This window comes from Mus caroli, unplaced genomic scaffold (assembly GCF_978045245.1).
Source record: "Mus caroli unplaced genomic scaffold, Mus_caroli_1 scaffold_4, whole genome shotgun sequence".
Lineage (NCBI taxonomy): Eukaryota > Metazoa > Chordata > Mammalia > Rodentia > Muridae > Mus > Mus caroli.
Genome location: NW_028227259.1, coordinates 127422434 through 127537736, shown reverse-complemented (window position 1 = coordinate 127537736; position 115303 = coordinate 127422434). Strand labels below are relative to the sequence as shown.

Here is a 115303-nt window from a genome sequence, read left to right as displayed (position 1 = left end):
TTCCTGGGTTGCTAAATTCAACTCTTGAGTCCATGCCTGGTGTTAGGCATACCTCCAGGATGGAGGCTGGTTCACCACTGCGTGGTGGAGGAGGCTTCCATCTCTGGAACAGAGATGTGTAATTGGGAGGGAACTGCAGGCCTAGCTTCGGGGCTCTCTGCAGCCTAGCAACTCACCACAGCGGCGTGGTGGCTTTCGTAGACTGAGGTGCTCTGTGGTTTGGGGAACAGGGCATTAGCCAGGCCCAACAAAGTGTGTGTGTGTTGGGGGCAGGGTAGGAGTAAGAGGGTCGAGGAGAAAGCTGCAACCATATAATGCCGTATCATCCCTTGTTCTGAAGTGGGAGCATAAAGGATATACTGCTAATGAAACCGACCGGGTTGAGGACATCTCCCTCCTTTTACAAAAAGCAAACACTAAGCTGGCCCTGCTGATGGACGCCTGTAGGACTAGCACTCAGTCGGGGTGGAGTTGTAAGGATCAGAAGTTCAAGTTTATCCTTGATTGTATAGTGAGCTAGAGGCTAGCCTGGGGTACATCACATTCTGTCAAAGAAGTGGAGGTAGCAGAGAGAAAGGAAGATTAATGTGTTCAAAGTGAAATAATATCCAAATTCTTCTCCAGCTCAGACAGTCTGGTCATGACCTAGTGACCTGGAGTAAAGTTTACATAGTCACGGTTGCCCAGGCGTGGTAGGGCACATCTTGAATCCCTGTACTCAAGAGGCAGAAGCCAGTGGATCTCTGAGTCTGAGACCAGCCAGGTCTAGGTGGAGAGACCCTGTCTCAAAACAAAAGAGTTTTCAGTGTTTTGTGTCACAAGGTTAAGGATTGGACCCAAGGCCTTTCCCGCTCAGCTATGCTGGGATCAGTCAGTTCTAATGTCAGAAGTCTAGAAAGCTACCAGATTCCTTCTAGAGTCTCTCGTGTGTGGCTTTACCGCATCTAAGCATCCTCCCTAGTTTGGGTAAACCCTTGGTTTTGGGAAAGGACCCACTAGTCCTTATGTGACTAGTCCTTATGTGACTCCATGCTGGAATTAAAGGAGCAAGCTACTACATATAGCTTGTGTACCATGGACATGGTGGTATAGGCCTTTGATCCTGGCACTCAGGAGGTAGAGGCAGGCAGATCTCTTTGAGTTCCAGGCCAGCCTGGGCTACAGAGTGAGACCCTGTCTCAATAAAGAAAGAAAGTAAGTAAGTTTCCCACTACTCTGACAAAATATTTTTAAAAGATACATTATTACTATTATTATTGTTTGGTTTTGTTTTTTCAAGACAAGGTTTCTCTGTATAGCTGTAGTTCTTCTAGAACTCTCTCTATAGACCAGGCTGGCCTCGAACTCATAGAGATCTACCTGCCTCTGCCCCTCAAATGCTGGAATTAAAGGTGGGTGTAGGTGGGTGTCTTTATTTATTTATTTATTTTATATTTCTTTATTTATTCTTATTTTTATTTTTCACATTAGGGCCATGTGTTTAAAATGGTACAAAGATATGCCTGGAAAAATCCCCCAGATTCACACTCTCATTTTCCCATTAGTTCCCTGTCCCAACTCCCCCAACACCACCCCAAACTTCACAGTAACATCCTGTCTCAAAAAACAAACCTCCCAGACTGTCCATTCAGCCTGGATGGGGATAACTAGTGGGATATCCAGCATGTGCTCAGGGCCCATCCATGCTGTGGTGTGTACTAAGATTTCTTTTTATAGCTGGAATGAAAAAGATTAAACAGAATTTGATTATGTGGCGATGTCAGAGTTTGTCCTCTTCTTTGCTGCACATTGGCTTGCTCCAGTCTTTTGTTTATCATGAATGATGCTGCTATTGACTATTAGTGTATGGGCTCTGTGTGGATAATTCCCTTTTGTTTGGCGGTGTGCCTGAGAAAGGAATGGCTTGATCAGACGGAAAGTTTATGTTAAACATTTTCAGGAACTTCCAAACCACTTTCCAAAGCAGACCTTTTTTTCTATGCCATCAGCAAGGAGGATTGATAGCTCCTTATCAAAACTTGTGATTGCCAGTCTTTTTTATTTAGCCAACTTGGTTGCTGAAGGTGGTATTACACTGTGGTTTTGATTCGTCTCTATTCATTTCTTCATTTTTGACACAGGGTCTTGCTATGTGGACCTTGCTGACCTCAAATGAGGCAATTCTGCTGCCTCTGTCATCTGAGTGCTTGGACTATAGGCATGCACCATTGTACAAAGCTTTTTGGGTTTTGTTGTTGTTGTTGTTGTTGTTTTTAAACATTCACTGTGTGTGTGTCTGTGTATGTGTGTCTATGTGTGTGTGTCTATATGTGTGTGTGTGTCTATGTGTCTATGTGTGTGTGCGCCTGTGTGTGTCTGTGTGTCTTTATGTGTGTGTGTGTGTGTCTGTGTCTGTGCCCTTGTGTGTGTGTCTGTCTGTGCCCTTGTGTGTGTGTCTGTGTGTATGTATCTGTGTGTGTGTGTACCTGTGTGTTGTGTCTGTGTGTGCCTGTGTGAGTGTTGTATCTGTGTGTGTGTGTCTGTGCCCTTGTGTATGTGTCTGTGTGTATGTATCTGTGTGTGTATGTGTACCTGTGTGTTGTGTCTGTGTGTGCCTGTGTGAATGTTGTATCTGTGTGTGTGGGTAGGCCAGAGGACAATGTTCAAGGAGCAGTGTGCATACTTGACCATGTGGGTCATGGGCTCAGGCTCGGGTTGTCATTCAGCATCGTTATCTGCTGAGCCATCTTGCTAGCTCACACACGGCTTTTGATTTTTCACTTTAGAAACTAGAGATAGAAGTAGAAGAGAAATGCCTTGTGTGTGACACAGGCTTTGGAGAGCCTGTGGGGACTGAAAGGTTATATGCATAGTGGTGGTCCTGCCCATGTTCAGAGCTGGCCTCTCCATGGATTCTCTCAATTACCTGATAGCCTTCCAATAAAGTCCCTTTCCACTTAAGCTAACCAGAGGCACCTTCTATTACCACAAATCAGAGGTCATGATCAATACACACTCAGCTGCCCCTTCATCTTGTTAAGCCTGGTTTACTCTTTCTGAGCACCACTTCTGACACAATCCTTTGTCTTTCGAAACTATGTAACGGGCTCCCTCCGCACTGTTCCCTCTCCCTGACCAGCTCCCATGTAGCCCTCTGCCTCCCAGATGCAAATCTGACCCTTCTTTCCCCCTCCATTTTAATCCAGCCGAGCCTTTATTTCATTTCACTTTTTTCCAAGATAGATCCTGCACCCTTGTCTGACCTGGAGCTCACTTGGTGGACTCAAACTCAGAGATCTGCAGGCTCTGCCTTCCAAGTGCTGGGATCAAAAGTGCCGCTGCCACCACCATCTAGCTTAGCCTTCTCAGTTTAGTACTCCAGATCTGTAATGCAACCTGCTACCTCCTCTGGACTGATGTTCTGCCCCTAGCCCCTCCTCCCCTACACTTACAATCCTTCTGTTATCTGCTATTCCCATTCAACTGTCTGCCTGGGATATCTTCCTTCATTTATGTAATTTCTCCTTCTCTGACCCCTTCCTCCTCTGCACTGACCCTTGTCCTGATCACGGGTCTCTCACAGGCCTGCTTCTCTGGAATGTAACTTTCTTCCTTTTTTTTCTTTTCTTCTTTTCTTTTTTTTTTTTTGTTTTTTGTTTTTTGTTTTTTGTTTTTGGTTTTTCAAGATATTTCAAGATAGGGTTTATCTGTGTTCCCCTGGCTGTCCTGGTCCTGGAACTCACTCTGTAGACCAGGCTGGCCTTGAACTCAGAAATCCCCCTGCCTCTGCCTCCCAAGTGCTTGGATTAAAGGCATGCACCACCACTTATGGCAAGGACCAGGCCTTTCTGACACATTGTAGCACAGAGTGGCACACATGGCTGACACTGGGCCATTGTTAACTTGGGCATCTATAGGTTGCAAATTCTGCCCTGGCTTCTAGTCCCAGCACGGTAAACAAAACAGAACAAACAAAAAATAATAAAAAGTTTTCAGCTAGGCCTCAGTGGTACGGCATGCATTTAGCATGTTCAAGGTCCTATGTTCCATCCCCAGCATCACCTTCAAGGTTGGTATCCCTGGTAACCTTGGAAGGATGAATAGGTATCCTTCAAGGACTCAAGACCTATGGGCGTGGGGTTGAAATCCTCTTGAGTTTTGACCTCCATTTAGTCATCAGCCTCAGAGTTTGCACTACTTGCAACATTTTTTTTTTCTAGATCCCCAGAGTAACCGCTTGTCCCTCCTCAAGGCCCTTTGCTTAGGAAGAAAGCAAAGAATAGAACCTGCAAGATGGCGTGTTCACTTCCAATCCTGGCAGCCTGAGCTTGATCCCCAAGACCCACACGGTAGAGGGATAGAACTGACTCCTGCATGTTGGCCTCTGACGTCCATACATATCCCTTAGCATGTGCGTATCTCTCTTCTCTCAAAAAATAAGCAAATGCAATAAAACTGAGAGAGAGAGAGAGAGAGAGAGAGAGAGAGAGAGAGAGAGAGAGAGAGATCGAGATCTACTTATGAATTGGGTAGTCTCTGTTCTTCCTGCCCCTTCCATGTATGACAACATTGTTGTTCAGACATAGGAGGAAGAACCATCACCCAGAGGATAAGCACCGGGGAAGGAACTCAGAGAGCACCATGCTCACAATGGCCCAGAGGCTGCACATGAGCATACACATACACATGGCCACACGCTGATCCATGTTTATAGCTTCTCTCTCTCTCTCTCTTTCTCTCTGTCTCTCTGTCTCTCTCTGTCTCTCTCTGTCTCTCTGTCTCTCTGTCTCTGTCTCTGTCTCTCTCTGTCTCTGTCTCTGTCTCCCTCTCCCTCTCCCTCTCCCTCTCCCTCTCTCTCTCTCTCTCTCTCTCTCTCTCTCTCTCTCTCGCACACACACACACAGCCCTCCCAAGCCTCCCAAGCCTTTGGGACACACAGCCCCTTTGACTGACTGTGCTATTTCTGCGTGGCTCACCCTGATCACTTTCTCCATAATATAATCCTCTCTGATGTCCGTCTCCTGGGACCCAGACCTTCCCTCGAGTCTCCCAGCCCGAGTGGGACTATATGTTTAGCACTTGCTCCTAGGAGACCGGAGCCACACCTGCTTTATTCATAGAGGACAGGCACCGGCACTCCCCAGGGGACAGCTACCTCTGGCATAGTCTCGTGTGTGCGTGTGTGTGTGTGTGTGTGTGTGTGTGTGTGTGTGTAGTAAACAAGTGGAACTCAAGATTGGATAAACAGGTGAAGTTCTTTGTTCTTGGCTTATGAAGACAAGAGAGGAGGTCGGGTGCGGTTCTGTTGTAAAGAGTCTGTCTAGAATATGTAAAGCCCTAGGTCTGGGCTAGAGAGATGGCTCAGTGGTTAAGTATAACTTTAATTTTTTCAGACCTGATTTTAAATGATTTTTTTTAGTTTTTAAGAGATTTACTTATTGTTATATGTAAATACACTGTAGCTGTCTTCAGCCACCATGTGGTTGCTAGAATTCAAACTCAGGACCTTCAGGAAGAGCAGCCAGTGCTCTTAACCGCTGAGCAGTCTCTCCAGCCCCTAAATGATGGTTCTTAAACGTTTTAACTTCCCTTGTAGCCCACCACCCACCAGAGGTAGTAGAAAAGAAAGGATACAGGGGAAGTGGACCTGTTTAGAAAGGTTCTTAGGAGCAATCCCCATCTGTGTTGTCTGGAAATCAGCAGTTCAGTTCACAGGTCAGCAGGCAGCGGCAGCTCCATCCACTCGCAAACATCTCACAGATAAACCAGCAGTCCAGCTGGGGAGCAACCGTGGTGACATGACCTAGTAGAAACAGCCAGGCCTCAGTCTTAGCTGGAGTCAGCAGGAGGGACCAAGAGGAACACCAGGAGAAGTTCTCTGCTGTGCCTCTCTCAGGGAAGCAAAGATCAGTGAAGACTTGAGACCCACAAGCCTTGCACAGCTAGCTCTACAAGCAAGCCAAGCTCTGTCTCTGTCATTCCGTGGAATCCTAGTTATGCCCTCCAAACATCACATGTCCTCCACATGTCTTGCCTCAGCATGTGCACCCAATCACCCAGAGTCCTCAGAAGCAGCAAGAAACTGTGCCACCAGAGGTCTTTTGGTGCGTTTCTCTCTATGGAGTCCCGACAAATGCAGCTCAATTACGCAATGTAAGGCGGACCAATACATGTGTGTTGTTAGCAAAGAATCTTTATTATGTGTCCTTTCACGTGCTTGCTTTAGCAGAACATCCTCTCTCCTGTGTCTGCCTTGGCCTTTCACACCTGTGTCCACTTTAATGAAATGTTTTCCTTCACGTGTTCACCCCAGTAAAACACCATCCAACCAGCTTTCCAAAGAACCCTTACGTTTCCACTGCAGTTAAGAGCACTGGCTGCTCTTCCAGAGGGCCTGGGTTTTCTTCCCAGCAACCACATGGTGGCTCACAACCATCTGTAACTCCAGTTCCAGGCAAAATCTGATACCATCTTTTCACCATGAAGATTGCTGCTTGCATGTGGCGGGCACACCGGCAGTCTGTTTGGCTCTGCCTACTGACTGCTGGGATTATAGGTGTGTGCCCAAATGCCAGCTCCCCAGCCTCTTCTTCCTTCCCTGAATTCTTGCAGGCAGAGATAACAGAAGATGGTTAGACACCATGTACTTAGGGAGACAACTTGTCACTAGTTCCCAAGGCCCTCTGTTTACCTCAGTAGGTTGTGTAACAACCACCTTCAGGGACGTGCTGGTCAAATCCTTAGAGAGCATGTTCACACTCAAAGTCTCTGTAACTGGAACTCCAGCGTCAGGATACAAACATTTCAAAGAAAATGGTTTGGTTTCCAACACCTTAAGCCTGCTGGGGACTGAGGACTGGTTAGGATGATCAGAGAGCCACAGCATCTGGGGTGGGCGCTGGGTGGTCTCAGGAACATTCATCAGAAAAAGACACAGAGCCAGGCGTGGTGGTGCACACCTTTAATCCCAGCACTCGAGAGGCAGAGGCAGGCAGATTTCTGAGTTCGAGGCCAGCCTGGTCTACAAGTGAGTTCCAGGACAGCCAGGGCTACACAGAGAAACCCTGTCTTGAAAAACAAACAAACAAACAAACAAAACCCAAAACAAACAAAAAAAGAAAAAGACACAGAACGCAGCAGCAAAGGCAGATGGTACTGTGAGCATGCTCTGTAAGGATTTGACCAGCAGGTCCCTGATGGCGGTTGTAGATATCACCTTCTAAAAGGCACCAGAAGTGTGGCCCGGTGGCAAAGCATTTGCTTAGCATGGACAAGACCCTGAGTTTGGTTTCTAGTACAGCAAAAATAAATTGGGGCCCCCCTGCACCTTTGAAAATCACTTTAGATATAGAGGCAATGGAAGACAGTACAGAGGATCCCCACAGACCCTTCACCAGCTTCCCCAACATGAGTATCTCTCAGGGAGCACCGTGTAGGTTCCTAAAAGGCCTTGAATGACTGCTGGTATAGCACTATGTTTTTCTTTAAAGATTTATTTTATGTATGTGAGTACACTGTAGCCACACAGATGGTTGTGAGCCATGTGGTTGTTGGGAATTGAATTTTTAGGACCTCTGCTCGCTGCTCCAGTCAACTCCGCTTGTTCAGTCCCTGCTCTCTCCAGCCCAAGGATTTATTTATTATACATAAGTACACTGTAGTTGACTTCAGATGCACCAGAAGAGGGCATCAGATCTCATTAGGGGGTGGTTGGGAGCCATCATGTGGTTGCTGGGATTTGAACTCAGGACCTTTGGAGGAGCAGTCAGTGCTCTCACCCACTGAGCCATCTCTCCAGCCCTGGAGTAGCACTATTAACGAAATGGTGAGTTACTTTCATTCACCGGGGTTTACCAGGCTACGTGAGCAGATGATCCAGATAGCCATGCCACACCCGGCCTCTTCTCGCCTGTCACAACCTTCACATCTTTTGAAGGAAATGGGCAAGCATTGCTTTTATCTATTTATTGTTTCTTTAAAGACTTAGTCTTGTGTGGCCCAGGCTGGCCTCAAACTCACTATGTAGCCAAGGATGAACTTGGACTTCTAATTCTCCTGCCTCCTGAGTGCTACGATTATAGGCCTGCGCCACCACCCCAGGCTGTCAGGTATTTTGTATAGATTCTGTAGAGTTGTGATCATCTGTTAGAGTGAATGACTTGGCCTCTAAGACAGGACAGCAAGGGAAAAACCAGCAAACCAAGGCTACTCTCTGCTTTTATAAAGTCTGCAAGCTAAGACATAGGTTTGTTTGTTTTGTTTTTTTAATTTTTAAAATGATTGAAAGCATTAAGAAGTAGATGATGTCATATGTGGGAGTCATAGAGTCCAAATTCTGGTGACTGTGACTAAGACTGGGTTGGTTCGCTGGCATGGCCCTTTTTTCTGCACATCCATAGTTATGTTTGCCCTGAAACCTAAGGTCTAGGGAACTGAGAGGGTGAGAGACCACTGGGCTTGAAGAGATCAGTATTTACTCTGGACCCTACTGAAAAATTCACCACTCCTGAGGTAAAGGGTTGGGAGGACCCGGCATTCACTTGAAGCTGTGGGTGGTGGCACCAGACTGTAATCCTAGCACTGGGAGGTACAATGCTGTTAGCAATTCAACACAAAGCCTTCCATCATGGAGGGAAGTTAACGAAGATGCAGGATGTTTCCAGATAGAGGTGAGACTTGCCATGTGTCCTGCAAGGAAGCAAAGCTGCTCAGGCTCAGGAAGAGAACAACTCAGAGGCTTTAGGAAGTCCCTGAAACTGATCAGATTCACTAGGCCCCTCCCTCTCCATGCTTACATGAACTGTAAGGCATACTGAGAAAAACTCAGACAAAAGAGGATGTAAGAGCTTTGACATATTTAGCTCCCTTGAAGAGCCACTATCCAGCCTGTGGAGCTGCCTGCAGTGTGCAGTGTGCTCCGGTTCCCAGCTTTTGTGAGCTGTCACCTATGCTGGGGCGAGCCTTGCTGATGCAGCTGTCTTTGAGGCATTTCTGTACCCATAAGTAATCCCTCAGCCACACTCCCGCAAGTCGCCCCAATAAAACTCACTGGTTCATCAAGTTGGACTTTGGTGATTTCCTGATTTTGGTCTCCGTCTGGGCCGAGATGTTTATTCGCATCTCCCCAGAGGCAGTGTCACACAGCATACAGACAGGATCAGGGGTTCAAGGCCATCCTCAGCTATATTACAAGCAAGAAGCCATCCTCAGCTACATCAGAGTCTACCTGAAAGCCAATCAATCAATCAATAAAATAATAAAGGCTTGGTGATACACGCTTTCAATCCCAGCACTTGGGAGGCAGAGACGGTTGGATCTCTATGAGTTCGAGGCCAGCCTGGTCTACAGAGTGAGTTTCAGGACAGTCAGGCTGCACAGAAAAATCCTGTATCCAAAATAAAGTAAAAAATAAAATAAAGACACTGAAGTTTTAAGTGTACTCAGTTGCTCTACAGATACTGAGGAGCCAGACTCCAACTGAGCAGAGACCCACTTCTGAGTATGTTACGGTGCTCAGATTCTAGTTTTGGGAGACGTTAATTCTTGTCAAGCCACTTCTCAGTTCTCCGGTACAGCCTCTGCCTGCGATAATAATAGCTGCTGTCATGTTGCGAGTGATGCCCTGAGCCAGGAGTGCTTCACTTGTTCTGTGATTCCAAGAGGAAACTGAGGTTTGAGGGCGTAGCCACACCCACGGGCACACAGGTATCTACTAACTATCAGAAGTGGACCAGGGACCTAGTCCCTGGGTTCCCAGGCCAATTCTGGGCAGCCTAGACACGCCCAGCCCTCGGTACTGGCTGTGGATAGGGGGTGGGCACTGGGGAGAAGGAGTGATTCTGGAAAACCACTTTAGTACTGATCTGTGAGTTCACGATCTCATCTCATAGTGACGGACTCCTAGCCTGCTAGCCCGAAGCCTCACTTATGGAAGGAACATTCCCGTAAGGTTTTGGGTGTTCGGGATTTTGTCCTTTGATCTCAATGCTCCAGCTCGGTGACACGATCTTCTGTCACTTTACCATGGCTTTTAGTGGTCACAGCTTTGGTCACAGCTTTAACATCCCTGTGCAGAAGAGTCCGAGCCATTCAACACTGTCCCCATCCCTAGGACGGGTGGGCCCCGGGTGCTGATGCTGGTCTGTCCTCTCCTTTATTCAAGTGCTCTGTGACTGACTCTGACTTGGTCAAATGTGGAGAGACAACAAAAGCTAAGTGGAAGTGTCCTGCTGGAAGTGTCCCCAGGTTGAAAGACCCCTTGGCCAGACTGGGGCAGGAAGAGAGGGGGCACCACAATTGATTCTGATGTCCCTGGCATTTTGGCCTTCCTACTCTCTGGCTAATCAAGCATGAGAGATCACCCCAACTTGCCTCTGATGGCGACACCAGCCCTGGTGGATGCAAGTGACACTGACAATTTTTCTTACCACCATTGCAGTATATGTAGTCAGAGACTGCAAAACTAAAAGATGCCAGATTTGATAAAGGAAACCTCTGGTTGGTATCCAGGTTATGCCCAATGCAGGTTTTGTTTTTTAAGAGAACAAGTTATCCGCGAGGTTCCTAGTCCCTAAAATGTCCCTATGAACTTTGGAAATCATCACCCAGGTCCTTAGAAGCTACAGAATTCATTCAAAAAGCTTGTGTTTCTAGCTGGGCGGGATGGTGCACACCTTTAATCACAGCACTCAGGAAGCAGAGACAGGCAGATCTCTGTGAGTTCGAGGCCAGCCTGGTCAACAAATCGAGTCCAGGACAGCCAGGGCTACACAGAGGAATCCTGTCTGGGGGGGGAGGGGGGAGGGAGAGAAGAAGCTCCTGGTTTGTTTTGGTTTAAAGAACAAACTGTAAAACAGGTAGTGAAGCCCTAGTAACATGCTTGGACAAGCAGGTGCCTGCAGAACTTTGGCTCCTGTCGCTTGCCAAAAGGTCACGATGACACAGCCTCGTTTGGGGTAGACAGTTCCGTGCTCTTCATTCTAGACAGTGCAAGAGACTCTCCCTGTGCCAAACTTACAAGTGCACACCCCTAAGGAGGGCTCGGTACATGTGCACACAAGAAGTGCTATTTCCCCCATGCTCCACAGGAGAGAAACTCTTTAAGAGGTTTTCTTGGGGGGCTCGTCTTTGTTTTTCAGGACTGGCTTAGTGGGTAAGAGCACTGGCTGCCTTTCTAGATGACCCAGGTTCAATTCCCAGCACCCTCATGGTGGTTCACCACTGTCTGTAACTCCAGTTCCAGGGGATCTGACACCTTTACACAGACATTTATGTAGGTAAAACACCAATGTACATAAAATAAGAAAGAAAGAAAGAAAAGAAGAGAAAGTTTAAGCCCCTCCCCTAAAGAAATGTTTCCTTAATGCAGTTGTCTGAGAAGGCCCTGGTGGGGGTGGGCAGGCACACTAGACAGAGTGTGATAGAGACGTATCACTGGGGACACTGGCAGGAAAGAGTCCTCAGAACTGAGAGAAAACCTATAAAAGTAGACCGTAGCTTTCACTTGTTATGCCACGGTGCAGGAATAAGACATCACTGCAAACTTAGATGTGTCCCCTAGTGTCCACTGGTCTTGACCACTGTGTGCATTGCAGCCCAGCAGAAAGTGAGGGGGTGAAGCAGCATCTGCCATTTGCATCCTTCAGGAGCAGGACCCTGTGGCTTCTGGGCCACCTGCAGTTTGCAGGACCCAGGTTGCTTCTGCATTCTCTTTGGCAGTTGTCACCGGGGTTAGGCATGACCGGTGATGCTTGCTGTCATGGCCACACACAACTGCTTGGGTGTTTTTCTGGGAAGGAAAATAGTCTGGCACTCCCAGGAGCCCAGAACACCTCCCCCACCCCACCCCAGTTTCAGGGTATGAGCGGCTGGCTATGACGTCCATGCTGGCTGAGGCTCCTTCAGGCCTGGAGATCCAGCTGTCAGGCCTGTTCTTGCTTCCACCCACTCTTCTCTTTTACAGACAGTGCAATGTCCAACTCTGTGAATTCCACTGCTTAAGAGAAATTTGCTTTTAATGTCTAAAATGCTCCAAAGATTAGGCTGGGGTTGGTGGGGGTGGGCATGGACAGAAAAGGGAACACCTCTTGGAACATGCACACACATGTGCAAGCACACACGGAGCCCTTTGTGCTGCCAGTATCGCCAATGACATCACTGAGTGAGCTGTTCCGAGCTGTCGGAAAGGGTTAAGCCAAGAATTTCCGTCGTGAATATTTCTGCAGTGATTTCCTCGGGAAGCTCTTTCTGGAGGCAGATTTTTGGACCTAGACAGGCAAAGAAAAGAAAGCCAAATGCCTTTCCAGTGATGAGGCGCCTAATGAGAACAAGCCCTCAAAAACCCAAGGGAACGAGGACACTCAACAAAAGTGGGAGGCAGGCTAGGGAGACAACGGCTCAGCAGCTAAGAGCACTTGCTGTTCTTTCCGAGGACTGGGGATGGATTCCCGACACCCCTACAGTGGTACACAACTATCTGTAACTCTAGTTCCAGGGGATCTAATGCCCTCCTCTGACCTCCCTAGGCATCAGGCATGCACATGGCACACAGACAGACTCACAAGCAAAACATCCATCCACATAAAACAAACCCTTGAAAGGAAGGAAAGAAAAGAGGGGGCGGAGAGACTTTGTGTTGAGGGTCAGAATCCATCAGGGAATGGAGTCTTATTAACTAAGGTCCTGGCAAACCTGGCTAGACAATAAAAGGAAGAAGAAGTGGCAGGGAGATGGGCCAGGCAGCTTTGCTCCCATCTTCTCAGGTCCTGACCACCAACTATCCTGGGCTTGATGGTAGAGATTTTCCAGCCCAAGCAAGCCTAGAAGAGCTGCTTCAATGGACTCCTGAGTGTAAGCTCAGGACAGTAACATCTGTGAATGACAACTGGCTAGGAAGAGATGGGGAATTCTTGGGGTACAGAGAGGAGAAGAAGAGGACTTTTCATTTGTTTGCTGCTGGGGATAGATTCAAGGTCATCAGGCGTGTGAGGAAAGGCATCTGCCATTGAGTACAGCCCAAGGCTAGGAGGACCTTGGATGGGGAGGTGCCCTAGAGGATAACATGCTTGCCACACAAGGGAGGACAGGGCTCAGATTCCCAGAGCCCACGTAGAAGCCTAGCAACGGAGAGGCTTCTTCTGTTCAGAGCCAAGCAGGCAGATGGGGGAGCTTGGGGCTAACTGAGTGGACTCGCCATAACCAAAGAGCTCCAGCTTTGGTTAAGGCCCCATCTTCAGGAGTATGGTAGAGAAGGCTCAAGGAAGACACACCATATTCGCTTCCGTGCTCTGCACTCGCACACAGGCACACAGGCATGCAACCTATCCACGAACACACATACGTGCATCATACACATGTGCACATGCGTGAGAAAAGAAAGGACTAGAAAGGTGGGCAATGTGGCTCAGGGGGTGAAATCACTTCTCATCAAGCTTGAAGGCCTGGGTTCTAACTTCAGGACCTACATGGTGGAAGGAGAGAACTGACCACACACACACACACACACACACACACACAGACACGAGAGAGAGAGAGAGAGAGAGAGAGAGAGAGAGAGAGAGAGAGAGAGAATAAAAAGACATAAAAGAAAACTTTTAAGAAAAAGAACTTGAAGCCAGAAGATAGGGTAGCACACACCTGTTATCCCAGCACTTGGGAGGTGAAGGCAGGAGGATCAGGAGTCCAAGGCTAGCCTAGACTATATTAAAGAGACCAATCTCAGAAGGAGTAGGGGGAGGGGGAGGGGGAGGAGGAGGCGCAGCAGCAGCAGCAGCAGCAGCAGCAGCAGCAGCAGCAGCAGCAGCCAGGCATGCAGGCATGGCTGCATATGCCTTCAAGCCCAGCAGTTTGGAGGCAGCAGGAAAATCTCTGTGAGTCTGAAACCAGTTTTGGTTACATAGTGAGTTCCAGGCCAACCAAAGCTACATAGTGAAACTTTGTCTCAGAGAAAAAAGAGAAAAGAAAAGAAAGAGAAAGAAAGCCAAACACTAGAAGGAGAGAGACAAGATGGAGCCGAGAAGGAACTCCTCTTCAGCTTGGAGCTGAATTTGTACACCTACCCAGGGGTCTCCTCTTGCCACAGCCGACACACAGCCACAGCTTCCAGAGCGGCTGGTGTTCATCCACGCAAACCAGAAAGATTAAAAAAAAAATGGCCCAGAGGAGCAAAGAAAGGGAAAGGGTCAGAAGGCAGAACAGGACAGGCAAAGTGGGAATGAATGCTCTCATCCGGCAGGCACAGCCACACACGGCTCACTAATTCCCTTATTCATGGGATTCCCAGCTCGACTGACACTGCTGTGTGTGTGGTTGGAAGAGAGTGGCTTATATCTGTCCGGAGGAACAGATGCACTTAAGTCTACAACAAATCGTGAGTGGTGGCCATGCGCCCAGACAAAGGCAGGCTAAGTACCGTTGATGCAGGTGGCTGCAGGCTCCGATTTCCACCCCTCCGGAGTCAGGCCAAACAGAGTTGAGAAACAGTCAACCATCTCTTCTTCTGTCATGTGCTCACCTGGGCATTGGAGTGTAAACGGAGTCTGGTTAAGTCTTGGGCTCTGTCTAACTGGGGGTGGGAATTAGTAGGAGGTCTTTGTTTGTTTGTTTTGAGGCTGGGTCTCGTGGCTCACAGCCTGGCCTCCAACTTACTATGAAGCTGAACATGACCTTTGAATTCCTTTTTTTGTTGTTGTTGGTTTTTTTGTTTTTGTTTTTGTTTTGTTTTTTTTTTTTTTTTTGGTTTAGCCCTGGCTGTCCTGGAACTCATTTTGTAGACCAGGCTGGCCTCGAAGTCAGAAATCTGCCTGCCTCTGCCTCCCGAGTGCTGGGATTAAAGGCGTGAGCCACCACACCTGGCTCGTGCCACACCTCCTCGTGCCTCCACCTCCCAAGTACTGGGGTTGCAGATTCGGGTCACCAGGTCTGGTTTATGTGGCACTGGGGATTCAGCTCAGGGCTTTGAGTGTGGTGCTAGGTAAGCACTGTACAACCGAGCTACTCCTGGAGCCCCACTGGGAACTTGTGATCTTCCTGCCTCTACTTCCCAAGTGCTGGAATTACAGTTGTGTCACCACATCTGGCTAGAGATCTTCTTCTTTTTTTTAAATTTATTCATTTATTTTATGTATGAGTACACTGTCGCTGTCTTCAGACACACTACAATCGGGCATCAGTTTCCATTACAGATGGTTGTGAGCCACCATGTGGTTGCTGGGATTTGAACTCAGGACCTCTGGAAGAGCAGCCAGTGCTCTTTAACCACTGAGCCGTCTCTCCAGCCCTGGAGATCTTCTTAAATTTCGTATGTATGTATCTATCTATCTATCTATGGTGTGTGTGTGTGTGTGTGTGTGTGTGAGAGAGAGAGAGAGAGAGAGAGAGAGAGAGAGAGAGTGCCAGCCTTACTTGTGTGGAGGTCAGAGGACAAGTTCTGGGAGACCCCTCCAACTCCTGTGTGCTTTAGACTGAGCTCAGCCTTAACAGCGAGCACATTACTGGGTGAGCCATCTCACTGGCCCCTAGCCAGAGAGCTTAAATACAAGTATTCTACTATTTCTTTAGACAGAAAGACGATCTTTCTTATATGGTTTTACAAAGCTAGGGAGAAGAGGCTGGCCCTTGTAGAAGGACAGCAAGGTGACTCAGGTATGGAAGGTTGAGCTCCACTTTATTTCAAACTTCCTCTTCTCAGAGCTCTCCTGGTTTGCAATAAAAAAGCTCCACTAGCGAGTGAGCGCCTGTCAGATACGCAAGACAGCACAAGGCAACCTCTATATCTGTAGAGTAGATAGAAATAAAAGTTCAGTGCAGCGTGGCTTGATATCATGATGAATTCATCCATAATCCTTATGATTGCCCCAGGGCACTGATAAACTGGCAAACTCCTCCCTGTTTTCCAAGCCAAGCTGGGTATGGTGGCATAGGCCTTCAATCCCAGTGACAGGGAGGCTGAGGCAGGAGAATGGAGAGAGTTTGCAGACCAGAGTCTAACTTCTCCCACCAAGTGAGTCTGGAGGTTGACCTCAGGCCATCGGGCTCTAGGACCAACACCTTCACCCCGCTGCATCATCTTGCTGGCCGTGAGTCACGTTTCTCACATCTAGGTCAGGGACCTTCTTATTAACCCACCCTTGTCAGATATGAAGACAGTCCAAGATGCCCCTCGAGGTTGAAGCCCTGTCACGTGAGTGTCCCTTGTGACAGATGGAGAGCCCGAGGTGTCTGCCTGCCCCTACCTAGACCCTGTGTGCTGGGAAGTGGCTGGAGGAAATAGCTCCCAGTTGTCCTTGCCTCGTCTTACCTTTGGTAAGGAGTAAGTTCAGGAAATCCTCTCTCTGAATGGCCTTTTTCCCTTCCGAATTGGTGTAACCCAGCACGTTGAAGCTGTTCTGGATGCCATCCATGGTGTTGCCGAAAGGTGGCCTATGGTTAAGGTAAACTTTGAGGAAATCTGGGAGGTTGATCTTGTCAATGAGCTTCCCGGTCTCCACGTATTCGCTGAACTTGATCTCATTAAACATGTCCTCAATCTAGAGGAGAGAGATCAGAAAGGAATATAGAAGACTATGGTCAACACAGACAAATACTTGGTTTTTTGTTTGTTTTAATTACTTGGTTAGGCCACTCATGAAAACTGGAAAGGAACACGTGTTTGTGGATTGCGTTATGTCCTCCCCACCCCAGGACGGATTGCTGAAGTTCTCATCTTGGGGAGCTTATTAGAAATGGGGTCGCTGCAGAGGTAATTATAAAAGGTCATTGGTCACACTGGAGTAGGGTGGCTTTCAATCCAGGATGTCCGTCGTTGTTATACCATTGCAGCCTGGAGTTGAACACAGTGTGATATGATGCACACCTGTTCCCTCAAGGTCAGGGAACAGAATGCAAGCATCAGAGGGTAGGAGGAGTCCAAAAGGAGTCACCGGATGGACAACCGTCACAGGGAGCAGGGAGCATATGGCCCTGCTGACACTGATTTTGCATTCTGTCAGAGGACACAAAACTCTGTTGTTTAAGCACGTGCCAAGCACTGGATCTTTTAAAGACTTCCTATTCGAATTATCTCTAGGTATGTGTGTCTCTATGTATATGTAAACGAACATGAGTGCAGATGCCTGTGTGTGCCAGAAGAGGGCGTTGAATCCCTTGGAGCTGGAGTCACCTGATGTGTGGGTGCAGGAACCAAACCCTGGTCCTCTGCAGGAAGGAATGGCGAGTGCCTTCAACCTAAGCCATCTCTCCAGCCTCTTAATTTCTTGTGTTTTAAGCCACTCAGTCTGTGTTGTTTTTTTGTCCTGCCCTGATGGTGTCACACTGTTCATACCATGTGGGCTGTCATGAATGCTATTCGACTGTGTCACCTTTCACCCTGAGGATCTTGCAATGTATCTATCAACCACTTCCTCACGCTGACACATACACGTTCATTTGTTTGTTTTGAAGGAAGAGCCTTGCCAGGCATAGTGGTTCACACCTGCTTACTGTGGTCAGGAAACAGAGGCTGCAATATGCCTTAGGTTCAAAGCCAACCTGTGCCTGCATAGCAAGTTCTAAGGTAGCCATAGAGAGACAGAGAGATTCCGTTTCAATAAACCAACAAAAGAAGTACGTCCCAAGAATTTTCAAGTGAGTTTGGCTGAATAAGTATAGATTTCAATGAGAAACTCAAATATGTGACTCACATCCTAGTAATTTTTTTTTATTTAAAGTGAATTTTTAAAGTCAGTATACAACCAGCTATTGTGATGCATGCCTTTAATATCAGCAATCAGAAGGCAGAGGCAGGTGGATCTCTGTGAATTGGAGGCCAGCCTGGACTACAGAATGAGTTTCAGGCCAGCCAGGGCTACATAGTGACACTCTGTCTCAAAAAAGAAAGAAGAAGAAGAAGAAGAAGAAGAAGAAGAAGAAGAAGAAGAAGAAGAAGAAGAAGAAGAAGAAGAAGAAGAAGAAGAAGAGGAGGAGGAGGAGGAGGAGGAGGAGGAGGAGGAGGAGGAGGAGGAGGAGGAGAAAAGAAAAAGGAAAAGAAAAAGAAAAAGAGAGAAAAAGAAAAAAAGAAAGAAAGAAAGAAAGAAAGAAAGAAAGAAAGAAAGAAAGAAAGAAAGAAAGAAAGAAAAAGAAAAAAAAGAAAAGAATCCTGAGAAAGGCACTAAAACCTATCGCAACCTACTAGAACTGGTAAAAGGGTTCAGGATACGATATCAATCTGTGAAACTCAGGAGTGGAGAGATGGCTCAGCAGTTAATATCTGTAACCAATCTTTCAAAGGATGGTAACAGGCGTGGTTAGCATCACCCCCATGAAGGCTCATAACTATCCATTATCTTCAGTTCTGACGCCCTCTTCTGACTTCAGCAGGTACTGCATGCACATGAGCCACATACATACATACATACATACATACATACATACATACATGCAGGTAAAACACATACACCTAAAATAAAAAAGTTCAATATATACAAATCAATTGTATTTCATACACTAAACACTACAAAGAATTAAGAAAATAATTCCATTTCATTGTTTGTTTGTTTGTTTACATATTTTATGAATATGAGTGCTCTATTTGCATGTATGCCTGTGTGACAGAAGAGGGCATCAAACAGAAACGGGCATCAGATCCCATTACAGATGGTTGTGAGCCACCATGTGGTTGCTGGGATTTGAACTCAGGACCTCTGGAAGAGCAGTTAGTGCTCTTAACCACTGAGCCATCTCTTCAGCCCCATTTCATTTTTTAAAATGAGTATGTGTGTGCATGTGTGTGTGTGTGTGTGTGCATGTGTGCACATGCCAGTGTGTAGTGTATGTACAGGTACATGTATGCCCCAGGGAATATGAGAAGAACAGTGGAGATACCACGTGGATTCCACATTTACCTGCGGAGCCATCTCACCAACCCAATCACTTTTATTTTTAGTAGCATCAACTTCAAGAAATTCTTCAGAATAGTTTTTAACAAAAAAGCTTAAGCTCTAAAAACTATAAAATAGTGTGGAAGTTAGGAAAAACCTAAATTAACGGAAAGATTTTTTTTTTTGCAGTTTTGTTTTTTGAAGATTTATTTATCATAATATCTAAGTACACTGTAGCTGTCTTCAGATGCACCAGAAGAGGGCATCAGATATCATTACAGATGGTTGTGAGCCACCATGTGGTTGCTGGGATTTGAACTCAGGACCTCTGGAAGAGCAGTCAGTGCTCTTAACCACTGAGCCATCTCTCCAGCCCTCAGGAAAGATTTTTCTAATTTGGAGCTTGGGAGACATAACAGTGTTAAGGTGACTGCTCTCCAAACTGACTGACTGGTCCCCTGCCTAGCATGTCCCAGGCCCTGAGTTCCATGCCCAGTGCCACCAGGAAACAACCAAATGAGATCCCTAATCCCAGCCGGCCTTTCTGTTATTGTAGAAACCAACAAGTTGATTCTGAAATTAATAATGCAAAATAGTAGAAAAAGTGGAACTGTAGGGAAAAACAGATCAGAGCTTGAGGACCCTCCCCCCGCCGCGCCCCGTCTCAGTTCAGACCCCACTATCATCCCAGGGTCATCAACAGTGCAGCTCTGACATAATGGCAGACACATAGAGCACAGATTGAGAGCATGGAAAGAGGACTGGAGAGATGGCTCAGTGGTTAGGAGCACTGGCTGCTCTTGCAGAGGACCAGGGTTCTCTATTCCAGCATCCACATTAGGCAGCTCACAACCATCTGCCATTCCAGATTCAGGGGACCCAATGCCCTCTTCTGGCCTCTGTGAACACACACACACACAAATAAAAAATTAGAATAAATTTTAAATATTTTTAATTACACTCATTTGTGTGTCTTATACACACACACACACACACACACACACACACACACACACCCCTTTGTGCATACTTGGAGGCCATGGGGATAACTTACTGATGTTAAATATGGATCCTGGATATTGAATTTTGCTTATCAGATTTGCCAGCAAGCACCCTCGCCCACTGATCTATCTTGCCAGCCCCAGATATTTTGTTGTTCATAATTTTCACTTTTATTTATTTATTTTATTATTTTTTTTTTGAGACGGGGGTCTCACTGAGTATCCCTGGCTGGCCCAGAATTCACTCTGTAGTCCAGGCTGACCTGAAACTCACAGAGATCCACCTGCCTCTGCCTCCAGAGTACTAAGATTAATAAAGACGTGGGTTGTCACGTCTGACTTAGTTTTGATTTTTGCTGACCTAACCTGCAATCCAACTGCCTCAAGCAAGCCACTCATTTCCTTCTGAAGTTGCCAATTCAAAGGAGAAAATCAGCTGTTTCCCTATTTCCTCCTGGGCCCCTCTCCTCAGACCCCGGGGACCTCACACTGAGTGGAAACAGTATCTGAATTTTCTCCCTACCTCACTGGCCGATACAGTTTTGTTACTCGAGCCTGTGTCTCTAAGCCAGCGGTTATTTACTTTCACTTTAAAGATACTTAACCGCTAGATTGTTGAAAACCTGTTGCTTTCAAGCTGTTCCCAGCTGCAGTTAACAGCCTTAGGGGAGGGGAGCCATCATTTCCATTCTTTTGCACGCAGAATTCTGCAGCTTAGATACACTCAGTCAGGTTGGAGAAGAAAGGGAGGTGTGACCGTTTCCCCTATGTGTGAAGGAAACCTGCTGGCTGGATGCTGGCAGCCCCAGCTCTTGGGAAACAGCATTATTGGTTCCGAGGAAGTGTGACTGAAACTGTGGACACACTATATGTGAGGATACTGTTTTATAGTTAACATGTACACTTGACACAACTGCATGATGGTGCATTAGATTATACATGAATTTTATACATATTAAAAACCATTATCATATTAACATGCTATGCTATATAATTTTAATACTACAATGCATGTCATGTATGTGCACTCTGTATGTTCTTGGTGCCAGAGGGAACCAGAAAGGGGTGTTAGATCCCCTAGAACTGTAGTTACTAATGGTTGTGAATCGCCCTGTGGGTGCTGGGAACTGAACCTGGGTCTTCTTTTACTGTAAGCTCCTAACCTCTGAGCTGTGTCCCCAGACCGGTTTGAATAACTGTAGTCATATTGGGGCTGGCGAGATAATCATTGGCTAAGAGCACTGGCTGCTCTTGCAGAGGACCCAGGTTTGATTCCAACCACCCACATGGCGGTTCACAACTCCAGTTATTGGGGATCTGATTCCCTTTTCCCACTCTCTGTGGACACCAGAAACACAGGAAGTATACAAATACACATGCCAGGCAGTGGTGGCACACATCATTGATCTCAGCACTCGGGAGGCAGAGGCAGGTAGATTTCTGAGTTTGAGGCCAGCCTGGTCTACAGAGTGAGTTCCAGGACAGCCAGGACTACACAGAGAAACCCTGTCTCAAAAAACCAAACCAAAACAAAACACACATGCGTGTAAGACACCCATACACACACTTTTTAAAAATGATAAAATGTTAAAATCTCGATGTTTAACAGTTAAGATATATACACACCACTACTTACTTTAAGTAGAGAGTAAAGTGATAATTTCAGGTAACAGATCTTCACATTCTTTTTGTTTTCTTTGTGTAGTCCTGGCTGTACTAGAACTCTCTCTGCTGGCCTCAAACTCAGAGATCCCCCTGCCTCTGCCTTCTGTACTGGGGTTAGAGGTGTGTGCAAGCATCTGGCCTGTCTTCAAATTCTAACACTGCCATTGTCTTTGTATGGGATCTGTGGTGCATCACGTAATATTCCTTATGGTCAATGTTCTTGGGGGGGGGGCATAGTATGTATATGTACTGGGGCAGTTTTTACTTTTTTATTTTTTAATATTTTTGGTTTTTTGAGACAGGGTTTCTCTGTGTAGCCCTGGCTGTTCTGGAACTCACTCTGTAGACCAGGCTGGCCTCGAACTCAGAAATCCGCCTGCCTCTGCCTCATGTGCTGGGACTAAAGGTGTGCACCATCACTGCCCAGCAGTTTTTGCTTTGTTTAGTCTGGCTTTTATTTTCGTGAACTGTTGTTTGAGGCAGATCTCACATAGCCTGTACTGACCACAAACTTGCTATGCAGTTGAGGATGTCCACGAACCTCTGATCTCATGGACATATGTTGGCGTGCTTGGTTTATGTGGGGCTGGGGATCGAACCCAGGCCTTCCTGCAGGCTGGGTAAGCACTCTGCCATCTCAGCTACATCCCTAGCCTGCACTAGGTTCTTTTAAAGCACACAAGTGCCTGCCCAGAGTAGGGACTCAACCGACAGTAATTATACTGCGATTGTTTTTTCTCTATGTGCTTTCTAATTAGAATTTGTGTAATTACAATATAAATTATAATTCTATGCTAATGACATATGATCAACTTTATAAGTAATAAGTATATAAATTACAATACATATACATTACCGACATAATGTATGATTTAACTCAATTCCTCAGTAGGGGCCTATGATGACAAAGGGAATTGACATGTCTGCATTATTCATACCCAGAGAGTCCCAAGATCTCAGTGAGTGTTCTCAGCACAAACCAAGGATCCCTGCTTGAGCTGGAGAGATGGCTCAGTGGGTAAAGGGGCTTGTGGCACACGCCTGGCTCCTTCAGTTCAATCCCCGATGAGAGGCTGCCTCCTGAGAGCTTTCCTCTGACCTCCACACATACACATCATATGACACACACAAGATAATAATGCTGAGAAGTCAGCAGCTTGGTATCCCTGACAACTCCTGGCTGAGCCTATTTGTAGGCATGACAGAGACAGATTCTGCAGCATGTCTAACTGTGGGGATGGATGTGGTCCTCCCGGTGCCTTCTGAATGCCCCGGTGTGAAGGGTGTGAAGGTGACTCTGGAGATTTGGGAGGCCAGGATGCTCAGCCTGGAATGTTCTGCTTGTCTGCAGCCGGGCTAAGTACAGTATCCACTGAGGCTATGGTCCATTTTATCCACCTGGAGAGTTTTCATAGTTCCGAGGGCAGCTTCTTGCATCCAGAGATCCCACTTTTATTAGTTGGGGGGGGGTGCATGCTATTTAAAAGTTCCCCAGGTGATTTGATGTGTAGCTGGGGTTGAGAAGCCTGGCTTTTAAGGCCACAGTTCTCAAACTGCTCAGGTCAAAAAAAAAAAAAAAAAAAAAAAAAAAAAAAAAAACCCGGCCCGGAGGGCTTGTTAACGGGAGGGATTCCAACTCAGTGAGTCTGGGGTTGGGAGGGGAGACTATTCGGGGAGACTATGCGTAGTTTACAATTCCCCAGGAGTCTCTACACTTAGAACCAGTGTTTCTTGACTGGGGGTTGAGGGTGGAGGGGGGCAGAGAGGTGGGGGGGAGTAGGCTCACAGAGGTGACATTCATGCAGAAAAGAGTTAGCTCCTAGCCTGTGGCTTTCTGCAGAGCAAGGGCAGGTGGCAGCTGCAGGCCAGCGGATGAGCCAGTTGTTTGGGTTTGCATCTGTTCCCCTGGGAAGAGGCAGCGGAGCGGCTCTCAGCTCTGCTGCCTCCCCTCAGCCTCCGCAGCCTGGTGTAGACAGGGCCTGACCTCAGAGTTCCTCAGAGAGACATGAATGAGGCATGAGTGAAAGGAGGAAGGCAGACAGCGATGGGCGAAGAATTCATCTTAAAATTCACAAAAGCAAGACTGAAGAGGTTGCTCAGTTAGCAGTGTGTGCTGCTCTTGTAGGGGACCCAAGGTCAGTTTCTAGGACCATGTGGGGCATCTCACAACTGTCAGTCACCTCAGCTATTCAAAGGACTTAACACCCCCTTTTGGCTTCTGAGGGGGCGCAGGCGCGCACGCACACACACACACACACACACACACACACACACACACACTTAAAAATCAGTTGGACTTGGTGGCACAGGCCTTTAATCTCAGCACCTAGGAGGCAGAGGCAGGAGGATCTCTGTGAGTTTCTGGCCAGCCTGATCTACAGAGTGAGTTTGAGTTTCAGGATAGCTAGAGATAATTAGTAAGATACCATGTCCAAAAGAAGAGAGAGAGAGAGAGAAAGGAAGAGAGAGAGAGAGAGAGAGAGAGAGACAGAAAGAAAGAAAGAAAGAAAGAAAGAAAGAAAGAAAGAAAGAAAGAAAGAAAGAAAGAAAGAAAGAAAGAAAGAAAGAAAAGAGTCACAAAAGCCTTATTTGGAGGAGCAACCACTCCTTGCCCTAGTTCACATGGATCAGCTCCTAGTACTGACCCAGCTCTGCTTTGTTTGACGTAGAATATTTATTCAATGATTTCTCACCTGGCCAATCATTTTAAACATCTGGACAGACAGACAACATGCTGTCCCTTGCTGGTGTTGCTACCCCAGGCCCTGAAACACAAGGGTGACCTGTTCTTGGTTGCCTGCGTCCCTCCTGCAGAACCATTTTCCTTCAGCCCCATCACTGAACCCCGAAGGCCTTTTGGTTTGCCGTCCCTGTTGGCAGCCACAGGAAACCCCTGGGGGATTTTGAGTCGTGTTTTATAATTTTTATAAGCTCCGTAGTAAGTGGAGAGGACCCTGATCCACTTGAACTGGGGCCATGCCCGGGTTTTGTTTTGTTTTGTTTCTCCCCCCGCCCCCCACTCCCAAAGGCGGCTCTGGGTGGCCCGCATGTTTCCTTCTGTGAGAGTGTCACAGCCTCACCAGGCTGGAGGACTCTTCATACCTCTCAGTGCTCCCTCCACCCTCATCCTGTTGCATAAAACTCCCTGGAACATCCTCGACCTACGGAAGTCGGTCCTCCCCCACGCCACCCAGGCCCTGTGCCCTCTCCCAGTTGTCCACTCCATTGCTTTCTCACTGATGCGGGCAGGAATGGAGTGGGCTGGAGAGGGTGATCCACAGACAGGCAGATTCTCCACGCAGCTGTGTTTGGAGACTCTCTGAGCCTTGCTGCTGCTTGTGCCTGCTCTTAAAACCACAAAGCAGTCTCCCCTCCTCCTGGGGACACGCCCCCCTAAGACCTCAACAGATGCTGGGATAGACATCACAGCGAGAGTCCTAACCTTTAATAACCGTTTCTCTTTTACAGAAAGGACCTCATAAGTAGCCCAGGCTAGCCTCAAAACTCTATAGGTAACTGGAGATAACCTTGAACTTCTGACCCTTCTGCCCCCCGCACCCCCTTCCCCCCCCCTGCATGTCCTGTCCTGGGGAGGACCAGTGCCAGGAGCCTAGTCGAGCCCAGTTCCCAGGGCTGCACTTTCTTCTTCTTTTTTAAATAATAGGAGGTGCTTTCCCTGCAGAAAGACGGAAGCTTATTCACCAGGACATATAATAGCACAAGTACAAGCGTCCTCGTCACAGTCCGCGGGGAGGAGATTTGTCCTTACCACAGGTTTCGGAACACTACTTTTGGCTCGTTGTTACTGTCACTGTTTTGGGGGAGGGGGGTGTCCCCTACGGGATCGCTCATGCTCAGTGGGCGCTCTGCCCCACCCTTTTTTCTTCCCTTATAAAGCAGAGAATGTTTACCTTTCCAGAATAAAAGAAGCCCTTAACGGCTTCTGTGGCACGGCCACCTCTCGGCAGCACTGTGTCCCCACTGTAGAGCCTTTCAGTAACTTGAGGGTGACAGATTACACTATGGTTATTGCGACATGTATCAGGCAACAGACAGACAGATACTAGGTGACTAATGGGGGAGTGTGTATAGCCCACGTACTTGTAAAGGCTTTAAAGAGACTGTCCTGACTGAGTGCCAAGGCCTGTAACTGTTCCCAGAGCCGTGGGAGTAGGTGAGGGGGCACTCTCAGAAATTCTGATCAGTCCCCGGGCACCCTGAAGTACCCAGATGGATGCTGGTTCCAGGTAAGAAATAACAGGGATAGACATTCACCCCACAGACAGATTTAAGACTCGCACCTAACAAGGCATTTCTGCTCCTTAGTACATACGCAGGAGAAATGGAAAGCTACGTACACAAGAACTGTGTAGGGATGTCCGGGACAGCATTGCTCGTGGGAGCGCCATGCTAGAGACAACCCAAAAGGTCACCAACCCCTGAATAGACAAATAAGATGCAACAAATTCACTGAATAGAATATTCTTCAGCAATATTCCTGGGGATCAAAAAGATGGCTCAGCTGTTAGGAGCACTGACTCCTCTTGCAGAGGACCTGGACTCCAGTACCTCTATGGTGGCTGACAACCATCTAGAACTCTGCTTTCAGTAGGGTCTAATCTCCTGAGCCCCATGGGCAACAAACATGCCCATGCTTCACAAACATACCTGCAGGCAAAATATTCATTTGGGTAAATAAAACAAATACATCAAAAAAAATTTTTTTGAAAAGAAGAACCGTTACCATCGCCATCATTATCAACATCATCATTATCACCATCATCATCACCATCAACAGCCTCATCCTTATCATCAGTGCTGAAGAGAAGGTTCAGCAGTTAAAAGCAGTTGCTACTCTTTCAGAGAATGTGTGGCACTTGTCTTCTGACCTCTGTAAGCAACTGCACCCACGTGCAGACACACACAGACACATAAGTAATTTTAAAAATACCAACAAGAGGCAGGAGGATTGTCGGAGCACTTAAGAACATTTCCTGTTCCTGCAGAGGTCCCTGGTCAGGTCCCAGCACCCGCATGGTGGCTCACAACCACCCATCTCTCCAGTTCCAGGGAATCTGATGCCCTCTGCTGATCTCTGAGGGCATGTGGGTAAAATACTCACACACATAAAAATAAGTCAAACATAAAAAAGTTTTTAAAAAGATATTATCCAGGTTTGGTGGTGCACACCTTTAATCCCAGCACACTGGAGGCAGAGGCAGGCGGACCTCTGAGCTCTCAGAGGCCAGCCTGGTCTACGGCGTGGTTCCAGGACAGCTGGGGCTATGCGGAAAGACCTTGTCTCAAACAAACAACAACCAACAAAGAAGTTAAAGCTTGGAAAAATAAGAATGAAGGCCTGGTGCATGCTACACTCTGAATGAATCTTGAACACGCCATGCCGAGTGAACTAAGCCAGACATATCACGTACTGTATGCTCTATTTTTATGCAATCCGGAATAGACGAGGCTGCACAGACGGAAGACAGATTGGCAGTTGCCGGGGCTGGGGGAGGAGGGGCTCAGAGTGGCCGATAACAGGTATGGGATATCTTTGGGGGATGATAATATCCTGGGGTTGCACAGGGCTGCACAGCTCTGTAGACAACCCAAAAGCCGATGATGCACTGCACACTCGAGAAAAGTGCACTGTATGGTGTGTGTTATGTTACAGTAAAGCTGTTGTTTTTAAAGTAGGCGGAGCAAAAGCAAAAGCAAGCAGCACAATTGTCCAATTCTAGAAATGTTGGTATTTTAGGAAATGTATTTCCTTACCATCACTGTGCCCCACGCAGCCTTTAGAATCACGAAGTTGGCAGCAATCAATGTGTGTTTGTTGTGAAAGCTTCAAAAACAGGGACGTACGAAAAAGTGCACGCCCTGGGCAGGGTGCGGCTCAGTGCTCAAGTGCTTGCCTAGCGCAGAAACAAACAAACAAACAAACAAACAATTCAGACCCCCCCCCCCAGGTCTGGATCAACATCTCCACTTTGGGGATTATCTTTCTTCTTTGCACCAAGGCACACACACAAACACACAACACCAGGTCTGGGCTCACTCAGTAGTGAGGGCTCTGCCCTCAGTAGCTGAGTCGCAGTGCAAGCTTCCTCTATGCTCCAAGCCTCCCTTTTACCATCTGTAAAATAGGCAGGTAAATAAAGCAGGGGCCTGCATGTTTCCTGAGGCCACTGAGCAGCCCACCGCCCACAGTGCATCCTTCAAGGTGCTAGGGTGCACCCTGAGTGTGCAAGAGAGAAGCCCGACCACCCCATCCACTTTGCACTAGGTGATATGCTGTCATTACTGGCTTGCTTTATCCAGTAGCTCACAGGTATTCTGGGATTTATTGACTTAAATGCTCACATTTGCCTTGCGGTCTTTCTGCAGGAGGCTAGCGGGGTGATGGTCCTGCTCCAGCCTCCCCTAGAACCCTGGCTCGTATCTCTTACCTTTAGGATGGAAATGACCATTCCGATGTTACTTTGCAGAGCAGAACCCCACATACTAAGGGCCCTGGGCGCTTTCTCGGAAAGGGAGGAACTGTGCCCAGGATTTCCTTCTCAAGTTTCCCCCCCTCCATATGGGTGAGCTTGCACCAATTGGCTTCCCTCTCTACTCCAGCTGGGCCCACCAGTCTAACAGATTAGCACTTGGGGCTTTGAGAGGATCTTGTGTGTTTATCTTCTGGTCTTTTTGGTTCTGAGTACAAAGGCGATACAAACGATACACTGTTAGTTCTATATACGCTGTTAGTTTAAGGGAACTGAATAGCACGATGACATCCTTACCAGTCCCTGCTCTCTTCGCACCCACACTGCCTGCTGAGGGGACAGGGAAGATGGTAAGCAAGCTGGCTTTCATTTATAGACCCTTGATGAGCTGACAGTGCATGCACAGGAGAAAGAGGCTGAGAAGAGCCAGGGCCTCCAAGGCAGGCGGTGGGGGGGCGGGGGGGGAGAGTGGGGGAGGTGGAAGGGGAGAGCCCAGTGGGATGGAGACCAGCCAAGGAGCGTCGCGGTGGGTGGTCACATGCCGCTTGAGGTAAATCGCTGTGAAATGAGGTTATACATGACCCTTTCTGGCTGTCTCCAGAAAGTTCTTGAGGGAGTAGGTTTCAGTGTCTGTGTGTAAAGTGGGGAAGAGATGAGCATCAGGCCTGGGGTGAGAGCGAGAAGGCCCGAGCCTGCTGAATGAGACCATGGTGAGGTTTTCGGTGGGTCCCAGAGTCCCTAGCTGACCTCAGGCTGCACCTAGGAAGTAGGAAGAGCGCATTCTCCTGACTTGCAGCTCCCAGAAATGGGTGTCACTACAGGCTTGGAACCTGTTCCTTCAGGTTAAACACACACACACAAGTAATAAGAATAACTATGACTATATGGTGGGAAGGGGGCAGGGAGGATTTGAACCCAGGGCCCTCACACATGCTAGGTAAATGCACTAGTACTGATACCAGTAGGTTCATTTTGAGACAGGGTCTCACTAAGTTGCCCAGATAGGCCATTCTCCTGAGTAGTTGAGATGACAAGCCTGCACCACTGGGTCTGGCCATTCAAATCATTTCCCAAATAACTAGAGCTCGCTACCCTTGAACTCACTGTCCCCAAAGACAAGAGTCTCAAGGTGTATCCCAGACTGACCCCAGTCTGTGTAACTGAGGCTAACCCCAAACCCCTTCCTTCTCCTCCTGGCTCTACCTCCCGAGCGCTGGAGGTACAGGCACGCACCTGATTTTATGTGGTGTTAAGGCACCCAGAACTCAGAGTTTTGTTGAGAGTCACTGAGCCCAGGCCAGTCAATCTATCTCACCTTCAGTAGCTCATGACTGGAGGCCTGCCTCATTATCACATCCTCGGGCATAGAATTGTTTCAATTTTTTTAAAGAATTGATTTAGATGTATGGGTATTTTGGATACATGGCCGACTGTGTGCCACATGTGTGTCTAATGTCCTCGGAGGTCAGAAGAGGGTGTCAAGGTCCCCTGGGACTGAAGTTATAGACAGCTGGGAATTGAATCTGGGTCCTCTAGAAAAGCAGCCAGTGCTCTTAACTGCTGAGCCATCTCTCCAGCCCAGGTTCTTGCTGCAGCAAACTGTCCTGGCATAACTGTCCTTTTCCTGTGGGTATCATCTTACATGTGTAAGATTTTCTCTGGAAGAGACATCCTTTCTATTTTAATTTTTAAAAGTTTTTTTTTGTTTTTTTTTTTGTTGTTGTTGTTGTTGTTTGTTTTTTAAATGTGTACGAGCATTTTTCCAGCATTTATCTTTGTGTACCACATTCATGCCCGGTGCCTGCAGAAGAGGGCAGCAGATCCCCTGGAACTAGAATTACCAGATGGTTTGCCAGCTACCCTGTGGGTGCCAGGGATTGAACCTTGGTCTTCTGGAAGTGAAATCAGGCGCCTCGCCATCTTTCTAGCCTCCGCAGTAAATTCTTCAGATGAGAAGGGTTGGGGCTGACAAGATGCTTAGTGGCTGAAGGGGCTTGCCACCAAGACTGACAACCTGGGTTCAATGCCTGGGACCCATGGGAGGGGAGAGAACAAACTTCGGTAAGCTGCCCTTTGACCTCCACACATACACTGTGTCCCTACACCCACAAACACACATACATACAAGTATACACCATGCCCCGCCACACACACACACACACACATACACACACATCATGCCCCACCACACACACACACTCTCACACACACACACCATGCCCCACCATACACACACACCATGCCCCACCACACATACACACACTCACACACACACACACACATCATGCCCCACCACACACACACACTCTCACACACTCACTCACACACACACACCATGCCCCACCATACACACACACACATACACACCATGCCCCACCACACACACATACACACACACACACACCATGCCCCACCATACACACACACACACACACACACACACACACACACACACACACACACTGGAAAGTCAAGCTATTCCTGTCTAGACACTCCTATACAATGCCCCCGCCCCTGAATCTGCCCGATGCGTTAGGGGACTTTGTAATGACTCTGAGATCACACAGTGATGCCAGGACTCCACTTTTCTCCTCGTCCTTGCGGCTGGATGAGGCCACTGGGCGCCATTTGCTCGTTTACTCGCTCGTTCAATTAACATTTGCTGAGCGCCTGCTATCGGGGCGCTTGCTGGGGGCGCATATGTTCCTACCAGGATTAGCCTTAAATTTATGGAGCTGAGAGGCTGCACGGATGTTAACTCACGACAGAACGTAGATTACACAGTGCTGTGTAAGCAGAACAGAGAGACCGCTGCAGGGAGCAGGGAGCGAGCGTGGCACATGGGCTAGCTCCCGGTCAGAAGGACATCACAGGCAACCTTCTCGACATCCATGATAGAAACTGGACACTTCCTTAATGCTGGCTTTTTCTATGGTGTTACACACACTGCCCACTGTTCATCTAAAATAGGACTCGGCATACATACCTATCATCTATACTACTCCAAAGCGTGGGGCTGGGGAATTGCAGCCTGGGATTCAGAACCAACAACAGGAACACTTGGGAGACCCCCCTCTTCAATTAGCCACTCTAGGCTCCAGTGCCTTTCTGTAGAAGAAAGTGGGGGCTAGGACCTTTGCAGGAGTCTTGTATTCTTGTGAAATCCGACTTCGATTACTGCATTACCTCCGAACCCTGCAGTGGCTATAGTCTTGTGTGAGCCCAAGCTGGCTAGGCCAACTTGTCCATAGGACTCCTTAGGGAAGCAGAGGGGAGGGGTGAGGGCACAGCAGGGAGGGGGATGGCGGCACAGTTATGTGCAGAGACTGGAGAGGGGGGTAGAAATGTAAAAGCCCTGAGGGGGGAAATTTGTTTTTTCAAATCACTATAAACCTGACATGAGAAAAACAGATCAGAAACATCTTGTGCTTCCAACACAAACAAGTGTGCGAGCTAGCAAAGACCGCACACTGGTGTGGGGCACATCTGATCACAGGAGCTTCAGATAATGTCCCCAGAAGGTAAATGCATTTGCTTGCATGGTACTGTGTGTGTGTGGGGGGGGGGTGCCTACAGCCCAGGGGTTCTCAACCTTCCTAACGCTTCCACCCTTACTACAGTTCCTAAGGTTATGGTGACCTCCCCAACCTTAAAATTATTTGTGTTGCTACTTCATAACTGTGATTTTGCTACTGTTAGGAATTGTAATATAAATAATTTTGAAGATTGAGGTTTTCCAAGGGGTTGAGAACTGCTATTCTAGCCCAAGTAGATTTTTTTTTTTTTTTGTCATTTGGGTGTTTTGTTTTGTTTTGTTTTGTTTTGTTTTGTTTTGTTTTGTTTTGTTTTGTTTTGTTTTTTGAGGCAGAGTCTTATGTAGCCCAGGCTAGCCTACAACTTGCTATATAATGAGGATAACCTTCAACTTCTGAGGACTGGAGAGACTGCTTAGTGTAGCTGGACTTTGGCTACTTTGTGGGTTTCTTTTTCTTCCACCCTTTTCCACTCTTTTTTCCACCCCTAACACTAGATAATAGAGGGGAAAGGAAAGAGATCCCAGAAAAACATCAGGGGCTGGAAAGGGGCGAGGTCCGTTATGGTTAGACTACTTCCTGGTGATTAGAGGGTTCAAGTTCCTTGGGGCAAGTTTGACCTTTGCTGTAAAGATATCTAATTTCTTCCTCCTGTTGTTTCTTCTTTGTGAACAACTGCTTAACAAACCACTACGGACAATCAACCCACAACCAACCAACAATCCTGACCGACCAACAACAAGCCACCCCACCTGTTTGGACCCTGGCATTTATATATCCTCTGAAAAGGCCCCAGAATTCTAAACACCACACCATCGCAAAAACTCTCTCCATCTGGCAACCTTACCAGCCCCTGCTAGAGCATAGTCATAGTCATAGTCATAGTCATAGTCATAGTCATAGTCATAGTCATAGTCAGCAGCTGTGGGCAGCCTGAAGCAGCCCCATATCACACACTTGGGGTTAAAACAAAAAACATATTCTCGTAATATTTCTGAGTTTTTCAAAGAAATCTGTCTTAAGGTTTTGCTGCTGTGTACAGACACCATGACCAAGGCAACTCTGACAAGGACAGTGTTTAATTGGGGCTGGCTTACAGGTTCAGAGGTCCAGTCCATTATCATCAAGGCAGAAGCATGGCAGTGTCCAGGCAGGCATGGTGCAGGTGGAGCTGTGAGTTCTACATCTTGCTCTAAAGGCTGCTAGGAGAAGACTGGCTTCCACACAGCTAGGATAAGGGTCTTAAAGCTCTCGCTCACAGTGACACACTTCCTCCAACAAGGCCACACCTCTAGATAGTGCCACTCCCTGGGCCAAGCATAGCCAAACCACCACAGAATCAAAACTCCAAAACTGTCACTATAGCTTAGTATTAGGGTGCTTACTTAGATATGTCAAGCCCTAGGTTCTGTCTGCAGCACAGAAAAAGGTGGGGAACCTTATATTCTGGAGCCTGTGATTGTTTAGCCAGAGGCAGGACTAAGAAAGGGCCAGCTACACTGCTTTTCAGACCCTCACATGCCCCAGGGCTAGTTACCCACACAGTTGGCACTGAAACCCCAGAGGTGGGTGCCACCATTGTCCCATACAGAGCTAGGGGATGGAACCCATGTGCTAGAGTGCTCCACCCCTGGGCTACATCCAGGGTCCAAGCAGAACCTCAATTGGGAACCGTTCCACTCTGCCCAAGTCCTCTCTGTGAGGGTGGACCAAGCCTGTCTCAGACTCCAGGAAGGGTTAGTGGTTAGGCCTGGAAGCCTGGGCCGTGTGTGCTTCTAGACCGTGATAAGGTTGGTGCCACTACCAGCGGGTAGCTGGTCCTGGAAAGGAAGCTCACTGCTGTATCTGGGTCGGTGGCCTCCTCGGCACAGGCAGGTGTGAGGACGGACTGCAGTCCAAGGAAACTCGAAGGCAAGCGAGGCCCAGAGAGAAGGATGCATGTGAGCCTCTGGGTTCAGCTGAGCTGCACACTGTCTCTACTTCAGACTTGGATTCTTTGAACCAAGACCTGGCACAACTTAGGTACCTGTGACTTACAGTCAAAGAGGACTCCTGACCAATAATCTTGCAGTGTGTGTGTCAAGGTCCTCGTCCTTTGTGATGAGTGGCCCTGGAGCTCAGAGCCAGTGTAGGAGGCAGGGGCTTTCCGCACAGCTGTATATCTAAAAGACCCTGGGTAGGTGAGACCCTAGACAGCCAGGTCCCTGTCCCAGCTATCTGTGGTCCTCAACCCCCGGAGGAGTAGGGGCGTTAGAAATCCCATCGCACGCACCTGACAAGTGTTTAAAGTACTTCCGATACGACGTTCAATTTGGAAAGCAATAGCTAAGGATATTGCTTTGTAAAATACAGCTGGGGGGTGGGGGACATAGAGTCATACCCACCTCTGATCTCGCAGTCGGGATGCAGAGGCAGGTGGGTGAATTTGAAAGACTGGTCTACGCAACAAGTCCCGGGCCAGAGTTGCATGAGGAGACCCTATATCAAAAGACCAAAGCCAAAACAAAACAAAACTACATTGGAAAACAAAACAAAACAAAACAAAACAACAACAAGAAAAACCAAGATAAAGTAGCCTTGAATTCCTGGGTTCAGCCTCCAGAATAACTGGACAGTACAGCACCAGCTCATGGAACCCTTGTGTGGGCTGTAAGTGCTTTCATGGCCATTCGTCACAGGTGGGTGCTACCACATCTGGCTGGCAAGAGGGCTCACGTTCTCTGACACAGTCCAAGTTCTACTTGGACTCAGAACCATGAAAAACAGAGATGTTCCCCGAAGCTGTGTCTCGACAGCCAAATGCTCCAGACAAGCCCAGCATCCAACAGCTGAGCGGGTCAGTGGGGCCCACTGCTCAAAAAAAGGCACAGCACTAAGAAATTCTTACCACCAAGCTCACAAAACACTAGAAACGTAGACCATTAAGGCTCTACACCGTTACTAAATCCATATGTGTAAGCATTGTTTCACACTGACTATTGTATGTGTACTTGTGCCATATAATGCCAATTCTTTGTTAAAAAATACTGATAAGACTATATCATATATAGACAATAGAAGAGCATTTATCAAGATATTAAGTGATTCCTTCTAATAACTTCTATTTTTGTTGCTTTGGTTTTGGAGACACGACAGGCCAGTCTCAAATTTACGATGTAGCTGAGGACAACTTTGAACTTCTGAAGCTCCTGCCTCCAAACCCCAAGAGCTGGGATTACAGGGGACGCGGTATTCTTCGTATTAACAATTACAGAACCAAACCTCAGCTGCCTCTGAAAAAAACCACTTAAAGTACACTGCATCCTGCATCATCAAACACTTAGCTAAGATTGTACTCTTAACATAGAAAGAAATAAACACACCCATCTCACTGGTGTGCAAATTCGTTTTTGTCTTTAACAAACAGTACCACTGTATGGAAAACAATTTTTTTTTTGTTTTTTTGAGACAGGGTTTCTTTGTGTAGCCCTGGCTGTCCTGGAACTCACTCTGTAGACCAGGCTGGCCTTGAACTCAGAGATCCGCCTGCCTCTGCCTCTCAAGTGCTGGGATTCTTTTAAAATAGGTTTCTTCATAGTTTTTTATCAGCAAAGGTTGGATTTGTGTACCTATTTTACCTGGATTGTGTAAAAATTACTTGGGCAAAAATGGGACTGCAGGTCGGGCATGATGCACACACCTTTAGTCCCAGCACTCCAGAAGCAGAGGCAGGTGGATCTCTGTGAGTTCAAGGCCAGCCTGATCTACAGTTCGAGTTGAAATACGGCCAGGGCTACATGGAGATCCTGGTTCCTTCTCAGTATCTGCTCATGAACTCACACTGGCCAGAGATGCCAAGTCAGCAAAGGGTTAGGAGGCCCTGGTGCATCTAACATCACACATGCTCAAGGAATCGGTCTTCGGGAACAGGACACATCTTGACCTCCAGTCAGTTACTCAGGAGCTCATTGTGTGAGTTCTCAGCGTCTTCTTCCTGATCTATTTACTTGAGAAAAGTGGCATATCTCCAGGCTGGCTCCAGAGACTCTTCCCAGAGGCACTTGTTATAAATAGCCCACCCCAGCACTGATCCGGTTTCTACCCACCTTCTCCTCCGACGGGTAAAAGCCGATCGCTCTCATGACAAAAGGTAGCTCCGACAGGCAAATGTGTTCCGACACCTGCCTGGTCTCCATTGTATCGATACCTTGACTGCGGATCTGAGAGTAGTAAAAATAGTCCTCCAACTCCTGTGTCAGACGAAACAGAAGACAGCACACAGTCCCTCTGAAGTCACACACATCCATAAACAGGATGGGTTTGTTTTTTTTGTTTTTTTTTTTTCTAGAAAGTTCATTCTGAGCTCAGTGTGGGGGCGGAGCTTTGTAGAAAAGCAGAGAGGGTTTATCCTCAAGGTTTGCTCTACAGCCTTGACTAGATGCCCCCAGGTAGTGTTCCCTCGGACGACAATTACCCTGTAGAATTTTCCTTCCCTGCCACCAGACACCAGACCATAGAACGGGGTCAAGTCTTCACCCCCAAGGGAAACGGCCGCCTCCAGGGCCCTGGAACAATGGAAAACATCACCATTAGAGAGTACTCAAGCGTGAAGTCACTGGAGCCGCACAGATGGTGGCCTAGGAAGGTCACCCGCCACATCTGTACAACCAGGGTCTCTGCAACTGGCCCAGGAAGGTCCCGAGGCGGTGGCGACAAAGCCTATGACAGAAAATTCAATTTCAAGTGTGGAGTGCAGCCGTGCAGGGCACCCACCTTAATTATGGTGATATTCTCGTTCCTATGACACGGCAGGCCCCTGGCAATTTGTCTATAACCTTTGGGGACCACAGCTCTCCTGGGGGCTGGGGGAGGCTCCAGCCTGAGACCTCAACCCTCTTAGGCTGAGCACGGCCGACCAGTGCCAAAGGGCTGGCAGGTGCATTGCCAGTGCTAATTGCTTCCAGAAAAACCCGGGAGATCACGGGGACCCATGCCAAGCAGATAAAAATAACCCTCTGCTCTCTAACACAGGGTCAGATTTTCCAAAAATAGGCCCTTTGAATGGGAAGAAAACCTACTTTTGCATGAAACCGACCAACTTTTCCTCACACAAAAGGCAAATCATCTAAAGTCACTGTTTAAAAAAAAAACAAAAACAAAAACCCTACTCACTGGATTTCTGCTAATTCAGTGAACTAGATCCCACTTCAGCGAAGACCCACGGTGGGGAACTGAAGTCTCCAGGAATCACAGGGGCCTGCACGTGAGGCCTCACTCTTCCTGCTTGCAAGCTGTGTGACCACGAGAAATACCCACCTCTGCTCAGTTTCTGCATCTGCAGAATGGGTAGGGTCATACGGGTCCATCATAAGAATTAAATACAAGGATTTGCCATGGGGCTTTTGGTTTTCCTCAGAAACCACTTCCTTACTTGAGCCATCAAGAGACCTCCTTGGAAGTTTAGGGACCTGTACGTGGGGATAAGAATTGCACTGTCTCCCAGGATGGCAGTGAGGATGGAGTCAAGATGGCTGCGTACAATGGCCAGGGCGGAGCCCAGAAGTGCATCTCTATCCACACCAAGGGCTGACAAGTTCTGACATGTCCCTACCCCTCTCAGCAGAACCACAAAATGTCCTCTGCCCGGTTAGTGGTTCTAGCGGACGGCCTGATGCATTTCTTTTCCACAGGAGCCCGAGGTCCATCTCCCGCGGGGCCAGGTCTTCACTTTCCTTCTTATCTCTGACAGGAGGCTATCAGGTGATCAGCTGGTCCTTCCTTTCCTGTGGCCTCCAGGCCAGAACTGCCCTGGTCCTGACTCAAGGGATAACAGAGCCACTTTCAGACTGTCCTAGAGCAGGGTATATCAGGACCAGAAGTGACATGGGAATCTGTCACCACCAAGAATCCTTAAGGGAAGGCTATAAGATGTACTTAGCTCCCCAGGACAGCCCAACTTTCTGCCGTCTCTCTTCTCAGATGACTTTTGTGAAGATGATATAAAGCTAGCCGGCACTCCAGTCTATTTGGTATTAGGGGCAGAATCCCGAGCTTTGGCGCATGCTAGGCCAGCGCTCTACCAGGCTGAGATACAGCCTGGGCCCTGGTGCAGGGCTGTAGTGTTTTCTTATTTGGTGTTCTTACATTTCTTTCCATTAGTGAAACGCTCAACATATTAAGTCACCAGAAGCAGCAATAAAGCGCTAATTAGTTCATAATGATCCTTTGTCCCCACAACAGATTTAAATTGAAATTCTCAGAAGCCTGGCTTCTGGCCAAGCACAGGGAAGCTACTGGGTATCCCTACCAGATCCCATGTTATTGAGGACAAGAGGAGGCTGGGGGTGGGGGGGGTCTTCACCTCCCTCACCGAGTGCCACAGGCCCCAAGGATTACAGGTGGCAAGTGGGTGACACCTGGAGGAGCTCATGTGGGGGCCTGTTGGGGAGATGCTTCGGGGTGGAGAGCTAGCTCACCTCCAGTTTCCGAGGGCCCCCACACCAGTTCCGTCTATCAAGTCACTCAGGGCGGCAGAGGCAAAAGGCAGAGTTGCAATTCCAATCTGAAGCCACCACGGCACCAAAACAGATTTTTGCCTGCTATTTTCACTCAAGTTCGGGGTAAGAAGGAAAGCGTTAACGTCTGCCATAAAGAGAAAGATGCCTGCTTGGCAGATGGCGGGGACGGACGTTCCTGGGACGGGGAATCAGGCTGCTTTCTTGAGGGAGGGGCCTCCGAGGAGTTTCTGTCTGCCCAGCTCCCCTCCACCCAAAAGCTCAAGTGGGCAGCGGCATGAGAAACGCAAGCATGCTGCCCACTCCTTTGCTTTTCCGTGGTTCCTGTCACTGCGTTTGGATAGATGAGAGGGTCAGCTTGGGTGCCTTTTCCGGGAAGAAAGGGAAGGAAGACAGTCCTGGTTTACAGAGCTTTTAACTCTAGATTGGTCACTGTGTTTGCATGTGAAAACCTGTCGGACCCGTACAGGACCCTATAAAAGCTGTTACCCCCACTTCACAGACAGAATCTAAGGATCAGAAATATTAAGAAAACTGCCCAGAGTCTAGAGCAGAGACTCCAAGCTATACTGAAACCCTTATCTCTTTGACATTAAGGTCCCTAATATTCTTGAATCTTTTTGTTTGTTTGTTTTGTTTTTTGAGACAGGGCTGTCTTGGAACTCACTCTGTAGACCAGGCTGGCCTCGAACTTAGAAATTCGTCTGCCTCTGCCTCTCAAGTGCTGGGATTAAAGGCGTGAACCACCACTGCCCAGCCTCTTTATTCTAATATTAATGTTCTGGCTGGAGTTATCACAGAGAAAGGAGCTTCAGGTGAGGAAATGCCTCCATGATATCCAGCTGTAAGGGATTTTCTCAATTAGAGATCAAGGGGGGAGGGCCCCTTGTGGGTGTTGCCATCTCTGGGCTGGTAGTCTTGAGTTCTGTAAGAGAGCAGGCTGAGCAAGCCATTAAGAAACATCCCTCTCGGGGCTGGTGAGATGGCTCAGTGGGTAAGAGCACCCGACTGCTCTTCCGAAGGTCAGGAGTTCAAATCCCAGCAACCACATGGTGGCTCACAACCATCTGTAATGAGGTCTGGCGCCCTCTTCTGGAGTGTCTGAAGACAGCTACAGTGTACTTACATATAATAAATAAATCTTTAAAAAAAAAAAAAAGAAAAAAGAAACATCCCTCTCCATGGCCTCTGCATCAGCTCCTGCTTCCTGACCTGCTTGAGTTCCAGTCCTGACTTTCTTTAGTGATGAGTAGCAATGTAGAAGAGTAAGCCAAATAAACCCTTTCCTCCCCAACTTGCTTCTTGGTCGTGATGTTTTGTACAGGAATAGAAACCCTGACTAAGACAATATACAAGTCTAGAATGTTCCAGCCTTATGTTAGGCAGAGCGGATCTCCTCTCAGGGCAGGGACGGGCAGAGGAGCCAAAGGCAACAGAGTCTTAACTCATCCTGACTGTTCCTGTAATGCCCATGCTGGGGTGGCCTTGGTCTCTCTGGTCAGGGTGACTATGTGCAGATACTGAGAACCACTTCCTGGAGACAGGTGGAGACAAGTAGAGCCAGGGACATTCTCACCCAAGCTGGAAATTTAGAGTGTGGCCCAGGAAACTGCACGGCAGCCTTTGATCTGCACATTGTCACCAGGAAGCATCCTGAGAGCCAGGTACTGTTTAGTCCTAGCACAACATGGGGCATGTAGCAGGTACTCTGAAACCAGTCTGTTGTAATCAAATGAAAAGACAGGGTCTAAGGGGCAGAGCAATGGCAGTTTAAAAGTGTTTCCTGTGGGTGGCTCACCATGACATTAACTCCAGCTCCAGGGGATCCAACGCCCTCTTCTGGCTGCCTCAGGAACTGGCATGCATATGTATATATTACACACAAACACACATACACACACAAGTCTACATTTCCTTATGGGGGCCAGGGTATGTCCCTTCACGTACCCTAAGTTAATTTTCCACTGCACCACTGAGCGATCTTGGCCTCCGGCTGTGAAGGCAAAGTGGCCATCGTAGGAAAGGGCCATTCCAGCCACCCCGTTTGGGTGGCAAACGATAGCACACGTTTTGTGGGGGTTGCCGTCAACTGGTAAGATCTGGAGTCCAACCTGGAAAGGCAAGTGGAGATAGATAATAAGCTTTACCTCCAGACACTGGTCCTGTACATTCACACATCTGGGGTCATCTGTCAGAGATGGCTTTAACATGGATATATATATGTGTGTGTGTGTGTGTATATGTATATATAACACATATCTGATATATATGATATATGTATATGTATATATATATATATGCAACTGGTTTGTATAACTTCCATGCAAATTAGATTTTTCCCAGCCAATAAAAAGAAAGAAGAGCATCCTTTGGAGGGCCATGAATTGTCACTGGTAATCTTTGAAAACTCAGCTCAGAAATATCTCCTAAGGGCCCGTGAGATGGCTCAGTGGGTAGGAGAGAACCGACTCCTAAAAGTTGTCCTTTGACCTCCACGTGCGTATTGTGGCACATGCGCACTCACTCACACACACACACAGTACACACACACACACACAAAATTAAAACAAAAAGAAATGCCTTCCAGAGCCTTTCTCGCTAATCTATGGTTATTTTCAGAATGGTCAACGACCCCCTATGGAGGTAATTCTGTGCAGCAGAACAACTACGGCCCATGGGTCTTACTGTCTGTTCTATTATTAAATGTATTTATTAGGGAAGGGACATTAGTGCCACAGGGGTGCACGTTTGGAAATCAAAGAAACAACTTTCCCAAATCAGGTTCTGACTCAGGTCGCCGAAATAGGCGGTAAGCTCCCTTACTGGTCCAGCGATCTCACCGACCCCGGGGTGTCCTGCTCTTTAGACCCAGTGCATAGCCATCCTGCAGGGGCAGAAGAGGGAGGGCTGCTACCTTGTCCTTGTTAATGAACACCAAGTATCGCTTCTGCAGCTCTAGCGTGGACTTTACGGGGAGCACCTGTGCATGCTCAATAGGCGACCCATACGCAGGTCCAAGGAGCGTCTTTCTGTATGGGGGGGAAAGAGAGTATAAATTCCTTAAGCTTCAGTGTATGGTTTAAGGCTGGACTTGACACTGCCATACTTTTTGCTGTTGTTTGGAGGTTTGCTGTGAGGTCCAGGCTGGCCTAGAACTCGAAATCCTCCTTGCCTCAGCCCCCTGAGTGCTGGGGTGACAGGCATGCACCGGTCACGCCAGACTCCTTATGTATCTGCGATTCTGAATTTCCTGTCTTGTCACTCAGCTAATCCCTACCTAAGAGCCTGTCATTCAAGTGCTGCCAGCGGCCGTTGTAAACAAGGGGCCTGGGATCCCAACAGCAAATGCTCCAGGGGGCTGGGGGGAACTACTGACTGTGAAGAGCATAGCAGTGTGCTAACTTCCTCTCTCTCCATTGCTCCCTAAGGAATTGCCTATGAACAACAGACAAGAAAAAAGCCTGCAAATGCCTTGGGCGGGATGTGCGAGTTTCCTCGATGTCAGGCCCACAGACTGGAATGAGACGCCACCCTCTGTTGCTGACATCCCTAAATACAGGTCTGTGTGACATGCACGTCGCCAAAACCATAGGAGCATCAAGTTGTAATGACGCTGATTGGGCCTCTTTGACTTCACAATTTCTTATTACGTCTTTGTATTCGTGTGTCGGGGTGTGCACAGGTGGAGGTCGGGTGACAACTTGCAGGAGGTGGTCCTCTCCTTCCATCATTTAGGATGTCTTTTTTTTTTCCCCCCAAGGATCTTGGTATTTTACCTAAGCTGGCCTCAAACTCTTAGGCTCAAGAGCGCCTCCTGCCTCAGCCCCCTACCTAGTTGGAACTGCAGGTGCAGGCCAGTTTAGCTTACTCCAATTCGGGTGGCTTGACTGAAGTTTTAAGGTGAGGTCCCTTTGCGGGATGTCAGTGCTGAATCCTGCCACGCCGTGGGCCGGGTGAGAGCACCTCCCCATGCCAGGCATGAGGTAGGTGTCAGGATGCAGACATGTGCACGCTGTGGGCCCTGCTACTGGGGACACAGACTGGCAGCGACTGCAGACGAACAGCTGATGTGAGGTGACACGGAGTCCCAGGGTCTGGAGCAAAGTTTTCCTAAAGGGGCGGGCAGCTGTGTTCAGAGTGATGGGTCAGAGGCAGAAAGAACAGCATTGGATAGCAGGAGAACTGGGCGTCAGGAGGAGATGGGTGAAGGCTTGGGTCCTGGGTCTAAGGAGCATAAACAACGGTACTGAGAGAGACGCAGAGGTAGAGCAAGGTGAGCTTTCTCTTCTGGGCTGTTGGAGACTCAGCACTTTGGGACACTACAGCGCCTGCCAGGTACCCCGTGTATCAGCTAAGGCCTTTCCTGAGGCCGTCCACATGCCGGCAAGTGGGCAGAGGCAGGAGAACAGAACTCTAAGAGCCCTGAGACATGGCTTGGAAAGACTGGGATCTTTGTCCCCAGCTGGGGAAGTTGTGGTGGGCAGGGACTATGGAGTCTTACAGTCACTACCACAACCCAGAAATGTCAATGGGAGGGCCATTTAGGAAATTATACGTATGCACATCTTCATCAAATCCTACACCCCAATGCTCACACCCCTACAAAATGGACACAATGCAAATGTCTATCACCAGCAGATGGACAGATGGACAGGATAGGGCCAACACTCAGCCGTGACAGGGCACTGGTTGATGTCACAAAGTGGATGAGTCTGAGGAACACATTAAGTGAGAGAAGCCAGGCACGAAAGGTCACATGCTGTATGAATCAATCTCAAGGAGAATGAAGTTGTGTTCCCAAGTGCAGAATAGATGTGCTGTGGACAGGAGCAGGCCAGTGACTTCCCAGGACACAGAGAGGCACGACCGGGGAACATCTACTGATGGGAGCCAGAGTTTGTCTTTTGTTTCTTGCTTTTTGGCTTGAACTCACTATATAGCTGAGGATAGCCTTGAAAGATGGGTCCTCCCTGCCCTTACCTCCCAAGTGCAGGCAATAGACGCACGCATGTCTGAGTAATTAGGTAGGAGGGATTGAACCCAGGACTTTGTACATGGGAGGGAGGCAAGCTTTCTCCTAACTGAGCCAAATCCCCAGCCCTTTTGGGTATGATGGATGCTTCTTGAACAGGCACAGCTTAGTGAATACAATTAAAAAAAAAAAAAAACTGCTCCAAACAGTTCATGGCACATCATATGTAGCTGTCAGCCAGTGATAGTCAACCTGTCTACTGATTTTACAAAGTTCCTATCTCTTCATTCTGACAGAAAGGCATTTTACATTCATTGTTTAAACAAAAGGTTCAAACCTTTAGATATATGTAAAATATAAGATCCACATTCTATAATGCTGTGCCCTGTCCCAAGGAAGGCACGGGTGACTGTTTGGTATGTACGACTCACCAAAAGGTAACATACACAGGAGTTCATAAGAAAAAAGGAATTAAACTACTCATACTTGTGCAGCAGTTTGCTTCATCTCTTCCTGTATTGTGGGGATGCTGCCACACTACCGCACAGACAGCTTTCTCGTTGCTGGTTTTCCCCCTTCGCTAAAAGCGCCACTGTATTCTGGTGCACTGACAAGACATCACTTAACCAATGCCCTATTAACACACATTTTGGATTGCTTCCATTTCAAAACATAGTTCCCAACAAGAGATCCTTTTACTTATGCCTTGGCATAAGCGCAGGGCACTTCCGCAGGCTCCATTCCTAGAAGTCAGAGGATATAAAATTTAACAGAGGGTGACAAATTGCTTTCCCCAAAGGTTATGCCAATTTACACCCCCCCCCCAACAGTGGTTGGGCGAGCCCGCTTCCCACACCCTTGCCAGCGCACGGCACCATCAATCACTTTTGTCTTTACTAATCCCATTTGTAGAAAATGATGTCTTGCTTTATCTGCATCATGCAGAGAGGCTGCTGAGCACCTGCTCCTGTGGTCGCTGGTCTTCTGTGGCCATGGAAAGCTGCCTTTCTAGATCCTCTCAAACATTCTAAAATGCACGTTGGCTTCATCACAAGAGGGCAACTCCTCCCCAGTAGAACTGTAGTAACCAGACTCATTATTTCTCCAACCTAAGAGATGCTGTAAGTGAGGGGCTCTTGTTTTGGAAGGAGAGGAGCGTTCTAGAGCTGCAAGAAGAGGTGGTGTCTACACAGCGCTATCTATGCCCTTCATTTAAATGCTTTATGAACTTAACTGCTAACCTTCCTAAGTTATTTTCTGTACTCAAGTTTAGCCAAGACGCTGGGAACTGATTGAAATGGAAACACAACAGTTCTTTGGAAAAATCTGTCGGGTGGCGTTTTGCTGGGGCAAACACGTGAAGGAACATTTCGTTAAAGTGGACACAGGTGTGAAAGGCTCAGGCCGACTCGTGAAGGAACGTTTCCCTGAAGCAGACACAGGAGAGAGGAGATTCTGCTAAAGCAAGCACGTGAAAGGACACATGATGAAGGACTCTTTGCTAACAACACTCAGGTATTGGTCCACCTTACACTGCATAGTTGAGCGGAATTTGTCAGGACTCCATAGAGAGAATCGCACCAAAAAACGTCTGGTGATGTACTGCAGTTTGATGCTGCTTCTGTGCACTCTGGATGATTGGATGCATGGATTGAGGCAAGACCCGTGGAGGACACGTGGTGTTAGGAGAGGGCAATGCTTGCAGGTCTCTCGTCTTTGCTGATCTTCGCTTCCCTGAGAGAGGCACAGCCAAGAACTTCTCCTGGTGTTCCTGTCGGTCCCTCCTGCTGACTCGAGCCTAGACTGAGGCCTGGCTATCTCTGCTAGATCGTGTCACCACGGCTGCTACCAAACTGGGCTGTTGGTGTATCTGTGAGATGTTTCCGAGTGGATTGAGCTGCCGCTGCCTGCTGACCTGTGAACTGAACTGTGGATTTCCAGACAATGCAGATGGGAGTTGATCCAAAGAACTTTTCTAAACAGATCCACTTCCCCCATATCCTTTCTTTTTCATCACCTCTGGTGGGTGGTGGGCTACAAGGGAGGTTAAAGCATTTAAGAACCATCATTAAAAATAGGATTTGAAAAAAAATTAAAGTTACAAGTGATAGTCTCTATCTTTAATTTTGTTTTTGTTACTGTGTGTGATGGGGCGGGTGGCACAGTGGATGGCACGTACCTGCTGTGGCGTGTGTGGAGGTCAAAGAGCAACCTTCAGGGGCCAGTTCTCCACGGTCAGGCTCCTGCAGCAAGTACTTTTTACCTGAGGAGCCATTTCCTCTTGCTGTGTATCCTTTCTTTCTTTCTTTCTTTTTTTAAAAGTATTTCTTTACTTATTATATGTAAGTACACTGTAGCTGTCTTCAGACACCTCTGACAAGGGCATCAGATCTCATTATGGATGGTTGTGAGCCACCTTGTGGTTGCTGGGATTTGAACTCAGGACCTCTGGAAGAGCAGCCAGTGCTCTTAACCGCTGAGCCATCTCTCCAGCCCACTTTCTTTCTTTTTAATAGTTTTATTTCTATTTAAGTGATTTATATATTTTTATTTTATGTGCATTGGTGTTTAGCCTATATATCTGTCTGTGTCAGAGCCCCTAGAACTGGAGTTACAGTTATGAGCTGCCCTGTGGGTGCTGGGATTTGAACTCAGGTCTTCTGGAAGAGCAACTAGTGCTCTTCACCATTGAGCCATCTCTTCAGCCCCACTATTTTCTTAAAAGATGTTTTGAGCTAACCTCAGATGGATGATCAATAGACAGAAACACATGCATACACTACATACACAAACAAACACACACACACACACACGTGCACAGGACTCAATGCAGACTCTGTCTGTCTTTGCTGGTGAATAACTGTTGGCAGGTGCTTGAAGCCTGAGACCTGCCGTGCCTGCATCTCCCACCCTGTGAATCCTGTTCCTAGGGGCTAACTGGGGCTTTCCGTGGATGGCCTTGGCTCAGGAGAATGTGTCCCCTGAAGAGGGAGGAAGGAGAGCCTCCTGAAGCTCCATGTGTTCTCAGGGATTTTAAACACTGTGCCAGATTCCACTTCCTGCCTGGATGTAAGGATGCGGTCCGTCGTTTTCCTCCTTCTCCTTGGGAAAGAGCGGTTGCTGGTCTGCGGGGAGTGGGCAGGCGGGAGATGGTTCATGCTTGGAATCCCAACCCTTGAGAGGTTGAGGCAGGAGGCTTGCTGTAAGTTTAGAGCCAGCCTGAGCAACAAAATGAGACAACTCCAAAAGAAAAACAAAACAAAAACAAAACCCCACAAAATCAAAGCAAACAGAAAAGAGCTTGGGGGTGGGGGGTGGGGGTGAGGGGGTGGAGTTTTGGAACTCTCTGCCACTGAAGGCATGATCGTGGCCAGCTATGATGGTACAAGCCTATATCCCTAGCACTCCGGAGACTCAGCTACATAATAAGTCCCCTGTCTCAGAAGCAAGCTAAAACCAACCAACCAGTTAAAACTCTGAGCTCCCTCAGAGCCTCTGAGCCTGGGCATTCTGCTGCTAAGGCTACTATCTTTCTTCCCCCCACATTCCCTCTTCTCCACTCTTTTCCAGCCATATCCACTGGCAGCCAATCACTGGAAGAGAGGCTCCCTCCCCACAGGGTTGACAGGGTCTGACCATGGTACAATCCCTAGTAGAGGGCAGAGTCAGAGCAAGTACCAAAGGCTGAGTCTTGGCTTGCCTGTCTAACTGGTTCTCCAGAGCTTAGGGAAGCCTCCTGAGACCTCAGAGAGACAATTCTTTGCAGCTGAAGACAAAGTGGTCCTGTCCCAGGGACAGCACACATTATCAGTGTCCCAGGTGAAGGAAACCTGGGGGTTGCGGGACTGAAAACCCTATCCACCCCCAACAGCAGGACACCTCTGTGGAAAAGACGGATGCCTGGATGCCAAGGGTGTGGTCTGCACCCTCCATCTCCTCTTTCCCTCCAGTCTCCTGCCTCAGGGCTTTAACCTCCTCTGCCTTTGCCTCCACCTCGGCCTCCACAAGATGAAGAGTGTAACTCAGGTTCTCTGTGTGCAGTACAATCTGCCATCTGCCTTGTCCGACCTTGGATTTGACAGATCTCCAATCTCTCCTTCCCCGACACCCCTCGCCTCGTCCCCTCACTCAAGGTCCATCCCGTTTTCCTGGCTCCTCGAGCCTCAGTCTCCACTCTCTCTCCCACTTTTACAATTCTGCTGGCCTCATTTCCAAACAGGAGTCTGACCCCTAAGCTCCACCCCCAACCTGCTGGGCACTCTCTGAAGGCAGCAGTCCCTCTGCCCACAGGAACTCCCTCTCCACATGCTGTCTTTCCAGTCCTTATGCACAGCACCTGTCACACCCACCCACCCCCTGCCTACTTACTAGAATGTTGTCCCCATCACTTAAGTGTCTGTCCCATGAGAGAGAGCTTTGTCTGGACTGACTTTCACCACCTGGAACATTGCCTGGCCCAAGTAAGGGATGAATGAATAAATGAATGTGTTCAGCTGGACTTAAAACTCCTTTGAGAAATAGCATAAAAAAGAATCAGACATGGGCTGGAGAGAGGGCTCAGCAGTTAAGAGCACTGACTGCTCTTCCAGAGGTCCTGAGTTCAATTCCCAGCATCCACATGGTGGCTCACAACCATCTGTAACGAGATCTGACGCCCTCTTCTGGTGCTGTCTGAAGACAGCTACAGTATACTTATATATAATAAGTCTTTTTTTTTTTTTAATCAGACATGTTTGCTGGGTGTGGGGACACACACCTGTAATCCCAGGTCATGGGTCACAGAGGTCAGGACTACAGAGTGAGACCCTCTCTCAAAATAAAATCAAAACAACAACAAAAATCAAATACTTGGGGTGTTTTGTTAAAAATAGTTGGCTTGGGTTTCTTTCCTGTATGAGAAAGGTTTGGAACACCAATGGCACCCAGTGCTCTGGATTCTGCAGAGATACATGGGCACCAAGCTCCCTGTCCCTCACCTCCCTGGTCCCTGCCTTAGAGCAAGAATACCAGGTCGGCACCCTTCTGCAGGCATGGCCTGGCTGTGTGCTCTTGGGTGAATACGCCTTATGTTATCTGCGACTCAGTCTCTCCCTCAGAGAAGGATGTGGGATGGTGCTTGATGCTATCCCCAAGCTCTTAGCAGCTGGGGACTGAGAAACGGGCGGAGCCAGCACAGCGCTGGGCTGCCCTGGCGCTCACCTGCACATCTTCGTGGTGGCATTGAAGAGCTTCACTTTGTAGCCGCTGTTGCAGATGAGCAGGAAGAGTTCCTTGGTGAGCGGAGGGTACCAGATCATGCAGGTCGGGTAGTTGCCCTGGTCTGTCCGGTGAACGTCCAGGACATCCAGGTGGTCTTTGCAGCTCTTGACAAGATTGTACTCGATCTGAGGAGGAGCACGGGGACACATGAGGAACCAGCTGGAGGACAAGCTTGGCTGAAAAGCTTCAAGCCCTGGGTGTCAGCCTCTAATGCCTCTAAGGGAAGTCCTCTGACTCTCGATCTGTGTGTTACCTTCACGAAACACTCATGGTAAGCAGCATGGTGGGCTTAGCACCCTAAACCATCATGCCTATGGATCCCAATTCTTGGCAGTGCTGTCTCTCACGGGCACGCAGGCCCATCCATGAACAGGTGTCACAGACGTTAAGGGTAGCCTGCCTAGGGACACACGGACAAGATGTGGTGGAGGAAAAACTTAAGTCTAAGCCCAACCAACCCCAAACCTGAGCTCTGACAATTAACTTCTGCCTGTCATCTTCAGAACTAATTCAACCCAAATCTCAGCACTTGATGGTTCCGGATTAGCAGCCTGCTCAAACCAGCCTGTTAGTACAGACAAGGCGCAGGCAGGCACAGAGAAAAGAACAAGAAGAAGACTGGGTGGAGGAAAGCAGGGAGGGGGAGGGGAGACAAGGGGGGAGGTTGCTGGTCAGTGGGGGGACAGGATGAGTGCTTCTGATCTCCTTAGTTTGATAACATCATCTATTGCCCTACTGCTCTGCTTAGCCTTTGTCAACTTCATACAAAATAGCAGAGAGAGAACCTCCCGGAGGAATTGTCTCCATCAGATTGGCCTGAGGCAATCCCGGGACAAGGAGGCCTGGGCTGTATGAGAAAGTATCTGAGTAAGCCACAATGGAAAGCAAGCCAGCAGATAGCACTTTTCCATGTGCTCTGCTTCAGTTCCTGTCTCCGGGTTCCTGCCCTGAGTTCCTGCTTCAGCTTCCTGGAGAGATGGAGTGGCAAAAACCACCGCTTCCAGACTTGGGCCACGTGAGGTATCATCTCAGAGATACCAATGTGGAAAAAAAATCTGTGAGATGTCACCCTGTAATCATTTTTTCCCATGTGTTATAGGTGGGGTCTACACAAGATGGCAGGGATGGAACGAGTTGGGGGAGGGGGAGGAGGACGGTGCTGGTGATCAATCAGGCAAGCCAAGCAGAAGAGCTCACCAAGAATCTGTCTTTCCCGAGGCTCAGCAGCCTGGGCTCATTGCTGTCCAGGTGGACGCCAAACAGGAGGCTTTGGATGCTGTTTTGGTGAGAGCGAAGTCTTGCCAAATACTCCCAGACCCTTTGTCCATTTTTGACCACCACCATATAGACGGCCACGGTGAAGTTGACGTCCTAAGGGAGCAAGAGCAGAAGTGGTTCCCTTAACTTTAGGACCTAGGACTGACTCGTCTTCGTGGTCTTCACACTCATTTGCCTTCGGGATACGTTCTCCAGACAAATCTTAGCATAGCGGAATACGTAGTGATGCCTGCCCATTCTGCAGGCTGGGAGACTAAGGCTACTGGGTCATAGATCAAGGCAGAAGGGGAGGAGGTATGACATCAGACTCACTCTCCATGTTCTTACGCAGTTCCCCATGGAAAGCAGAAAGCCCTAGTCTTTCTGCTTTTGTCCTCCCTACATTGTCTAGCTACACTCAAACAGGGCAGAGTGTCAGAGAGCAGCCTGCAGGGGGCGCTGGTGTCCATGCCGGGTGCCAGGACAGCTCTGGTCCTTACCAGTACTGCGAGTACAAGCCAGAGGCCAGGCTGTATGTGAGTGGAATGCTGGGGGAGGTGGGCTAATGAGGGCCTTCCTCATCATACCGCCACGCCCCACTGCCACATCTGACAGAAAGGCAGACCAGGGGACAGTCAGAACCACTTGTCTGAGATCACATGCCCTAGTCACAGAGGGAAGGAACAGAATCCAAAACCCTGAGGAAGGACATTGAGATCAATCAATGATGAGACTTCCTTGTCAAAATGATCAGAGTGATGAAGGATGGGCTATGAAGAAGGGGTCCCGGAAACACAACAGCCGGCCAGCCCCTGGGGCTGCAGAATCCAAGTCTGAACATTGTAAGGCCCTGCTCTTGCTGCCCGCAAAAGTTCTTCTACCTCGCCAACCTTTCCCCCTCCCCTTTGGGTCACAGCTTGATTGGGACGTAACCCCACTGTCCCCAGACTCCCTGAACCTTCGAGCACCGAGCAGAGGGAGCTACTCACGGCCGTCGCCATGTAATTGGAGTCGTGTGAGAAGCAGCAGTGGGACACGCTGCTTTTGGAATATTTGAAGGGCTCCGGGCTTTCATTTTCTAAAGACATCGCATCAAGAATATACACTGTCCCCTCGGTGAATCCAGCTCCAAGCAGGGCTCCTGAAAGGACAAGTCCGAGAACGGTGACGGGAAAGGGATTCCCTTCTTTCTGAAGGTAAGTCTGGAGCAATGAGCAGAAGGGAGACCCTCCACAGGGAAACTGGAAGGCGAGGCAGCTTGGGAAGGACACCAAGGCTCAGCTATGTGTGTGAGGCGGGGACAGTCCCTCTGGGTATCATGGAACCTGCTGAGAGTCCAAGTACCTTCGGGGTTGTAGGTCAGACACTGGACTCCAAGCCCCTTCTCGAAGGTCCTGCTGAACAGATAGACCTTCTTCTCGAAGTCCCACACCTTGATCATCCCGCAGACACTCCCGACTGCGATGAGGGGTTGGTACGGGTGGCAGGAGATGGCATGGACAGCGTCCCTGGGTTCCACGAAGAGCTTCTCAAGTTTGGTGCCATCCACGGTCATGTGGTACACGGTGGCGTCAAACGTCCCAATGATAAAATTCCTGTTTGCCAAGGAGAGACCCAAGAGGATCGGCGTGTGCAGGGAATGGCCACGCCAGGCGCTCTGCTTCCGGCTGTCCGTGAACCGCCTTTGTCGTCTATAATTTGGTGACATTATTAACCCAACATCTCCAAAAATATGCCACCAACATCCAACGGCCTCCATTTGCAAGTGAAAAAAAAGCCCGATCTCCCACATGTAAATTGAGTCATTAAGTATGCAGATGGACAATTAGCTAATCTACGCATGCAAATATTCATTTGTGTATGCAAATATGGAGTTGGGTGCCCGTGTACGGCCGTGCCTGTAAAGACAGCGAGGGTAATTAAGCAGACTCACAGATAATTCAGTCTTGAAATGTTATGGCTATTAATTACCACAACGCCTTTAACCTCAGCGGCTAGGACAAGCTTAGCTCTGAGAAATGAGGCTAACCCACAGCAAGGACTCCTCCAGGCGCAGTAAGAGATGAGAACCCAGGCATAAAAGCCACCCAGCTTCCAGTTACTCCGGCTTCTAGATAGTAAAATCCTCAACAATTAATTTTTTAAAAAAATCCAATACTAAATGCAGCCAACCACGGAGCTGTTTCTAAGACTAACTAGGAAGGTGTGTTCCCTCAATTCTATCTCCTAGGAACAAGAGACACATTGGTTGGTTGCACCGCACGCAAACTGAAGGGGGCACCAGTTATTTCTCAGCTGTCCAGATGACTAGATTCACTAAGGGCTCACCTGACAACGAAAAGGTCGCCTCTGAGAGTGCAGTCTGTGGGGAGGTTGGACTTCTCGGTCGGCGGGCTTGGAACGGTTTTTGAAAAGGACAGAGTCCTTATGGCGCCCAGTTTGAAGTTGCTGTACCAGTTGACCACGGAGAGGGTGTGGTCGTAGAACTTAATGTTGCCCTTAATGTCGCCGGTGACAATGTAGCTGAAATAGAGAAAAACGCCAGGCTGTTCCGTAGCGCTCATGGTGAGATCCATCCACGGAACGTCGTCTAACTGTGGCAGACCCTGGAGCCCATGTGTTGTGACGTCCCATGCAATGCTGCCCAATGAGGCTGCCTTTACTGAAACACCATTTTACATCTCCAAGGCTAAAGAGAAGTTAAGAGATCTGCTCAAAACCCAGCACTGGTGGTGCACGCCTTTAATCCTAGCACTCGGAAGGCAGAGGCAGGCGGATCTCTGAGTTTGAGGCCAGCCTGGTCTACAGTACAGAGTGAATTCCAGGACAGCCAGGGATAAACAAAGAAACCTAGTCCTGGGGGGAAAAAATCTTTTATTGTAAGTATATAGCAAATACCACTTATACCTATCTGGGCTCCATGTCTACAGTACATGGGAGCCCAGTCAGCGTTGCCTAACGTAAATGGCATGTTCTTACCATGGAAAGGTGACTGACTCACAGTCACTGCCATATAACGACAGGTGACCATGGAGAGCGATCCAACAGCTCTCCCACATCACCGAGGCTGGGCAGTGGGACATGGTCTGCTTTCTAGGAGGACTCTGCAGTTAGAATCATCAAAAAGCCACACCCTGTCATTCACAGGCAAAGACAACGCCTGGCTGGCTGACAATGTGGCTTTTATTTCTAGCCCTTCAATCCATCCTGGGAGAGCTTTTTTTTTTTTAATCTTTTTAAAAGAATTCTAATGACAGAGGGAGAAAGAATAAATTTTCTCGGATGTCAGGCAAGCTGATTAAGTGAGATTTCTGATTAATAAGCAAGGCTGGTGGGCAGAGTAATTGGCTAGGGCTGTCTTTACTGCCCTCTGCTGGGCAGAATCAGCATTGCTCACCCAGTGTTTGTGAAGCCCTCTATTCTAGTATGGGAGAGTGGGAAGTTAGGCCTGGACTTCAAAGCCTCTACCCTGAAGCCAACTGAAGGTCGAGTGTAGCATCCATCTATGCTCTAAAATGTCTTCTCATGCCTCCGAGATGACGACTGTACACCTCTTTGTAAAGGCACGCGCAGATGCCATGACTGTCCAGCGCCCCTGCAGCACTGCGGGAAGTGAACGGGCTCAGCAGAGGCAGATTGTACAGTGGCTCTCGCCATAGGGCAGCTCCCAGGAATGTTTCTAACACACTAATGATGGCTGGTTTGTCTTTTTCTTTAACCTAGGGCTCCACATGTTCTGAGCAGTGTACATGAAACCCTTATAAAGTTATTGGGGGTGTGGGCAGGAGTGCACAGTGTGTGCACGGCAGGTCAAAGGATAACTCCGGGAAGTCAGTTCTCAGCTTCCTCCTTTACGTGGGTCCCAGGGACTGCGCTAGAACCATCAGGTTTTCATGACCAATGCTTAATTCAGACCCAAGAATTGCACATTTACAATATAAATGTTGGGGTGGTAGAACACGAGCTAAGGGAACTCTTAGGGATTCTTGAGAGCATGAGGCAGGAAGACAAGCTTAGGATCAGAACCAGCCACGTCATGAGACCTTGTCTCAAGAAGCCATGCAGAAAAACAAAACAAAACACCAAAAACTCCAATATAGGATATGTAATTGTTACTGTGCAAGCAAAATAACAAAACTATCTGAGTTCTATTGTTTTTTAATTATTTTAGATTTTGAACAATGGTTATGCACATGAGAGTTTCTGCCTACATATAGGAATGTGTGCCAATGTATGCCTGGTGCCTTCAGAGGTTAGAAGACGGTGTTGGATCCACTGGAAATGAAGTCATAGATGATCGTAAACTACCCCGTGGACGTGAAGGAATGAACTCTGGTCTCTGCAAGAGTAGCCTCTTGCCATGTTTTCTTCAATTTAATGTATGAGATTGGGGGGTGTGAAACAGGTTTTAGTAGCACATGAGAGAAAGAGATAGCTTTTGTTCCACTGACACGGAATTTTTTAAACATGATGTGTGTCCATGAGTTTTTCAAAAGTCTCGTGGAGGGGCTGGGCACGGTGATGCACACCTTTAACTCCAGCTCTGAGAAGGCAGAGGCAGATCTCTGTTGCGTTCCAGGATAGCCTGGTCTACACAGTGAATTCCAAGCTTGACAGGGCTGTTCTATTAGACCCTGTCCAAACAAACAAACAAACAAACAAACAAACAAAATCCTCAAAATGCTCAGTTCTTCTCCTGAGAGGCAGTTAATGCCCGTGGTCAATTACAACTCTCCCCAGAAATACTCTATGCATCTAGGAATCTATAAGCAAAAGGGGTTTAACAAAGAACCATGGGCACTGGGGATGCTGAGAAGAGTGGTCCTGCCCAGGAAGAACCCCTGACTGGCTATCCAGTACCGACTGCCCAGCCCAGAAATTGTGTGCATACAAGCAGCAACGTACAGACTGTGTGGGCTGTATCTTTACATTTAGAAATATACATTGCATAAAATGTAACAGCAGCTACAAAAAAAAAAATAGGCCATGAAATTCACAAAGGGTAAAGAGGGGTAGATGGGAGGGATTTAGAGGGAGAAAACTATGTAAGTATCTATATCTATATATATGTAAATATATATGTAAATACACACACACACACACATATATATATGTGGATATATATATATATATATATATATATATATATATATATATATACCAGAGGTCTACAATACATGTGTGATCTCACCAGGATCCTCTCTAATCAGACTCATTACCTGTCGATTGTCATGAGCACCGTGATGGCCTCCTTCTGTAAATGGACCAGTTTACGAGGCTTGATGAAAGGGAAGGCCGAGATGGCGGAGGAGGGGGTGGAAGATGGGTAGTGTATGTCCCAGACGACCAGCTTCCCTTCCTTGGTTGCTGACAGTACTTGTGGTAACTTCAAGTGAAAGACAGACTGGCTAAATTTCCCCACAAGTTTGTTGAACGTCTGTGTTTCGAAGACAGGTTATAAGTTACAGCCAGTAATCATAATGATGATAATAGAACCAAAACGTGTATCTGTGTGGCATTTTATAGCATTATAATATAAACACAACAGGACAGAAAACAGAAATGGCTGAAAACCCACAGGTGGACCGCTCCTGAGTTGAGTGAGGGCCATGTGCTGTGCTCAGTTACACTGCTTAGATTATTTATTGATTTTGTTTTTCGACACAGGGTTTCTCTGTATAGTTCTGCCTGTCCTGGAACTCACTCTGTAGACCAGGCTGGCCTCGAACTCATTTTGTGTGCATTGGTGTTTTGCCTGCATGTAAGTCTGTGTGGGGCTGTGAGTTACAGACAGTTTTGAGCTTCTATGTAGGTGCTGGGAATCGAACCCAGATCCTCTGGAAAGGCAGCCAGTGCTCTTAACCAACAACTCACCACCAAAAGAGTGTCTAATTACTGCTTATACCTGTCCAGCTTCTCTCCTAGAGTCTTTTACACCCATAGTCTGACATAAGCAGAAGTGTGCTCTAGGTGAAAAGCATAAAATAATTACCCTGATGTCCTTTGACAGTAAGGTATTGTCCCATCAGAAGAAATTGTTTCAGTCCTTAATGTAAGAATGCTATGGTAAACTGGGAAGTGGTGGCGCTCGCATGCCTTTAATCCAAGCACTTGGGAGGCAGAGGCAGGTGGATTTCTGAGTTTGAGGCCAGCCTGGTCTACAGAATGAGTTCCAGGACAGCCAGGGCTACACAGAGAAACCTTGTCTCGAAAAAACAAGAAAGAAGAAGAAGAAGAAGGAGGAGGAGGAGGAGGAGGAGGAGGAGGAGGAGGAGGAGGAGGAAGAGGAAGAAGAAGAAGAAGAAGAAGAAGAAGAAGAAGAAGAAGAAGAAGAAGAAGAAAAGAAGGAAGGAAGGAAGGAAGGAAGGAAGGAAGGAAGGAAGGAAGGAAGGAAGGAAGGAAGGAAGAAAAGACAAGACCCTAGGTTTGTGTCTTGGGGTTTCTATATAAGACACCATTTCCAAAAGCAACTTGAGGAGGAAAAGGTTTATTCCGCTTATAATTCCACATCACAGTCTGTCACTGAAGGAAGGCAGGGTAGGAACCTGGAGGCAGGGCTGAAGCAGAATCCATGGGCTTGCCGCTCAATGGCTTGCTTGTCCCGGATTGCTCAGCCTGCTTTCTTTTTCCTTCTTTTCTCTTTCTTTTCTTTCCTTTTCTTCCCTTTTCTTTTCTTTCTTTTCCTTTCCTTTCCTTTCTTTTCTTTTCCTTTTTCTCTTCTCTTCTTTTCTTGTTTTGTCATTTGAAACAGGGTTTTTCTGTGTAGCTTGGGCTGTCCCGTAACTCACTCTGTAGAACAGATTAGCCTCAAACTCACAAGAGTTCTGCCTGTCTCTGCCTCCCCAGTGCTGGGATTAAAGGATTGCCAATACCTGGCACCCGGGATGGCATCTCCTGAAATTAGGCTGGGTCCTCCAGCACCAATCACTAATGAAAAAGTGATGGCTGCATCTCACGGAGGCATTTTCTTAATTGAGGTTCCCTCCTCTATGGCAAATTGACATTTAAAAAAAAAAAAAAAAAAGCCAGCAGTTTGTCTCTGAACTTGAACGCAGAAGGTTCCAGGGGCTTTTGTCAAACAGGATCGTCATGTTCACCTCAGGGCAGGCATGTGTCCATGCAAGGCTTTTTTTTTTTGGTCGTTTCAAACTGTAATCAGCGTCTGTTCTTGGCAGACTGTGCTTCTGTGAGTTCTCCTACCTGCCTTCTGTAACCTGAGAATCAAGCCAGCTCTGCCCCAGTCACCTGTGGACACCATGGGTGTGCAGACTGGCGTGAAAACTCCACAGGAACCCCTCTGCCCTGAGATTGGACAAGATGATACCTTGCTGCTTTATTTCAGCTCACACTGTGAGCAAATGTCCTTTCCTGGCCTTGTCAGTGTGTTTTGCTGCTGATGTTGGTACTCTAACTTTCCACTTCCCTGGAAGGCAGTGCTGTCTGGTTTTACAGCACCTGCCTTGCGAAGGAAACATTGTATCTTATGGTCTGTGCAGGATACAGTTTGCTGTGAGTAACTCGCTAATGAAATTAAATGTGCAACTCAAAGCGCTTGCCTAAGTCATTCCGGACCCCAGGGTTCCCATCAGAGAAAGGAAGTAAACCAAAGGCTCCCTCCCCCCACCTCCCCAACCTTCCCCCCCCCCAGCCCCGCCCAGATTTCCTATATACCAGCTGTGAATTTGAACAGCCTGAAACTCATGATCATTTGTTCTGGGAATCACCATCATATCTACTTTATGAGTTGCTGGGGATTGAACCCAGGGCTTTTTGTGTATGGTCAGCAAGCATTATACTGACTGAGGTACGACCTCAGACTTCAGGATATTTTTCATTTAGTTTTGTTTGAGCCACTGTGCAGTCCTGGATGGCCTGGAATTTACTCTGTTCTGGCTGGCCTTGAACACAAAGATCCAGCTGCCTCTGTCTCCCAAGTGCTGGGATTAAAGGTGTGTGCCATCATACCAGGCCCTCAGTGTTAACATCTAAAACATAGCTTTGAAGCAGGAGCCCACATCAAATATGGCGGAACTGTACAGGAGCCAACCTCTGTATTCCCTTCGGGAGTGGTGGTTCACCGTTTCCTAAGTCATTATTGGCAGAGACACTGTAAGGTGTGACCGCCAGGAGTCATATCTACTGACTGCATTTCGTACATTCTCATTTGGAAAAAAACGAAGTTCAGACAGACACAGTAAGCTTTCCTAAGAAGTGTTTGTTTATTTGGCTGGTTGGTCCTGGAGATGGAGCCCAGGAGAAACCATCTTTCCTTGTGTCTTTCCATTTCCTCTTTTTTCATTTCCTCTTTTTTTTTCATGTGGGCAAGCTCTCTGTTGAACTTAATTCTTAATTCTTTGTCAATACACACACACATTACACAATCTGTATCTCCTCATACTAATCATATCTTTTTTGGATTTGTTTATTTAGTTGTTTTTTGTTGTTGTTGTTATTGTTTTGTTTTGTTTTCCAAGACAGAATCTCTCTGTGTAGCCCTGGCTGTCCTGGAACTCACTCTGTAGACCAGGTTGGCCTTGATCTCAGAAATTCGCCTGCCTCTGCCTCCCAAGTGCTGGGATTAAAAGCCTGTACCACCAGCTCAGACTGTGAATCTTTTCCATAATGTTTTATTTTATTTTTACAATGCTTCTGTTATTTTTAACAGACAATTCATTATGGTTAAAAGATCTAAGCAAAAATGTTCAAATTCTTTCCCAACGGCTTCACATTAAGATATAGCCCACGCCCACTCAGTCTACACATCCATATTCTCCCTTCCCGGTATCTGACATGTGCAAACACAACAGGAAATACTCACTTTCTCTGTTAAAACCGGGGCACTGTGAGCAAGTATACCCTTGTCTTCAAACTGAAAAGCACAGAAAGAGACGTTACTATTTAAAGACCAAGCTGCTGAAAGAAGCACTATGCGCTAGCTAAACCGGAGCGAATGCGCCCAAATGGGGTCGGAGGGTTCCAGTTCCTATAAGAAGAAAGCCGGTCGCCGCCCTCCCCCCCCCCCCCGGGGGAATCGCTAAAAGTGTCTGAAAAAAACCACAAATCTGTTCAAAAGCCAGGCTTGCCTGTGCCTCGGTGTGGTGGGTGGCTACTGCCAATCTGAGTGCCACACTAATGAGACTTTAAAAGGCAAAAATAAACCCTCAAAGCATAAATACCACCGATGGGCACCTTTCAACAAGTCTTTTTTTTTTCTTTAAAGGTATTGCAATGAACATAAAACCAGCCATTAACACATGATGGGTGTCCACATGGGTGTGGTGTTCACAGAGCTGCATAGTGGCTATCCCCACCCCCGCCTCAGTGCCAGGGGGACCTGTAGCCACTCCCGTCCCCTCCTCTGCTCAGCCTCTGACAGTCAGTGTTCCAACAGGCTGCATTGACTGGACTTAGTGGGTTAGCAACATAAATAGATAAACAAACAAACAAACAAAAAAGGGGGCTGGAGAGATGGCTCAGTGGTTAAGAGCACCGACTGCTCTTCCAAAGGTCCTGAGTTCAAATCCCAGCAACCACATGGTGGCTCACAACCATCTGTAACAAGATCTGATACCCTCTCTTCTGGAGTGTCTGAAGACAGCTACAGTGTACTTAAATATAATAAATAAATAAAATCTTTTAAAATAAATAAATAAATAAATAAATAAATAAATAAATAAATAAAAGGAAAGATGAGTGGGGATGGCACACACCTTTAGCCCCAGCACTCTGGAGGCAGGGGCAGGCAGATCTCTAGACCAGGACAGCCTGGTCTACACAGGGAGTTCCAGGACAGTCAGGGCTACAGACTTTCAAAAAAACAAAAAAACAAAAAAACCCCACAAAACTAAAAATAGATGGATAGATGGATGGGCAGACAGACAGAAGAACTAAAGGACATGAGATGGGATGGAGGGAAGTTGTAGGGGGAGTAGACAGAGAGGTTGTTGGTTGATGACAGAAGTGGGAGGGGAGAGGAGGGGGAGCCAGGGGGGGGCGCCTGTGGTCAAGATGCATCGTTTGCATGTATGAAAATGTCAAATAATAGACTATTTTCTACTTTAAAAAAATTCCTTTCTGAAATTTGAAATAGAGTTCAAGGTGTAAAAAAATAAAGAAAGAAATAAAGAAAAACAAACCCCACCTTTATATCAAATATAGACAAATAAATATCTGCCTCATTACCTCAAAAAATTAAGTGAGGTTTAATTATCTGCCTCTAATTTAATATGCTAATTTCCAACATGACTAAGATAAATAGCATAATTAAGTCAAAATGTTTAGATATATGCTCATTGTGTCCTAAAGAGGTACACTATGGCTGTACCACAGAGCGTCTGTATTCCGCACCTCAGCGGGTGTCTCCATCCACACTAAAGTAGACGGCCTGAGTCTTTCTGCCTCGACTTACCCAGCAGTAGTAGACGGCCTGAGTCTTGCTGTTGCTCACCAACTCTTTGTTGTTGGCTGGGTTGAAGACGAGGTTATCCTGAGGCGGCAGAAGACAGGAACGTGTATTTTTTAAACATACAACAAACAAACAAACAAAAAAAACAAAAAACAAACCTGTTTCTCAGGGCTTCAGCTGAGTGTCACAATTAAATAATAATTTTAGTTTAGAAAAAAAAAAAAAAAAAAACAAGGGCTAAGAGAGATGGCTCAGTGGTTAAGGGCACTGACTGCTCTTCCAGAGGTCCTGAGTTCAAATCCCAGCAACCACATGGTGGCTCACAACCATCTGTAATGGGATCCGATGCCCTCTTCTGGGGTCTGATGTCAGCAACAGTGTACTTACATATATTAAATAAATAAATAGATCTTTAAAAAAATTACACAGAGTGGGGATACATATAAAACACAAAAGACTTGGAACCTGGCCAACATGAGAATAGCATTTAAATATTGGCTGTAAAGTAAACGGTGCAAGATGCGTCCATGTTATAAGTTTTATTTTATTTATTTATTACAACTCACCATCTATAACAAGCAAAAGTAAACTATATTTGCTATTTTTAGTCCGTTGATCATTTTTATTCTCTTGGGCAATGAACCCAGATTGCCACACAAGCTGAGCATGTGCTCTGCCCTTGAGCACTAATAATCTTTAGTCTGTGGTCTTTTAGACAAAAGCCAGTGAAGGCACATTTCTGAAGCTAGCTGACAGGGACACGGGAGATCTTGGAACGAACGTGAGGCTTTGGAAGGGAAGTCTGACTCCTGCCAAGACAGTGAATGGCGTGAGTGAACGGTTGGCGCCCTTCCCAAAAAAAAAAAAAAAAAATCAACTGTGCAGAAGCTGACGTGTGAGGGGAACGTTAAATGTAGAAACTAAACAACAACTGAGACAGAAACTCCTGGGGGGATGGGAAGAGGCCTTGCACAAGATGAGGCAGAGGCAAACTCTTTCTTCTCCCTGACTCCCAGTGCCCACTAACAGTGGATAATAAATAAGCAGTTAATCTAACCCAAGTACCACCAGCCAAAAAGGAGAAACTTTAAAAAATAAAAATAAAAATAAAAATCTGTGACCAGTGCCACAGTAAGCTGAGTGAAAGAAGCTGGGCGGGCAAGATGGTGGAGCAGGTGAAGATGCCCGGTGCTTGCCATGCATGAGAGAATTGACTCTGAAGAGCTGTGTTCTGCCTCCCACACATATGACACCCCCCCCCAGCACACAGGCACACAATAACAATTAGTATGAAAATTAAATATTAAAAAAAAAGTAGCCAAAACTTTCCTGGGGTGAGGAGCTATCAGAGAGAGAGAGAGAGAGAGAGAGAGAGAGAGAGAGAGAGAGAGAGAGAGAGAAACATGGTAGGGCTGGAGGCAGATCAGAGGCATGGGAGTGGGAACAGGCTAGTGTTTGCCCCAGATAGCCCACCTCTGTTCTCTCAATGACCTATGCATGAGCAATGTTGTCAGCCATCAGCCAGATTAACCACTATGGGGAACGAACGGAAGGGCTGTGTGTAGAAATGTCTCGCCTGAGATCTCCCTTGTAGAACGTATCAACCGCTGTTGCTCACGGGCCACATGTGACTGGAGGGAGGGGGACTTAGAACTGCGGGCTGGTTAAGCTGGAGAACCAAACTTGTCATTTTATTTCATTGTGATCAATTTAAATTTAAATAGTCGTGCAATCGGCAAAGTTGCAGGACACAAAACTGCGAGACTGGATCCAGCTGTGTTTCTATACAGCGGCCAGTGCACAAGCTGAAAAGGAGAATTAGGGAAACATCCCACTCTCAAAAGCATCAGAAAGAAGAAGAAGAAGAAAAAAAAAAGATGCAGGAATAAATTTAACTCTGGAAGCGAAAAGATGTGTGCACTGGAAATAATAAAATACTGCTCAAAAAGAGAACTGAAGATGGTATAAAAACAAAACAAAACAAAACAAAACAGCAAGACACCCGGTGCTCTGAGGTTGTAAAACAATATAATTAAAGAAGACAATAGTTCAGAAGGGGTCTGCAGAGGGGGGGGGGGGGGCGGGAAGGGAGAGTCCTAAAGGCATTTTGCACAGCAAAGTTAAAAAGACACACACACACACACACAAACCCTGGCACCAACTGTGGTGGCCGCACACGCCAAGGGCCCCTGTACTTGGGAGGCCAAGACAATGCTGCATTCAGGGTCACCTGGCTATGTATCCAGGGCCCATCTGAGAAATGCCGAGCCTGGGACTGATGTCCTAATTTGCTTTCCACTGCTATAATCAAATACTGACCAAGAGCAATCGGGAGAGGAAAGGGTTTTGTTTGGCTTACAGGGAACAGTCCATCATTGCAGAAAGCCAGGGCAGGGACACAAGGCAAGAAAGAACCAGAGACTAGCGGGGACTGCTGCTCAGTGGCTTGTTCTTCATGGCTTGCTTAGCTCGCTCTCTTATACGGCCCAAGGACACCTGTCCAGGGATGGCACGGCCCACAGTGGGAGAAGGACTTCCCTATTAACTAGCAAAACAACAAAACAAAACAAAACAAAACAAAAACACCTTGCGTACCTACAGGCTGAAGTGACGGAGCAATTCCTCCTTTGAGAGTCCCTGTTCCCAGGTATGTCTAAGTTAACAAAAGCTAGCCAACATACCTTGGGAGGTGGCTCTGTGGTTAAAGGCCCTCATAGTACAAGGCTGAGGACAAGAGCGGGGTATCTCCAGAACCTCTGTATACACTGGGATGGGCACTGTGGTCTTCCTATAATTCCAGTCTCTGGAGGCAGAGATTGGGAGATGTCCAGGTAAGCTGGCTAAGAAGACTGATTAAATCAGTTGGCTCTGGTTTTGATTGAGAGACCTTGCCCCAGTTAGTGAGGTAGAAAGAAAAGCAATGGAAGATAATTCCAGACATAAACCCTTGAGGCTTCCTCACATACATGCCCACATATGCATGTGCACACGCGCGCACGCGCACTTGCACACATAGCCTAAATAGTCACATATGCCTGACTGTTGGATCAGTGCAAACTTTATAAGCAGAGGCATTTATTTTTCTGGTTGATTGGCAGGATCTCGGAGGTGGGCATCTGAGAGCATCAGGACCTGTGTCTTGCTGAGTCTAATTACCCAACCCTCTGATTCTCGGGCCCCCGTGACTCAGGTACCATAGTGCCAGGCACAGACCAGTCCTCTCTATACTTACTGTTAAAAGAGTCTGAAAACACAAGACAGAGAGCAGTAACACGGGGCGCAGAGAGCCTGATGCTAGCTAGCATTCATGGTGTCTTAGGCAAGCCTCCTCATGCAAGCTCACTGCGAGGTTAGAAGCAGCTGAGAGCATGCTTCTGGAATAAGAAACGCTACGCCTGGCAGGGTGACTTTGGATAGATTATTTAATAATTAATAGCAGTAGTCCACGGATATTAACAACTCTGCACCTGCATGTCTGTGTGGATTATGGGAGCTAATATAAGTGGAGAATCAAGCGGAATCGAGGACACAGCGAGGGTGTCAAACACATTAGCTGTTATTAGGAAGGATAAAATGAGGTCTGGGCTAGGGAGTGTTGTTCAAAGGCTCTTCTGCACAATGGCAAACCCTGCACGAGACCAGTGAACCCCCATGAGGCAGCCTCGGTGTAAGCATGGCTAGTGTTCACAGGCTCGAACGCGGCTTACCTGGTGAATGCGGCTTACCTGGAAACCATACTCTTTGGGAAGCTCAAGTGTGCATGCGGGCGTCTCCACTGCCAAAGTCCACTTCCAGATGCAAACTTTCTGAGAGAGAGAGAGAGAGAGAGAGAGAGAGAGAGAGAGAGAGAGAGAGAGAGAGAGAACACAACAGGGGCCCTTGGGGAGAAGCCCAAGGAAACCTTGAGGCCTCAGGTAACAAAACAAAGGCCTAGAGTCAAGCCCTAAGCATGGGACCCAAGCCAACACTGTGATGTCTGCTCATCCAAGAAAACACACACACACACACACACACACACATGCCAGGTAGCCTGTACAGAAGTGGCTGCTAAGACATCTGGTGCATTGGCCAGCTCAAAGAGACCTACCCAAAGGGCCCTTTACCTGGGTTGCAGAATCTGAGATGGTGGCCAGAAACTTGGAGTCACGGGTGATGGCTATTGACCTCATGCCATTACCTTCTGGACAGCTGTCAAATATGGTGTGCACCGGGATTCTGAAAAAAAGAACCCAGAGAGGGGCGGTCCTTGCAGAGGGATACCTGGCTTCCCAGGGAGTCTGAACCCAGCCAAACCTACCAAAAAACATTACAAAGAATGATCTGTCTGTGCAACGGAATATTTATGTCCCATTAACATCTGTATCCAAATGACTTATTCTTTTTAGAATATTTTGTTTTAAAGGTGTGTGTGTGTGTGTGCACAGGTAGATGCACATGCAAGTGGGTGGCCTGTGGAGGCCAGAAGAGGGCACTGGATCCCGATCCCATGAAGCTAGGGTTACAAGCAGGTGAACGGCCAGACATGGACACTAAGAACTGAATTCAGCAAGAATATATAGCAAGCAAGCCTCTTATTTGCTAAGTTATCTCTCCAGCTGCTACACACATGCACACACACACACACACATGCACACACACACACTCACTCTTTTGTTAAACAAGGTCTTGCTCTGTAGCCTAGGCTGGACTCAACATTGGGATCCTCCTGAGTGCTGGGGTTAGAGCGATGAGCGAGTAAGCATGGAGGAATTAATTCATTCTTACACATTAATAATACATGAACAAACCGTCATTATTATTCATTCTTCCGCAAAGAGGGGAGATGCTGTGACACATGCCACAGCACAGACACACCCCGAGAATGTGGCAGACACGAGAGCTCACATATGTGGGCCCACAGATAGGAAATGCACAGACTCCGGGAGCAGAGAACAGACTGGTGACTGCCAGGGGGAGGGGAAAGGGGGAGGGGGAGGGGAAAAGGGGGAGGGGTCGTCACTGCTCCCTGGGGATCATTAAACTGTTTTGCAACAAGGTAAAGGTGACGGTCATGTAACACTGTACTAAATGCCAACCCTCACCGTGTACCTTTGCATGCCCAGTTTTACATCATTATGTGAATTTTATCTCAATAACAGCGGGCAGGCCTACCTCGGAACAGGAGGATAGGTGTGCTGTGTGCTGTCTTCATGGGCACTCTGGTAGCTCATTCATTTGTTCCTGGGGCTGACTCTGGGGCGGGACACTTTGCCGGACGTGATGGATACTGTAAGGTTCAAACCTTCAACATCCACTAAGGCTTGGCTACGATCGATTTGGGGGAAGCGATTGAATTTAGAAGGCTTTAAGCTTATCGATGGATTGAGCCCTGGATCCATTCATAATAGGACAGCATTACTGGGTGGAGGTATGAACTAGAACATGGGGTTGGGGAGACGGCTCAGGGGTTAAAGCACTTGCCTTGCAAGCAGGAGGGCCAGAGTCTGGACCCCCAGGAGGTGCACATAGATGCTGGGTGGGTATAGTGGCCCCCTGTTAATCCAGTGCTTGGAAAGAGGCAGGGATCCTTAGAGCAAACTGAGCAGCTAGGCTAGCCATGTTAGCAAACTCTGGGTTCAAATGGCAGACCCTGTTTCAGTGAGTCAGGTAGAGATGGCTTCCTGAAGTCAACCTCTGGCCACACACACGTGCACACACCTGCACACATACCACACACACACACACTCATATATGGGGGTGGGGGAACACTAGGAAGCGTAGCCTCACTGGGGTCACGGTCCTGGAGAGATGGCTTGCCTCAGCCCCTTCCTGTGAGCTTCCTGGCTTGTGGGAGATTTGCTGCTTTGATCCCGTGAGCCTACTATGACTTCCAGCCATGATGCTATGCCTCCTAACAGGCTCAGGGGAAAGGGTGCTGGCTGCCAAATCTGACCAGCCAAGCTTGATCCCAGGAACTTCTATGGCAGAAGGAGAAACCTGACTCCCACAATTGTCCTCTGGCCTACACACTTGACTCATGACACACATGTGCCTCCCTAATAAATGGATGTTATACAAATAAATGTTTTTAAAAGTAGTTTTGGGGCTGGTGAGATGGCTCAGCAGTTAAGAGCACTGACTGCTCTTCCAGAGGTCATGAGTTCAAATCCCAGCAACTACATGGTGGCTCACAACCACCCATAATGAGACACAAATTAAAAAAAAAACCTTTGGGCTAGAGCGAGCTAGAGAAGGAAAAAAAAAAGCAATTGTTGGTAGAGAGGGGATTGAAACATTTATCTTTAATTATTTTGTTTTATTTTTACATGTATGGCTGTTTTGCCTCTATGTACATCTGCACACCACATGTGAATGTGACACTCTTAGAGGCCAAAAGAGGGCACTGGATCCCCTAGAACTATAGTTATTGACAGTTCAGACAGTTTGAATCGCCACAAGGGTGTTGGGGATTGAACCTGGGTCCTCTGGAAGAGCAGGGCTCGTACCCACTGAGCCATCCCTCCAGCCACCAATTAAAACATTTTCTAAAGAATGGGGTTTGATATGAGTAAGTGACCAAACCAGGTGAAAAAAAAAAAATCTAAAGCAAACAGGCAAACACTGGCTCCTCCCACCTGTGGGTACATGCGATCATTCAGACACTTAAAGCTCGGAACAGACTCCCGACTATACACAATGATTCTGTTTTGGAGACTCGGGTCCCTGTTTTTACGTACATTAGCCTATTCTGTGGCACTGCTGAGACTCCCCAACAGTGCAGTTCATTCAAAGCCTTGACACAGGCAGAATTCAACCAGACGCCGCTGTAAACACCACTGGGAGCCCGTGAACGCAGGCGGCCGTAGGAGTTAGGCACGTGGGGTTGGGAGGTCACCGAGTCAGACTGGGAGCCAGGGTCAAGTGGCAGCAACACTGTGGGCTGTGTGGCGCCCCCGTTTCAGAGACTGTGAAAGGTCCTCTGTGTGTGGCAGCAATGGAACGATTCTGTTCCAGCTGAAGGACACTGGGTCTCTGTCATTTGAGAAGCTTCAGCTAGCTAAACCGCAGCCCCAAACCTTCTCTGGCAGGGCAGGGCAGCCATTCATCGTTGGGATGGCAGCATGGAGTTCACGGAGGGAGAGTGGATCTCGGCCCTGAAGAGGACGTCCCTAAGGGAAACTGATTCGTGAAGAGGATTATGAGAAAAGTCTATCACGAGAAGGGGGTTCGTCAGCTCTGCCCACTCTGTGGACAGTTGCCTTCATGGCCAGACCCAAAATGAACGGAGTGGTGCTCTCTCTTTGACATGGGCTCCCAGACAGAGTGTCACTATGTCACCCAGCTTGGTGCTTGGTGTGTGTTCTAGGATAGCCCTCCTTAGCGCTTATAGTCCATAAAATATTATTCAGAGGCTGTTCTGCTCTTAGTAACAAAAGAAACAAACAGAAAAAAAATTTTTTTTTCCCCTTAAGGTTTTATTCAGTTTAAAAATCTTACTCAGGTTTAGGGATGTAGTTCAGAGATGGAACACCTACTAAGCATGAGCAAGATGCTCACACTGGCTCGCAACTGCTGTAGCCACAAGGAGATCGAAAGATTAGCTGGGTACGGGGGCAAACATCTGTATCTCCAGCAGCTGGAGGCTGAGACCGGAGGATTGTGTTAGGCTAGTCTGGGTTACACAGTGGATTCCAGGTCACCCTAGGCTGTCTAGGAGGCCACTGTGTCAAATTAATCCTACTCTTTTTACAAATTTAGTATATTTCTGCAGTCAGATTTGATGAGGTTTGGATTGGTGTATGTCTGCTCAAATCTGGCTTTAACCTCTAAAAAAAAAAAAAATTAACCTGGATGTAGAAATGTGATATATTCAGTTTTATGTTGAACTTTTTTGTGGTCTAATTAAGAAACACATTTCTCACCAATACTTAAGTAAATCCTATAAATTCAATAAATTAATCCATAAATATGGTAAACCCTAAGCTTTCTTAAGTATTTTTAACACTCTTTATAAAGCTAAAGTGATTTCTATTGAAAATTGGAAGTCTAAATCAGCCACACATTTTAAATTAGAATCACAAATCTAATCTGCTTGAGGCCCTGATATGTCAAATTCTTTATAAACTTGGGCTGGAGAGATGGCTCAGTGGTTAAGAGCACTGACCTCTCTTCCAGAGGTCCTGAGTTCAATTCCCAGCAACCACATGGTGGCTCACAACCATCTGATGCCCTCTTCTGGCGTGTCTGAAGACAGTGATACTCACATACATAAAAAAATAATTCTTTTTTAAAAATTCTTTTAGCCAGGCGTGGTGGTGTACACCTTTAATCCCAGCACTTGGGAGGCAGAGACAGAGGCAGGCGAATTTCTGAGTTTGAGGCCAGCCTGTTCTACAGAGTGAGTTCCAGGACAGCCAGGGCTATACAGAGAAACTCTGTCTCGGAAAAAAAAAAATTATTTTAAACTTTATCTAGTCCTACAACTGCACACAAGTTTTCTGGGATCATACACATGCCAATCCTACAGATCTGATGGATTTGTCTCATGTACCTTCAACTCAAAGCCTCTCCAGGGCTGAGATCCACTCTCCCTCTGTGAACTCCATGCTGCCATCCCAATGACGAACACTGCTGGCTGCCCTGCCAGTGAAGGTTTGGGGCTGCGGTTTAGCTAGCTGAAACTTCTCAAATGACAGAGACCCAGTGTCCTTCAGCTGGAACAGAATCGTTCCATTGCCTCGACACACAGAGGACCTTTCACAGTCTCTGCAACGGGGGCTCCATGGCCAGAAAATATGGGACGCTACACAGCCCACAGGGACCTCAGGCCTGAAGGTGCGGACAGTTCCCTCTCTGAGAAAAAAGCCTTTCTGGCTCTGATGCACAGCGTCTGTGTTCCCTGTAACCCAGGCTGTTGTGTCAACAGCAGCCTCCAGAGGAGAGCTACAAAATCGGATTTATGCTTGGCAAATGATTGGACCAAATAGCGTGCGGGGGGGGGGGGGGGGACCACTCCCTGAAGGCCCCCTGCATGTGTTCAAATCAGTAGCAGATGTTTTAGAAGGAAGCGCACCAGACTGATTATCACTGGAAAAAGCAGCCACTGGAACCAGAGGTGGTGGTGGCCAGCACACGCTTCAATTTTCAGCTTAAATAATTCATTTAGTTTTTTTCATTAAAATTGTGACAAATGTCTTCAGCTGCTAGTCATATTTCATTACTGTTGGGCTGATGGTCAATGGAATTTGAAAGAAAGCCCGGGGCTGGTGAAATGGCTCAGTTGTTGAAAGCACATCTTGCCCTTGGAGAGGACCTGGGTTTGGTTCCCAGCACCCACATGGCAGCTCACAAACATTTGTAACTCCAGGGGATCTGACGCCCTCTTCTGGCCTTCCCAGGCACTGCATGCATGTGGTACACAGGCTTACATTCAGACCAGTCACTTGTCCACACAAAATAAATAAATAAAAATAAAACGCTAAAAAAGAGAGAAAACCCAACATTCACACTCACTACCTCAGAGGAGTAGCAAGTACTGGATTCTTCTGGAATGTAAACGTGGTTCTGGATTTTTCTTTTTCTTTTTTTTTTTTAAAGATTTATTTATTTTACATATGTGAGTACACTGTTGCTGTCTTCAGACACAGCAGAAGAGGGCATCGGATCCCATGAAAGATGGTTGAGACCATGTGGTTGTTGGGAATTGAACTCAGGATCTTTGGAAGAGCAGTCATAGCTCTTAACCGCTGAACCATCTCTCCAGCCCCTGGATTTTTCAATACACAGTATGTTGAATTTATAAACCAGCACAGAAACACACACACAAAAGTTAAAAAAAAAAGAGAAAAAAAAAGAAGGTTTTTTGTTTGTTTGGTTTGGTTTGGTTTGGTTTTTGGAGACAGGGTTTCTCTGTGTAGCCCTGGCTGTCCTGGAACTCACTCTGTAGACCAGGCTGGCCTTGAACTCGGAAATCTGCCTGCCTCTGCCTCCCAAGTGCTGGGATTAAAGGTGTGAGCCACCACTGCCAGACCCAAAAAGTGAAGTCTTGGGATGAGAGAAAAATTAGATTCGGGTGTCCTTCTACCTACACTACACTCTGTCTATCAGCAGAAATTACATTCTTTTGGTCTTCTACTTTACCTAAATTTTACATACATAAAGAATACATTACAGGGGCTGGAGAATGGCTCAGCAGTTAAGAGCGCTGACTGTTCTTCTGAAGGTCCTGAGTTCAAATCCCAGCAACCATATGGTGGCTCACAACCATCTGTAATGCAATCTGATGCCCTCTTCTGGTGTGTCTGAAGACAGCGATAGTATACTCACAGACATAAAATAAATAAATCTTAAAAAAGAAGAGTACATTACAGGATCTGCATATAAAGGATTAAGTTGGCCCATATGGGAAACATGATTTGTTCCCAAGTCAGTTTAAGACCAAATCAAATCATTTGATTACAGTGCTATTTAATATGTAAACTGTGCTACTGCTATGCATAACATAGTATGGATTTTAAATTCTTAAAATATATTTTGAAATTAATTTTTACAAGGCAACCAATGTTAAAATGAAATTTTACAAAGCACCATGAATAAGCATGAATAAACAAAACATAGCTTTATCCGTGTAATAGAATACTGTACAGTCATAAAAAGACTAAAGTGGGCGCTGGAGAGGTGGCCCAGTGGTTAGAGCAAGGCTGCTCTAGAGGCTTCTAGAGGACCCAGGTTTGGTTCCCAGCACCCACATAGTGGCTCATGATATTCTATGACCCAGGGAATCCCATGCCCTATTCTCACTTCCCACAGACACAAAATAAAATTAAGTATTTAACTATTTCTTTGTTTCTGTATGGGAGCTTTTCTTGCATCTGTGTCTCTGTATGGCATGTATGCAGTGCCCCCCAGAGGCCAGAGGGCTGTGGGATTCCCCGGGACTGGAATTATAGAAGGTTGTGAGCTACCCTGTGGGTGATGAGGGTTGAATCTGGGTCCTTTAGAAGAGCGAGCCTGGGGGCTGGTGAGATAGCTCAGTGGGTAAGAGCACCTGACTGCTCTTCCGATGGTCCAGAGTTCAAATCCCAGCAACCACATGGTGGCTCACAACCATCCGTAACGAGATCTGGCGCCCTCTTCTGGAGTGTCTGAAGACAGCTACAGTGTACTTACATATAATCAATAAATAAAATCTAAAAAAAAAAAAAAAAAAAAAGAAGAGCGAGCCTGTGTTCTTTCCCACTGACCCATTGCTCAAACCCCTCAGTAAATCTTTTCAAAATCCCCCAAAAAAGACTATCTGGGCAGTGGACGGTGGGTGGTGGCACACACCTTTAGTCCCAGCACTCAGGAGGCAGAAGCAGGCACATCTCTATGAGTTCTGAGTTCGAGGCCAGCCTGGTCTACAGAGTGAGTTCCAGGACAGTCAGGTCTACACAGAGAAAACCTGTCTTAAAAAAGAACAACAAGGGGCTGGTGAGATGGCTCAGTGGGTAAGAGCACCCGACTGCTCTTCCGAAGGTCCAAAGTTCAAATCCCAGCAACCACATGGTGGCTTACAACCACCCGTAATGAGATCTGATGCCCTCTTCTGGTGTGTCTGAAGACAGCTACAGTGTATAAATAAATAAAATAAATAAATAAATCTTAAAAAAAAAAAAAAAAAGAACAACAACAAATAAATAAATAAAGTGGCTGGATTCTATAGCCAACTCAGTCTCAATACAACCCAAGCTAATAAAAATAAATTACAGTTCATGAGGTGGCTCAGTGGGATCAGGTACATACTGGCAAGCTTAACACCCCCAGAACCCACACAGAAGGAGAGAACCGATTCCCACTAGTGTCTACGAACCCCACACGTGTGTTGTGGCATGGGCAGACACACACAAATAAATAAATGTAAAAAGAATAAATAAAATCGTTAACATGGTGATTTTTAAGTTGTCTGTATTTTACCACAGTAAAAATTAGAATCATGTGGGGTTTGTAGTCTCAGCACTTGGGAGTCAGAGGGAGGCAGATCTCTGTCAGTTCAGGTACAGCCTGGTCTACACAGTGAGACCCTCAAAATAAAATAATGAAGCCACCCCAGAAGGCAATTACTCAAAGAACGAAGCTAAGGAGTCGCCTGAGAGGTTGCTGGAGCAGTTGGGCATGCGTGGACAGCAGAGGCCATGGACACAGAAGTGAGGGAGAGGCCACCAGATTTCTCGCCATCTTAGCAGGAGGTGCCCAAGGATACTCCAGCTTCCCAACCGGGAGGAAGTGTGGACAAGCTTGTGGTGATAACTCTCTCTTGTGGGGAAGTGCTGTCTCTTGTCCAGAGAACAACACGGCAGCCTATCACCCCCATCCACAGTTATGGGATGCCCAGGGAAGGGGAGCCCGAGAAGAAACTACAGAAAGCAATGTTGGTAGGCACAGTGTTATTAAGAGTCAGTTCAGGTTGAGGAGTGGGGACTGGGTGACAGGACCTCTGGGGGTCACTGCTCAGCTAATGGACATCAGTCCTGTGTGCTCCAATCCAGGAAATTAAGCAGAAGTTCTGCCTAACAGACTTATTGATCATGACTTGATAGTTGAGCCCCACCCCCAAGACCTGGGCCTTACGGTCCTGTCGGAGTCTAGAGGCCCTCTCTGCATCTATATCTGATCCAAGTCCCACTGACCCACACAGCCATCCCAAGAGGTGGCTCTAATGGATTGAATCAGGTCCCCACAAATTCATGTCTACTCAAAACCTAGAAGGGTAATGTTGTTTAAAAACAGAGACTTTGGGGAAGGTGAGGTGGCTCAGCGAATGAAGGTGCTTGCCACCAAGCCTGACTCCTGGGGCTGGATGCTCTGCACCCACGGGGAGTAGAAGAGAACATTCTCTGCAAGGGGCCCTCTAACCTTCACATGCAGACATGGTGCCTGTGCATGCACACACACACACATATGCACTCTCACACACATACCCATACTCTCACACACTCACACATACACACACACTCACACACACACACTAATAAGTTGATTAAATATAAAACTACAGCCGGGCGTGGTGGCGCACGCCTTTAATCCCAGCACTGGGGAGGCAGAGGCAGGTGAATTTCTAAGTTCGAGGCCAGCCTGGTCTACAAAGTGAGCTCCAGGACAGCCAGAGCTATAAAGAGAAACCCTGTCTCGAAAAACCAAAAAAAATATATATATATTTATATATATATATATATATATATATATAAAACTACACACACACATAGGCAGAGAAACAGGATTCCGGTGGGCTATGAAAGAGGGCATTTGGTTACAGGAGGAGGCTGCAGAGGACCCTGTCTCAAAAGAAAGAAGAACTTCAGTGAAAATCTGATGTAAGCTGCATATGTATCGAAAGATGGCCTAGTCGGCCATCAATGGAAAGAGAGGCCCATTGGACTTGCAAACTTTATATGCCCCAATATAGGGGAATGCCAGGGCCAAAAGAATGGGAATGGGTGGGTAGGGAAGTGGGGGGCGCTATGGGGGACTTTTGGGATAGCATTGGAAATGTAATTGAGGAAAATATGTAATAAAAATATTAAAAATCAAAAAAAAAAAAAAAAAAGAAAATCTGATGTAAAAATAAGGTTCCTGGGGCTGGAGAGATGGCTCAGCGGTTAAGAGCACTGACTGTTCTTCCAGAGATCCTGAGTTCAATTCCCAGAAACCACATGGTGGCTCACAACCATCTGTAATGGGATCTGATGCCCTCTTCTGGTGTGTCTGAAGACAGCTACAGTGTATTCATATACATTAAAATAAATAAATCTTAAAAAAAAAAAAAAAAAGGTTGCTGTTGTCACAGATTTGATGTCCACGAATGCTCCAGACTTCCATGCGCTGGGTTACTGTGACTCTCCCTCAGTCCAGTCTACTCTGGGCCACCAACAAACCAGGTTTCTTGGCAACATTATTTAACCCTTTCCTGGCCACAGGGGCAGCAGATCCTCTGAGAGTTAGCCCACCTACCCCGTGAAGGAATCCCATATAATTATGAGGCAGTCTGGTCCTTCGTCTGCTGTGGCAATCCATCGTCTGTCTTCGCTAACACAGAGGCACGAGATGATGTTAGGGTGGCCCTGTGGAGACGAAGAGCAGGTGCTTAGAAATGATAAAGATGGGGCCCAGTGTGGACCCCAGGAATGCCTGGGTCCATGGACCCTTGAGCTCCTTCCAAAGCTTGCCTGCCTGCAACATGGCTTCTACAGGCCCATACAGAGGTTCTTCATCTCCTGCTGGGGTGGGGTGGGGGGTTTCCAAGCTCTCTCTTCCTCTGCAAACCTGAAGAAGCTATGGTCCTTCCTTGGGATGGAGGTTATTACCCAACGCAGCCCAACCAGAACCTCTGACCTCCCTGCCGGCCTTGTCCTCCACAAACACTGCTGTCCTTGGATGGCTGAACAGTTCTGCAGCCCAGTGATATCCGGCCCAGTTGTCATTTCCCCATACAACAGAGGAATCTTCTAGAAACGTACACAGAGATGGGTGCACTCTTGCAGGACACGGTGGTCATTTTTCTGTCACTCCCTCCTTAGCTCCCCAGCCATCTAACTCTTTTTTTTTTTTTTTAAGATTTATTTATTTATTATTATATGTAAGTACACTGTAGCTGTCTTCAGACACTCCAGAAGAGGGCACCAGATCTCGTTACGGATGGTTGTGAGCCATCATGTGGTTGCTGGGATTTGAACTCTGGACCTTCGGAAGAGCAGTCGGGTGCTCTTACCCACTGAGCCATCTCACCAGCTCTTCTTTTTTTTTTTTTTTGCCATCTAACTCTTTACCAGCCACGCTGGCCTCTTCTCTGGCCCTCACACACAAGGCTTCTGTCTGGAAGGTTCCCCAGCCTGTCCTGTTGGCTCATTTTCTCATTCTTTTTTTTTTTTTTTTTTTTTGGTTTTTCGAGACAGGGTTTCTCTGTGTAGCCCTGGCTGTCCTGGCACTCACTTTGTAGACCAGGCTGGCCTCGAACTCAGAAATCCGCCTGCCTCTGCCTCCCGAGTGCTGGGATTAAAGGTGTGCGCCACCACGCCCGGCTTTCATTTTCTCATTCTTCAGGTCTCAGTGGAAACAGGATGTTTTCTCTGTCCCTGCTTAGCCAATCTACGGGGTCTCTCATGGAGACTTCCTTAGCGTGCCTTCCCTTCACCTTCCGCTCCCTTCTGTGCTCATCTCAAAGCTCCTTGCTCGCTTCCGTGCCTCTTTGGATCACAGACTGGGAATTCTGTGAGGATGGGGCTAGATTAGTGCTGTTCACGGCCACAGACCGATCTGAAACCAGCATAGGTTGTGAACCAAAGACCGAGGCCAGTCCTCGTGGTGAACTGGCATGGCTAGGCTCTTGTTTGTTACGCTGCACCCATCTGAGTTGTGTGCCCACCCCAGCCAGCTTCCTCTGTGGTTCCTGAACTTGGTGATCTCAGCTCAACCCAGTCAATAGGACTTGCTCACTGCTTTTATCAGAAAAGAAATTCCTTAGGTTGCATCATCAGTACCACCTAGTCTCTTGGGACATAGTTTGGGTTCCTTTTGATCTTGGCACTGACTGAGGATGATCCTGTAACATCACACATTTGTGAAACGGCTACACAGAATGAATAACCAAGTCGGCAGTGGATAACAGACACCAGAAACGGGACATGTAGGTGGGGAATCCTGACACTGACCCGTCAGGGATGCAAGAAGCCAGAGGTGTAAGGAAGGCAGGCCTAGAGGATGCGCACAAGGAGAGGGGGTGAAACAGTAAGAAACACTGCAGAAGCGAGGGAAGAACAGGAGGAGCTCTGGCCTCCTGAGCACTTCTAGGTCCTGAGGCCTAGACTGCATAGCACTAATAACAATTATGATGTTATTTTATTATATAATATTTATATAATATATATAATTATATTATTAGCCCAGTTTGGGCTAGTCACTGTGACACTCTGAGCCTCAGTGTCCTCTTCTGTCATGTGGGTATACGAACACCTACCTTCCAAGCGCGGTAATGAGAAACTGAGTCTAAGTGGCTGTGGGTCTGAGTCCCCAGGAGGTGCCCTCCATAACCTCTGTGGGGACATATTCTATGCATTTAGTTGTTTTAAGAAATCTAAGCCAGGCAGTGGTGGCGCACGCCTTTAATTCCAGCACTCAGGAGGCAAAGGCAGGCAGATTGCTGAGTTCAAGGCCAGCCTGGTCTACAGAGTGAGTTCCAGGACAGCCAGGGCTACACAGAGAAACCCTGTCTCCAAAACAAAAACCAAACAAAAATCTAACATTTAGTTGTTTTAAGAAATGCACAAAATGCAGATGTTTCTAACTCTTGAAACGGCAAAGTTGGTATCAGCTAGTGTTTCCCCGTGGGTATCAGATATGCTTCTTATGCTCTTTTAATTTTCCTTTTTGTTTAATCACATTCATTTGTGTATCCATGTGTGTGTGTGTGTGTGTGTGTGTGTGATGGAGAAGGCACACACTCCCCTGCCACAGTGCACATGTGGAGGTCAGAGGACCACCTACCAGAGTTCCTCCCTCTATCCTTCCACAATGTGGGTCCTGGGGAATCAAACCCAGGCCCTGGGGCTTCGTGTCTGCAGCCTGGGCCCCCTCACTGTTCCTAACATGTGCACCCAAAGGGAGAAAATGCTGGAAAAGGAAACGCCAGCCAGTATGACAGTGAGGCACAGAAGCCAAGCTGGGATCCAAGGCAAAGTCTATATGAAAGTTACAGGTGTCTTTTTCCAGCCTGGCGTGGTGGCACATGCCTGCTATCCCTGCCACCTCAGGGGTTAAAGTCAAAAGTTTGAGAACCCAGGGCTAGTCTGGACTCCAAATCTGAGTCCCTATCTTTTTTATTTTTTTTAAGATTTATTTTATGTATATGAGTACACTGTAGCTGTCTTCGACACACCGGAAGAGGGCATCAGATCCCATTACAGATGGTTGTGAGCCACCATGTGGTTGCTGGGAATTGAACTCAGGACCTTTGGAAGAGCAGCCAGTGCTCTTAACCACTCTCTCCAGCCCCTGAGTCCCTAGCTTAACAAACAAACAAACAAACACACACACACACACACACACACACACACACACACACACACACACATTGTCTTGTTCATGGGGAGATAAAGCCTGCATACCTGCAGATGGTACTGGGTGTTCCTGAAGACGTCGTACATGACAGCGGTGTGAGCACAGATGTAGAGAATGACTCTCCTGTTTTCCTGCATGTAGTAGACAGGGAGGGAACTGTTCCAGCCAAAGGACCAGGTCATGCTCTGGGGGATAAAGACAAACACAGGGAGCCATGACTTGCTGAGCCCAGAGCTGTGAGTCCCGAGAGCCCCCACCCTGCCTGACCCTGGATGAGAACCATTCTGACAGTCCCAGGAAAAGAACCTTTTGGTCCCAAACATGGTCACCCAGGTTGACTGCAAGCTCACTACATAGCTAAAGGGTGGCTTTTTACTCCCAATCCTCCGGACCGCCACACTTTTTCTATAAAAAGATTAAAAATTTAAAAATTAAAAATGGGGCTGGTGAGATGGCTCAGTGGGTAAGAGCACCTGACTGCTCTTCCGAAGGTCCAGAGTTCAAATCCCAGCAACCACATGGTGGCTCACAACCATCCGTAACGAGATCTGGCGCCCTCTTCTGGAGTGTCTGAAGACAGCTACAGTGTACTTACATATAATAAATAAATAAATCTTAAAAAAAAAATTAAAAATGGGCCAGGCAGTGGTGGCCCACACCTTTAATCCTAGTGCTTGGGAGGCAGAGGCAGGTGGGTTTCTGAGTTCGAGGCCAGCCTGGTCTACAGAGTGAGTTTCAGGACAGCCAGGGCTACATAGAGAAACCCTGTCTTGAAAACTAAACTAAACTAAACTAAAATAAAAAACGGAGGGAGAGATTGGACATGGAAAGGTTAGGGAGGGCGGGAGGGTCTTTTGCATTGTAAAACATCTTTTCTGTTCTCCCACTTCCTAGGCCTGAAGCCCCACTCAGTGCTAATAGTCTGAGCACCAGATGTGACAAATTCGTTACTTCTTGAAAACCCCAGAGAGAGATCTGATAAGACTCAGTAAGCAAGCTAATGGGGAAGGCAAGCATTGCCTGGATGATTGACTGCCTCTTCCTCTGCTTCCTTGTTGTGTTTGTTTGGTTGGTTGGTTTTGGTTTTTTTTGAGACAGGGTTTCTCTGTGTAGTCTTGGCTGTCCTGGAACTCACTTTGTAGACCAGGCTGGCCTCGAACTCAGAGATCTGCCTGCCTCTGCCTCCCGAGTGCTGGGTTCAAAGGTGTGCGCCACCACTGCCCGGCTTGCTTCGTGGTTTTGATGTTGCTGTTATTGCAGCTGCCTTTCCCCAAAGTTTCTCTATGCAAAATTCCTTGGCTGGAACTTTAGCTCAGCCCTAGAGTACTTGCCTCTCATGAGCAAGGCCCGGGGTTCAATACCAGCACAACACACAGATGCTAAGTCAGTCAGTCTACCCTTCAGGGAGCAATCTTATGATGTGAGAAGCTAAAACATTTTGGAAAGGGTGAAATTACCGTGACACCAGAGTGAAGTACCAATGTTTGCTACACCTGGTCTGTTCATAGTAGCTTTAACTTTGGCATATCAGTGCTGGTAAACTGTGTGGTAAACACCACAAAACGCAAGCCGGTAATGAAAGGGGAATCTGGAGGTGGTGGCACCAAGGGATTCGTGGAAAGTCCTGGTACCGTGCACTCAAATTTTCCGTGAGCTTGAAGCTGCCCTCTCTCCCCCAAAACCCCATCAATGAAACGCAGCATCAGGTTGGATATGGTGGTGATTGAATGATAAACTTCTTCTTTTTTTTAGACAGGGTTTCTCTGTGTATCCCTGGCTGTCCTGGAACTCACTTTGTAGACCAGGCTGGCCTCGAACTCAGAAACCGGCCTGCCTCTGCCTCCCAAGTGCTGGGATTAAAGGCGTGTGCCACCACGCCCGGCTGAATGATAAACTTCTGAAGATAATGATTTATATAAAATATAGCACCAAGCTGTCTGTCTTCTCTTGGAATGATACTTAGGAAGGAAGGATTATGGAAACAGGGTACATCATTTCTTCCCAAGACAGACACGGCAGGTAACGGTATGGTTCTCTCGTTCTCTCTCTCTCTCTCTCTCTCTCTCTCTCTCTCTCTCTCTTCTCTCATGCAACCTTCCTGTTCCCATCAGCCTGCACTCTGGAATTTATGTCTCCCTTTAGATCTCGGGTTGCATGGGCAGAGGTACTGGAACTGTGGAATCATGGTTGTCTAAGGCTGCTCCTTCTAGGAAGGGAATTACTGAATCTCTGGCTTGGGTCTAAGGCCGATTTTATGCAAATGAAACTGTCCCTCTGGAGACTTGCTATTCCTAAAAGGATCACTGTGTTCATCTTAGATTTCATCCTGTCATTTTAAAATGAGTCACAAGAAGGAAAGACTCCAGCCAGGCACAGCAGGGGGCAGGCCTGCCGAGGCCAGCAATTGAGAGGTGGCCTAGGCTACACAGAACGTTTGAAACTAGCCTGAGGTATATGAGAACCAGTTTGGGTTTTGGGGGGTTTTTGGTTTTTGTTTTTCTTTTCTTTTTTTTTTTTTTTTTGTTGTTTTGTTTTTCCTTTTTTTTTTTTAAAAAAAGGGAGGGCTGGAGAGATGGCTTAGTGGTTAAGAGCACTAAATGCTTTTCTGAAGGTCCTGAGTTCAAATCCCAGCAACCACATGGTGGCTCACAACCATCTGTACAGCTACAGCATACTCACATACATAAATAAATCTTTTTTTTTTAAAAAGGGGGGTTGGGGGGGAAGGCATCAAGATGGCTGCTAGGGTAAAGGAGCTTGCTGTTCAAGGCAAACGTCCTCAGTTCAGTGCCCAGAACCCAGGTGAAAGTGGAGAGAAGCAACTCCATGGAGTTACCATCCGACTTCCACAAACACATCATGCACATATACACACAATCACAAATTAATTAAAAAAGGGGAGGGGGCTGGCCTGACGCCTCAGCAATAAAGGGGCTTGCTACCAAGCCTGGTGACATGAGTGCTGCCATCTCCAAGATCCACAGAGTGGAAGGAGATGTCCTCTGACTTGCATACATGTGCTATAACACACATATGTACACACACACAATAATTTCATAAATTTATTTATATTTATTTTACAACTATGCATATATTCACTGCATGGATGTATGTGTGCCACACGCACTCCTGGTGCCTACAGAGGCCAGATGAGGTCATTGGTTCCCTAGGACTGGAGTTAGAGATGGTTATAAGCCACTGCATGGGTTCTGGGAATCAAACCTGGGTCCCCTATAAGAGGAACAAGTGCTCTAAACAGCTGGGCCTTCTCTCTAGTCTCTTAATAATTTTTTCTTTCCTTTTTTTTTTTTTTTTTTTTTTTTTGGTTTTTCGAGACAGGGTTTCTCTGTATAGCCCTGGCTGTCCTGGAACTCTATAGACCAGGCTGGCCTCAAACTCAGAAATCTGCCTGCCTCTGCCTCCCGAGTGCTGGGATTAAAGGTGTGTGCCACCATGCCCAGCTAATAAGTTTTTTAAAGGAAACAAGTATCATGTAATTCCAAGATTAACAAGGGGCTGCCTTCATATGCTGAACTACTCTGGAACTACATTCAAGGTTTCTGACAACAAAGGGTTAATCTCATAGCTCACATCCTTTCTAATATTCTCAGCAAGTGGGGTATAAGTTAACTCATGTGTTTGTATTTTTCTAAAATGCTGTGATATCAAGATGAAAGCTGAGGGCTGGGGAGATGGCTCAGTGGTTAAGAGCACTGACTTAGAGGTCCTGAGTTCAATTCCCAACAACCACATGGTGGCTCACAACCATCTGTAATGGGGTCTGATGCCCTCTTTTGGTGTGTCTGAAGAGAGCAATGGTGTGCTCATACACATAAATATAAATAAACCTTTTTTTTTTTTTTTTTTTAAATGAAAGCTGAGTAGCCAGGACTGCGTTTGCCTGCCTTCCATCATCCTCACAGTTACTGCCTGTTTCTGACGGGAGCCGACTCCATGGTGAAACCTGCTCACCATCGGCACCGCGAGTTCCCTAAGGCTGCTGGTCTAAGACTGTGGACCCAAAGGGGAGGACACAGAGTGGGTGTGGGAGGGACACCAGAGCACCTTTAGTGAGAGGGAGGAAGGAGTCAGAAGTACCACAGGTGGCCACTAGGGGCCCCCTAATTAGACCTGAGATAGTGAAGAGATGTGTTGATACAGAGAGAGCTTGTACCTATTCAGCTTTTCCCATTTTGCAGAAATGCGGGATATCTCAATGGTCTTTAAGTGATGATAGATAGATAGATAGATAGATAGATAGATAGATAGATAGATAGATAGATAGATAGATAGATAGGTGATATATAGATAGATAGATAGGTGATAGATAGATAGATAGATAGATAGACAGATAGGGAGACCAGGAAAGAGCTGACTGATCAAGACCCAAGTTCAGATCCCCAGAACCCATTTAAAAATCTAGATATTGCTGGGCCCAGTGGCACACACACACACACACTTAGTCCTAGCATCTGGGAGACAGAGGCACAAAGATCTCTGTGAGTTCAAGGCTAGCCTGGTCTACAGGGTGAATTCAAGCCCAGCCAGGGTTAAACAGTGAAACCCTGTCTGAAAAAGAAAAAAGAAAAAAGAAAAACTAGGCAGGCATGGTAGTCTTATTTGTAATACTGACGTGGTGGTTTGGAAAAGAATGGCCCCCACAAGTTCATAGATTTCCTTGCTTAGTCCGAAGTTGACGGACTGTTTAGGGGAGAATTAGTGGTGTGGCCTCCTTGAAAGCAGTGTGACACTGAGGGTGAGGTTTGAGGTTTGAGAAGCTAAGACAAGTCTCTCTCTCTCTCTCTCTCACTCTCTCTCTCTCTCGCTCTCTCGCTCTCTCTCGCTCTCGCTCTTGCTCTCTGCCTGCTACCTGCAGATAGATAAGGATATAAGCTCCTAGCTCCAGCAGTCAGCAGTCCGCCTGCCTTCCTGCCAAGCTTCCCGCCTTCACGGTCACAGAGTGACCCCTCTGAAACTGTAAGCAAGCCCCCAGCAAGATGCTTTGTATTTTACAAGAGTTAGCGTGGTCATCATGGCGCCTTTTGATGGCAACTGGACACTGACTAAGACGCCCCAGCAAAGGATTGGAGGTGGGGGATCCCGGAGGCTCGCCGGCCAGCCAGTATAAACAGAATGAGCTTCGGGCTCAGGGAGAGGCCACTGTCTCAACAAAATTAAAGTGTGACTTGGGCAAGACTGGCTCAGTGAGTCAAGGTCTTGCTGCCATGCCTGAGCAGTGAAGGAGAAACTGAATTCTGAAAGCTGTCCTCTGACTTTCACACTGGAGCACCTGTGCGACCCTCACTAGTAAAGGCACCGCAGATTTTAAAATAAAAACAAAGGTGGTGGTGACTGAACGTTGTACAACTTTTCTTGTATTCTGGGGGTTGTGGTTCCGAGAGTTTTAACTTCCAGGCCAGCCTGGGCTACATAGCAAACCCTTCTCAAAACAAAACAGAAAAAAAAAAACAAAAACAAAACCCAACAAAATCTACTGTGAGCTGAGTTCAAAGGCTCACTCTGTGTTCTTTATATAGGATCACTCTTCCAAAGGCAGAAGTCCACAAGAAAAGAAAGTGGTGGGGTGGGGGTGGGAGGAAACGAGCCAAAAAGCAAGAAATGAATCCCGACGAACACATTTCTGGAAAGCGGCAGATGGGGAAGGAGTTGGTGGGGGGAGGGGCCTCTTCTTCCTTCTCTGGGTAAATGACAATGTTTCTCTAACTCCCAGATGGTGCCTCCCAGGGAGACATGTCAGGAGCCGTGAGAGGGGTGAATTTCCAGGGAAGGCCAGAGCTTTGTCATCTTCTGACTGGGGTTTGGAGAGCTCTTAAAGCTCTCTTCCCCGAGCAGAGGCAAATGAGGAGAGGGAGGGGAGGATGCGCGGAAGTGAAGGAGGAACATCCAGTAGTGAGGGAAGTGAAGGAGGAACATCCAGTAGTGTCGAAGACAGAAGAGGGTAAAGAGAGCAAGATAGGGGAGAGGAAGAGGAGAGGAAAGAGGAACGGAGGGTGGGAGAGGAAGAGAAAGGGACGTGAAGAGTCCCTGGTGAAATAATCCTCGTGCAACAGTCAAGCTATGTGGGGAATTTCCGGCCTGCCGAGCAGTGCTATTGAACCCAGATGTCACCATCAAGTTCTAGGTTGAACACGTGGGTGTGCCACTCCCACCTCCCCACTACCCTCCACTATCCCCCCCACCCCCAGCTCTTGACAGAACTTTCAAAGACGTAGTTAGTCTGAAAAGTATTGGTTTAAAAAGATGCCCGCTCCATTCCCTCCCAAGGTTGGAGAGATGCCAAGGAGAGGACTGAGTTGGATCCTCAGGACGCCTGGTTTGTTTTTATTTTTGTTTTATATAAGGCTAGGCTTGGGCTGGTGAGATGGCTCAGTGGTTAAGAGCACAGACTGCTCTTCCAAAGGTCATGAGTTCAAATCCCAGCAGCCACATGATGGCTCACAGCCATCTGTAATGAGATCTGATGTCCTCTTCTGGGGTCTCTGAAGACAGCTACAGTGTACTTACATATAATAAATAAATTAATTAAAAAATAAAAAATGAACTCTTCTGGAGTGTCTGAAGACAGCTACAGTGTACTTACATATAATAAATAAAATTAAAAAAAAAAAAAAGGCTAGGCTTGCCGGGGTGTGGTGGTGCACACCTTTAACCCTTTAATCCTAGCACTTGGGAGGCTGAGGCAGGCGGATTTCTGAGTTCAAGGCCAGCCTGGTCTACAAAGTGAGTTCCAGGACAGCCAGGGCTACACAGAGAAACCCTGTCTCGAAAAAAAGAAAGAAAGAAAGGGGGGAAAAACAACCAATAATAAAAATAAAAGTGAACAGAGGCTAAAAAAAGACAGCCAAGGTTATCTTCTGCCTTTCACATGAACATGGCCACACACACCCGTGCGCATACCGGAACTTCCTAGACATACACAGATGCCCTATCTCACAATGATGTCCAAGCCTAGGAATGACACACCATTTACACTCACCAAAGGGTACACCTTGGAGTCCTCCTCCTTCTGGAATAAGGTGTCCTCTGTGGAGACGGACACCAGTGACTCCTCCGCACTCAGTCCTTTGGACTGGAATAATGTTCGTCCTTCTTCCAGGGAGAGTCTTGCTTCATCCTTTCCTTGGGCTAAAACGTCTTCAGGCTTCTGACCGGCTTCCTCGGTATCATCTACTTTCATACTGATATCTTTGTAAATCTGGCTTACTTCCGGACTAGCCTTGAAAGGGAAAGGAGATTCTGACCCTGCATGTCGTATACCCAAGGCTCCCCGCTTCTATCCCCTGCCTGTTTTCATGTCCAGCCAGCCAGTCTCAGGCTAACAGGTGATTCAAAAGGGAGCCTGGGACATTTTATACTAAAGAAATGAATCCAGGCTGTGTTCAGGTTAACTCTTGGCCTAACAGACCCACCCAGCAAAGGCCACACAGTAGGCTCTTGGAAACACCACTGGGAGTCTTGTCCTTGGACCAGAGCTGGGTTCTATCTTGGGGAGGGTGGGGGAGCAGGCTGTGAGAAATTCACACTATTATATCACAGGAACTCGGTCCCAAGACCTTCAGCTGACCTACTGACCCTTTACAAGTTAGGTACACACTTCATGGAAGCTTGGGCTGACCTGCCTCCAAACTGGATTAACCCACCTCCTAGGCATCTCATAATTACCGAACTAGCATATGGGTTTCTCTTCTCTTTAATGTGTGTATTTATGTGGGGTGTGTGTGTGTGTGTGTGTGTGTGTGTTGTGCAGGTGCTCAAGGAGTCCAGAAGAGGACATTGAATTCCCTAGATCTGAAGTTATAAGGCATTTCATCATGGGTGCTGGGAACCCAAAATTCAGCCCTCAGTAAGAACAGCAAGGGCTCTTAACGGCCTGGCTGTTTCTCCAGCCTTAGGACTGTCTCACTTTGGTTTTGTACTCCCACAGCCTGGCATACGCCAAGCACCAAGCGACAATTCAGTGTAAATGGGTGGACGAGCTTTGGGGGGGACTCACCAGGGAGGATGATTCTGAGTAAATGGGTGGATGAGCTTTGGGGAGGACTCACCAGGGAGGAGCTTGACCTGGGTGGCTCGTGGCTGATGACAATTTCGTCCACCAGGGCTGTTTTGTTTTGCTTCTTTTTCTTTTCCTCCTGGGCTCGTCCAGCTTTTCTCTCAGTTGTCTTTAAGACAGTATCTTCCTCCTCCTCCTCCTCCCACCCCCCACTCTTCTCTTTCTCCTCCTCTTCTCTTCCCTCCTCCCTTTCCCCCTCATGCTCTGCCTCTTCCTTCTCCTGGCCCTCTTCCTCACCTCCCCTTTCCTTACTTCTCTCGCTCTCCTCACTTTTTTCCTCTTCACCGCTCTTCTCTTCCTCCCATCCCTCTTCCTCTTCCCCTCCTCTCACTTCTCTTTCTTCCTCCCCTCTCACTTCCTCTGCCTCTCTCTGCTCCTCCTTCTCCATCCACTCCTCCAGCCCCTCTCCATCCTCCTGAGATTCCTCCCATGACAGTGAGCCCTCAGTTAGGCTCTGCTGCAGAGCATCTTCTTCAAAACTTGGATTATATTCCTCCTTCTCCTCCTCCTTCTCCTCCTCCTTCTCCTCCTCCTCCTCCTTTTTCTCCTCTTCCTCCTCCTTCTCCCCTTCCTCTTCCTCCTCCTTCTCCCCCTCCTCTTCCTCCTCCTTCTCCCCCTCCTTTTCCTCCTCCTCCCCCTCCTCTTCCTCCTCCTTCTCCCCCTCCTCTTCCTCCTCCTCCTTCCCCTCCTCTTCCTCCTTCTCCTTCCCCTCCTCTTCCTCCTCCTTCTCCCCCTCCTCTTCCTCCTCCTTCTCCTTCCCCTCCTCTTCCTCCTCCTTCTCCTTCCCCTCTTCCTCCTCCTTCTCCTTCCCCTCCTCTTCCTCCTCCTTCTCCTTCCCCTCTTCCTCCTCCTTCTCCTTCCCCTCCTCTTCCTCCTCCTCCTCCTTCTCCCTCTCCTCTTCCTCCTCCTCCTCCTTCTTCATCTCCTCCTTCTCCTCCTCCTCCATCTCTCCACTTTCTCTTGATTCTTCTAGGAGGTTTTCTTCTGTATCTGACATTTCTTCTGTAGTTTCCTCTACAAAAAATTTAACGTAGGTTCAGCAGATCCCTCTATTTTCTGCGCCTGAGGTGCTAACACGTCGAAATGGGCAGAAGCAGCTCTGGTCCCTTCCTGTGGGAAAAAAAGAATGGCAGCTTCTTGGGAAAGCCCAGCTCAAGTCTCAGAAATCTTTAAAATATTGACTTCCAGGGCCTCCCATCTTTCTGGGACTGCTCTTAGAGTCTTCTCATTTTAAATAATTCATATTCCCACAGGCTACAAAATGCATAAGGCAAGCATTAGCAAACCCTGCTGGGAGGAAGAAGAGAGGGAGATGGGCTGACGACTGAAGTGTAAGCTTGCCAGCTAAAGGTTCCCTCCTCTCCGACTTCCACTAGCATCGTTCTGTGACTAGACGCAAGCCACTTTACCCTTTCCTCAAATTTGCTCACAGGCAAAAAAATAAAAATGATAATCCTACATTCTCACATGATTTGCAGACTGGGTTAATACATGTCAAATGCTCAACACAGGTTCACCCAAAGTGCTTGCCAAAAAAAAAAAAAAAAAAAGCATGATGGGGGATATCAGGTACTATGGGGATAAAAGCAATAGTTTTCTGCAAAGAACCTGACAGTTTTAAAAGACCTCTGGGACAGGTGAGACCTAAGTCTGACTGTCTAAGGTAGACAGAGCCCCCTCCTCTGGGAAGCACATGGCCAGAAGAGAAAACTAACTCCCAAATGTTGTCATGTGACTTCAACACATTCAACATGGTATGTACGAAGAAAGAAAGAAAGAAAGAAAGAAAGAAAGAAAGAAAGAAAGAAAGAAAGTTAATTAATTCTGGGCTGGAGAGATGGCTCAGTGGTTAAGAGCACTCTGGCTGCCCTTTCAGAAGACCCAGGTTTGACTCCCAGCTATGACACAATCGCTCAGAACCATGAGTAACTCAAGTTTCAGGGGATCTGACACCCTCTTCTGCATTCTGTGGGAACTTCATAGGTGGTACACATACATACATGCAGATAAAACAGTCTCGCACATAAAATCATTTTTAAAAAAATTTTAATTCCTCTGATACATTCTCTCATTTTGCATCTACATGAAGCAAGAGTTTGGGAGCAGGGGGGCTAGGCCCATGTCTGTAATACTGCGATTCAGGAGGTAGAGACAGGAGGATCACTCGAGTTCTTAGGCCAGCAAAATCTTTCTAAAAAAAGAAAGAAAGAAAGAAAAGAGAAGAGAAGAGAAGAGAAGAGAAGAGAAGAGAAGAGAAGAGAAGAGAAGAGAAGAGAAGAGAAGAGAAGAGGAAAGAAAGGAAAAGAAAAGAAAAGAAAAGAAAAGAAAAGAAAAGAAAAGAAAAGAAAAGAAAAGAAAAGAAAAGAAAGGAAAGGAAAGGAAAGGAAAGGAAAGGAAAGGAAAGGAAAGGAAAGGAAAGGAAAGGAAAGGAAAGGAAAGGAAAGGAAAGGTAGGTGCGATTTACGACAGAGCTAGAATTTAGTTCTTCTGTTTGAAAAAATGCCACTTTGCCAGCACATTCGCCTGGACATTTTCCACGCCCAGGCGGGGACAATGCCACAGGTGCGCAGGTCAATCCTACTACGAGGTCCAGGAGCCACCACTTTCTTTTCCTGGGGACCTCCCAGGTCCCACACCCTTGCCCCCTACCTGGTCCGGACCCCCGACCCGAGCCGCACCCTCCACTTCGCACTTACAGGGACGCTCCCACTTCTTTTCTCAAAAGCTTTGGGTCGTCCTGCCTCGGGGAATCCCAAGAGACCTCCAGGGGCTCCTGTCCATGCTCCCTAGTGACGGTTGCCAACCAAGCTCCGTCCCTATGGCAACAGCTAGTTGCGCGGGGCAGGAAAGCAAGGAAGCGGGATGGTAATCACGTGCCCAGAAGGCGGCCTCGAGGCGGACCAGCCTGACCCCTGCCGGGCTCGCGCCACAGCTTTTTCCTAAAGGACACTTCTGCAAGAGCTACTGCGATTCTGACTTTCCTAAAGTTGGACAAGATGTAACGAAAGTAGTGTTTGCAGTTATTTTCTCCAGATTGGGCATTCGGAGGGGAGGGGAAACAGAGACCTGCTCAGAAAACTCGGAGGTGGGGGTTGGGTGTGGTGTTCCCTCAAGTGTCAGGAAGCCCTTCCGGGGGTCATAAAAGCAGTCAAATAAATGAATGAATGAACGGATGAGTGAGTGAATAAATAAATACATAAATAAAAACTAGACGTGGGGGGCTGGAGAGATGGCTCAGTGGTTAAGAGCACTGACTGCTCTTCCGAAGGTCCCGAGTTCAAATCCCAGAAACCACATGGTGGCTCACAATCATCCATGATGAGATCTGACGCCCTCTTCTGGGGTATCTGAAGACAGCTACAGTGTACTTGCATACAATAAATAAATAAATAAATAAATAAATAAATAAATAAATAAATAAATAAATCTTAAAAACAAAAAACAAAACAAAAAACTAGACGTTGGGCCAGACATGATGTCCCACCTACAAATCCAGAACTAGGCAGATGAAGCCAGAAGAGTCTGTTCAAAGTCAGCCTGGACCACACAAGTCTTTACTGTGTGAAAGCAGATTTCAGTGGAGCTAGCTGCCTGCGAGTTGCATATCCACAGTGTCGAGAGCCAGATGTGCCTCTAAGCAACCCAGAAGGCTCACGGGCTCACAGGGCTGATTTGGGTGGACCGTTCCTTCAGTTTGCCGTCAGTTCAAGGTGAACAGATGTGTGTTCATGCCTCTCCAGGAAGCCAGGCAAGAAGTGGTATGAAGCAGTTAATAAAATTCTCCCAGTGCTAAAACCCAAGTTTTTGGCCTCACCAATGTTACATACAACTGGCCACCTTCTCACTAGGGCACAGCATGCAGAGTTTAGTAAACTGGGATTGAAGTTATGTGGACCATCTTGCTGTTACCACACAAGCCCAGCTTGGTTACATCCATTAGCGTTATTCCTGTTGAAGCAAGTCCTAGAGGAGCCCAAAGGTGGCTTTCTGAGCAGTCCAAGGCCTGTTGCAGCCTCTTTGAGAGAATATGAATGACTACGGACAAGTCCACCACCACGCCATGCCCCAGGTCTCGTGATCACATGCATATCTCAAAGAGGATGCACTGAATGGTACAAGCTGCATTTTATTACAGTGTGGGACTTATAAAGAGTCTGGAAAATACTTGGATTTATAACCCACAACTGAAACAGCAAACACTAGTAAACAGAGCCAGTCTGGCTACGGGAGAGGGGTGGCGGGAGGCTGTCTGGATGAAGCAGCTTAGGGGAGGCTTTCGAGTTGTGTGTGCCAGAGTCAAAGCAGGAAGCACATGTCAGTACTGACTGCCATCAGACAAAGCTGGTCTCTGCCTCCATCCCGCGGAAATCCAATGCAAGGATTGTAGAAAGGGCCAGACATCCAAAACAGAAACGGAGGCAACTGGGGAGATAACTGGGGCACATGGAGAAAGGAAGAAAAACGGAGTCACTAGGAATCACCCACACCAATTTTACCATCTCAAAAGACAGAAAGGAAGCCATGAAGGAAGCAGCAACCATCAACGCAGTCACCTCAGCATCAGGCAAGCACCCCCTAGCTTCCCATGCTGATCCCGAGAGGTTCAATTTTGTTTTTTTGTTTTTTTTAATTTTTGTTTTCCATACAGGGTTTCTCCGTGTAGCCCTGGCTGTCCTGAAACTCCCTCTGTAGACCAGGCTAGCCTCAAACTCTGAGATCTGCCTGCCTCTCTCTGCCTCCTGAGTGCTGGGATTAAAGGTGTATACCACCACCACCCGGTGGGGAGGCTCAACTATAAAAGCCAAATCAGGCCCATCTGCGGGGTCTTTTACTGTGGAAGTAAAGGAAGCTTGCTGGTTTCCAGTGGGCTACTGAAGAAGCCAATATCACACTGGGTAACCTGCAAGGCCTCGTGACCTGTGACCTTTGCAAATTTTGTTTTGAGACAGAATTTTTCTGTGTAGCCTTCCTTGGCTGTCCTGGAACTCACTCTGTAGACCAGGCTGGCCTTAACTCAGAAATCTACCTACCTGCCTTTGCCTCCCAAGTGCCGGGGTTAAAACATTTGAGCCACCACCACCTGTCCTTTGCTGATTTCTTAATGGGGCTACGGTGACTCCACAGCCTCAGCCTCAGAGGATGCATCAGGCTCTTAATGCACTGCTCCAGGGTAGAGACTGCCGGCTGCTCAGCCCACGGAGGGACACTTGCCTAGAGTAGAGTCTGAGCTCCGGCTTTCAGTCTCCCGCCCAAGAATCAACCCGACTGCGGCCCAGGAACTCGTTTGCTTTGCAGGACTTCATTCCCAACTCCTTCAGGGCTTGGCTGTGAGCTCACGGGGCAGCATCCTGGTGGGACTGAACAGTGGTCACAATCACACAGCTCCAAGACTGGCTTTATCTGATGGTTTCTCTAACCTATAACAAGGTTTGGTGGCATACACTAGAATACCAGGAGACCAGGGTAGCAAGATCCCCAAGGGTAAGGCCAGTATGGGTACACTGAGCTCCAGGCCAGTCTGAACTTGTGAGATCCGGTCTCCAGTAAGCCCCACCCCTAGGCGGTGGGCGATACTTCAGTTGGACATTGGGGGAAGAAACTCCAGAAGAGAACAGCTTCAGCCTCAAGGCAAATTTGAGGCTGCACTGGGCTACATGAGACCCTGCTTCCAAGGAAAAGTAGGGGTACTCAAGTCCTGTGGAGGTTAGGGGTGTGGTCTCTGGAAGGTTGACCACATTCCTCCAGTGGAAGATCCCACACCCATGAACATACCGACAGCACAAATGGCACTTAGTAGGTTATTTATTTAAAAAGAAAAAGAACAAAAGAGGGCAAGAACCTGGGAAGTGGGTATGAGGGGAGGTCTGAGAGGGACTTGAGATGACAGGAAATATAGAAATGTACTATGTGCACGTACGAAATTCTAAAAAATAAGTATAAATTATATATGTATAATAATACATATTCCTCAGAGCCTAGCCAGCCATGTCAGTATATGCCTCTAATCCCAATACAAATGAGGCAGAGGCAGGGGGATCTCTGTCAGCTCGAGGCCAGCCTGGTCTACACAGGGAGTTCCAGGATAGTCAGAATTACACACTGAGTCCCTGTCTCCAAAAAGAAAATGACATCAAATCATCACTCGCCAGAGTCATCCCCACTCATGGGCTCATAATCTAGAGAATTCCCAGGCAGGCTATGGCCTAATTTGCACAAGACGTAGCTAGGCACAAATCACACTTTTAATAATGCCTCAACCCAGAGATTACATCAGGCAGCCAAAGCGTCTCTTCCACCCGATGCCCAGGCTTCGACCATTCTCCTCCTGATCCTTACACTTGAGAGAGCCTAGAGAATGAGGAAATCCCTCCAGGCCCAAGCCCAGGGCCAGCTGAGGCAGCTTTCCCGCAGGTCCCAGGAAACAGTCATCTCTGAAGAGGAATAATGTTGCAGCTGTAAGAGAAAACAGAGACACGGCTCAAGCCTGACAGCTCCATCCTAGGAAACCTGCAGGTGAACACTTCTCTTTTAAAGACTGTTTGGTTTTGGTTTTGGTTTGGTTTGGTTTGGTTTGGTTTGGTTTGGTTTGGTTTTTTGTTTTTTTGAGACAGGGTTTCTCTGTGTAGCCCTGGCTGTCCTGGAACTCACTTTGTAGACCAGGCTGGACTCAAACTCAGAAATCCACCTGCCTCTGCCTCCCGAGTGCTGGGATTAAAGGAGTGCGCCACCACGCCTGGCTTAAGGATTGTATTTTTTAATGTATATTTTACAATGTTTCATTGTGTATATAAGAGAGTCTGGATGTGTGGCACACAGAGCCTGCAGGAGTCAGTTCTCTCTTTCCACCAAGTGGGTCCTGGGATCTGACTCAGGTCAGAGATTTGCAGAAAGACCTTTACCTGCTGAGCACTGGTCACTTTTCTTTCTCTTAAAGACAATGCCCAGGGATTGAGAAGTGAGACTCCCAGGTAACCTGAGAACTCTTGCCTGTAGCCTCATTCATAAAAAAGGTTATTAACCACCAGTTTCTGCACTCTGGGGATGGCTATCCTTTAGTGGACCTGAGTGTTCTATCTAAGCACTCTCTCTATGGATGCTAGCATCCCCAGTCCTCTATCTGAGCACACTCTCTATGGGTACCAGCATCCCCAGCCCTCTATCTGAGCACACTCTCTATGGGTACCAGCATCCCCAGCCCTCTATCTGAGCACACTCTCTATGGGTACCAGCATCCCCAGCTCTACCTGAGCACACTCTCTATGGATGCCAGCATTCCTAGCCCTCTATCTGAGCAGACTCTCTATGGGTACCAGCATCCCCATCTCTATTTGAGCACACTCTCTATGGGTACCAGCATCCCCAGCTCTATCTGAGCACACTCTCTATGGGTACCAGCATCCCCAGCCCTCTATCTGAGCACACTCTCTATGGGTACCAGCATCCCCAGCCCTCTATCTGAGCAGACTCTCTATGGGTACCAGCATCCCCAGCCCTCTACCTGAGCACACTCTCTATGGGTGCCAGCATCCCCATCTCTATTTGAGCACACTCTCTATGGGTACAGCATCCCCAGCTCTATCTGAGCAGATTCTCTATGGGTACCAGCATCCCCAGCCCTCTATCTGAGCACACTCTCTATGGGTACCAGCATCCCCAGCTCTATCTGAGCAGATTCTCTATGGGTACCAGCATCCCCAGCCCTCTATCTGAGCACACTCTCTATGGGTGTCAGGGTGTGAGAGCATGGGAAGCAGACAGCGCCCAGCATTACCCCAGCAGTCCTTTTCCTGCCCAGCGGGTTGGAATCAGTCTGAGCTGGTGCTTCTCTCCTCTGCGGATCACTGTCACATTCAGGGGCTTCTGAAAGGCAAAGAAGGTCATTCCAGCCTCTGCTTCTTTCCACTCAAGAGGACTCAGTATGTGGAGATACCACTTTCTGACCATGAAATTGACCACTTTGGGCCCCAGCATTAATGAACCATGAAGAAATTCAAAATGGTAGGAGGGTAAAAGCATGGTAGGAACTATGTCGACTTGAATGAGAACTGTCTCCTTACGTTCCAGCATCTTACACTTGATTCCTACTTGAGACCCTATGAGGACACAGACCCACATGCTAGACACACCCCCAAACCTGTTCTCTCACTAGCACCGTGCAATCTCTGAGACAAACTCTCCCCAGTTTGGGACGGTACAGCAGCTCCCTGCTGCTGCCCAGGAAAAGAAAGTCATCATTTTCTTTGTAAGTGACTCCAAGGCTGGCCCCTGGTCACCTCCCAGATTCATGGTTCTGAGCACCAATCAACAGTCTGGCTGCTTTGATCCTCCTGCCTCCAAGGCCTGAGAACCAGCTGAAGGGCGCCCTCTAGTGGCCACTCCGCAGATCAGTTTCTATACACACCGAGGGGCAGTCCTTACTCCGGAACACTCTCCTTCTACCCCAAACTACACCGGGACCCACTGCTCCCCTCCAGCCCTCCTGCGAAGGCTTCCCTGTCACCTCTGGTCAGGATATGAAACTGCTCGTCCGGAACTACTGAATTCATGTCTGCTCTCAAAGCAAGGTCCCCCTCTTTGTTTTTTTGTTCAATGCTGGACCCCAGCCCCCAGTCCAGAAGCAAGCACACATGGGAGGGGAGGGGAGGCAGTTACAGAGAGAGAGAGACACAGGGTTTTGATTTTTACTTTAAACATTTTTTCAATGTGAATTTGTGTGTGACATAAATATGTAGTATACGCTTCTTACCGAGACACAATTTATATACAGTAAAGCAGGGCTCAGTGGGTCTCGTGCTCTCAGGCCCATCACCACCTCCTAACCGCAGGGGTCTGTGTCATCCAAAAGACCATCAGGACACGGTCCTCCTCGCCCTCAGCCTCCCGCCCAGCAACCACCAGCCAATCTCCTTTCTAGCTTTCTGGATCTGCTTTTTAGGACAACTTCGTGAGGAATTGTATGGCCTCTTGTTTGGTCTCTTTCACTTGGTATTATGTTTTCAATACCCATGTTGTAATATGTAATGGAGAATTTACTCCATTCCTGTGGCTAAACTAAATATGCATTGTTTTTATTATAAAGGTGCACGCAAGTGTGCACACAACACGTATTTAAAAAACCAAAAACCAAAAGCTAGGCGTGGTGGCACACGCCTTTAATCCCAGCATTCGGGAGGCAGAGGCAGGTAGATTTCTGAGTTCGAGGCCAGCCTGGTCTCGAACTCAGCCATGTCTCGAAAAACAAAAACAAATAAACAAACAAAAATAAATAAATAAATAAAAAACCAAAACCAAAAAAAAAGTGTGCTGGGCATGGTGGTGCACCCCTTTAATCCCAGCAATCAGTAGGCAGAGGTAATTGGATCTCTGTGAGGCCAGTCTGTCTACATAGTGTGCTCTAGGACAGCCAGGGCTACACAGAAACTGTTGTTGCAAAACAACAACAACAACACTTTTGTTGATCAAACCCATGACCAGGCACCTGAAAAGGGATCTGCCACTGAACCACACACCCTTAGGGTCAAGAGAGTAAATTTTTTCCCATCAAGATTGCTTGCACTTTGAGAATATATGCGTTTGATCCAAACACTGCACTTCTGGAAAGAAAGCTGATGAAAACAGTTTGCTCTACAAAAGCAGAATCTTGATAAAATTGGAAACTTCAGAAATGCTAACAGCATAGCCATACTTGGGGTTTTGTTTTGTTTAAATCACAAAGAGACAATGAGAACCCAGACTCCTGACTCTCAAGCAGGGCTTACAAATTACCATGGCCGCCGGGCTGTGGTGGCGCACATCTTTAATCCCAGCACTTGGGAGGCAGAGGCAGGCGGATTTCTGAGTTCGAGGCCAGCCTGGTCTACAAAGTGAGTTCCAGGACAGCCAGGGCTATACAGAGAAACCCTGTCTCGAAAAACAAAAACAAAAACAAACAAAAAAAATTACCATGGCCACTTGGCTTTTATACAACGGGCACATTGGGACTCCCCAAAGTAAGTCTTTTGAAAAAAAGCTAAAAGGAAGACAGGAAACAAACCTAAAGACTTTGTGCCAATTTTGTGCTTTGGTTCTGTTTTCCATGGGTCTGCATATCCACTTTCAGAATGTAACAGGATGTCTTTAAAAACACATCTGCAAATACGCGCACTGGGCGTGGCAGCACACACCTTTGGTTCCAGCACTCAGGAGGCAGAGGCAGGAGGATCTCTGTGAGTTTCAGGACAGCCAGGACTACAATGGGCCCAGACATCCACAGAGCATCAAAGTATACCAAGGGACACAAGAGAAATGAGTAACCACAGCATCTCAAAATAGGCGTGGGAAAAAGAACTGGGCGTAGCTCAGTTGGCAGAGCACTCACCTAGCATGCATGGAGCCCTGGTCTCCCTCCTGCACTACACAAAGCCACCATGGCGGTGCATGGCTGTAATCCCTATGCTTGGGAGGCAGAGGCAAGTTCATTCAGATTCACTTCTCACTACAGGAAGAACTCAAAGCCATCATCCAGAGATATACTGGACCATTTCTCAAAAAGCAAGGAGACAAAACTGAAAGCGGGAGGTGTGGGTGAGTCCTACTATCACAGAGATGAAGTCACTGAGATGATGAAGAACAGCAGGCTAGCAAGCTGGACAGCCACAGACACACTGGGAAGACATGACAGAGATGAGGGACTGCTAACACAAGGAAAGCTTCCACAAACTGGACAAGTGAGGGCAGGGCGAGCAGAGGGGCTGGAGCCCTCCTGGGCAGTTTAATGATAGGCCCCAAGTCCTCTCACATGCCTCCCTTCAGGAGGTCCAATTCCCTTCTCCCCAGTCGTGGGCTGGACCTAGCAAGTCACTAAGAGGTAAGAAAGACATAACTGTGCATCTTCTGTGATGCAGCCCCTCACTGCTCTCGCTGCCTGAGGCAGTGCACTCAAGTGGTGTACGAAGCCGCAGGATGAGTAACTGAAGGCTCCGGCTGACCATCGGGTGGAAGTGGATGTACAGCCTCGCTGGACCCTTTGGGTGGCCATGGTGTCTGAGGGTGTCCTGGCTGACCCTCACAGAAGCCTCTGGGCCAGAACCAGCAGGGCCAGCAGGGATGGCTGAGCTGTCCAACGAGACCAGTGGTTCTCAACCTGTGGGTTGCAACCTTCTTGGGGTGAGACACCCACTTCACAGGGCTCCCCTAAGACCATCTGAAAACACAGATGTTTATATTACTATTTCTAACAGTAGCCAAAGTACAGTCATGAGGTAGCAAGAAAAGTAATTTTATGGTTGGGGCCACCACAACATGAGGAACTGTATTAAAGGGTGGCAGCGTTAGGAAGGTTGAGAGCCACTGTACCAGACAGACAAGCATCTGTGGTCTTGGCCTAGAGCCACTGTACCAGACAGACAAGCATCTGTGGTCTTGGCCTACCAACTTTCCAAATGGTCCTTGGACTCACTCTATAGCAAGGTGTTAAAGGAAAGCAGACAGGGACAAATGGATTCTTCAAAGCAACTCCAAAAAGGGTCAGAACAAATAAGACCACCACCCACATGTGAAGATATCTGATACTAACAGAGGTGACAGTGTAAACTCGTGGGTAAAGTATTCATAATAATAAATGGTTCCGGGACAACTACTACCCTCCATTTGGCGGGAAAAGTGACTTGGTAATGTGTGTCTAATTACACTAAACTAATTATAGAATAAATTCCTGGGAAATATATGTGTCAGAAAAATAAGAACCTATGTCCACGGGCTGGAGAGATGGCTCAGTATTACATAAAACCAGGCATGGCCAAGCACACTGTAATTCCAGTGCACGGGAGGAAGGACAACCAGAAGCCTCAAGGTCATCCTAGGCCACACAGTGAGATCCAGGCCAGCCTGAGACACAATAAGACGGCCTTAAATACAAATGATCTCTCAGAGCCGGCCACCCTTCTTTACAGGTGACCACATGCACACGTGGCCGGCCACCCTGGGTGAAGCTGGAAACATCACAAGGTCTTGAGAAGGCAGTGAGGGAGAATTGGACCCCAATAACAGCTGCAGGGGAACAGGGCATGTGCCAAAATAAGACAGCCTTTAGCTTAGTTACTGGATGACAGAGAGGAGGAATTTAGACAAGAGGACCAGGAGAGCCATCAACTGTGTAAAAGACTCAGCTGTGTAAGACACAAATGTGGCAAATGGGAGAAAAAGCTCTCCAGGGAGAGAGAGACAAGGCCATTACTGTCAGCAGTGAGGATCCCCCCAACAGCTTCTGGGCCGGAAAATCCCAGACAGACAGATACGCAGCGCTATGGGCTGAACTCCTGCTTCCCTCTGGAAAACTCTCATACTGAAAGGCTAACTACCTAGCCCCTTGGTGTGATGGAGTAGGAGACTGGGCTTTAGAGGGGTGCCATTTATGGGGATGGAGCCCTGGTTATGGAGTCAGTGATCCAGCCCTTGAGCAAACTGTGTCATCCTTGGACCAGAGCCTGAATCTGTGGCACCCTGCTCCTGGACTTCCACCCTACTCCCTGATCTGTGCGAGCAGCAGGCCTCTGTGACTTGTGGGACACCCGGATGCCAGGGCACCCCGACTTACCCCCTCGCTATGCTGCACCACTGTGCCCACGTTCTGCAGTGACTGGAAGTTTTGGGTGTTCACGGAGCCGAACTCCACAATTTCATCATCCACTTGCAGGCCCTAAAGACAGGAGAAAAATTTAAAACCAACCCGAGAGGTTGGATGCATTTTCTGGTCATTTGTACCGCTTAATCTACAACTCTGTGTCAAGACCAAGAGCTTGTTTCCTACACGGAGAGAATGGCAGGCTCTAAGTAACGAGGTCAAAGATTTCAACTCCTCGCACAGGATCAGGGAGTGAGCGCGTGCCTCATTCTGGAGGTTCCTTCTAGAACAGACCTAGCAAATGGTGTCAGGTGTACCCAATGGACACTGTGAGGACACATCAAAAGCTCCAGCTATGTTCTGGAGCTTCTGAGGCAGGTTCAAGGCAAGGAAGCAGCTTAGACCTGGGTTTTTTTTTTTTTTTTTTTGAGAAGACAAACATTGGTCCTCCGAGTGAGTCCCTAAGCAGCAGCCATAGGCCTAAGGCCAGCCAGAACCAGTGTGGTCCTTTTACTTCAGATCCCAAGATTACAGACACTACTTCCTGGTCTCTTTAACAAACACCACCAGAGGCCGACTAGTCAGGCGCTGGGTGTTGCGAATCCAGCTCTGACTAAATAGAGTTGACGTGCAGTCTGCAGTCCTATGTCTTGACTTTATTTTTGCTTTTTAAAAATTGTTCACAGCAGTAGGAATCCAATCCAGGCAAGAGCTCTACCAAACAGCTACATCCTCAGTCTTTTGACGATCTTATTTCAAAACAGAATTTTCCTAAGTTGCCCAAACTTGTGTAAGTCCTGTCTCAGCTGCCTCAGTAGTTGGGATTATGAACGTATACCACCATACCCAGTGGCCTTGTGACCGTTTTTAAGCTTGTGGTTATTTTTTTTTTAATTATTTGATTTTATTATCTAATGTGTTTAGGCATTTTGCCTGCTTGAGTGTCTGTGAACTTGTATGTCAGGTGCCCATGGAGGCCAGAAGAGAGAACGGCATCCCCTAAAACTAGTTACGGACGGCTGGGAGCCACCATGTGGTGCTGGGATTTGAACTCAGGACCTCTGGAAGAGCAGTCAGTGCTCTTAACCACTGAGCCATCCCTTTATCCCCCAGTCTTGCGATGATTTGTAGGATCCAAATTCAGAATCCAGTTCTGTCTGGTGACACATGCCTTTAATGGGGGAGGCAGAGGCAGGTGGATGTCTGTGAGTCTGAGGCCAGCCTGGTCTACAGATGGAGTTCCAGGACAGTCAGGGCTACACAGAGAAACCCTGTCTCAAAATACTAAAGAAAAAAGAAAAGAACCCATTTGTGCTTCCCAGGAGCCATGTGTGGCTTGTCCTCAAGGATCACAGAGAGAGAGCAGTGGTGCCACCCACAGCAGCCATGGTATTCAATATCCATGCACAGCCACATACAAACTTCTACATGAATATTCATTGCCGCATTACGTGTAATAGCCCCAAAGCAGAAGAGATCCAGATATCCATTAACTGACCAACAAGAACATGCCTATCACATAATGGATATTGCTCAGCCATAAAATGTAATGAAGGCCTCATATGTGACCCGGCCCTGAATGAACCGTGGGAACAGACAGAGTAAGAAAGCACACACCATACAGCTGTCTTCACATGAAAGACACAGAACAGGCAGATCTGTGCAGACAAAATTACTGGTGCTCAGCAAGTCCTGACTGGCTTCTTTTCAGCACCAATAAAAATACTGTGAAATTGGCTGCGGTGTTAAATGTGCAGCTCTGTGACTCCTCTGTATCCTTTAGTGGGTCACACATGGCAGGAGCAGCCCATCACAGTAATGCTGCTCTAGGATCTATCAAAGAACACTGACATCGCTTTAAGCTCTTGTCATTTTTTTTTCTTTCCATGTCCAGGAAAATGGTTCCAAGAAGGACACCTCTTTTCTTCTTTGGGGCATGTATCACTTTCTACACTGTGTCCCAGATGGTCCCACAACAGGTCTCTCCCTGAGTCCACGGGCTGACCCTATGTACACCAAGCTCTGGCCAGCATGTGTTAAAGGAATAAAGGAATTCAGAGCCACAGAATGAGAGGACAGGTTTGGCTTCTGACAGGGCTCCGAAGCCCAGGGCTACCTAACTCTCAGTACTGCTAGGAGTGGATTTGGGAGAGCCAACAAGATTACCGCAATACTGGCTGGGGAACCGGGGCTGATACTGTTCACTCTGGCAAAGGCCTGGGGCAAGGCAGGGCTGTTGGAGGCCAGCCCTCGGTTCATGGCCTCTTCTCGGGCTTCAGCCATGTCCCGAGCCTGCTTCTCTTTGTCCCGAGCATGTAGCTGGTGCAGGGCCTCCTCCACTTGCTTCATCAGTGCCTTGTGATCATTCTGGAGACCTGGAGAGAGAACACCATGTCAGGGGCAAGGGAAGATAGCGCAGGTCACAGGACAGATGAGATGGGACAGCTGAATTCACTCACTGCAATGGTGTAGTTGTCAACCTCATGAGATTTAGAATTGTCCAAGACCAGCCCCTGGAAGCTTATGGAAGGACATTTCCAGAGATGCTTAACTGAAGAGAGAACAGTCCTCCCTGAATGTGGGCGGCACCATCCCACGAGACAGGACCAACATTCAACTCTTCTAACCAGCTGCCTGAGGCTCCTACCATCATGATTTCTCCAGTGGGAAGTTTGTTCTGCCCCTGTGAGCCAAACTTCCTTCTTAAATTTCTTTTCTTCTCTTTCTTTCTTTTTTTATATTTTTGGTTTTTCGAGACAGGGTTTCTCTGTAGCCCTGGCTGTCCTGGAACTCACTTTGTAGACCAGGCTGTCCTTGAACTCAGAAATCTTCCTGCCTCTGTCTCCCAAGTGCTGAGATTAAAGGCATGCACCACCACACTGGCCTTAAGTTTCTTTTATCAGGTATTTTGTCACAGCAACCAAAAAGGAACTAACACATCAGAATATTTAAGAAGTGCTTACTAGGTGCTAGACACAAAGCCAGAGTCTGAGGAACAGAGAAATCTGTGAGCCAGACACAGGGCCTACCTCACTAGTGAGGAAGTCTAGTGAGCAAGGCAGCTACAGAACAGGTGACTACAATCACATCGGATGACCGGATAATTCAGAACAGCAAGAAGGCCCCTCAAATGCAGCACAGCCCCTGCTGAGACCTGAAAGGTGAGTAGAAATCAGGTTCCATCCAGCTGCAACTATGCCCTGACCTCAAATACAAATAAGGGACAACCACAGAAGTCACACAAAAGCCAAGTGGCTGGGCAGGATGCTGCACATCTGCAATCACAACACCTGGGAGATGGGGAGGATCAGGGGGAGATAGGGGAGGATCAGGGGGAGATAGGGGAGGATCAGGAGGAGATAGGGGAGGATCAGGGGGAGATAGGGGAGGATCAGGGGGAGATAGGGAGGATCAGGGGGAGATAGGGGAGGATCAGGGGGAGATAGGGGAGGATCAGGGGGAGATAGGGGAGGATCAGGGGGAGATAGGGAGGATCAGGGGGAGATAGGGGAGGATCAGGGGGAGATAGGGGAGGATCAGGGGGAGATAGGGAGGATCAGGGGGAGATAGGGAGGATCAGGGGGAGATAGGGGAGGATCAGGGGGAGATAGGGGAGGATCAGGGGGAGATAGGGGAGGATCAGGGGGAGATAGGGGAGGATCAGGGGGAGATAGGGGAGGATCAGGGGGAGATAGGGGAGGATCAGGGGGAGATAGGGAGGATCAGGGGGAGATAGGGGAGGATCAGGGGGAGATAGGGGAGGATCAGGGGGAGATAGGGAGGATCAGGGGGAGATAGGGGAGGATCAGGGGGAGATAGGGAGGATCAGGGGGAGATAGGGGAGGATCAGGGGGAGGCAGGTGGAGGATCAGGAGACCAGTGTTAGGTACTTAAGACTGTCTCAGGGAAAAGACACAACAAAACAAGGCTGAGGAAGAATGTCTGCTGGAAGGATTTCACTGGAACTCCGTGTAGCTCTGTTAGTAGAGCTTGCTGAGTCCCCACGAGATGCGTTTGATCCCCAGCACCACATAAAACTCACGTGGTGGTGCCTGCCTGTAATTCCCCGCACTCAAGAGGCAGAAGCAGAAGGATCAAAAGTTCAAGGTTGGGCTGGCGAGATGGCTCAGCAGGTGAGAGCACTGACTGCTCTTCCAAAAGTCCTGAGTTCAAATCCCAGCAACCACAAGGTGGCTCACAACCACCCGTAATGAGATCTGATGTCCTCTTCTGGTGCGTCTGAAGACAGCTACAGTGTATTTATGTATAATATTAAATAAATCTTTAAAAGAAAAAAAAGTTCAAGGCCATGCTCAGCTAAGTATTTTAAGGTTACCCTCAAGTACATACAAGCCTGTCTTTTTTTTTTTTCCTCTTAAATTCTTATAGAGGAGGGAGATAAGACACAAGAGTCTAGTGAGCCATGTGTGGGATGCTGAGTGTCGGTCAGGCACCTACTACTGGGCTCCTGCCAACTGACGAGGCTTGAGAGGCAGATTTAGTGCTGCCAAATCTTTGATTTTCCTAGAAAGGCTAAAAACTGAGGACTTTGAGAAGGAGACTGCCTCCAAGTTTTAGTGCTAAAAGCTAATTTATAATTGAATCAGGGGCTAGAGAGATGGATCAGCAGTTAAGAGCGCTGGAGAGGACGCAGGTTCAATTTCCAGCACATAGAGGTTCACAACTGTCTGTAACTCTAGTCCCAGGGGATCTAATGTCCTCTTCTGGCCTTTGCAGGCACTTGGCACACATGCCGTATGCAGGCAAAACACCTATACATGTAAATAAAAATTAAAACAAAATGAATCACCGTGGGGCTGGTGAGATGGCTCCGTGGGTAAGAGCACCCGACTGCTCTTCCAGAGGTCCAGAGTTCAAATCCCAGCAACCACATGGTGGCTCACAACCATCTGTAACGAGATCTGGCGCCCTCTTCTGGAGTGTCTGAGGATAGCTACAGTGTACTTACATATAATAAATAAATAAATCTTAAAAAAAAAAAAATGAATCACCGTGGTCGTCCAGCAGGTCCTGTCTGGAGACTGGTCCTGCAAGCAGCCAGCATTTAATGTCCTTTTAAAACTAAAAAAAAATATTTTCCTTCTTCTTTGGATCCCACTCCTTATTCAACCCAGGCCACTGGATCAATAGAACTCACTCTGGAATCTCCAAGGCAGCCTGCTACTGTCACCCTGAGAGCCAATCCACATGTGACACCCTTGGGTCACAGACTCTCCAACTCTGCAGGAGCCTGTGACTGTGGGGCTGTGTGGCCATCTAGCCTGCCTGTCACTGTGAGCAAAGGTAGGGCCATCAGGCATTAGGGGACTTGGGTACTCAGTCCACAGAGGCAGATGTGAGGGGGGAAAACCAGACCCCAGGCCAGGGAGGTTTACAGTAGAGTCACTGTCTTAAGACACAATCTGTATTCTCCACATTGCTGTGGGTGAGAGGACCAATGACTGAGTTGCTGATATATTACAATTCCATATCAGAATTCAAAAGGTTGTCATTGCCTGGGTAAACACCTCTGCAGCAACTATTTCAAAATTAACTTTAAGCTGTCACAAATGTACCATGCTAGCACTTGCTGGTGATTAGCGACTAAGGACTCAGCATATGAGACCTTTCTGTATTACTTTCCCAATTTCGATGTAAGCCTTGGATTGTTCCCTAAGAAAAATCCATGTTTAAGAATACATTAAACTTGTGGGAATTGTCTTTCAAAAGAATACTAATAAGGGGGAATTGTTCAATCATATTATTAACACATAATAAAGTCATTAAGATGATATAAAATTAACATGGAGTAGAACAGTGTAAAGCGTCCAGAAATAGGCTAAGCATAGCTGAAAAGCCTAAGTGGTACAGTAAGCTCTAGCACGAAGCCCCAGGTTCTACTCCCAGCAGGGCATGTGCGCCCACACACACCCACACACAAACACAGAGAATCTAATACTGCTGCAGTTCAAGTCAGCAGGAAGATGCTGTTGGAACACGGAGTTAATTGGCACTGGAAACCAGCACTCCTCAAACTTCCAGGCCCTGCTTCTGTAGAGGGGGTGAGCCCCATCCCTGGGGGCTCAGAGGTTTGGGGCTAAGCTCAGAATTCCCCTCACATGTGCAGTCTTCACATGGCTTCCCTATTCTCTGCATCTCAGAATTCCCCTCACATGTGCAGTCTTCACATGGCTTCCCTATTCTCTGCATCTCAGAATTCCCCTCACATGTGCCGTCTTCACATGGCTTCCCTATTCTCTGCATCTCAGAATTCCCCTCACATGTGCAGTCTTCACATGGCTTCCCTATTCTCTGCATCTCAGAATTCCCCTCACATGTGCAGTCTTCACATGGCTTCCCTATTCTCTGCATCTCAGAATTCCCCTCACATGTGCCGTCTTCACATGGCTTCCCTATTCTCTGCATCTCAGAATCCCCCTCACATGTGCCGTCTTCACATGGCTTCCCTATTCTCTGCATCTCAGAATTCCCCTCACATGTGCCGTCTTCACATGGCTTCCCTATTCTCTGCATCTCCTTAGTTGTTTTCCTGTAAGACTGAACCTTTTTAATATCAGAATCTTCAGGGGAAAAAGGATGTTCTGAGGTGCTCTCTCCCACACTGTGGCTTTAAGGGAGCGTGCATATTACTCCGCACCCTGCTTATAAAGGCAGCTCCTTTACCAAAACACTGTGGATAAAGCCCGAGTCGGGCATACTCAGCGGAAATCATGAAGTGCAAACCGTGGGTGGCTGACCCCCTAGTATAGCTGGGATGGAGAGCTGATTATCTACCAGTGCCAAGTAAAAGATGCTCACACCCTCATCCCAAAGCCGGTGCACATGTGACCTCAGGACCCTGAGAGAAGGGACGACCTGGATTTTCTGGGAGGGCCCGGGTCTTAACAAGCTAAAGAGGGAGGCAGGAGGGGGAGAGGACAAGATTCTGTAACAGCAGCAAAGGCTAGAAAGATGTGATCACTACTTCTAAAGACAGAGGATGATGATGGCCAGGAGCCAGGAAACGCAGGTGGCCTCTGCAAAGACAAAGGATATACCACCAGCCCCAGCGTCAGCCCCAGCCCCAGCCCCTAGGGGGAGCCAGTCCCACTGACACCTGGATTTTGTCAGCAGACCTTCTGGCTGTCTCACCTCCAGAACTGTCAGAGACAATACAGTCCTGTGGCTTGTTACAGCAGGAACACAAACCCAGGTGCCATTCTCTGACAGGTACCTCATTAAGACAAAGACTGTGTGTAAGACCCCCTCAGGAGAGTGATGGGCCTGCAGCGGAACAGCTTGCCCAGCCTTCCTGGCAGGAAAATGCTAACGCACACTCAGGGTGGGAGGCCAGGACCCTTCCTCCTGTCGCCTGTCTCCTGCCTGAACAGAGCCAAGGGCCTGAAGACAGGCAGACTGGTTCTACTGGCCTTTATACTGATACTTCAGTCTGAGAGCCAGCCTGGGTCTTTTCTATTTGCACAGTGGGAACCTACTTCATGGACTCCATGGGGCTGGGGAGTGACTGATTTGGGCTTCCATTGTTAAGTCAATGAAGTCCCATAACAAAGTAAAGCTTTCATTCCTTGTTGTTTTACTTTTTTTTAAAAAAATCCTTTATGTATGTGAGTACCCTGTTGCCTTCTTCAGACGCACCACAAGAGGTGGTTGTGTTACAGATGGTTGTGAGCCACCATATTGTTGCTGGAAATTGAACTCAGGACCTCTGGAATAGCAGTCAGTGAGTGCTCTTAACCACTGAGCCATCTCCCCAGCCCCGTTCTGTACTTTCATATGCAGCCCAGACTGGCCTCAAACACCTAGCCTTAGAGCTGTGTGCCACCATGCCCAGCTTGAAGCCAAGTTTTTTTTGTTTGTTTGTTCTTGAATTTTTGTTGTTTGTTTTTGTTTTGTTTTGTTTTGTTTTGTTTTGAGACAGGGTTTTTCTTCAGCTGGCTGGCCTGGGACTCACTCTGTAGACCAGGCTGGACTCAACCTCACAGAGATCCATCCACCTCTGCCTCCTGAGTGCTGGGATCAAAGGCATGTGCCACCACATTTAGCTTTGAAGCAAAGTAAAATAAAAAAAAAAATAAATAAAGCCATCGACACGGACGGAACTCTGCCATCCACCCTGTCCCCTTGCTTCTCAGTTCCTTACTTTGACAAGATAATTGTGTCAAAGCAGAAAAGCTTTGCAATACTCAATGCTAATCACCCCTATGTCTTCAGCACCCCACCACAAGCCAAGACAGCCCCAGGGAGGGTCACTCACAGATGATGTTGTGCCTTGCTGTTCGGACCTGGTACAAGTCCACATCTGCCCGGGGATAGCCCTCACAGTCCACCAGCGGCTCGTTCATGCCAATTCCTTTTTGCTGGAGGAAAGAGATGTGGTTAAAAAAAAATCTCACAGGTGAAAACACCAAAATGCAATTCCGTAGACCTTTGTACTTCTAACTCATGATGAAAGGAACGAGGACCATACAGTGATGTCTTTAGCACACATCAGGTTCTGTAACTATGTCCTTATAGCTACCCTCTGCAGCGGGTACCAGTCTTAATTAAGTATTAATAATGAAAGCAATGAGGTCATAGAGATGGATCAGCAAATAAAGACCAACAACCTGAGTTCAATTCCTGGGGTCCACATCAAGATGAAAAAGGCACACAAGCTGCACAAAGCTGTCCTCTGACCTCCATATACACTCCTCATCAATGCCCCGGGCCACACTATACACACATTCATAAAATGAAGTCTTTAAAAAATAATGCAAGCAATGCATGAGAATAGTGTACACAAAGCAAGGCTTGACGGCAGGTCAGTGGTAGAGCACTGGCATATGCCAATCTTGGATTTGATTCTCTACAGTACACACACACACAAAGTAATAAGTAGGGATAGGGATATAGGATAGAGTGCTTGCCTAGCATACATAAAACATTGGACTTATCCCCCCACCCACCCCCTTCCCATGCAAAAGCCAGACGTGGTGGTACAGGATGTAGAGGCAGGAGGATCAAAGTTCAAGGTCAACCTTGGTTACACAGTGAGCTCAAGATTAGCCTTGGATACATGAGATAATCTCTCCAAAACCAATTAACTAAAGCAACAACACAACACTCCAAGAGCCTTCAGAGCCTGCTCTCTCAGCTCCATCCCTCACCTGACCTCTGCAACGCCTCCCTCCCAACAGGAAGTAAACTCCAGAGAATGCAGCTAGGACCAGGGTTTGGACTCTTCTAGAAATAAAGACCTACCAGGCATACCAAGATCCCTTCCATCACTAGATGGCACCGGCTGCCTCCAGGGAAAGAAACCGAGTGGCTGGGAGTTAGGGAAGGATGGAGAGCCTTCGTGTTTGATATCCACTAGCAGGTTCTGGATCTGAACATTGGAAATCTATTCCTTATTCAAAACAGTGCATTCGTTTAACACTTTCTATTTAGCCTCACTATGTTACCCAGGCTGTTCCCGGACCAACCAATCCTCCTGCCTCAGCCTCCTGAGTCACTGGAACTAGAGGGACCTCTGCTTTAGGGCCAGCTTTAGCAACTATTTATGTGAGGCAGGCTCCCACACTGTCCCTCTGAAACTTTGAGACTATGTCTGAGTATTATAACCAACATAGGCAGAAGAGGCTTATTGGAGCTCATAGTTTTGGAGTTTCAGAACAGAACTTGGCAAATGTGTTGTTTGATGTCTGTTTGTCGGTAGGTTTATTTGGGACTCTTTGTTTTTAGCTCTGTGGAGAGGCAGAACATTATCATGGAAGCCACTTCCATCATGATCCTAGGAGGAAGGAAAAAACAAAAAGAAAAAGCCCTCCAATGACCTATAGTAGCTACCCCAGCAAGGCCATGCCACCTACAACCTACAGTAACCACCCCAGCAAGGCCATGCCACCACCAACCTACAGTAACCACCCCAGCAAGGCCATGCCACCACCAACCTACAGTAACCACCCCAGCAAGGCCATGCCACCACCAACCTACAGTAACCACCCCAGCAAGGGCATGCTTCCAATGACCTACAGAGCTGCACCTCATAAGGGTTCTACTATGTCTCAAGAGCATCACCGTGGGCACCCATCTTTTAATATGGGAGCCTTCAGAGGACATCTGAGACTCAGAACAGGACATTCCATATACATGAAACCTTGCAAAGCCAAGCACACTGATACCCACTTATAATCCCAACATTGAGGCAAGCCAAGACAGGAAAATTACAAATTGGAGGCCAGCTAGAACTACAGAGTGAGTTCAAGGCCAGCTTGGATTTTTAGCCAGATGTGTGTCAAAAAAGGAAGCTAGGTGTAGTGGTGCCCACCTATAATCTCAGCACCCAGTTGGCTGCAGCAAACTGCCAAGAATTCAAGGCTAGCCTGGGCCATATAGTAAGTACTGGGAGATAGCCAGAAATACATAGCAAGATGAGAGAGACAACACACACGATACAAGGTGTTTTGTATCTTCTTTATCACAATGCTTTCAAGGGTTATTTTACCCCATAGCATGAACAAGTATTTATATATAACTCACTACTCCTTGTTACCTTCAAAGCCCCACTGTATGGGTTGACTATGTTTCACTTATCTGTTAGCTGGAGAATATGCATTGCTTCCTGTTTTCTAGCTATTTTAAACAATGTGTGTAGCCTAACTTTGGCTACTTTGTGGGTTCTTTCTTCCACCCCTTTTTTCCCACCCTTTCAACCCCCTAAGACTAGACAGGAGGGAGGAAAGGGTAGAGGGGAAAGGGCGCGATGTTATTGTTAGACTACTTCCTGCTCTTTAGGAACATCTTAGCTCCTTGGGGCAAGTTTGATCAGGATATCTAATTTCTTCTTTGCATAGGACTACTTAACCAACTAGACCAACAGCAACCAACAGCAACCAACAACAACTACCCAACAACTGACAACAACTCCACGGCTCAGAGCGCTAACATTTATATATCCTCTAAAAAGCCCTCACAATTCCAAGCCACCCAAGCACAGGATCAAGCTACAGCTTGCAGAACCAGGCTCCTGCTGGAGTTCAAGGCAAATTACAGACAGCTGCTGTGGTCTGGTCGGCACTTGGGATTATAACAAAAACAAGCATTTCTGGGCTGGAGAATGGCTCAGCAGTTAAGAGCACTGCCTACTCTTTCAAAAAGTCCTGAGTTCAAATCCCAGCAACCACATGGTGGCTCACAACCATCCATAATGAGATCTGATGCCCTCTTCTGGGGTTTCAGAAGACAGCTACAGTGTACTTACATATAATAAATAAATAAATCTTTAAAAAAACAAAACAAAAACAAAATTAAAAAAAAAAAACAAGCATTTCCAAAGAAACCAAAGTTCTCACTACAGATATGTATGAATTTTTGGATGATATATTTGCAACAATCATAATATCAAATGAGGAATGTATTTTCTGAGTTATATGTTAACTATGTTTTACTTTTTTGAGAAACTGCCGAACTGTTTTTGGACAGCAGTCACACCATCTTACAGTTGTATAGTATTTCCAATTTCTCCATAGTCTCCTTAAGATATTACCCATATTTTCGTTATCCCCATCCTGGTGAGTATGAGGGAGTATGGCACTGTGATTTTAACTACACTATGACTGTTCAGCATGCTGGGCCTTTAAGATTTCCTCTATGTGTGCAAGTGCCTACAGACAGATGTGCACCATGTGTGTGCAGTGCCTACAGAGGTCAGAAGAGGCATCGGATACCCTGGAAGTGGAGTTACAGATGGTTGGGAGTTACCACGCATGTGTGAGTGCTGGGAACCGAACCCAGGTCCTCTGCAAGAGCACACGGAGCTTTTAACCGATGTCCTGAATGTGTTCAGAGCTTCTCTATCAATCATATGTATTTAATTTAAGGACCGTCCACTTAGACCCTCTGCCCTGTTCTAAGTACGCTATCTGTGTATTTATTACTGTGTTTTATCGCTCCTTTTCCTATATCCCAGACACCAGCTTATGAGAGGGTGTGCAACCATTTCCTTCCATCCTGTGGCTTCTCTTCTCATAGTCTTGACTAAGTATTATGAAATCAGTTTTAATAGTGATATCTAACTTATCATTTATAATCTGTTTTTACTTTTATGTGGGGGAGGGACAGAGTTTCACATATGTAGTCTAAGCTACACACTGAGAGCCTGTCTTTTTTTTCTGTTTTGTTTTTTTTTTTTTTTGAGACAGGGTTTCTCTGTGTAACCCTGACTGTCCTGGAACTCACTCTGTAGACCAGGCTGACCACAAACTCAAGAGATCCACCTGCCTCTGCCTCCCAAGTACTTAGAATAAAGAAATGAGACATCACCACCCAGCTGGGAACCTGTCCTTAAAAAAAATAAAAATTAATAATAATAATATGAAATAAATCAGAGCAGACAAATTTTAAGATTCAAGCCCTCAGCAACCAAAAAACAAATTAGCCAGAGGCAATTAACATACACTCTTACCTTATATTTAAGAGAAAACAGTTATAGTTTTCCGTCTTTTGATTTGGTTTCTAATGGGTTTGTGTGTATGCAGGTGCCACACATGTGCCAGTCAGAGGATAATCTCAAGGGGGCATCTCAGGAACACTATCTACCTCCTTTGAGACAAGCTGTCTCACCAGTCTACAGCTCATCAAACAGGCTGGACTGGCTGCCCACAAACCCGGGCATCTTCCTGTCTCCGCCTGTTCAGTTGGGATCCCAGACATGGACCAGTAACAGCCTTGAGTTCTAGGGACCGAACTCAGGTTTTCAGGTCTGTGGGGCATGCATCCGACAAACCGAGCTTCACTCCTAGCCTCTCCAAACCCTGGTTTGTTCAGACAGACTCTTGCTGTTCCACTATATAGTCCTAGAGCTCTCTGTGTAGAACAGACTGGCCCTGAACATGTGGCAATCTCCATGCTTTTGCTTGCTTCGAGCTGCAGGTGTGCAACACCACACCCAGATAAATAGTAAAGGGTAGGCCAATACCAAAAGACAATATGTGAGATGTCTGATTCTACTGGAGCTAGGCAAGTAACTGCAGTTTAAGAAATTGCTTTTTGCCAGCCGATGGTAGTGCACGCCTTAAATCCTAGCACTTGAGAGGCAGAGGCTGGTGGATCTCTGAGTTCAGGACAGCCAGAGCTACAAAAAGAAACCCTCATTCGAAAAACAAAACAAAACCAAACAAAAAATTGCTTTTTATCTGTTTTAAGCTTTACCAAGCCTGAGGCCTGTGACTTTAAACAAGTGACTTCTCCTTTCATACACACGTGTATATACACACACACACACACACACACATGGGTTTTTTTTTTTTTTCTTTAAAGAGATTTGTGTCTGTTTAAACGTCTCCACGAGTGTGTGGACTTACACAGTAGTAAATTCTGGATCTGAACTCCAGTCCTTATGATGGCCAGTGCCTTTAAACCACTGAGCCATCTCTCCAGCCCCTGACTCCGCCCCTTTGAGCTTCAGGGACACACACAAGTTAACAATGTTGCTGTGACAGTTTCCTGGCACAACACACATACAAGATAGTACCTTTTAGGCACATGGTCAGCACCTACCTGGCCTGTAGAACCTCTATATGACACCATCATCTGGCACCCATCACCCAGACGTCATTGTGCCCAGCAATGAGTGTGATTTAGCTTCCCCTTCCTCTACACACTGACTTGGGGTTTTATGAAAAATATATCTGCTTAGGAGGTAAGCAGATCACAGAGCCAACCATTTCCCCTTCCTAACTGGGCAAGCATTGGCTCCACTCTGGCCCTGTTTCCCCTTTTACAGTAAGGTTAATGTGCTTAATCTGGCTCCACTTAAAGGAGCAATTAGCAGAGGTGAGGGCTTTCTTAAAATCCGGAGTCTTTTCCCTAGCCCAACTAGAATCTGCATTTCATTTTTACTTTTCTTTTTTTGTTTTTTGTTTGTTTGTTTTTTTTGAGACAAGGTCTAATATAACCCAGGCCAGCCTCGAGCTTACTATGTAGGCAAGAATAGCCCTCAAATCCTGATCCCCCTGTCTCCACTCTCCAAATGCTGGGCTTAAATAGGGATGCCTCCCCTGGCTACAAAGAGCATTTTAACAAGATGCCCAATTAATTCTGTCAGTTGACGTTTATAAAGTCCTAAAGAAAAGCGGGTGGCAAGGCCAAACCTGGTAATGTCACCTACAGAAAGTGACAGTGGCGATTATCACTATGCCTCAGCAAATAGTCTATCCTTGCGACCGAGGCAGTTTCACTAAGGCCGATATCATGGTGGCACAGGCCCGCGATTCCCGCACTCTTAAAGATGACGTAAGAGGATCGCGAGTTCGAAGCCAGCTTGGGGGCTGCGTTAAAAACAAACCAAAAACAAAAAAAAAAAAACCAAAAAACTTTAAATGGCAAAGTTAATGCTTCCGAAAATGAAAATTAATCCCACGTGAAGAGAAAATGCTTAAAGGGGCGTGTGGCACACAGCAAAGGCCTCCCTAGGACACTGCTTGGCAGAGACCCGGAGCCTGGTCCGCAGGCCTCCCCGTCCTCCCCGCCACACTCACGCTCTCCAGGAGGTCGTAATTAGCCTTGATCTCCGCCTCGATCTCCTCCTTGCGTCGCATCAGCTCCTGGATGTCGCTGACCGCGGCCGCACGGGCTTCGGAGGACTCTGCCCGGTGCGGGACGTCTTCACCCGACATCGCGGATCTCAGGCTAGAGCTCCGGGTTTCCCGGCTACGGACGCCAGCCGAAGCTGAGGCTACGGGTCCTCCCCGGGGCCAAAACAGCTCAGCCAACGCGCAAGTACGGAAACAGATGAAGGGTGGAGCTTGGAAGTGGGCGGGGTCACCGGAAACACCGGCTAGATGGACCACGTGGTTTTCAGATGACCCGGCAGAGATAAATAGACCCATAGAGGACATAGGCGTTTACTCCCACTTTATCCTGACTCATTTCCACTTTTCTTGTTCATTCCTTCCTTTTTCATTCTGTCCCCGTCCCTCCATCCGTCCGTTTCCCCACCCCCCACCCCACCCCGTTTTTCAAGACAGGGTTTCTCTGTGTATCCCTGGCTGTCCTGGAACTCACTCTGTAGACCAGGCTGGCCTCGAACTCAGAAATCTTCCTGCCTCTGCTCCCAAGTGCTGGGATTAAAGCCACCACATCTGGTTTACACCTTTTTTCATTCACTCAGCTGAAGGCTGAATAAACTGGACACCAGCTGTATAAATGTGAGAGGATCCAGTCTTGCCGCCTTGACACTTCAGTTCTTAACATCTACGAAGCCCCTGAGTGTTTAAAAGAGGCTTTCAAGCGATTTGTTTTTTGTTTTCTGTTGTTTTTTTTTTTTTTTTCAGACAAGATTTGCTGTATCTCAGGCAAGCCTCCAACTCATTGTGTAGATGAAGACGACCTTGAAGCTCTCCCCAAGTTTTTAGAATATTCTATTTCTTATTGTCATGATCACAGACACCCTCAACCCCCCACTCCCATTCTATCCATTTCCCACCTCCCTCAACGCGTCCTCATCAAAACTTCAAGACCTTTTTTTTTCCTTCTTCTTTATAACCTAGTGTGCCCAGTGCCTTTGAGCATCTGACACTCCATCTACTCCCTCCACAGGCAGGGATTACAGGCATATACACCAGGTATGGTTTATGCAATATTGGGGATCAGGAACACTACCAACTCAGCCTTATCTCCAGCCACTTTCAGGCTGGGGATCGCTCATGGTACAACCTGTGTTCAAAGTTGGATTATTAACACCGACTCTATATAGCCCATGTGACCTTAAATAATTTCACCTTCTGCTCTCTGACCTTGTTGTGTGACACTAACAGTAATATCTCTCGCTCTTTTTTCATTTTTATTTATTAATTTATTCCCTTTGGATCCTGATCAGAGTACACACACCCTAGCAATCTGTCTCTTAAGGGTGTCCAAGTATTTATTGACTTTCACCTCTGTCACGAGGTGCTAGTGTAACAGGCCCCCAGACCTTCGTACAACCGACTCCATAAAGAAAGTACCACTCAGGCTGGAAAACACAGCACACAGATAGTACCACCTGCCAAAACTAAAACAAAGCCCGAAGCCATGCAAGTCCATAATTGTGGGAAAGTCTCTCCATGCACGAACCTTGCTTTTTGGCTTCAGTGGTTGTGCTTCTGGCTAACTGCTCTTGTGAACTAAGGTTCACCCCAGCACCCGGTTCTTGTGCTTTTTAAAAAGCTTACCCTGAGCTGGGCGTGGTGGCGCACGCCTTTAATCCCAGCACTTGGGAGGCAGAGGCGGGCGGATTTCTGAGTTCGAGGCCAGCCTGGTCTACAAAGTGAGTTCCAGGACAGCCAGGGCTATACAGAGAAACCCTGTCTCGAAAAACCAAAAAAAAAAAAAAAAAAAGCTTACCCTGAAAAAGGCTCAGTGCTCCACTGGGGTCCCAAACACTTAGTGTCGTACTGGCTCACTAATAAAGACCATCAGCTTAAAACTCTATCTGAGCCGTCTCCTCTTGTGAATACCCCACAAGACTGAAGTGGTAAAGAATATGAAACTGTGTCAGGCCTCTATAAATGTAGGTAAACATAGAAATTGGGGTGTGGGGTAGAGAGATGGTTCAGAGGTTAAGAACATACTTAAAGCTCTTGCAGAGGGCCTGGGTTCCCAGTACTCACATGGAAGCTTACAACTCTCTGTTACTCTAGCTCCAGGGTCTCCAATGCCCTCACCCCTGGCTTGCTCAGCTTGCTTTCTTATAGAACCAAGACTACCAGCCCAGAGATGGCACCACCCACAAGGGGCCCTCCCCCCTTAATAACTAATTGAGAAAATGCATTACAGCTGGATCTCATGGAAGCATTTCCCCCACTGAAGCTCCTTTCTCGGTGATAAATCCAGCCCGTGTCAAGTTGACACAAAACCAGCCAGTACAAATGCCAAAGTAACGCAGGAAGGAAAAACTTCATCTGGCTTATGTTTCCTTATAACTGTTCATTATTTAAGGAAATCAGGACAAGAATTCAAACAGTGCAGGAACCTGGAGGCAGGAGCTAATGGAGGCATGCTGCTTACTATCTTGCTCCTTGTGGCTTACTCAGCCCATTTTCTTATAGATCTCAGGACCACCAGCCAGTGGGTAGAACCCACTCCCATCAATAACTAATTAAGGCAATGCCCTACAGTTGGAACTTAAGGAGGCATTTTCTCAATTGAGTTTCCATTTTCCTTTAGACAACTCTAGCTTGCATCAAGATGACATAAAACTAGCCAGCTCACATACATATAATAAAAATAAAAAATTTAAAATAGTCATAAGGAGGCTGGAGAGATGGCTCAGCAGTTAAGGGCACTGACTGCTCTTCCCAGGTTCAACTCCCAACATCCACGTGGCAGCTCACAACTGTCTGCAACTCCACCCTCTGACACTGTCACACAGACACACACTCAGGCAAAACACTGATGCACAGGAAATATAAAGTAAGTTCTTTGGTTTTTTTTGTTTGATTGGCTGGTTGGTTTTGGTTTTTCAAGACAGGGTTTCTCTTTATTTTGTTTTTTAAAAAAGCATGTTTTTAAAAAAATAGTAATAAGGAATGAGAGTTTTACTCAGCAGTGAGGCACATGAAGATATGATGCAAAACCTGAATGAGACAGAAAGAGAAAGACAGAGA

At 47.4% G+C, this 115303-nt stretch overlaps 2 protein-coding genes across 2 annotated transcripts; both read right to left on the bottom strand.

Annotated features, from left to right (window-relative positions):
• Positions 1-11972: 11972 nt before the first annotated feature.
• On the bottom strand, positions 11973-87862 carry Cfap251 (cilia and flagella associated protein 251). Its single transcript, XM_085837159.1, has 22 exons — positions 87751-87862; positions 85047-86164; positions 83978-84217; positions 77028-77165; positions 73879-73988; positions 64014-64125; positions 63636-63716; positions 59914-59991; positions 58324-58374; positions 54725-54942; positions 51834-52028; positions 50850-51100; positions 50495-50646; positions 49446-49619; positions 48189-48373; positions 40932-41046; positions 39965-40128; positions 35977-36067; positions 35609-35752; positions 16277-16505; positions 14390-14491; positions 11973-12245 (listed from the first exon to the last, which is right to left on the bottom strand). Exons 2-22 carry the CDS (start codon positions 86049-86051, stop codon positions 12133-12135), a joined length of 3948 nt encoding a protein of 1315 aa, XP_085693285.1. The 5' UTR covers positions 86052-86164; positions 87751-87862; the 3' UTR covers positions 11973-12132.
• Positions 87863-91278: 3416 nt separating this feature from the next.
• Positions 91279-112419, bottom strand: Psmd9 (proteasome 26S subunit, non-ATPase 9). The gene is made up of 6 exons (XM_021162902.2): positions 112196-112419; positions 105931-106033; positions 99822-100030; positions 97629-97730; positions 92826-92914; positions 91279-91507 (listed from the first exon to the last, which is right to left on the bottom strand). Exons 1-6 carry the CDS (start codon positions 112331-112333, stop codon positions 91480-91482), a joined length of 669 nt encoding a protein of 222 aa, XP_021018561.1. The 5' UTR covers positions 112334-112419; the 3' UTR covers positions 91279-91479.
• Positions 112420-115303: the final 2884 nt, after the last annotated feature.

Excerpts from the sequence above, each read along its gene's own strand:
- Cfap251 (XM_085837159.1), bottom strand. The coding sequence starts at position 86,051 with ATGTCAGATACAGAAGAAAACCTCCTAGAAGAATCAAGAGAAAGTGGA. Across the intron at positions 73,989-77,027 it reads ACACCCAGTACCATCTGCAG|GGCCACCCTAACATCATCTC; the intron begins GTATGCAGGCTT and ends TCGTCTCCACAG. Across the intron at positions 63,717-64,013 it reads TCTCAGATTCTGCAACCCAG|AAAGTTTGCATCTGGAAGTG; the intron begins GTAAAGGGCCCT and ends TCTCTCTCTCAG.
- Psmd9 (XM_021162902.2), bottom strand. The coding sequence starts at position 112,333 with ATGTCGGGTGAAGACGTCCCGCACCGGGCAGAGTCCTCCGAAGCCCGT. Across the intron at positions 97,731-99,821 it reads GTTCCCCAGCCAGTATTGCG|GGCCTGCAAGTGGATGATGA; the intron begins GTAATCTTGTTG and ends TCCTGTCTTTAG. Across the intron at positions 91,508-92,825 it reads GCAGGAAAAGGACTGCTGGG|CTGCAACATTATTCCTCTTC; the intron begins GTAATGCTGGGC and ends TTTCTCTTACAG.